Consider the following 112,966-nt stretch of genomic DNA (forward strand, 5'->3'; position numbering starts at 1 on the left):
GAGTTCCACTGTCGAACAGCTCTCACAGTGAGGAAGTTCTTCCTGATGTTCAGGTGGAATCTCCTTTCCTGTAGTTTGAAGCCATTGTTCCGTGTCCTAGTCTGCAGGGCAGCAGAAAACAAGCTTGCTCCCTCCTCCCTATGACTTCCCCTCACGTATTTGTACATGGCTATCATGTCTCCTCTCAGCCTTCTCTTCTGCAGGCTAAACATGCCCAGCTCTTTAAGCCGCTCCTCATAGGGCTTGTTCTCCAGACCCTTAATCATTTTAGTCGCCCTCCTCTGGACGCTTTCCAGCTTGTCAACATCTCCCTTCAACTGCGGTGCCCAAAATTGGACACAGTATTCCAGATGTGGTCTGACCAAGGCAGAATAGAGGGGTAGCATGACTTCCCTGGATCTAGACGCTATGCCCCTATTTATGCAGGCCAGAATCCCGTTGGCTTTTTTAGCAGCCGCATCACATTGTTGGCTCATGTTTAACTTGTTGTCCACGAGGACTCCAAGGTCTTTTTCGCACACACTGCTGTCAAGCCAGGCGTCCCCCATTCTGTATCTTTGATTTCCATTTTTTCTGCCGAAGTGAAGTATCTTGCATTTGTCCCTGTTGAACTTCATTTTGTTAGTTTTGGCCCATCTCTCTAGTCTGTCAAGATCGTTTTGAATTAAAGAGTCAGTACTACCCATCCCCCACATCTCACAAAATATTTAACAAGAAACTTATATCTCACATGTATCATTTAAGTCCCATCTACACCGCCATATAAATTCCAGTTTATCTGCTTTGAGCTGCATTATATGGCAGTGTAGACTCATATAATCTATTTGAAACAAGATAACCTGGATTATCTGATTTGATAATCTCTATTATATGGCAATTTAGATCCAGCCATAGTTGCATCTCTGTGGCTCCAGATGCTATCCTTTAAACCTAGTGTGCCTCCACCCCCAGTATGGTCATTTTCATTATCTTATAGACAGGAAATGTTGTGACAGTGATAAGCAGGCATCAATATGGATCTCAAGGGGAAACTCAGGCCTCAGCTACACTGTTGGAAAAAATCTGGATGCATCTACAGTCTGGAATGAATACAATGCCACAACTCTTTATTTGCCGTAGCTCAAAGCTGTGGAACTTATTCATTTTTTCTGAGGAAATGAATCGTTGTAATAGCCCATTGAGAAGACACATTCGCTCAAGTAATCCCATTTTTATTTAAAATGACACCCAGCTCTATTGGTTCACATAGCCCAAAGTATATTTCCCTGTTGCTACAGATCTCATTCAGAGAAAAATACTAGGTCTTTGATCTTCTTTGCCAAAGAGTGGTGGTGCCTCACCAAACTACAACTCACAGGATTCCATGGTAGTTAAAGTAATGTCAAACTGCATTATTTCTACAGTGAAGATTGCACATTTGTTCCAACCATTTCTACCATTTCTTTCATGTCTTCTGTTTCTTTGGAAGCATGAAACAAGAAGCCCCCTCTCCACACAAAAATCTGCTTGACACGAAAGCCTGCTTTTGTGTACATCCAAGCTTGCCTCCTTGCCTTGGAAAGAGAATGTATGTGTTGCAGGGCATGCAGGCAGGCAGGCCCAGAGCTCGGTTGTAGGTGTGCTCTTGGCCTGCCTGCCTGGATGCCCTGCCACACACACACTCTCGGAGAGTGTGGTGGGGCATGTGTGGCAGGGTGTGCAGGCAGGCAGGCCGGCCCAGAGCACACCTGAAACCGAGCACCTCTTACTCTAGAGTAGAAACAATAGGTGCCAAGTAAGAACAACTTATGCCAGGAGGGGCAGCCAGTGGGTAGGAGCCCCCCCCCCATGGTCCTATTTCCGGCCCTGAAATGAAAGAACCGAAAACAGTCCTCTCAATTTCGGGAAGCTTACAAATAACTGATCAGGGACTCCAAACGAAAGCTGGGACACAAAATGGGCCAAGATTTCCCCTGAATGCACATGTCTAGTGTAGATGCACCCTGTAGATTCAACTGGTTTAGCTTGGTCTGCCTAATAGATTTCTAAATAAATTAGATATGTCATTTTTGAGAACCAATGTTTTCCAAAAACAGTAGAGTCTCACTTATCCGAACTTCGCTTATCCAACCTTCTGGATTATCCAAGCTATTTCTGTAGTCAATGTTTTCAATATATCGTGATATTTTGGTGCTAAATTCGTAAATACAGTAATTACAACATAACATTACTACGTATTGAACTACTTTTTCTGTCAAATTTGTTGTATAACATGATGTTTTGGTGCTTAATTTGTAAAATCATATGCTAATTTGATGTTTAATAGGCTTTTCCTTAATCCCTCCTTATTATCCAAGATATTCGCTTATCCAAACTTCTGCCGGCCCATTTAGTTTGGATAAGTGAGACTCTACTGTAGTACTAAATCCTCACCATTACCCTTGGTTCCTAGCTATGTAAATGGGCATTGGTTTAGGTTTTGTTAATGCAATCACCTTTCAAATGTTTGTAAACTGCATCTATAGAATGTGAACTAGAATAGGAAAATATCAAATGATAAGGCAGGATTTGTATTTTGCCTGCTAAGTTTACAGAGGCATTCCCTGAACAGAGAAAGTAAACTTTTTGCTCCCTTGATGATTTTAGGAGGCAGGACAACTTTAGCTTGTAATTCTTATACCCTTCCACCAAGTGCATTGTTCTTTCTGAACAGTGTGATTTGACAGCATTGTGAGAATTTCTTACTATAGCTTCTTATTGAAATAGGACTTTTATTGGATTAACAGATATTTACTCAGATGAAGTTGCAGCTTAGGTGAGGAGTCAAGATGAGCTGTCTTGAAAACAGTTCCAAGTTTAACTTCATCTTATTTTTTTTAAAACTACACAAGATTTTTAAAAACTGTTCAAGGTATAACCAAATGTTACTTAGAAAATAATGTGAAGCATTCTTTGGAAGTTCACCTGAAACTCAGGTAAATGATGAATTCATTTTTACTTGTTTCACTCATTTTGCTTCTCTGGTTTAGCAAATATAAAATATGATTGTACATTACATTTAGCACTAAAATGATGACTGAGAAAAATAGTAAGGACAAGGAGAGAAAATCAATGATGGAAGAGACATGACAATAATGAGAGATTTGAATTTAAATTAGAGAAATGTGTATGAAAGATTGACAGCTCTACAAGTGTTTTTTTCATGCAGAGTGAAGTTTTACCACTTTTCCCATGTCATCACAGCTTTCAATTTGGAATTACATGTCGAGCAGGGAAACTATACGCATATGTGTTCAGAAATAACTTAATCATATTTATTTTGCTTACTCTCAACTGTGTTTAGATTTGCAGTCATATGTCATTGAAAAATGTAATGCAGTACAACTACTATCTAGAAGTGTAGCTTGATCTTCCCATTGCAATATTCTGTGTCAGGGTCTCTTCTTGAATCATCAAACTTTCTCCAATACAACTTATTGACCACTTTATAGGACATGCCATTTTGATTTCTTTAGTTATGCAATGATTAAATCAATACCTGACTCATAAGCTTCTATTTCATATAGCAGCAAATAATGTTATTGTTATGACAGGTATTGTGATGAATGAGTTTGCATCTAGATTTTGTAACATATAGAAACATGCTAGAATCATTAGGAATTAGGTTAGTCTTGATGTATTATTCCATTAATTTCAGTGGATGTATTGACACTTAATGGGTTTAAATCCATTAATCCCAACTACAGAAGCAATTGAAATTGCAGGGTTAGAATAAATGGTATATAAAATGAAAAGCCTATATGAAATATGTGAGTTATGGGATGTATTACATGCAGAATATAAACTATCAAAACAGCATATGAGTTATGTAGTTTATGAGAATGCTGAAGATTTGATTAAGATAAAAATTCTTACTAGCTAATAGCTATAGAAATTATTAGGAATAGTAGCTCCTGGTAATGATATATCTTTAATCTGAGATGAATTTTCATGAAATGTGAAATTAGCCACATTTATGTGTATTATTCTACATAATATTTTGCATGCAACCCAACTCCAATTTTTCTTTAGGAATGCCAAAGTCACATATTAGCTTTATAGATCATAGTTATTAAAATATTACATTTCTTGTATTTTAGAAATAATTGTGTTAACACTAAATTATAGCAGTAAAATTGTAAGAAATAAACATTGTCCTAATATCCTATGGTGAAGTAGAAACCATCTGATATAAATTAATTATTATACCTAATCATAAATTAGTTCAATTTTTTTTAGTGTTTGATTTTAGTTATTTTCACTTAGGTTGGACGTTTGAGGGGGTTGCTTTGCTTGTAACCAAGAGGAGCTGGCAGCTCTCACTAACAAACATGTAGATAATTTGTAGCTCTAAAAATTAGTACAAAATAATTTTAAAGATGAGAAAAATATGTCCCTAGGGATTCTGTTTCTTAAAAAAAATAGTTCATTCCAGCAGCCATGCTAAAAATTTGAAGACTAAGTTTGCATTTGCTTTCTTTCCAACATAGGTTTGTTGTATGAACTGGTTCTTGCAAATTTCACCTCAGATTGAAGTACAATTTTGAAAGTAAAACACATTACTGTAGACAAATGAAACAGATAATGGACATAGGCATGGTAACTAAAATCATCAAGCTGCATAACTTTATTACGACATATATCTATTCTGCCTTCAGAGTTCTAAGAGCTTTTTTTTTAAAAAAAAAATCTCTTTCTTCCCTAATTACTGTGTCCTCTTGATATATTTTTGAATTGCCATCATTGTATTATTCTAACATATTTTTTCTTTTATTTCTTATAGATCAATGGACCATAAGAATAAGAGCACTGCCAAAGTGTTTGTCTTGCTTGGCTTTCCAACTTCCATGGAACTTCAAGTGGTTCTCTTTGTTATATTCCTTGTAGCCTACATTTTGACACTCCTGGAAAATGTTATTATCATTGCTGTGATCAAAACCAACCCTTATCTTAATAAACCCATGTATTTTTTCCTCAGCAACCTCTCCTTCCTAGAATCATGGTACATTTGCGTCATTGTTCCTAAGTTACTGGTCAACTTCCTAGTGAAAGAAAATACCATCTCCTTTGAAGGCTGCATGACCCAGCTCTACTTTTTCAGTTCCCTCATCTGTACAGAATGTGTTCTTCTGGCAGTAATGGCCTATGATCGATATGTGGCCATCTGCAACCCATTGCGCTATTCGACCATCATGACCCAACATTTCTGCATGCAGTTAGCAGTGGGTTCATGGATAACTGGATTTGTGGCTTCAATGTTGAAGGTTGTCTTCATATCTCGACTGCCCTTTTGTGGTCCTCACATCATCAACCACTTCTTCTGTGACATTTCACCCTTGTTACATATGGCATGTGAAGATATGACAGTGGCTGAAATAGTGGACTTTGTTTTGGCTTTAATAATTCTGTTAATCCCATTGACAGTAACGATCATTTCATACATCTGCATTATCAGAACAATTCTGGGTATTCGTTCTGCCCAGGGCCAGAAGAAGGCTTTCTCCACATGTGCTGCCCACCTCACTGTAGTCACAATCTTCTTCTCAGCTGCCCTCTTCATGTATGCAAGGCCAAAAAGAATCCATCCTTTCAATCTTAACAAATTGGTTTCTGTTGTATATACCATTGTAACGCCAATGTTGAACCCTTTCATTTACTGTTTGAGAAATCAAGAGATAAAGGGGGCTGTGAAGAAAGCTTTCCGTACCCACCAATCCCTGTCTCAAAACTTTGTGCCTAAGGTTGAATGGGTCAAATAATTTAATCAAAAGAAATGTCATTAGCATTTTCTAGCCTTTCCTTTATTTTTCTAGAGAGTGGATTTCTGTGTGTGTTGGGATAATATCAAAGACAGCCTTTTCACGATATGCTAATACTTTGGCATTACATTTTTGCTGCCAATGGCAAAACAACAGGTGTGAAAGAGAAGTTTTAAGATGGGGCACAAAGATCTAAATGGTAGCTTAAGTTCTAAACATAGATTTCCAGAAAAAGGGGTGTTTTCATACTACAGTAGAGTCTCACTTATCCAACACTCGCTTATCCAACATTCTGGATTATCCAATGCATTTTTGTAGTCACATCATGATATTTTGGTGCTAAATTAGTAAATACAGTAATTACTACGTAGCATTACTGCGTATTGAACTACTTTTTCTGACAAATTTGTTGTATAACATGATGTTTTGGTGCTTAATTTGTAAAATCATAACCTAATTTGATGTTTAATAGGCTTTTCCTTAATCTCTCCATATCATCCAACATATTCGCTTATCCAACGATCTGCTGGCCCGTTTACGTTGGATAAGCGAGACTCTACTGTATAATTGTGAACAAAGCTCCATGAAAAATCAGCACAATTCATTCTTATTCTCTGTGACAGCATCCAACCATTCACATAGGCCCGTTCTACACTGCCCCTATATCCGAGGATCTAATCCTAGATTACCTGCTTTAAACTGGACTATATGAGGCCCCCTCCACACTACTGTATAAAATCCCACATTATCTGCTTTGAACTAAATTATATGGCAGTGTGAACCCAGATAACCCAGTTCAAAGCAGATATTGTAGATTATCTGCCTTGATATTCTGGGTTATATGGGTGTGTGAAAGGGCCCTGAGTTTCCATTGCCAGATAACCTGGGATAAACAGATCATTAGATCCTGGGATATAGGGCCAGTGTGGAAGGGGCTATAATCACGTTCCTTTAGACATGTCCAATAGATGGCAGCAAATGATATTGTTTTTTATAATGAAGAGTGAACTATTCAGAGGAAAAGTCAGAATTACATCAATATCAAATATACTCGACAGAAAAAGCAATTGAAGAGAGGAGCATGTGTTCTCAGTTTTAATGATATACATGTTCAAATAAGAGAAATGATAATCATTTCCACAATGCAAGAAAGCGACCATTTTCAATAGACAAAAGGTGACTCTTAGGCCTCTTCCATACAGCTGAATAAAATCCCACATTATCTGCTTTGAACTGGATTATATGCAGTATGGACTCAGATATCCCAGTTCAAAGCAGGTGTTGTTGGATTTTCTGCCTCGATATTCTGTGTAATATGCTTGTGCGGAAGGGCACTTAGTTAAGCTGTTGTTGCTTTATACTAAAGGATTCAAAATTGGTACCAACCATAGCGCATTGACAAATATCTCTATATCTTACACGTATGTCATCAATTGTCAATAGTCAAACCTTTCAGAGTCCTAAACTGAATTGAACCTGGTGACTCTTGGAATACCTGGTGACTCTTGGCATATTTTACATCATGACATGATCCAGTTATCTATAATCAGGAACCAGATATTTTTAGAATATTATTTGATGGCCTAGTAGGTTATGATGGTACTGGGGGCGGGAGAGAGAGTAGAGCAAACACCTATGCCCCCCATTTCTTGAATAGCAGATCTCTGGAGCTGCACCCACCTGTCTTGTTCCATGGGGGTTGGGAATGAGAGTGTCCTTGGGACTGGTCTGGGGTTTCATGCTCATTCTAGCTCAGGTGAATTGAGGGTTTGACCCTCAGGTTGTCTTTCCAGGAGATGTCCAACCAGAAAAAAACCCAGATTGCAGGTTCTCTCTGGATCTCATACATTTCATTCAGAGAAACTACGGAGGAAGTCTGGTAGAGAGCCTAGCTAGGTTATTCCTCCAATTTGCTCTTCTCAAGGAATATTTAAATAGATGATAATTTAAATAAATTGATCCACATTTCAAACCATTTAACATGTGTGGTCTCATTATTTCATGGATAATAGTTCAGCAATGACACTACCTGTCCATTTGAACCATCTGTCTACTGAATCAAGACTGTTTGATAAATAAATGTGTCTTCTATTTTCACTAACAAATCTTACCAGTTCTCCATTTACTTCATTCAAATGAAGAATGGGTAATGCATTAAACAATCAAAAACTCATCTGATTGCTTCTTAAGGACGTTGTTCACAACTCTCTATTTAATAATTCTATGCAGAGAACCAAACTACACTGAAACACGAGTGTCATAAGATGGAACTTGTTTACTGATCTTGCTAATGATTTCCACAGATGATTGGAACTTGTTTGAGGGATCTAGATGTGTACATTCTCAAAATACAAATACTCCAATGAATCTATTCTGGAAAAGTAAAATATGGATCATGTTCATATTTTGATTTGACATTGGCCAGTTCACACAGTTTCTGGAATCAAACACAGATGCAAACAAACCCTGCTATTAGAATAGATTCCCAAATGTTATGTGTATGTGCACCATAAGTAAGTTACTTATGGCAATGCTATGTCTAAGCTATCACAGGTTTTTTTCTGATGCTGAGAGTATGTGACTCACCCCAGGGTCACTCTGTGGGTTTCCATGGCTTAGCAAGGAATTGAACTCTGGTCTCCAGAGCTATAGAACTAAGCCATTTTGTGTCTCAAAAAAGAGAGAAAAGGGGGGGGGGGGTATAAATCACCTTCATCATTGCCATCACCATCCAAACACATGGACAATTCTCTCTCATTTTCTAATGCACACGCACACTGAATGGTAACATTTCAGTCAAGGTAAAATGCTACAAAATGTATTGATTTGAAAATGTGCCCAACAATGTATTCATTAGAAGAAACTTACGTATAAATTAAACACACACACATATATACAGTGGGCCATTGGTTTCCACTAAGATTTAGTTCCAGAATCCCATATGAATCCAAATTTGTGTATACTCAAGTTCTATTATATGGCGTTGTAAAATGGTAAAATCAAGGTTAAATTTTGGGAATTTTTCTTTTTGGAGGGGATCCTTTCAAGCTGAATCTGGGGATATAATATTATAGATGCAGAGGCCCAACAGTGTAACAGAGGATTTTATGATATCATTACGGGGTAATTTTTACTAAATTCAAGAGGCTAGTCTTGGAGATAAATAGCAGACATTGCACTGAAATCATGTGTTTGTCTATGACATGTCAATCTTCATCATTCAATACATAACTTCTATACCTTTTTTTCTTAAACAGAACTTCATAGAAACTTTTTTCTGATCAACAAAGTTATCCATCTACACATGTTTCTCTAGACAATCTTATGCAATTAATGTGCAACCTAGCTAATGGGTTCCTTTGTGCACTGTAGTTAGTAATTCAGATAATTAAAAAAGTTTAACTAAAGTAATTAACATTTTCAACCTTCTCTTCCCCCAAGGAAGGAAAGCCATGTCAACTCCTCTAAGGGCTATGGAAGACATAAAAGCCTAATTATAACTTGAAAAGCTCAGGGGCTTTGTTAATGAAGATACAAACCACCTGGCACAAAACAATGTCAGTAAACTATTTGCAGGTGTCTCTGAGGTCTATGTAACAGGCAGACCGAAGAGAGAAATAAAGTTTAGAGTAAAAAATGCTTAATATGAAAAAAGGCCCCAAGGCCTATTTGGCCAGGAAGAATTTCTGATGGACAGTGAGAGGATGAGATTTATTGTAAATTGGTGAATACCAGCTTCTTGAATAATAAAGCCAGAAGTAAATTCCGCTACACAAACAAACATGACAATGTGTTTCTATGATACAGTGAATCCATTCATGATATTGAATGGATGTGCATGCATTACATTAAAAATTGAAAACAAAGGAAAGAAATATCATGACAGCACACTATCTTCCTCAGACATAATTTAAAGAAACATTACATAATTTTACTATAAGTGACACAGAATACTCAGGCCATATAAAATCCAGATTATATGCTTTAAACTGAATTATATGGCATTGTAGACTCACATAATCCAGTTCAAAGATGATGATGAGGATTATCTGCTTTGATAATCTGGATTATATGGCAGTATAGAAAAGTCTCAGAAAATTGCTTGTTTATGGTAGTAGCTGATAGCTGTCATCTCAGATTCCAGATTTTAATTTGAACTAAAGGTTGGAATCTATTTGGGAGGACAGAGGATGGCATACTGAACAGCCCCTTCTACGCTGGCCTTTATCCCAGGACCTGATCCCAGATTATATGCTTTAAAATGGATTGTATGAGTCTCCACTGCCAGATAATCTGGAGAATAACTACAATTTGGAATGGAAAGGAATAAAAAAGAATTTGGAAAGTTGGAAATTTTTGAGCTTATCTCTTTTAGGAAGAATTGCTACTGTAAAGATGAACGTGTTACTAAACTTATCATATCCATCCCAGACTTTACCTATAATTAGGAATATGCAGACCTTCAAAATATGGAACAAAGATCTTATAAAATTTATTTGGCAGGGGAATAACAGAGACAGGTATGGATGAGAACAAAGGAAAACTCTTCCATTATCTAACAGCTAGAATGAACTACCCATGTCATTGGAGGATGAAGGAGATACCAATACCAATCAAAAAAACAATGGATTTTGAAAATAATTGACATAATGAATATGGACACTTTAACACAGATAATGAAAAATAATGAATATAAAAAAAGTAAAACAACAGACTAGTCACCAAATAAAGACTATATGAACGAAGAAAATATTAAACTGATAATTGACATATAAGAAGTCCTACAACAAAACAATGCCTCTGCATAAGAGACAAAAAAAGGAAAAAGCAGATTAAAATCAGAATGTAAAAAAAACTAAGAAGGAAGTAACCACAATAGAGAAGACTGGAAATCAAACTCTTCAATCCTCCCACCACTCCACTTCTTCCCTTAAACACTATCTTGTAGATCCCCCTTTAGTGTATAGATACCTAGAAAACATCCAACACCCAAATGTCCCTTATCTCTATCCCTCTATAACAATTCTATACTTTTTATTATTTGTAAATATAAACATTCAATAAAAAATCTCTTGCAAAAAAAAATGAATTAAACAGGAGAACAAATTTCGCACACATGTCTAGTAGATATATTTTGTCTTTCACATACCTGCTAACACAAACCTGTCACACTTGAGACAGGTAAAACCATGCCCCTTAGCAACAGCCAAGCAGTCTCCTCCTTCCTTAGCCACCATCGAAGCAGGTGGCTCCTCCCTTTAGCAACGACACTAGCAACAGCCAAGCAATCTCCCTTTAGTAACTGATGTGGGCGGGGCCACAAGGGATGGCTAAGCCCGCCTCCTCGCCACTCAGTTCGGCTTGGTGAGTTACATGAAGCCGAGGATCCATGGCCTAGCCATGGAAAGGAGGGATACTGAGACTGAAAATCCTTTTTGTGGGCTCTAGCAAGGTGAGCAAGAGGTACCACTATTTATTATATTATTATAATTGTATTACATTATCATTATATTTTATTAGTATACTTATATTATTACATTATAATATATTATAACTGATAATTATACTGTAATACAGTTATAATATGATATTATAATGTAATAATATAATAAGTTTATATTATTGTTATTATTGTATTACATTATTATATATTATTACAATATTATAATATATTACACAATGTAACATTATGATTTCTGCTCCTAGGTTTATCATTGTCATTATTTCCTAGGGTTCTATCATAAAAACATGGAAAAAGGCTGATTAAGCTGCAAAAATTTTGTTGCTGAGGTACATCCTGAAGCACATTATATAACAATATTACTATATTACTAATTATATTTTAATTTTAATTTTTTTTCCATGTCAGGAGCGACTTGAGAAACTGCAAGTCACTTCTACTGTGAAAGAATTTGCTGTCTGCAAAGATGTTGTCCAGGGGATACCCAGATGTTTTACCATCCTGTGGAAGGCTTCTCTTTATATATCTGTGGAAGGTCCAGAAAGAACTCTTTTCTGCTTGAGGCAGGTGTGAATGTTGCAATTGGCCAGCTTGATTAGCATTGAATTAGCATTACAGCCAGGGCCAGCCCAACACGGAGGCTATTGAAGCGCCCGCTTTGGGCTCACGGTCCCCGGCGGGGACCTTGGGCTCGCTCACTGCCAAACAGGAAGGCCTGTTCAGCAGCTAGCGAGCTCTCCCGCTGCAGCCTGGCCGGCTGCAGCCTGGAAGGACTTTCCTGCTGCAGCCTGGTTGGCTGGGCCAGGGAGCATGGCATGGGAGGCGGGGCTCCATCTGGGCGGTGCCTTGCCTCCCGCGCCACGTGCCCTGGCCCTGCCTCCCACGATGTGTGAGAGGCGGGGCCAGGGAGAGGGGCGCGGGAGGAAGGGCCAAGGTTGGCCCCGCCTCCTGCACCGCTCGCCCTGGCCTGGCTGGCCTTGCCTAGCCAGCCAGGCTGCAGCAGGAGTCCTTCCAAGCCACGGCGAAGGCCCAGCCTAGAAGTATGTTCCCACCGCTTCCTGGACGGCTGGGCCAGGGCATGCGGGGTGGGAGTCGCAGCACCATCTGGGCGGGGCCCCACCTCCTGCAGCCATGTCCCACCTTCCACACTGCGCGAGAGGCGGGGTCAGGGCGCGTGATGCGGGAGGTAGGGCCAGGGCGTGGGAGGCGGGGCCAGGTCTGGCCACACCCCGCCTCCTGAGGCACATGGCTTAACACTTAAAATTACCTCGGGCCGGCTCTGATTACAGCTTCAAAGCCTGGCTTCTTCCTGACTGGGCCCTGATTGTTTCATGTCTGGAATTCCTCTGTTTTCTGAGTGGTGTCCTTTATTTACTGATTTTAGAGTTTCTTAAGATTGGTAGCCAGATTTTCAATAATAGGGAGGAGGCATTGGGGTTGTTCCCTGGAAGAGGCCTATGGCTTCTCCCATCAGGAAAAAAAATCACATGGGCAGCTAGTGATATATATGCAAGTGCTAGTGAATGCTTATTAAGTAGTGCATTCAGTTGTAAGATTTTGTCATTGAATACTGAAGAATTGCATAGAGATGTATGTTAACTAGACCTGATATAAGAGCTTGGCCAACCTAATGGTTGATTTATTTTATCGCTATGTATATGGCAAAGTGTTTGATGAGCTCTCCAGAATAACGACATCAGACACATGCAGTTGGTTGAAATAAGGGCCACTTTATTTGACTTATTAATTATTTAAGATTAAAACCAAGAAAACATGATAGAGAGGGGTAGCAGTCTGGTGGACGTCCTAGCTGAAACTCATTTCTACTTGTGACAAACCTCCCAAGTTTCAACTTGAGCAAAAAGACTTAACCCTGCAGGCATTTTAATCTTATGGGTTGCTTACCAAGAGGGCTACATTTTGGAAGGCAGAATTATCCAACCTCTTCCCTCCTGGCAAGCCCCAGACTTCATAAGGGAAGAAAAACCCCCAAGAACAGAGTTCTTTTCAGTTCCCAGGCCCCAGAACCCAAAGAGGCCTTAACACAAATGATGCCAACTTTTGTTATTTACCCCAAAACCTGCAAGTGAAACTTAATTCATAGGGGTGTGCACAATAGGGGTGTGCAATTCAGCTAAACCCTGTTCTGTTTTCTATATCCAAATTTCAGTGGATCCCAGATCCATTTTTTGTTTTTGGTTGTTTTTTTTGGGGGGGGGGGGGTTGGGGGGGGAACCTCCCAATTTCGGTCAGGAAAAAAAAACAGTTTTTTAATCTGGCAACTGAAAGATCTGGGAAGATCTGGCCCATTGGCAGCAATGGGAAACTTATGAGTCTCCTTTTTCTGTCATTTAAGAAACCAGGCTTTCTGGTATCCTTTTTCCTTTTATCCTTCAATAAGACCTCGATTAAAGGCATCAGACTTAAGAAATCACCCTTTCTGGGATTCTTTCTCCTTTTCTCCTTCAATAAGATCTGGATTAAAGGCATCAGACTTAAGATCATTTGCCCTCAGCACCTTTTCAATGAAAAAAGATTTTTAAAAAGATATAAATTACCTCCTCATTTTATTTAGAAATGGTAAGATATATCCTCTACCCCACATTTGAAGCTTGCCTTGTGTGAAGGACACCATCTGTGGCAGTTTCTTAAGTGTGTAGAAAGTAAACTGCTTATTTATTGCTATTTGAGTCAAAAAGCGAGCCAAGCCATGCAGAAATGTGAGTGTTACTGAAAAAAATGGTTGCCGAGACTATGCCGTTACAACTGGCCAAAAGGGCTGGAATAGCTGAAACAGCCAGAGCACAACTCAAATAACCTCTGACTTAGTTAATCAGTTACACAGAATCATGTATAAGTCTGTTTCAATGTCACTCAGCATACATGGGGAAAATATGGGGAAAATTTGAATTTAAAATAAATTCTGTCACAATGGAACCAAAAATAGAAGTGAAGGAAAGTACTCAAAATATTGGGGTGTTGCGTGGTTTCCAGGCTGTATGGCCATGTTCTAGCAGCATTTTCTCCTGACATTTCTCCTGCATCTGTCGCTGACATCTTCAGAGGAGCTCAAAATATTTATCAGTTGCTTTATTTATTTTGTGAATAATTTGTAATCAAAAGATTTATATCTTCCTTTTCCCAAAACAGATAGCAACCTAAAGTGCTGCTAGAACATGGTCATACAGCCTGGAAATCACACAACACCCCAATAGAAGTCTAGTACTGGCAATAGAAGATAAAGTCTTACTCTAAAGTACATTATTCTACAATAAATATGAATTTAAATTCTGACTGTATGTCAGCAAAAGGATCACCTAGAATACAAAGAAAGCAAAAAGAAACATTTAAAATACTGAATCCTTTTCTTAAATCGACATCCAAGATTATAATTCGATTTTATTGCCAATTACATGTTTCTTTTACATATAAAACTGTATTTTTTGCAGATTGCACTGAAGATCATTGTGTGGACTATCAAAAGTCTATTGCAGGAGAACAGATTTTGCAACTACTATTTATTTCTCCTGAATAGGTTTAATATGCTTAGCTTACCTAAGAGGGATAACTCTTTAGAGGTATAGCTTTAATGAACAAAGATATTACATATTATAGATATTATAGATATATACAGGCATTGTAATATATTCCAACTGATATATAGTTAACATTTGTTGTTTTTCTCACGTTGATATCCTTTGCTCTAGCCACGTATTAAGATGAAAGAGAGCATCTGGGTTTGTAACTCTAAACTGAAAATATTTTTGTTCAATTTTGCAAATAAATTTTCTCAAGGCATCCTTGACATCCTTATTTCTTAGACTATATATGAGAGGGTTGGATATGGGGGGAAGAACTGTGTATAACAAAGCAAAGATTTTGTTCAGAATTTTTATGGTTTCCATTTTTGGTATCAAATATACAATAACAATGGCTTCGTAAAACATACAAACAACAATAAGGTGAGAAGAACAGGTTGAAAAGGCTTTTTTACTTCCAGTGGTAGATGGGATTCTCAAGATGTCAGAAATTATATATACATAGGAGATCAGTGTCAAAAGAAAAGGAGGGACGCTAAATACAAAAGCCACTGTTAATGTTATAAGGGCTAAAACTCTGCTGCAACTCCAGGAAAGTGTCCCCACTGCATATGCTTCACAAAAAAGTGGTCAATTTCACGGGGAGCACAATAATGTAGCCCTTCTAGCTCTAAAGGCAAGTACACAGAGAAAAAGACAATGCTGTTAATCCAAGAAAAACACACCAACTGGATACAGAATTTGCCATTCATAAGAGTTGCATAATGAAGAGGTCTGCATATTGCTAAGAGACGATCATAAGCCATCACAGAAAGCAGATAACATTCGGTACCCATTAGAAGATTTATAACATAGCACTAAGTCATGCATCCTTTGAAAGAGATGCTTTTGTCCCCTGTCACCAAACAGGCAAGCATCTCGGGCAGAATGGCTGAGCTGGAGAGGATCTCCAAACAAGACAAATTCACCAGAAAGAAGTACATGGGCGTGTGGAGGTGCTGATCAGTTACTATCAGAAGAATGGCGAGGAACTTGGCAATCAATGTTGAAATGTAGACTATGCAGCAGAGAACGAACAGCAATGTCTGTAGATGAGGTAGTTCCCCAAAACCCAAAAGAATATACTTAGTGATATCACTCTGGTTTCTTTGAATTTGGTCTCCTGTCTCCTAAATACGATGATTGAAAACATGATACAAAAACATTGTAGATTATAATTTGTTTTTAAATGACATAAACTGATAAATTGGCAATGATGCTCTGAGAAAAAACCCAAGGTGATTATGGAAATGACTGGGAACAATTTTTAAACTTTATTAAGAAAGACAGAGACACACAACTATGGATCAACGACTTCAAATAAATTTGAAACAGGAGCAATCTTACATCAGAAATATTTGGAAACTTTCATCTATGGGGTTTAACCTAGCACTGTTATCTTGGAAGATATTTGTCATACATGTCCAAAGTAGCAACATCTCCTACTCAGGAAAGCAGAAGCCAATAGAGAACATGGGAGAAAGGAGGAAGGGGAAGCAATTATACTACTATATTACATTTTATTGTGAACAAAACTTTTAATGCTTGCCTGCAATACAATTGTGGTAAAAAAAATACAATTATGTTAAAAAAAAAGAAAGAAAGAAAGAAAACATTGCCACCAGAGTATGGGTTTTATTCATTACAATTTGATTCTAGTGGTGTTTTAGAAAGAACATCTCCAACCAAATATTTTCATATCTGATTATTTTTTTCTTTTTTATCTTTATTTTGAAAAATCATAGCTATACAGTGGGGTTGTCCAAATATTCGTTATGTTTCTCGTTTCGTAATTATTTTGGATTGTTCTCGTTTTTGAAACGAGTATTGAAACGTTTTCCCTGGGCGCAACTGGCAATGTAATTCGAACCATCGTTGGCCCATTCTCTAATTGTTTCTTAAAATTTTCGTTAAATTTTTTCCTTCCAAAATTTTTTTTAAATATTTTTTTAAAAAATTTTTTAATTTTTTTTTGTTTCTGCAACCTAACATGAATGGGAGCCTAGTGCAGCCTAACATGGCTACCGCTCCCTGGCCAATCAGAGACTTCCACGATGGCTGAAAAAGGTGGGGGCTAGCGTCCTCCGCGTCCACGTGGAGGATCTCTATAAAAATCCCCTCCCCAACTGAGCCAAGCCATTCTGGGTTGGGATACCGAGGAGAGAGGGTGTTTCGCGCGTGCTGGGAAGCTGCTTGCTTGCTTGGGGGAGAGAGGGCTAAGTGACTGGGGGTAGAGTGTTTCTGTTGTTGCTGGTTCGATATTATGTTTTTTTTGGGGGGGGGAATTGGCTGGGGGCTTGGGGCAGAGTCCTTGCTGTGGCTGGCTTTAGGAAACTTTTTTTTTCCAAAGGACATCTGCGTCCCTGCTAGTGCTGAGCTTGGGGTTCTTTCCATCTACTCCTGAGGGAGACCTTTTGCCTTTCTGTTTTCTTTTTTGGAATTTAGCAATCACCACATCAGCCCTTCTTTGCAATCCTGAAAGGGGGGGGACTTGAAAATAATAGTTTCCAAAGGACATCTGCGTTCCTGCAAGTGCATTGCTTCCCTCCCGCTCCGTTTGTAATCCCAAGCCCCCGGGCTGAGTGTTATTGCAGCAATCACAAAGACACACATTGTTTTCAAACCTAAAGGGTACATTGGAAGAAATAGTTTCCAAAGGACGTGGGGCACCCGCCAAGGCATTGCTTCCCTCATGCTCCATTTCTATTCCCAAGCCTTGGGCTGAGTTTTATTTCTGCAATCACAAAGTCAGACATTGATTTGATTCAATAGAGGGCCCACAGCAATTTATAGTTTCCAAAGGACGTTGCCAATCCTGTCAAGGCATTGCTTGGCGTGTGCTGCATATCTAATCCAAAGTCCTCAGCCAGAGTTTCATTTTTGCAATCACAAGGTCAGCCAGTGGCACCATTGATCAAAAGGTTCAAAGGCAATTTATAGTTTCCAAAGGACGTTGCCAATCCTGTCAAGGCATTGCTTGGCGTGTGCTGCATTTCTAATCCAAAGTCTACAAAAGTAGAAGAGGGACTTTTACAGTGATAAGAACCCAATTGAACAGGAAATAAGACTTTCAAACCAGGAACAGGTTTCTTCAAATATTGAAAAATAGTGTATTATAAAAAGTTATGAAAATTCGCCAAAAATCACAGGAGACAGGAAACATTCTGCAATTTGTTGAGCAAAGAGTGTGGAATGTGTTCTCCCACTGTACCAAATTTGTTGAGAATAGCTCAAGAAATGAGGGCGGGAGACCCCCAGAAAAGTCCCCCCCAGTTTCCTGTTTTTTGGCGATTGCGCATGCACGTCCGCCATCTTAGAAACATTACGAATTTTCGGAAATATCCGAAAATTTTGGGTGAAAAATTAAGAAATAATTTCTATATCGAAGAGCCGGCACCCCCTACTTTAGAAACGAGAATTGAAACATTTTTTCCATCGATCGGACAAGCCTACTATACAGGGAGGATACAACTCAAAGACACATTTTGCAAGGAGTTGAAACAAGACAATATCATAAATATTTCTGTCACTTAGAAAATATATCCTACCCAGCCAAGTGAACAAACCATACAGCATCATTTTCATGTTTAGGGCTTTGTAGGCCAAGACCAGCACTTTGAATTGGGCCCGGTAGCATATCGGCAGCCAGTGGAGCTGGCTCAACAAGGGAGTAGTGGGCTCCCTGTATCCCGCTCCTGTTATGAGTCTGGTTGCTTCCAGGCCGTCTTCAAAGGCAGACCCACGTAGAGCATGTTGCAGTAATCCAAACGGGATGTAACCAGAGCGTGGACCACCGTGGCCAAGTCTGACTTCCCAAGGTATGGGCACAGCTGGTGCACAAGTCTAAGTTGTGCAAATGCTCCCCTGGCCACTGCTAAAACTTGGGGTTCCAGCTCAGCGATGAGTCCAGGAGAACACCCAAACTGCAAACCTGTATCTTCAGGGGGAGTGTGACCCCGTCCAACACAGGCTGTAACCCTATACCCTGTTCGGCCCTGCGACTGACCAGGAGGACCTCTGTCTTGTCTGGATTCAATTTCAATTTGTTCACCCTCATCCAGTCCGACACAGCAGCCAGACATCGATTCAGGACCTGAACAGCCTCCTTAGTGACAGGTGGGAAGGAGTGACAGAGCTGGACATCATCTGCATACAGATGACACCACACCCTGAAACTCTGGATGATCTCTACCAGCAGCTTCATGTATATGTTGAACAACATGGGGGACAGTACTGACCCCTGCGGGACCCCACAAGACAATGGTTGTGGGGTCGAGCAGGTGTCCCCCAATGACACTATCTGGGATCGACCCTCCAGCAAGAGAAGACTTAGGTCTTGCTCACACAAGACAAAAATATTCTGTGTATCATTCAGAATTGAGTAGTGAACAAATTAAAAGATAAAAACATATGTAAGAAAACATGAAATTCACAAGCATGTGGACAACTTCAACAGAAAGAAAGAAACCATGAAAATGAACAAAATCTGGTGACCAGTATTACAAAACTCAAAAATCAGAACAGTAAATAAGAAGCAATACTCTGAAAACAGAGAAGTTCTAGACATGGGAACCAAGGGCAGCTAATGACTCTGAACAAAGGAAGCCCCCAGGCAGGAAAAGCCAGGACATGAAGCTTTTCACTGCTAATTAAGGTGATTAACTACAACATTCACACTGGCCTCCAACTGACAAAGAGTTCTCTCACCCTGGACTTTCCACAGATATATATAAACCTCCTTGCTTAGTTTCGCCATACCTCACAACCTCTGAGGATGCCTGCCATAGATGTGGGTGAAATGTCAGGAGAGAATACTTCTGGAACATGGCCATACAGCCTGGAAAACATACAACAACCCTGAAAACATGAAATTATTATTAAAATATTATTCAATTATCAATATAATTAGGAACAATTGAAAAGATATCAAATGAAAAAGACAGCAATTAGTGCAGAACATTTTTAAAGACCTTATTAGCCATTTCTAAATTGTTATGCTCAGAAATTAGGTAGTTACTGTCTGATAATTTCATGGTGAAAGGAAACCAATCCAGTATCTATAGAAAGAGCTGCAGAGCCTGGGAGCTACCACTATCCCATGTTTCCACCATTGATGGGAGAATCCTGTACTGCTTGCCCGATAGTAGGCCCAATTGGACCCAATTGTCTTAATTATGCATAGCTGCCTTAGAGCAGTAGTTCTCAACCTGTGGGTTCCCAGATATTTTGGCCGTCAACTCCAAGAAATAGTAACAGCTGGTAAATTGGTTGGGATTTTGGGGAGTTGTAGCCCAAAACACCTGGGGACCCACAGGTTGAGAACCACTGCCTTAGAACTATTCTAATTGCACATGTTTGTAATTTTGACCCCCATCTACACTGCTACACTCTTCAATTGAACCTTCTATATATGGTCAGTGTAAACTCATATGATACAGTTTCAAAATACATTATATGGCACTATAGATGGGGCCTCTATCAGTGACATTAATTCTATTTAACCTCACAATTAGCTTGGACTGAATAGTGTTCACTGTTATGTCCTTAGTCACACAGTTATTTTTTATAACATGAAAGAGACCATCAGATTTTAAAACTCAAAAATTAGGAATGGCCTTTCACAATCTTCCCAACAACCTTTCTTAGAGCTTCCTTGACATCCTTGTTTCTCAAACTATATATGAGGGGGTTGGCTATGGGAGGCAGGACTGTGTAGAAGAAAGAAAATATTTTTCTCATAGTTTTTGTTCTTTCCATTTTTGGTATACAATATACAACAACAATTGCACCATAGAAAATAGAAACCACAATCAAGTGAGAAGAGCAGGTTGAAAAAGCCTTTTGCCGCCCAGTGATAGATGGGATTCTCAGAATGGCAGAAATTATATATACGTAGGAGATTATGGTAAAAAGAAAAGGAGGAAAACTGAATATAAAACCCAGGGTCACAGTGACAAATGGCAAGATTTTGATGTGACTACAGGAAAGTGTTCCCAGCTCAGATGCATCACAGTAGAAGTGATCGATTTCACTGGGATTACAATAGTGCAGTCCCTCTAATACCAAAGGCAAATATAAGGAGGTAAACAAAATACTATTTATCCAAGAGCCACCAGCTAACTGGATACAGAACTTGCCATTCATTATGGTTGTATAATGAAGAGGTCTACATATTGCTAAGAAGCGATCATAAGACATTACAGAAAGAAGATAACACTCTGTTGCTCCCAGGAAAGAGAAGAAATAAAACTGTGCAATGCATCCTTTGACAGAGATGGTTTTGTCTCCTGTCACCAAACTGGTCAGCAGCTTTGGCAGGAAGGATGAGCTGTATAAGATTTCCAAACAAGACAAATTCACCAGAAAGTAGTACATGGGTGTGTGAAGGTGCTGTTCAGCCATTATCAGAAGAATGGTAAGCATGTTGGCAGTCAGTGTTGAAATGTAGATGGTGAAAAACAGAAGGAACAGGAAGGTCTTCAGAGAATGTAGCTCCCCCAAACCCTGAAGAATAAACTCAGTGATGTCACTCTGATTTCTTTGCATTGTGTTTTAGTGGCATACAAACATCATACTGAAAAAAAGAAAGCCAATAATGTAATACAGAAATGTTGTTAATGGATCAAGGATTTTACTCATCACCGTGGTTCTATTACTTTGTAGATAAATACAAAAGAACCTACAATGTTATACCCTCATTATCTTCCCTTCTACTTTCTACATCTACACTTTAGGTTAGAATTGTGCTACAAAAATCATATATCATATACACCAAACGCCAACTAAACAATATGGCAAATACCTCTGCTGCACGGAAGAAATTTTTTTTTGTCTTGCCTCAGGAAACAAGTTGTGCAGTATTCTTCTTCTCACTTCTTTGTGGGTATAGTTTTGTGTGATATATTGTATTTGTGCGTTTCCTACTGCATGCCTTATTAAATATGCCAATGTCTCTCTAGGGTTTATTTCATTAAGGGAAAAAAGACCTATCAGGAGATATGGACTAATGAATGCTTTGGTTGGTTTTCTGCTTCTTTTCATGTGGTATTAATTCTCTAGATAATTAATTGTATTCATTGTATCGTTTTACTGATGTCATTTGCATATATTTTATTTTGTATAGATCTTAATATTTTGTAAACTGCCTTGAGTCTCAATATTGGTGAAAACATGGGGAATAAATTAAAGAAGAAGAAGAAAAAGAGGAAGAGACAGATGAGGCAGAGGAAGGAAGAGAAGGAGATCATCCAAAATCCTCCATTGCACTCATAGAATCATAGAATCATAGAATCGTAGAGTTGGAAGAGACCTCACGGCCCATCCAGTCCAACCCCCTGCAAGAAGCAGGAAAATCTCATTCAAAGCACCCCCAACAGATGGCCATCCAGCCTCTGCTTAAAAGCCTCCAAAGAAGGAGCCTCCACCACAGTCTGGGGGAGAGAGTTCCACTGCCGAACAGCTCTCATAGTGAGGAAGTTTTTCCTGATGTTCAGGTGGAATCTCCTTTCCTGTAGTTTAAAGCCATTGTTCCACGTCCTAGTCTGCAGGGCGGCAGCAAACAAGCTCGCTCCCTCACATATTTGTACATGGCTATCATGTCTCCTCTCAGCTTTCTCTTCTGCAGGCTAAACATGCCCAACTCTTTAAGCCGCTCCTCATAGGGCTTGTTCTCCAGACCCTTGATCATTTTAGTCGCCCTCCTCTGGACACCTTCCAGCTTGTCAATATCTCCCTTCAACTGCGGTGCCCAGAATTGGACACAGTATTCCAGGTGTGGTCTGACCAAGGCAGAATAGAGGGGGAGCAAGACTTCCCTGGATCTAGATGCTATACCCCTATTTATGCAGGCCAGAATCTCGTTGGCTTTTTTAGCAGCCGCATCACATTGTAGGCTCATGTTTAACTTGTTGTCCACGAGGACTCCAAGGTCTTTTTCACACATACTGCTGTCGAGCCAGGCATCATCCCCCATTCTGTATCTTTGCATTTCATTTTTTCTGCCAAAGTGAAGTATCTTGGATTTGTCCCTGTTGAACTTCATTTTGTTAGTTTCGGCCCATCTCTGTAGCAGCCCTTGGCAATGTTCTAATGCACATCAGGCTCTACCAATGTGCATTGGTACTCCCTATCCAATGTGTTGGTGCAAAATAAGATTCTCAAAGTACATTGGTTTAAAGGAAAAAATGCACAGCAGGATAAATAAACATTTAAGAACATCATAAACATTAGAAAAGTTAACAAGCAAACATATCTGAAATGTGAAAGTGCTCTTGTATTGATCAGATTCTAAGTGTGTAATACAATATCTAATGCCAATAGAATCTAACTACGTAGTGTTTTTTCCCACCTCCTTTTGACCTTTTAAACATATATTTCAATTTTTAGGACACATGGGGACTTTATGAGAACTTTCTGTTATTGGTGTTCTTTTCAACACAACAAAAACTGGGCTTCATCCAGCCCATTATTATATTATTGAAATATGCTGGGTGGCCCAGATATTTTTTAAAAATGGAGTCACTGCAAAACTGTACCTCTAAATCCCATGTCATAATTATTGGTATCAAAAGCTGCTGACATAGTCCAAAGAAACACTACATCCAGCTCTCTCCATAATCTTCTAGGCTGCTGTCAGTGGAATAAATATGGATCTGGCTGCAATCTAATGTTCACAAGTCAAGGAGGTCCCACTGAATTCAATGGAGATTACGTTTGAAGAGACGTCTGAGTCACTTTCCAGTTCCGTGATATCTGGAGTTGATTTGTGTTAATATGGGCTAAAGCTGCTTACATAAGCCTTGAACTGCATTAATAAAAATGTGGGTTGCTCTGAAGCAAACTGCGACTTCAGGCCCATGTAAACACTTCAGCCACTTCCAAGACTGAACCACCTACAATTGTTCACATGGCCATGCCATATTCCCTGGACTCTGGTGGCTTGGGAAAATGAAATAACACTTACCATCCACTTCTGTTCTTATCATAGCGGTAGCTGGTCATTATGCACAAAATGACTGATGACCATCACTCATCACTTGGAATAATGTTGGTTGGGGCACAAGGGCAATCTGAGAAGGGAGAGGGAAGGGAGCAGGTGGTTCCACCCACCCCCATCTCCTGCTTTGCTCCAACACCTTGGCTGATATCATTCCAGCCACAAGCTATTTTGCACCTAATGACCATCACTATAATGTGAATGGGAGAAAGATGGTAAGAGTGGCTGACCAGTGTCATCAAAAAGGGTTCAAAGTCACTGGGTGGTCAGGACTCTTTCCCACCTCTGTAGCAAGCTGGGGCTGGTGGTCAGGCCTCCTTCCTACCTCCACAGCAGTCCAGGGATTCGCAGTAAGTATCATCCCAGGAAATATCAACACTCTGGGTTGGCCTCATAATAAAAAACTCCCCAGAATAGGTTATCATCACACTAAATAACTGAGATGCACACTGATATTTTATAATCAAAAGCATTTTATTTTCCAATATCAAAAATGTAACAATTATTTTAAAGTTCATTCTAACGTCAAGTATACAAATTAAGCCCATTCTAAGTTGTTAATTTTTTTCTGTTGTTTTGATTAAATTTTGCTCCGAGTCCGAAAAAATGGTGAGTCTTATTTTTATTTGTAAACTGAATTTTTCATCATTGTTGAGAATTTTTCATCATTGTCTAAGACTTACCGTGTCCCCAAAAAACCTCTGCAGGGGTGGGGGACCCATTAAGATGGTCCGCCCCAGGAGACTGATGGATCCTAATGGATTCCTGACATCTCTTGGGGATTCTCCTGTCTTGGGTGCTGATGATCTTGTCGATGCCTTGGTAGATCGCTATAATAGCGAGATGTCTAGGGCAATTGACACGATCGCTCCCAAACGTCCCCTTCTTGTTGCGCAGAGTCACTTCGGCTCCCTGGTTCACGGAGGAGCTGGCAGTGATGAAGCGCTCGAGGAGGGGACTAGAGTGCTACTGGAGGAAAATTTGTAGCATTGCTGACCGAGCACGGGCTAGAGCCGCTATTAGGGCCTACTCCGCGGCTTTGCGGGCAGCCAGGAAGATCTTCACAACTGCCCGCATAGCGTCTGCAACTAACAGACCATCTGAGTTGTTTCGGGTCGTCGGGGAGCTTTTTCACCCTCCTGAAGGTGGGGAGGCACCCGAAGACTCGGCAACTCGATGCAGCGAGTTCGCGCACGACTTTGCAGACAGTTGCTCAGATTCGCTTCGACTTGGACGCTAGTTTTGTTGCAATGCCAAAGGAGGTAACCGAGGCACCTGTCTGTCCATATTTGTGGGATTCGTTTCAGCCCGTTCACCTGGATGATGTGGACAAGATCCTTGGAGTTGTGAGGGCGACCACTTGTGCCATGGATCCTTGCCCTTCTTGGTTTATAAAATTGGCCAGAGGAGGATTGGGAGATTGGTTTGTGAGCATAATAAATGCCTCATTGGTTCAAGGCAAATTTCCATCTGCCCTAAAACAGGCTATAGTGAGGCCAATTTTGAAGAAAGCCTCCCTTGATTCAACCATCCTAAATAATTACAGACCAATCTTGAATCTTCCTTTTTTGGGCAAGGTCCTGGAGCGAGTGGTGGCTTCTCAGCTCCAGGGGTTCTTGGATGACACTGATTTTCTGGATCCATCACAATCCGGCTTTAGACCTGGGCACAGTACCGCATTGGTCGCCTTGGTGGATGACCTCCGCAGGGAACTGGATGGGGGAGTGTGACCCTACTGGTTCTCTTGGACATCTCAGCGGCTTTCGATACCATTGACCATGGTATCCTTCTGGGACGGCACTCCGGGATGGGCCTTGGGGGTACTGCTCTGCAGTGGCTCCAGTCCTTCCTGGAGGGCCGATTCCAGTCAGTGAAGCTGGGGGACACCTGCTCGGACCCCTGGCCATTGACTTGTGGGGTCCCGCAAGGTTCTATTCTCTCCCCCATGCTTTTCAACATCTACATGAAACCGCTGGGAGAGGTCATCCGGAGTTTTGGAGTTCGGTGCCATCTCTACGCAGATGACACCCAACTCTACTACTCTTTTCCACCAAACTCCAAGGAAGCCCCTCGGGTACTGGACCAGTGCTTGGTCGCTGTGATGGGCTGGATGAGGGTGAATAAGCTGAAGCTCAATCCCGACAAGACAGAGATCCTCCAGGTCAGTCGTACGTCTGATTGGGGTATTGGGTGGCAACATGTGCTTGACAGGGTCGCACTCCCCCTGAAGGCGCAGGTCCGCAGCTTGGGGGTCCTCCTGGACTCAGCGTTGACGCTTGATGCTCAGGTGTCGGCGGTGGCCGGGAGGGCCTTTGCACAACTAAAACTTGTGCGCCAGCTGCGACCATACCTCGTGAAGTCTGATCTAGCTACGGTGGTCCATGCCTTAGTTACCTCTAGGTTGGATTATTGCAACACACTCTACGTGGGGCTGCCTTTGAAAACAACCCGGAAACTCCAACTAGTTCAGCGGGCGGCAGCCAGGTTCCTAACAGGAGCGAATTACAGGGAGCGATCTACTCCCCTGTTTAAGGAGCTCCTCTGGCTGCCGTTTATTTTCCGGACCCAATTCAAGGTGCAGGTGTTGACCTGCAAAGCCCTGAATGGTTTGGGACCCACTTACCTTTCTGACCGCATCTCCCCCTATGAACCTGCATGATCCTTTCATTCATCGGGGGAGGCCCTCCTCTCGCTTCCGCCTCCGTCACAAGCGCAGTTGGTGGGGACGAGGGAGAGGGCCTTCTCCATGGCAGCCCCCCAGCTCTGGAACACGCTCCCCAGGGAAATTAGGCAAGCTGCCACCTTGGAAGTGTTCAGGAAGAGCCTGAAAACCTGGCTCTTCAAACAGGCCTTTGAGTAAGTACCGCCCACTATACGCGAAACCCTTGTACTAACGGTTACTTCTGACCAGTTGTACCTGTTGGTTAATCTCCTCGACATAGCCACAGGGTTCACCCCAGTTTAAGGTTCTCCCCATGATCTCATAGCACCTTAACGTCCTTCATGTTTATACGTTTCACTCAGTGCACTTTGCCCAGTCCATTGTATGATTTTATTGCTGTGTTTATCATGTATTTTATAATGACTGTGATTTTATTTTATGCCTTCTAATCTTATCTGTGTGTTTTTTGGTATTTGTTACTCTGTATGCTGGTTTTATATTTGTGAGCCGCCCCGAGTCCCTCTGGGGAGATGGTGGCGGGTTATAAAAATAAAATTATTATTATTATTATTATTATTATTATTATTATTATTATTATTATCATTATTTGACAATCCTAAGTTTAGGTTCAAAGGCTTCCTTAAGCAATATATACCACAATCAAGTTATCTACTCTTTGTGTCCCTACTTATTCTGCTTCAGTAATCTTGGCAGAGGTAACATATGTGGGGAACATATTATCTGGATACATCTACTGTAGCAATTCACAACAGCATCTCACTTGCATTTTAGAATGACCTCATCAGAATGCATAGTGTATAAGACTTTGGTCTCCTTGGAAGAGGAGACAATGAGTTCTCCAATGGAAACTCCCAATTAGTAGTCATAATTATGGCACAAGATTCTACTGGTCCGATGTGGATTGTAGTACTTTCTTCTTCTAATCCATATGTGTCTACCATAGCCTTCCTAATTACCTTATGCTAATTAACCTCCAAGAGGGATCTTTAGCATTTTTCTCATCAGAACCAGAAGTTAAAAATAGAGAGCTTTAGACAGTAGAGATTGGTAATTTTTTTTATCAGGTATTACTGTGAAGCTATTGCCAATTACTGAGGTAAGGATTCTGAAATTTTAATCTTTATACAAGAGAAGAACTCAATCAGAAAAACAAAAATCATTCATTAATTAATACGAAGTGCAAAAAAGATCAGAAGTGGCATCACGGTAAAAAGAGCAGAGCAGGTCGGTACTTCTTTTGGGTTCTCCTGTGATAGACTAAACCGTTGATTACTTTTTGGATAAGAGGTAAAATACTGAACTCAGTCACATTGATCTGTAGACAATTCAATGAAGTTTTTTTTGGTTAATTTTGACTAAAATTTCTAGATTTATGCATGAATATATATTCAGTAATTTACTTCTGCAACTGTGATTTCAGTCTTCATCCATAACATAGCAATGGAAAATGGGATTATGGCAAAACTAATCTCATCATGTCTATTCCTATATTGGAGATGGATGCATATATCATACTATAGGATCAAAATTATGAGGAGGAGGAATTGCAATTCCAAGGAAAGGGAAAATATGTCCACATTCACAAATGTATCAGTTTGATGGGAAGTAATGAAAAGATTAGATACTATTTTCCTCAATAATGGAGAACTGTGTGTTGCGTTGAAAAAATAGGTTGGCTCCATTTATGAAAAGGAAAGGAACTACAGTAGAGTCTCACTTATCCAAGCTAAATGGGCTGACAGAAGCTTGGATAAGCGAATATCTTGGATAATAAGGAGGGATTAAGGAAAAGCCTATTAAACATCAAATTGGGTTATGATTTTACAAATTAAGCACCAAAACATCATGTTATACAACAAATTTGACAGAAAAAGTAGTTCAATACGCAGTAATGTTATGTTGTAATTACTGTATTTACGAATTTAGCACCAAAATATCATGATATATTGAAAACATTGACTACAAAAGTGGCTTGGATTATCCAGAACCTTGGATAAGCGAGGCTTGGATAAGTGAGACTCTACTGTAATTGGGATATATGTGGATATGGTGTCATTACTGAAATAGGTACAAAATGCTAACTTGCTTTAAGAACAGTTTAAATCATTAAAATAAATGAGAACAAACATTTGCCTATCAAAGATTTTAAAATAATATTTTTACCAATGCTGCGAGATCAAGTTTTTTAACAGCTCAGTAAATCTACTATAACAGGAAATATGTCAATGACTTTCAGTTTCCATAGTGCCACTAATGCATTCAAAAATCATCCATATTTCCATAATTATTTTTTTTTATCCCCAGCAAATCACTAGTTGGAAAAAAGGTGTTTTATTGTGTTTTGATAACCCATGTGAACATGAGTTTGCCTGGGTTTGTTCTCTAGATAAAGTGAAAATTATGATAAACAGTTTAATAGGCAGGTTCTCAAGAAGACAGCAAATTTTTCAGGTTTTTCAACATAGCTCTGAGTAAACTCTGAGAACAGTAAGGAAATAGACCAGATTGATCCTGCTTAAGTTGCCAGTTAGCCTGCCCTTCCCCAATAACACCACATTCCACCTTTAAACTATTCATTACCCTTTCCCAACAGCTCTGAGTACACTCCCATAACAGTAAAGAAATAGACCAGATTGATCCTGCTTAAGGTGCCAGCTAGCCTGACCTTCCCCTGTAACACCACATTCTACACCTTTAAACTACCATTGCCTTTTCCTAACAGTAACTAAGCATTTCATCATCACTGAATATGCACATTCTTCACACCAGCTCCAGGCCCTATAAAGAGCAACTTAGGGAGCTGAGTATGTTAATGATGCTTTAATTTATAGATGAATAAATGATTTAATGAATTAATAAATAAATTATTTAATTTATGGATGCTTTAATATGTTCATATGGATATGAGGCATTGACTCTATGCCATGTATAATGCTGTACATACTGAAGGTGGAGGAAGCTTTTTCTTTAGAGACTAGGACACAGATTAATGGATTCAAACTTACTAATAAGAAGGACCTCCTGATGGTCTGAGCTATTTGACAGTAGAATATGCTGTCTCAGAGCATGGTGGAGTCTCATCCTCTGAAGGTTTTTAAAGAAAATTTGGATTCCAATTTGTCATGAGTGCTTTGATTGGATATTCCTGCATGGTAGGGAGTTAAACTGGATGACCCTTATGATAGCTTCTAACTCTATGCTTCTATGCTTCTAAGATTTCTGCAGACCTACAGATTTTTCTTCAGTCTCAGATGCTTTCTCTTCCTTCTCCTCTTCCTCCTTCTGGTAGATTTAAATTACATATGAATGCAGTCTGAAAAAATGAGTTCCTCTCCCATATAGTGTGGCGAAAATGTAATTGAAATGATCCCAAGGAAATGCTTGAATTAGAATGGTTGTGCCCACACTCCTGGTGCTTCAAATAATGTGTTATCTTCCAAACATTTATATTTGGGGAACATGGACATGATTAAATCTATCATCTATATATATAAAAGAGTGATGGCATCAGGGCAGCGGACAAAACAACAAAACTACAGGCCCCCCAACCTCGAAACTTGACAACACAACCCATCATTCACGGCTCTAGGTTGAAACAACAAAAAGAAAAGAAAAATAAAGTCCTAATTACAGGGAGAGGAATAATAGTTTTTATCCAATTGCTGCCAGTTTGAAGGCTAAGCTCCGCCCACTTGGTCTCCTAGCAACCTCCTCAGCCCAGGGGACAGGCACAGTTAGGCCTCACTTAGGCCTCTTCCACATATTATCAGATTTGAACTGGATTATATGGCAGTGTAGACTCAAGTCCCTTCCACACAGCTATATAACCCATTTAGAATCTTATATTATCTGCTTTGAACTGGATTATCTTGACTCCACACTGCCATATAATCCACTTCAGTGTGCATACTAAATATAAAGACAACCATACAACAGACATTCAATACCACCACTACCTCAACAATTTCTCACCAACACCACCAGACAACGCCACAGCAACGCGTGGCCGGGCACAGCTAGTTTCAATATAATCATATAATTCCCCTGCTAACAGAACATTGGCTCCTGGTTTGTTTCTGGGCACAGTTCAAAGTGTTGATCATGATCTATAAAGTCTTATACAATTTAGGTCGAAGCTATCTGAAAGACCATATCTCCCTATGCCAACCTGCCAGAACCTTGAGACCTACAGTGGAAAGTATTATCTTGGCTCCACCACTACCACAGGCTCATTTGTGACGTCAACACCTTTAACTATGCTAGCATTTTACAATGTTCCACTCCAGCTAGAGGTGACTCTGGGTGACTCTTCCCCAGTTTGATGGGGGAAATGTTTGCTGCAAGGGAGCAGTGCATGGGGTGATAGATTCACCCCAACTGCGCTGCATTTTGACGGTGAAGCCAGGTGAAATGGGATGCTTTGCTTGGCTAATATGATAAGCTGGTTGTTGAGGACATGACAATGAACCTTCTCAGTGACTGCTTTCACCCTCTGGGACATTCTTCCATAGGCTCCATACTTGTTTTTCTTTTTGCTGGCAGATGAAAACATTTAGCCAAATTTTAATATGTATGCCGTGGTGGCTTTTTATTGGGCATGTTTTATATATCTTTTAACTTGTATATGTTTCAATTAGTTTTAAAATGTATTGTGATATGATAGTAACTGTTTTTAGATTGGGTAATAAATATTTTTAATATTAATTTTGGATGCCACCTTGGCTCCCACTCTGGGAGGTAAGCAGCATATTAAATATATGAATAAATAAATACATTGTATCAAAATGAATTTAGAAACTGCTCAGGTTTTTTATCTTTACATCTCAGGCAAGATGATATATCCTTCCATTGTTATATTTAATCAAGCATTTAGGCTTAAACATTTTATTTTCCAGATGTTTTAACTCTTATATTTCTGCTTAACCTTTCATGATAACAGATGTTGAAGATGATATTTCGAAGTGGGTGGATCAAAATCATTCTAAGCAGAGACAAAAACAAAAAATTTCTTCGACAATGACACAAACACTTTCTGCACTCAACTGAGGCAGCAACAGCAAACATGAAGAATGGATTTTGCTCCTAAGAGAATCTGGAATTATTGGTGGAGTCAGTCTGTGCATTGATTCATTGACTGTAATTGTAACATCGAATTTAAGATTTGAAATCATGACATGGAACAATGAGACCAATGTCAATGAGTTCATTCTTTTGGCATTTTCAAACCTAGGTGACCTTCAAATCCTTCTTTTCATGGTGTTTCTTCTTGTTTATATGACAACAGTGGTAGTAAATTTAATCACAATTTTGACAATAATTGTGGACAGCACTTTGCACAGTCCCATGCATTTCTTCCTCCAAAATCTTTCTTTTGCAGAAGTTGGCTTGACTTCGACTATAATCCCCAAGCTGCTTGTGAATCTTCTCTCTGAAAACAAGGTCATTTCTTTATCAGGATGCAGGGCTCAGACATATTTTGTCTTCTTCTTTGGATCAATGCAGTGCTTCATATTAATTGTCATGGCATATGACCGTTTTCTTGCCATATGCAACCCTCTTCATTATGTGGCCAAAATGAACAGGAAATCCTGTCTACTGCTGGTGGCAACTGTCTGGGCTTCAGTAATTCCCATTGCAACTGTACAGAGCACATGGTTGCTCAGCTTCCCATTTTGCAAATCCAATGCAATTTATCATTTTTTCTGTGATACTCCACCAATTCTACAGTTAGCCTGTGAAGACACTTCCTGGTTTGAGACATTCGCCCTCATAGAAAGCTTTATACTTTTTATCTTCCCCTTCCTATTGATCCTGGTCTCCTACATTCGTATTATCAGCACCATTTTGGGAATGACTTCAGTGGAAAGGAGACGGAAAGCTTTCTCCACTTGTTCATCACACATTATTGTTGTGACACTGTTTTTTGGGTCTGCAAGTCTGACACATTTTCATCCTCAATCAAATTATGGTCTAGGGAACCAACATTTGCTTTCTCTCTCCTATGTGGTCTTCACCCCCTTACTAAACCCCTTGATTTATAGTGTACGTAACAAGGAGATAAAAAGAGCTGTGGGCAGATTTATCAGAAGGAGAATACATTGTCGTTAGTTAGGTAAAGTTAAAGGTTTTCCCCTGATGTTAAGTCCAGTTGTGACCGACTCTGGGGGTTGGTGCTCATCTCCATTTCTAAGCCGAAGAGCCGGCGTTGTCTGTAGACACCTCCAAGGTCATGTGGCCGGCATGACTACATTGAGTGTCGTTACCTTCCCGCCAGAGCGGTACCTATTGATCTACTCACATTTGCATGTTTTCAAACTGCTAGGTTGGCAGGAACTGGGGCTAACAGTGGGCACTCATTCTGCTCCCGGGATTTGAACCTGGGACCTTTTGGTAGTTAGTTACTGATATCTAATAAACATAAGCAAAACAGGAAGTCTACAAGGAAGATATGAGTGTAACAATTTCAAGATATTTTATTTCTGTACCAAATGAACAGCTACAACAAGAAATCACTTAGAATTATCAGTAATATAACAGGCAGGCTGGATCACCCTATGGCCACTTGATGGCCAGGAGAAAAATGTGGAATGGATGATGGGATTGTAATTCAAAACATCAACTGGTTCTCAAGGCTATATCACAACTTTTCAACAACTGTCGGGGGGTGGCGGCAGTGCATTAAATCATGGGTATCTTGAAAAAAAGTAAGAAGACCAAGATGTAGTCTATAAGCCAAAATGTTTTGTTGATATACACTGATATACAAAATAGGCACATTTTCACACATTTCCAAACAGGAAGAAAACAACAGTGTCACAGCTTGCAATGATTCTGAGGACTCCAACAAGCAGGATTTTGAGAAATTCAGTGAAAATAAAGGTGTCATAAATTTTAACTATGCTCTAGCATATCTCTGTCTTCATTAGACTTCTAGGGTAATTCATGGTGTAAGCAAGCAGAACATATTTTCAAGTGCAACCCTTACAGTCTGTCACCAGCCCCTATGCTGACTAGAATATATGGTGTTACAGTCTGGAAACCATAGGTTTATTTATTTATTTATTTATTTATTTATGACATTTTTAACCCGCCTTTCTCACCCGAGGGGACTCAAGGCGGCTTACAACAACTGGCAAAATTCAGTTCCCCAACAAAATCAATAAAAATCAACAATACATTTAAAGAATTAACAATAATTAATAAAAACACATTATATAAGCTTAAAAACATATAATTACTTAATTCCATTCTTCCAAGAACCTTGTACATAGACCTTAGTTCCTAATCCTGTCTAATGCTATAAGATTTCCTGCAAAGATAGCTCTTTTCTTCTCTTTCAGACCTAGATCATCATGCACAGAATGCCCATCTGCTGTAATGGAAGGGCATCATTTGCCCCTCCCCTTTATCTTGGGATGTAATTTGGGGAGGCACAAGCATTACTTGCCAAAGGGGGCTAACACCTTGTAAAACTTTATTTCCCATGATTCCATAGTATTATGCCTTGGCAGTTAAAGTGATGCCAAACTGCATTAATTCTACAGTGGAGATCGGGAGAAAGAAATATCATACGCATCATTACTTATGCCTTCTTAGGCCCCTTCCACAAAGCTGAATAAAATCCCACATTTTCTGCTTTGAACTGGAATATATGGTAGTGTGGACTCAAGTAACCCAGTTAAAAACATTATTGTGGGATTTTCTGCCTTGATATTCTGGGTTATATCTCTGTGTAGAAGGGCCTTCAGTCTATCTTGGCTCCCAATGGGACATGACATTTTTGTCCAACTGTCTTAAAAATAATTGCTTGAGGGGAAAAAACTTTATAATACAGAATTAATAAACTGGAAAAAGTTATTGTGGTTACCACAGTAAAACAGGAGCATTCTCATATGCCATAACAATAAAGTTATAATGGTTATAATATTAAGTTCATTCAGTTTTTGATTTTGAACTGTTATTACTATATTTGTACATTAATCAGAGAACAACAATAAGCTTTTGCTAAACAAAAAACAAATAAAAGGGCTAAAATAGAGGACTATTTAGTGAAATGAATTCAAAATAACAGTCTTATTAGCTCATCCCATTGATTGTAAATTATATACTTTAATTGAGTCAGTGTGCCATAGTGGTTTGAATGTCGGTCTGCTTGTCATCTTGCCCCAGAAACTAGCACTAAAGGTTGAAAAATGGATATTTATCATATTATAAGACAAAATAATCATACCCAACAACAATAATAGGTAGAATCTCTACACTCTACCTTATAATACATCCAGACATAATAAAACCCAAACTCTATAAGACATTTTTGAGATTTCTTAATAAAAAGAGGAAAATATTTTCCCAGCCATTCCCAATAATCCCAAGCCAAAACTAACTTCATTGTTCAATAATAATATTTAGAATTCAGTTGGCCTATTCAATAATCAGTTGGGGCTATCAAAATAAGTATATTGAGGATAAGTAAGGGGAGGAAGAACTTATCCTGCTCTGAACATCTTAAAGGAGAGGTAACCTAAAACTGTGAGTGAATCACACCACTTCTCTCTTAAGCAGGGGTTCTCAACCTGGGATCCCCAGATGTTTTTGGCCTTCAACTCCCAGAAATCCTAACAGCTGGTAAACTGGCTGAAATTTCTGGGAGTTGTAGGCCAAAAGCATCTGGGAACCCCAGGTTGAGAACCACTGCTCTTAAGAGTTTTGAGACTTGCCATCTATGGTTCAAATATGAAATCATTTAATAAACAAATCACACCCTTTTCATGAAAATATGAGTAACTTACTATACCAAATGTACACAGAACCAAACACACATAGAGAACCGGGAAGGGGGAGGGGGGCAAAGATGTGTTTACTTTTTAATTGAAGTTAATTTTGAACAAAATGCTATGCTTTTTCATTCCTGCTTTCAGTTTTCAATGGTGCTTGTATTGAACTCTGTGAGATAGAAGTTAACGCCAACTTTAATTATATTGAGAATAAATCCAACATTGTAATCAGTGGATCTTAATTTAATAACGACTAATGATAAATTTGTTCAGATGATTCTATTCTGGAATCAAGTCTGAAAATGATGTGAACCTCAAATAGGCAAATAAATAGTAAAGAAAATGACAAAACATAGCCTCGCTTTCATTTTGAATACAATTTCATCAGAAATATTTTTTTCAGAGCAACCTTCATGTCTTTGTTTCTCAAGGTGTATATCAAGGGGTTTAGCATGGGGGTAACAATGCTGTAAAGGACAGAAATGAGCCTATCCTTTTCCATTGAATAGGTCGATATTGGTCGGACATAGTTGAAGATGGCACTTCCATAAAACAAGAGAACAATGGTCAGATGTGAAGTGCAGGTGGAGAATGCTTTGAGTCTCCTTTCACTTGAGCGTACCTTCAGAATGGTAGAGATGATGTAGACATATGAGAGGACTATGCAGACAAAAGGAACCCATCCTATGAAAACTCCCACAACGAGCAGAATTATCTCGTTAAGGAAGGTGTCTCCACAGGAAAGCAGTAGCAGGGGTGGGATATCACAAAAGAAGTAGTTGAGCTGATTGGACCCACAGAATGGGAGTCGGAAAGTCATGTACGTATGTACAATAGAGTTGAGAAAGCCACTTGCCCAGCAAGCACCAACCAACTGGAGACAAAGAACTTTCCTCATGATGGTTGCATACTTCAGAGGATGGCATATAGCTACAAAGCGATCATAGGCCATTGCAGCCAACAGGACGCATTCAGTACCCACAAATGAGATAAAGAAATAGAGCTGTACTATACACCCAGTGTATGTGATGCTTTTCTCCTCTGACACAAGGTGCACCAGCATCTGTGGGACATTGGTAGTGGTGTAACAGATATCTAGAAATGAGAGATTCCCTAAGAAAAAGTACATGGGTGTTTGAAGCTGAGGATCCAGACAGGCAATGGTAATGATGCAGATGTTCCCCACCAGAGTACAGGTATACATAACAAGAAAGATGAAAAATAGCAGCAGCTGCAATTTCTGAAGACTGGAGAAACCTAAGATGAGGAATTCAGTCAGTAATGTGTCATTGAGCATTTTAGAAAGCTCATCTACTTGCTGTGCCTGCAAAATGAATAAAATGGTGAAGTGCTACATTGCTATAAGTAAAGTTTGAAAGTCTTAAGAGTGCTATTATATTCTTTCCCTTCATCATTTAACCAGTTTAAGTCCAGTTCGAAACAGTGAAGCCTGTTCCCTTTCCTGTTTTCTAGTACACAATTACATGAAGTCATGTAAGTTAAGCAGGTGATATATTACACAGAAAGAAATGCAATTATTCATGTGACATTTTAAGGAAAAATTATCATTGTATATATATCAGTTGTATGCTTAATGTATTTTCAGTATATTAATGTAACCACCTTCATTAACTTATGGAGCCCAATTCTTCCATATATCAACCTGCTCCTTCTTAAACAAATTGTTGGTAAATATTTATATTAAAATACAAGCAGCTTAAAAAATTACTATCAAAATGGATAAACTTTGACAGGTACAAGCATTCTATCTCTAAAATTCACATGTCATATATACTCACATGTTCTTGTACACACTCTTGACTGTGAATACCACAATTTCATCTATGAGTGGTAACATAAAGGCTGAGCAAGTACACAGCATATTGACCCTGTGTCTTGCCAGAATTCATGTGATAGATGATACATAGAGAGATAGAGAGATAGATATGAGCCATTTGAAATGAATGAACTTTAGAATTATGATAGTTTAAATGACCTGCCTGGTTTAGCTGTAAATAAAGTTTACTAAAAATTGCACAGATACTATTCATATTACTACAAAAGATGTATACTCACCATTTAAAAATGTTTAAATTTCCCTGATGAAGAATGGATGATAAATTGCTGTTGATAAATTGAAAATGTTTTCCAGTTCTGAGAGACAGCCATATGTCAGCAGATATAGAGAGATATTTCAAGGACTCCACTGTCCTCGATTCTACTTACAGCATTGATAGGCTGCCCATAGTGCCCTTAATGACAAGTCAGACTTTCAGTATGAGGGCTCTCTAGATATGAGGCTGAAGAAAAGAGATGATGAAACAGAATTATAATTAGGATTAACAAAGAGCAAATTAAGTGCTTTAGTTAATTGAATGATGCTGCATTTAGGTTTGTTTACACACAGAAGTGTGATTTAAGGAATAAGTCTCAGAAGAAACTTTTCCATGGTCCTAAAGGATTTCTTTAAAATGCACTGTGGAGACATTCCACCAACACAAGTAATTCACCTATATCACATTGTGGATTTTTGGGCTTTATTTTTCAGCTGAAATTCATATTCATCTAAATGGAGTGAATATGAACTTCAACTGACGCATTTATGAAGCATTTCAACTGAAGCATTCCAGGAGGATGGCCTACTGGCAAGTGATGGGGTGCATCTCACATAAGTAGGAAAACACCTTTTTGCACACAGACTCACAAACCTCATCAGGCACACTTTAAACTAGATCCACTAGGGGAGGGGTACAACAGCCTTGCGAACAGGTTTTTACCCACAAACATGGAGAACTGCAAAAAGGATAAATGGAGGACTGCACAAACACAGCAAGGTCCAGGTACCAAGAATGTAATGATCCCAAATAAACAGTTCCGGGGAAGGTCACAGGGGCTTACATGTCTTTACACTAATGCACAGAGCATGGGGAATAAGCAAGACAAACTCCAACTTTTAGCACAACACCACACTTATGATGTCATAGGCATCACTGAAACCTGGTGGGATGACTCCCATCACTGGAATGTAGACATTGAGGACTATAACCTCTTTCACAGAAATAGAACAAAGGGGAGAGGAGGGGGAGTAGTTTTATATGTCAAAAGGAGTTACGCTGCAGAAGACATGCAAGACTGCAATCCGGGAAACCAGCTTGAAAGCATCTGGATAAGAATCAAGGGAACTGTGACTCAAAAAGATCTTGTTGTGGGTGTCTACTACAGACCTCCGAGCCAGGATGAAGGACTTAATTAAGGCTTCTGTCAAAAGTTGATGAAACAGGCACAAAGAAGAGATATTGTAGTCATGGGCGATTTCAACTATCCCGATATCTGCTGGAAAACAAATTTGGCTGAGAGTACAAAGTCCAACAAATTCCTCGTTTGCCTTGCAGACAATTTTATGGTCCAGAAGATAGAAGAGGCAACAAGGGGATCAGCTACTCTTGATCTCATCTTAACAAATGTGGAAGACCTGATCAATGCAATCGAAGTGGTTGGAACCTTAGAGGCAAATGACAATGTGCTCCTGCAGTTCGCCATACAAAGGAAGGCTGAAACTAAGACAAGTCAAACATGCATTCTGGACTTCAAGAGAGCTGACTTCCAAAAAATGAAGGAAATACTGAGCGGCATTCCATGGACTCCAATACTAAAAGACAAGAGAGTTAAGGATGGATGGGAGTTTTTCAAAAGTGAAATACTTAAGGCGCAATTGCAAACAGTGCCAACAAAGAAAAAAAAATAAGACAAGTGTGAAGAAGCCAGAATGGATGTCCAAAGAGACTCAAAAGAGACATGCACAAGAAGTGGAAAAGGGGAGAAATCACCAAAGAAGAATTCAAACAAATAGCCAACTCCTGTAGGGAAAAAGTTCTCAAGGCTAAAGCGCAAAACGAGCTCAGGCTTGCCAGAGACATTAAAAACAATAAAAAGGCCTTTTTTGCTTACGTCAGTAGAAAAAAGAAGAACAAGGAGGCGATAGGGCCTCTGCGAGGAGAAGATGGGGTGATGGTGACAGGGGACAGGGAAAAGGCAGAACTATTTAACGCCTTCTTTGCCTCTGTCTTCTCACAAAAAGAAAGCTGTCTTCAACCTCAGCAACATAGAATGAACAAAGGATTAGGGGAAATCCAACCCAAAATAGAGAAACAAGTTGTCCAGGAACACCTGGCTGCTCTAAATGAATTCAAGTCCCCAGGGCCAGATCAACTACATCCAAGAGTATTGAAGGAACTAGCAAAAGTTATTTCAGAACCACTGGCAATAATCTTTGAGAGCTTTTGGAGAACAGGAGAAGTCCCAGCAGATTGGAGGAGGGCGAATGTGGTCCCTATCTTCAAGAAGGGAAAAAAAGGACAACTCAAATAATTACCGTCCAGTCAGCCACACATCGATACCAGGCAAGATTCTGGAAAAGATAGTTAAGGAAGTGGCTTGCGAACACTTAGAACACAAATGCAGTCATTGCTAATAGTCAACACGGATTTATCAAAAACAAGTTATGCCAGACTAATCTGATATCTTTTTTCGATAGAGTCACAAGCTGGGTCGATACAGGTAATGCTGTGGAAGTAGCGTATCTGGATTTCAGTAGGGCCTTTAACAAAGTCACCCATGACCTTCTGGCAAACAAACTAGTAAAATGTGGGCTAGATAAAACTACAGTTAGGTGGATCTGTAATTGGTTAAGTGAACAAACTCAAAGGGTGCTCACCTATGCATTGTCTTCATCATGGAAAGAAGTGACAAGTGGAGTGCCACAGGGCTCCGTCCTGGGCCCGGTTCTGTTCAACATCTTTATTAACGACTTAGACAAAGGGTTAGAAGGCACAATCATTAAGTTTACAGACGACACCAAACTGGGAGGGATAGCTAACACTCCAGAAGACAGGACCAGAATCCAAAACGATCTTGACAGACTAGTGAGATGGGCCGAAACTAACAAAATGAAGTTCAAAGGGACAAATGCAAGATACTTCACTTTGGCAGAAAAAATGAAATACAAAGATACAGAATGGGGGACGCCTGGCTCGATAGCAGTATGTGTGAAAAAGACCTTGGAGTCCTCGTAGACAACAAGTTAAACATGAGCCAACAATGTGGTGCGGCTGCTAAGAAAGCCAACAGGATTCTGGCCTGCAGCAATAGGAGTATAGCGTCTAGATCCAGAGAAGTCATGCTCCCCCTCTATTCTGCCTTGGTCAGACCACACCTGGAATACTGTGTCCAATTCTGGGCACCACAAATGAAGGGAGATGTTGACAAGCTGAAAGGTGTCCAGAGGAGGGCAACTAAAATGATCAAGGGTCTAAATAAAACAAGCTGGGTTATTGAGGCCACAACTTCATTTTTGTTGGCCGGTTATAACCTCACTCTGACAACAAAAGTGGCCTTGTATTTGTTTAAAGCTGCTAAAAGGAGATCAGAGTACATAGATCAGATTGGGGTGCAGTGCAGGGGAGATGAGGATAGTTGATGCATAGATCTTTAGCTAAACTACATTGGCACCAAGCAGGCAGACACCTGTATATCTGTATTTTATTTTAAGTGAACCAGATGTATGTTGTATGTTGTTTTTGTATTGTCTGTCCTTGATAAGGCCAACTGGCTAATCAATAAATTGTTGTTGTTGATCAAGGGTCTGGAGAACAAGCCCTATGAGGAGTGGCTTAAAGAACTGGGCATGTTTAGCCTGCAGAAGAGAAGGCTGAGAGGAGACATGATAGCCATGTACAAATACATGAGGGGAAGTCATAGGGAGGAGGGAGCGAGCTTGTTTTCTGCCGCCCTGCAGACTAGGATGTGGAACAATGGCTTCAAACTACAGGAAAGGAGATTCCACCTGAACATCAGGAAGAACTTCCTCACCGTGAGAGCTGTTCGGCAGTGAAACTCTCTGCCTCGGACTGTGGTGGAGACTCCTTCCTTGGAGACTTTTAAGCAGAGGCTGGATGGCCATCTGTCGGGGGTGCTTTGAATGCGATTTCCTGCTTCTTGGCAGGGGGTTGAACTAGATGGCTCATGAGGTCTCTTCCAACTCTATTATTCTATGATTCTATGATTCTATGAACATATCTGAATTTATCTCACAAAATGAATATGTTTGCTCTATTTGTGCATTTAAGTCAAATTAATAGAGCCAAATGTCCTCTAAAAAAAGTAAGGTGATGTTTTCTGTGCCCACTCCCTCCTCTTTCATATGAACTAAGGAAAGTTCTAATATAAGGTGTGATGCAATCAAGGAGGTTGTGGGGCCCATAATCTAACAGAGAGAGAAATCAAGCTTTCATACTAGGGTTTAGCTCAGGCATAGACAATCTTTGGCCCTCCAGGTATTTTGGACTTCAACTCCCACAATTCCTAAAAGACTACCGGCCGAAGTTTGCCCATGCCTCGTTTAGATTCTTAACATCTATGATTGCCTCTTGCCTCTTGGCATCCATTTCTCAAATCTTAAATGACTCACTATTTGATCATCCACAGAAATACCTGTTTATCAATTTACAAATATATTTAACAAATTTAGCTGTTATCAACATATGTTTGGCACACATCCTGCTGACATCTATGTGTTTTGTTCTGACTGGTTTAAATTTTAGTCCATCAGTTTGAATTTTGACATTAAAGTAAGCTATTCTCTTCCTTTCTAGACAGAGGTGGATATCTTCTTTAATTCTAGCAGAATCTCAAAGATGCCCACTTCTATCTAAATGTCTCTCTGAACCGTGAAAAATTTTTATCAGAGCTTTGAAAAACTGAACCTTACTGCTAAACCCTCTCTTTGTGTGATGGAGATAATGGAACAGTTGGATTCCCCTGAATAACAACAAAACCAACACCAACACCATCACCAGCAGCTTGGTGAAGACCTATATATACAGAGATGATTGTGTGATTATTTAGTTAGACATCCAAAATGGGTTAAAATGAATATACTTCATACACACTACTATAATTACTAGATAAAACCCTTCTAGGAATTAGACAAGCTGACTATAATATAAAATTTCTATATATTTTACCATTCAGGAACACATCTCAAGAGTATTACGATATTCCCAAAATGTATGTATTCTCACAGGTTCACATAAATTAATTTCCAGGGAAATGAATTCTCAAGATGGGATATGTTAATATTGCTTCATTCCCACCTACCAAATTGTGGAGTTCTTATGTCTCTGATTCTCTCTGTGCAAATGCAGTAAGCCTTACCTGAGTCTGAACATAACATTTTTAAAACCGTTGAATGTATTTCTTTATTTTGATATTTCCATTCAATTTGAAAAGAAGTGATAGCCCTGACAAAGATGTAGAATCCATACTTGTGTTATTTAGACCCATGTTTATTCAAATGTGAAGAAAAGATCTGAAATGAGCTAAAACGATTTTGGTCTATTCCATTCTTTTAATGAAAGTGATTTTTTTGTCATAAATATGAATGTGAGACAGAAAAAAGAGCTCTCTGTGTTAGGTGAGTAGCTTTGATTAATTTTAATCTAATAAATATATACTAGATGTCTGTATTATGCACTTGTAAGCTTCCTTACAGATAAGGTTGTTCTTTTTGGCATTGACATTAAATCTGTATTCAGTTTATTGTTCTGCAAGTCTAACAGCTGCATATGCAGCTGTACATGCTTGGATGGGGTGTAGCTATTTGTCAATGTCCTGAGGGTACTACCTAAAACAGCAATTAAATTTACAAATACAAAATTGTTTGTACAATATTGTTACTCAGTAGGAGAAAGGTGTAACACAACTCGCACTTAACTACATTATTGCAAATATACAAGATGCATAGATGTTGTAAGATCACTGATGTAGGATTTTTTTCAAATGTAAGAATTTAATTTAACTTTTAAGAGAAAATTGCACAATTGCTTTCCTTCTCTGAAGTATAATATAGCTCTGTCTTTTTCTATAAGAGTTCTTCACATTTGCAAAAATGATTTCCCCGCACAAATTGTTTAGTTAAGCAAAACTACAATACGTACTGTCATTGTATGAGCTCAAAAAATAAAAAGCATCTGGTGGGTTAACTGCATTTTTCTATCCATCAGTCCTTTGTTTATTGGGACTGTGCTTAGCTTCAAAAGGAAAAAGCCAGTAATCTTGTGGAGAGTCATTTTGAGCAAATTATGGAAATCTGAGTAAGAAAAGTTCAGTATTGGTCATTTTCATACTGGAGATACAAATTGCAGTGAAGCATAGTAATTTCCCAGTATGCTGTTTTGAGATCTTAATTTCTTTCAGTAAAAATTGGGATTATTCAGATATGTATAGGACTTATGTGCACAAGGTTCCATTGTATTCTGGTGATAAATCCTACTAGCTATCTGGGTTTTGCTGCCAGTCGACATTGACTGGAAAAGTAGCCTAAACCTAAATATGATTTGCACTTAAAAATAAGGGAAGAGCCCAGCTGAATCAGCCTAAAAGTCTACCTGTTTCCTGATATGGAACTCATTATTCAGAGAAACACTATTGTCATCTTGGAAATAATATATCTGCATCATTACTATTAACTTTATCCCATAGCTTCCTGCACCATCAGAAAATCTGCTTGTGGGTGGAAGAAATTGTGAAGCAGGCTTTCGGGGAACACACGGGGCTTTCAGAGAGAAGAAGATGAGAAAAAGGACTTTTCAGGTGAGTTGACTTCTACTCACATAATATAGACTTCGCCCAAGGATATTAGAGCATCTCTAGCTGCATTTCATAAACTAGTGGTTTATTTTCCATTGTTTGGTTATTGCAACGATCAATGAGTTTCTAATATATTTATCCCCAAATGAACCAATTTCTATGTGAGTAGAGATATGTTTCAGTTGACATAAATGTGTGTGTAATGCTTGGATGTGAACAAAAAGGTTGTTATTCAGAAAAAATAGGTACAAGGAGCTTGATGGCTTATGCAGTCACATCAACATATCCAAGTCTCTCATGCCAATTGTTCTGTTTGTCTCCCTTTTATGTTTATTATTGAACCGAATTCTTCATCTTCTTTTCATCCACTTGTTTTCTAGATAAGAGACCTGTCATGAATAGTGCAATGGAAAACCAAACAGCGACGGTAAAGTTTCTTTTATTGGGCTTTACTGATGATGCAACGCTCCAGATTTTCCTATTTTTGATTTTCTTACTAATATACATAATAACTCTGTCAGGAAATGTGCTCATTATGTTGGTGATAAAGGCTGATCCACAGCTGCACACACCTATGTATTTCTTTCTTACCAACTTATCATTAATTGATATTTGCTTTTCCTCTGTGACAGTTCCCAAAATGCTTGAAAATCTTTTGGCTACAGAAAAGACAATTTCTCTCAGTAGCTGCATTGCACAAATCTTTTTCTTTATTTTCATGGTTGGGACAGAGATCTTCTTACTCTCAGCAATGGCATATGATCGCTATGCTGCTATATGTCACCCACTAAGATACAGCACCATTATCAGTCGCCAAGCTTGCTCCCAAATGGTGCTAGGTGCATGGATATCAGGCTTTGTGGACTCCCTTGTAAATACTCTCTTTCTAACTGGCTTACATTTCCGTAATCGTGGCAGCATCAATCATTTCAGCTGTGAATTACCTTTGCTACTGCAGTTATCTTGCACAAGTACTTTTGCCAATGAAATGGTGATTCTCACTTTCAGCATGGCACTAGGGTTTGCCTCCCTCCTTCTGATTATAGCTTCTTACGTTCGTATTATTAGCACCGTTCTCAAGATACAATCTGCTGATGGAAGGCAGAAGGCATTCTCTACTTGTACTTCCCATCTCATGGTGGTGCTTTTGTTTTGTGGGACTGCATTCATTCGGTACATGCGACCAGCATCAAGTTATTCAGAAACAGTAGATAAGCTTGTGTCAGTTCAGTACAGCATTCTAACCCCGATGTTAAATGCCATTATATATAGCCTAAAAAACAAAGAAGTGAAGAAAGCTATAAAGAAGCTAGTTAAAAATAAGATTTTGACATTGTTTTAAGGAAAAGAGAAAATGAAGAAATGGGATGTGATGAATCAAGTAATGTTCATACTGTTGGAAATTTATGTATTTATTGGGTTGTTAAATTTATATTCCTCCTTTAATCTTACACACATGGCTCTACTGTTCCTTAGCAACCACCATCTTCACCAACCAAAGCAGACAATAGTCTGACTGACATGAACACAATGGCAATATCACAAATGAAATATTATGAAGTTGATAACATAATTATTATGAGAATAAACTATGTTACTCATAAGACCAGCTTGGAAAGTGGCAATATTGGAAACCACATTGCAAAATAAAGAGGCCAGACAACAAAATACAGTATAAAAGGGCAATTATTTAACTTATTTATTCATTAAACTTCTGCAACCTGCAGAAAAGGGGTTAACTAATGGGTATAGTCAAGGGATATCAGTTCTTTGACTATCTCCACAGATCACCCTGTGCCAGCACATCAAACTTGAAGGCAATGCAAACTGTTTTGGTTCCTCGCCCTAGCCAGTCTTAAGAGGGTACTTCCTCCTAAACCACAGGGTTGCCCCTTTCCCAGTTCCCCAAGCATAGAACCAAGAAAGTGACTTCCAGAAGCCTACCCTTAACACACAAAGGGAATGTCTTGGTGTCTACAAATCCAATTAAAATTTTTACATGTCAGTGACAACCTATTTAAGTGACATCACCTCAAGCCAATTTCTACATCGAACAGAAGCAATGTGGGGTTGGCAAAAAAATGTGGAGCAAATGCAAAGGGGAAAAGTTCTACCTGGCCCTGATGCAACCACTCGCACTATCCTCAGTGTTGGTCACATCAACAACAACAACTTTATTTTTGTAACCTGACTCCATCTCCCCAAAGGGACTGAGGGCGGCTTACATTTGGCACAAAGTGCCTAAAACAACGCATAAAATAAACACACAGTACAATACAACATAAAACCAGTAGTATTAAAACAATTTCAACTCAGAACAGTACCCAATAACCTATAGTGTCAACTGTCATAAAAACATGGCCATCTCTAAACAATAAGAAAGGAAAGGGATAATGCAAGTTGTAGCTAAGGAACAGGGGCATGGGATGAAAGTGATGCGTTGTATCATAATTGGGCTAGACATTCTCAAAGGCTTGTCTAAACATCCAAGTCTTCAATTACCTCCGGAAGGAGGACAGGGTGGGGGCCTGCCTAATCTCCCTGGGGAGGGTGTTCCAAATCTGGGAGGGCCACCACCAAGAAGGCCCTCTCCCTTGTCCACACTAACCATGCTTGTGAAGGTGGCAGCACCATGAGGAGGGCCTCCCCAACAGTTCTTAATGCTTGTGCAGGTACATATGGGAGGGGGGATCAGGGGCGGCCCTAGGTAATTTTGCCTTGTAAGCGAACCTAGTGGCCTCGCTCCCCCCCCCAAAATTGCGCCCCCCCACCCCCAAGGCCCCACACATACGTCCTTCATTGGCGGCGGTGGAATCGGGGGCGAGGGCGGCAAGGACCATCACCTACCTCTGAGGCAAAGGCCTCAACTGAGGCCTAGCTCTTCTCGCAAGGCCTTCCGCGTTTGCCGTGGATGGAGGCAATGGTCCCCGCCGCCGCTTCCCCCCTCAGCGAACGCGGAAGGCCTCATCTGAGGCCTAGCTCTTCTCGCGAGGTCTTTAATACTTTAAAGGCACCCGATCTCATATAATTTGGGAAGCCTAGGCCCCTTCCGCACAGCTGAATGAAATTCCACAATATCTGCTTCTTTGGGGATGTGTGCGGGGGATTGTACAGTTAGTCTAGATCAGGGGTCCCAAAACTAAGGCCTGAGGGCCAGATGCAACCCTCCAAAATCATTTACCCAGCCCTCTTCCTAAATTTTAGAATTAGGGTCATCCTAAGTCTGAAATGACTTGAAGGCACACAACAACAACAATCCTAATTAACTTGACTATCTCATCAGCCAAAAGCAGACCACACTTCCCATTTAAATACTGGTACATTAAAATTGCTCTTCATTTTAAACATTGCATTGTTCTTTCGTGTGTGTTTTGGCACCACAAGTAAGATATGTGCAGTGTGCATAAGAATCAATTAATTTTTTTTCAAACTATTGTCCAGCCCTCAAATATCTAAAGGACTGTGAACTGAAGCTCTGCTTAAAAAATGAGAACCTCTGGTCTAGATCTACAACTAGTCTGAATTTAATGTGTATTTTAATATATGCAATTTTTGGGACAACACCCCTCCCAAATGTTTTAGGTTAAAATAAACCTTATTTTCTCATGAATTTTAATTGGTTAACTGATTCATAAGTAAACCAGCTTTTTTTAACCTGAAATATTTCAGGGAGGCTACAGGACTGGATTAGCCATGTCTAGTTTAAGTTCCATGCATTTCAATGTGTATGCCGCAGGTAAGACAGATATTGGATGTAACATTCATATTTGAATTCAAAACAAAAGACAATTCTGTTGCATATAATATTACTATAACCTCCTCTTCCCAGAGTTGTCCAAACTGTGTCACCTAAGGTTTCAATTAGGAGGAGGAGACTAGTATAAGTTCACACATTAGAAGAAATGCTCAGTCCTTAATCCTCTTTTGCCAGTAAAATAGTTTTATCTGTTTTACCCCACTGGGGGGAAATATGGGCATCTCTTTGTTTTCCTTTGTAAATGCAGCCACAGCTTATTAAAGCTGGTTTTGAAGTAGAGAAAGAGCATGAAATATTAGATTCTCCAACACTCGCACAGTAGATCTCCCATTTTAAACTAGAGCCTCAGTAGTGGCAATTGCCAGAAAATGGCAATTATGAATGGCTGTTAATGCCACCAATATAATTCTTCAGGTAGTCTCTAAAGTTCTACAAGATTCCTTGCATACTGATATTCCCATGCCCTTCCAGATGGGACCCAAAATGCAGGCCCTGTCAGACTTTTACCTGAGGCGTTCAAACGATGCCACAGGTAAAAGATGATTAAATTGGGACATAGCAGGTAAACCCTGCTTTGTACTGAATTATTTAGATAACCCATTAGAAATTGGGTCTTCCTGAAAGGCTTGGGTCTAATGGGTATGGGCCCTGTGGAGACACCCCCAAGTAGTCCGGGGACTGTTGAGGAGTCATTTCCCACAGTCCAATTCGCTTCTTCGGGCTCCATGAGGCAGGAGAAGTGACAAAGGCACCCACCCCCTCCCCAACCCTCCTAAAAAGCCCATAAAAGGAAACTTACAGAGTACTATGAGACCTCTCTGGCAAGCCTCCTGGTGCATAGAAATGATGTGCCATGAGCCAATTCTCTCCTGCCCTATCCGCCTCCTGGCACATCATTTCAATGCACTGGGAGGCCTGCTGAAGAGGCCTCATGGCACCCAGTAAGTTTCTTCTTATTTTAAGTGTTTTTTTCAGTAAGGGGATTCGGATGCACCATGCCAACACAGAAGTTAGCATGGCAACACCAACCGGAAAAGCCCAGTTGTTTTGTGCAAGGTGTGGAGACTTAAACCCACGTCAAAGGCAGTTTAAGCCCCATCTGGAAGCACTAACATAGCTTTGTCTTTGAATCGTACTCCAATATATCCCTTTATGATGAGAACTCCAAGATCTTCTGAAGCAGTCCTTCTCTCTGTCCCACCATCCTGTCAAAAACACTTGGTGGGAACAAGAAAGAAAGCCTCCCCAGTGCTTTCCCAAACTTAGCTGCCTCTAAATCCACTGAAAAGAAAAATAAAGCTGACAATCACAAGCATACTCATTGCACTCAAACTCAAAACTCCAAATGATCTCTCTCAGCAGACTGATATAGATATTGAACAAGACTGAATGCCCATAACCAAAGCACATGGCCATGTTGCCAGAGTAGGTGGTGGTACAGACAGAAGGGTGTCTTAAATGAGCTCGTTATATTTTGGAATATCAGTCATTTTAACCTGAGAAAACATCTCCCTATGATCATCTAGACCTCCAGCATCCACTAGAAGACCTAGGCATTCTTAGAGAGACTGTATTAATGAGATCTGCTCTGCAAATAATCACATCTTCAAAAGTAGACCTGAAAATCTGAAGGAGGGAATGTACAAAGACTATATTCTGTTTTAAATACACTTTAAAAATCAGTTTGCATTTACATTATAGTTATATTTTGATAATTATACAAATAAAACTTGTCTCATTTTACACTGTAAATTGTTTATATTTTTATTATTTAAAGTTGCATACAACTATAATAAGCAATTAAACTTTATTTATAACTTGTTTGCTTGCTTGAGAGCCAAAAAGAAGGGAGAGAAGTTGCTGTTCTGTGGGCAACAGTTTATTCATATATCAATGTTAAAATACAGATATTACATATGATTCAAATAGGCAAATGAACAAGGCAATATCACATGAAAAATATATTTGCATGAATGTGTGTTTACTCCAATAACTTTACAGCACTACAACTTGCTCACAAATCTCATTCATAATGCATAATTTCAGATATATGCATTGACGAGTAATGCATTTCTACAAATACATCACATGGTCTATTTCAGTCCTTGCCTTCAATGTACAGCATTTATAGAATCATAGAATAATAGAGTTGGAAGAGACCACATGGGCCATATGTCCATGTATCATTATGAGATTACATTGTATGTTCAGAAAGTTATTTTATTGACTTCCCTTTCTTAAACAAGTGGTCCTTTATGTTCATGTTTGGTTTCAGCAGAATAATGTACACTTTAGGAGCAAAAATAAAACTCAGTAATCCAACACCCGAGGCCAAAATAGAGAAGATTTCCACAGCTACCATGTACTTGCCTTTGGTACTCAAATAGGTTGGAATAAAGGATATCCAGACACTACAAAACACTAGCATACTGAAGGTGATAAATTTGGCTTCATTGAATGTGTCAGGTAGTTTCCTTGTTAGATAGGCTAGGGTGAAACTAACACTGGCCAGAAAGCCCAGGTACCCTAGGACAATGTAGAACATAGTAGATGAGCCCTCATTACATTGAGCTACAATTTCTGCAGATTGTGAGACTTTATCTGGGAAAGGAGGAGAGGTGCCTAGCCAGATGGCACAAATTCCAGCTTGGATAGCAGAACAAAAAAAGATAATGTAGTTGGATAATTTTTTGCCAACCCATTTAATTATTTTCCCCCCAGGATTTGTAGCTATGAATGCTATGACCACAGTTATTGTTTTGGCCAAAACACAAGAAAGTGCAAAAGTAAAGATGTTGCCAAAAGCAACCTGTCTAAGAAGGCAAGTCACCGTGCTAGGTTGTCCAATGAATATCAAGGAGCAAAGGAAGCAGAGGAAAATTGAAATTAGCAGACGATAAGTAAGGTCTCGATTTGTCGCTTTGACAATTGGTGTATTCCGGTGTCTAATAAATATACCAAATACTGAGGCTGTGAGTAGAGACAAGAAAACTGCAGCAGACACCAGACAGATCCCCAAAGGTCCATCATAAGTAAGAAAAGTGATGACTTTGGGAACACATCTGTTTCGTTTCTTGTTTGGACACTCCTCTTCTGGACATTTGTAACAATGATGTGCATCTGAAAAAGTAGAAGATCTTCCTGTGCAATAGTATCTGTATCAGGTTTTCTCGAACTTTTTAACCCCGAGGAAGCCTTAAAATAATTTCCAGGCCTCAAAGAACCATTTCATAAAAATGATTCCATCTATAGTTTTAAAAAATACCATGATCACAATCTCTCATGAAACCCCTAAAGACCTGTCTCAGATCTCAGGGACCTGTGGTTGAGAAGCCCTGCTTTATACATTGGCAAGACAAACAAGTAGACATATATATTTGTTTACTTAGATTTTAGAAACACTGAACTGAACAAAGAAATGCATCAAACACTTGGGAGACGAGGTTGTGTGGTTGATGAATTGCATTAAGCTTCACAACTAGTATTAAAATTACAACTATACAACATTGTATTACACAAAAGTTTTGTGTCTAACATGATATTAACATAGAAGGAAATGAAGACTTAGGTCGCTATTCAAAAATGTATGTATGGTTATATATGCTGAATTAATTCATTTAAAAAACTATATCCTCCTCTCCATGCATTTTACTTTAGTACATTGACTGGAATCCTAGTAGTGCACTTCACCACCATGACAGTTCACTATTATCCCAGTTGTCTAGCAGTCATGAAGACTCACTGTGGTCCTTATTGAATGCCAGTACCAAGCAACCTATTTGTCCAAAGCTGCTTATTTGTTCAGGAGGTTTATTGATTTAAAAGTGAAGGGGAAGGCTGTTTTTGACATTTGGGCTGTGGGACAAGCAATGATACTATGATGAAAAATTACATTATCTGATCTATAATTGACAATAGTACACCAAGCTGGTTTTTAACAAATTTTAATCAAAATTTCATTCTAATATTTATTTTCAAAGTTCTATTTTATTTTCATTAATCCTGGAATAACTTACTAGTTTGGTTTGAAATTGTCCCTTCTGGGCAACCTAAGCAATGATAGCAGCAAGATGGTTGTCCTTCAAGAATCTTCATGTAGTACCCTGGATGGCATCTCTCAGTACAAGTCGATTCAGGCACTGTCTAATCATAAATGGAAGAAATGTCATGTCGGTTTAATTGAATACATTGATTTTATTAAACATAACCTGAAGTTTTCTATTACATTTCCAGTAATGCAGCACTATAATGACTCGGATGGTTTTCTATTTAATTCTAATTTAAACAAATAAGAATACATGATCTTCCTTCTCCTCCCATCCCAATGTTTTTGTTGATATCTAGGGGGAAAGATATAATTCTCATAGAGTCATCCAAATGTGATTACCAAAAACGCTCCTGTGAAATGAGATTTCTCCGATGATTTTTAAAGCTGCAGTGAAATGTTCAAAACTTGGAAAACCCACCTGGTTGAAGATATTAGGCCATGTAATGGCATCTTTCTTAATAGTAAACCTTTGGTCTGAGGAAGTCTTGGAATCTATTGCTCCAATGCTCACTTTCATAAAGGATTTATTTGGGAAAACAACCCAGTTCACTAGGTCATATCCAGTGGACAATTCCATATTGTCATTGAAAAACACCTCCTCCCCAGCACTGTTGTTGAAATTGATTTTTCTCAAAAACCAGTGAAGCTAGTTGGGAAGAGGGATCTTTATTATTTACCAAAAGTGATTAAGGTATAAAATAGTTAACCAATTTTGTCCATACATTACCTTCCATGACTGTAGTGGATGATGACTCGGTTTTGGATTTTCTGATGAATAAAGGTTATCCAAAGCATAGGCCAAGGCATAAACAGCATTATAGATACTATAACTGTCACCAGACATGTTCATTTCAAATACAGTCTGAGGAAGACTCTCCAGCTTTTCCTCCCCTGTACAAATTTTGAAGTTCTGTGTGTTCTTGTAGAAATTAGGGCTTATACAATCAAATGCATCATGCCAGAAGTATTGGAAGAAATTACTATCACGATGCTGGTAAGGGTTAAATTCCTGGAGAAAAGTCTTAAATCTTGGCACATTGTTTTTGTGGACTGTGAAAGACAAGGAACCATGGAAGTGTTTGACATGCCAGTCATTCAGGAAAACTTTTGAGCTGAAATCCCACTGTGCTGTTGTGACCCAAACCTTCTCTGTGGATTTCCTTGTGGATTGTTCATAGCTGCGTAGCAGTATGTTTAACCCAATCATTAAAGATGTAACCCCATATGCAACAATCACATTGGCTTTTGTAAAAATAAGGTTTTTCAAAACAGTGACACTACTGAATTCATAGTATGTTAATCCATTAACAGTCTGTGGAAAGAAAAACGGAGCCTTTTCAGTAAAAGCCACACAGATGCTGTTTCTACTGAGAACTGATTTTAGGCTTTGCACAAACTCTTCCCCTTGGTTGTCATCTGAAACAATGAGGCCAACCCATGTCCAGCTGAAATAGCTTAGCAGCTGCACTATCCCATCATACTGAGCAGCTTCATTTGGGACCATTTGATAGGAAAAGGGATAATGAATCTTATTAGTCCTTGCTGAATGGATTGAGCCACAAATCAGCTGGAAAAAATAACAGAGTGAATTTTGTAGCCAACTTCAAAAGATAAAAAGCATTCCCCCCCTTTAAACAGAACAAAATCAATGCCACTTTAATCTGTAGTGGCCTGACATTATTTCCACTAGTACTTTAAAATGAATCAAAAAGTCTAATTTTCAGGGAAATAACCATATTAATTGATTACAGCCTAAATAACAAAGTGTTTTTTGCCATCATCTAGGATAACAAACCACACTTCAACCATACTTTCATTTTGTTAAGTAGATGGGAATCCAAGAAAGTGCATGCCAAATGATATGTCTTAGGCCCCATCTACACTGTCATATAAACCATTCAAAAATATAATCTGGATTCAGAAACGGAATTGTATGGCAGTGGTGATCCAGCCTAAGTCTCTAATAAATACAATTCTCCAGGTGCATCTACACCAGTGGTTCTCAACCTGTGGGTCCCCAGGTGTTTTGGCTTACAACTGCCAGAAATCCCAACCAGTTTACTAGCTGTTTAGACTTCTGAGAGTTGAAGGACAAAACACCTGGGGACCCACAGGTTGAGAACCGCTGATTTACACTATAGAATTAATGCAGTTTGATACCTCTTTGACTGCCCCTGGTTCAATGCTGTGGGATCCTGGAAGTTGCAGTTTTGTGAGGCTCCAGCACAATTTTACAGAGAACACTAAAGAGCCTATAAAACTACAATTCCTATGATTCTATAGCATTAAGCCTTGACAGTCACAATGGTGTTAAATTGCAATAATTCCACAGTGTAGATGCACCCTCTGTTGTCCCTACAATGTAACAGTTTGCTAGGTTCACTTGAAACACAAATGAAGGTCCCTGTCCAAGTGCTAGTTGCTATCTCTGGTTCTGAAAATAGGCTTCTCTAAAGATGAAAAAAAGACTGGAAAAATGCTGTTTCCAGCAAACTTTCACATCTTTGCACTTAGTAACATGTCCAGAGCTTATCCCAAAACCTTTATTGCCTGAGGTAGAGTACCACTGCCCCATTGATTCTAATGCCCACCTTCAGGTTTACTGTACTCTAGAACAGATAGGTTGGTACCTGAAGCAACTCACTCTTCCCTTGGAGTAAAACAACCTAAAAGGTTTTTTTTAACAACACCAGTATTGGAAAGATGACGAAGAAGGATTCTACAAACACAGACATTCAATGTTGGTATGCAGCAGGGCATTACAGTAAACAATAAAAAATTGGCTGGAAAAGAATGGGATTCTGTAACTGTGTTCTCCTGCCCACCACAGGCACAATAACCAGCAACTGCTTCCAGATTCCCTTACTGAACAGAAAAACACAGATAAAAGAAGCAGCAGAGAAGTCTGTTTCATCAGCTATTCCCAACATGTTGAAAAAAAGTGTAAAACCACAATACAACTGGAAGCTGGTTGCAAAACAAAAAGTTATTCTTTGATGCATTTGGAACAAACTTTCAAGAGCTCATAAAGAGGTTTAACCTTTTGTTGCTTCCTTGTACAAGTTTTTTCTTGACTTCTTACATTTCTTTCCATTCATGTGGGCATATTCTTAATTTTGGATTTTCAAAAATGTTGAGATGTGTTGAGCTATTCGCTTTCATGGTACAACACTCTACTCTTATTTTTTCCCATGTTTTCTTCTGTATCTGATACCAAAATTTCCTGTTAAAGAAGGAAAGCCTAGGAACACATCCACTTTGATAACTGAGTTATATAAGTTACAGTTACCAGTCATTTCATTGCACTATATTTGCTCATGGAAGACCCAGCCCACACAATGGCATTTGATTGATTTTTTTCTATAGCTAAGCTGTATGTTATCATTTATCTTCTACACCTACCTGGGACACTTTGTAGAGACCTGAAATAGTGGCCACCTGAGTAGAGGTTTCAGAGCTGAGTGCTCCAACAACGGCAGGAATCTTGTATGGTCTTCCGCATCTGTAATTAGGAATGTTTTCTTTTTGTGCTGAAAAAAGGGACAGGGTGATTCCGTAGCTGAATCTTGGTTCAAAGAAGTTGTCGCAGATGTGGAAGCCCAGTGAGATATTGGATAAGATGTCTGGGTGATTGTTTATCTCTTCTACAGCAAAAATGAAAGCCAAGGCATGCTGGCTGTTCTTACTTACAACCCTAAATTGGAAATAGTACAGTCTAATTTATTTCTCTTCATTTTCAGAGCAGGAATTTTCTCATCAGGGTTTAAAATGTTTTAATCACTTTAAAAATATTATTGATTTTTATCTCTGATGGGAAGCAAACCATGATTACTAAAAAGCAAATGAAAATATGAATCATAACTCATAGCGCTGAAAACAGTCCTATACTATCCCATGTTCAGGAAAAATGATTTTTTTATGTAACTATAAACATGGAACATATAACATGGAAACTATGCTGAAAATGTAATAATTGCTCTTGCCATTGCACTTTTTCGTGACTCCTTACATTGCCAATTTTTCTTTGACTATATTTATATAACTTCAAACTTTTGCACACTTTCCTCAATTCTGCATTTGATAAATTCTATTTGAAATGTATGCAAAACATTCAAAATGCATTTACAAATTAAATATAAAAGCATCTAGATACATTGCCCATTACTTCTCAAATATAGAATATAAATGGCCACATTCTATATGGACTTACTTAAAGGGATATTCAGTATAACTCATGGGGAAAGTATTGAAGAATTCTTCAGGAAGCCCAATAGTGAGCAAAGATAAAATTGCACCAATAACATAGTCCCCTGGCTTAAAATAGCCATCTTTATATCTGTTTGCTTTTTCTTTCCAGTTTCCCTTGGGTGTTGGGCTGATTATCTGAAAGCAAGAAACAAGCAAGAGCAGCAAGAAAAGCATATCATATCTTTCTAATCTACTGCAAATTTCATTCATGTCCACCAAAGAAGGCATATGATATGGTTGGAGCCAATGAATATTGGAGAAGAAAAACATATTTCTGCTCTTCATATTGATCTGAGATATTATTCACTCACCTAGCAATAATTTTCCTCAACCCAATTTCCAATGGTGGAAATGCTATTCATAGCAGATTTCATAACTTATGTAGGCTTTTATCAAGATCTGAAATTGGTTGATTGACTGTTTTGTTTTGTATCTGGTTTGCACATGGAAAAATCTCAATGACAGTATTTTTGGATAATTACAGGGAATATAATTATTTCTCCAGTGTCTTTGGTTCTGTGTAGTTAACCATCTGGAGGAAACAAGTCATATGAAAATGTGCAGCATGTTGTTAGTCCTCTGTTTTTGAAGAATGAAATGCATGCCCAATCAAAAATGTATCAGCATGTTGGGGATACTAATTGATGTATAGGATATTTCCAGGAATAATATGTTTCTATTGAAGAAATATTTCTATCTAGATTAGAGTAAAAGCAAACGGTGATAATGTGAGAAAATATAGACACAAAAATACTATGAAGGGCATGAACTTCGATTCTCTGAGATTAGAAGAACCCAATGCAATGAAATGGCTCACAAGCGTTTCATCTCCCATGATCTTTTCTTCAGATCTTTTCCCCTTAAAGAGTACATTACATTAAACAATGAAGCATTTCATATTTAGGGACAGAAAACCTAATTCACATAAAAGATTAACCAAAGAAGAAATTACTTTAGGAGTAGTCCTAAAGTAGACAAAGAAGCATGCTGTAATACACTATACAAAAGTCAATCAAAGGACTCGAGTAAAGATTTATTTATTAATATATTTATTTATTTATTTACAGCATTTATATTCCGCCCTTCTCACCCCGAAGGGGACTCAGGGCGGATCACATTACACATATAGGCAAACATTCAATGCCTTTTTAACATAGGACAAAGACAAACAACATAGCTCCGAGCGGGCCTCGAACTCATGACCTCCTGGTCAGAGTGATTGATTGCAGTTAATTGCAGCTGGTTTGCTCTCCCGTCTGCGCCACAGCCCCGGGCCACTTTTCCACTTTTGTTCCAATAGGACCAGCCTCTGAAGCCATACTGAGGCCATACTGAGGGTGGGCAAAGTGAAGCACATTACACATATTAGGCAAACATTCAATGCCTTTTAACATAGGACAAAGACAACAACATAGCTCCGAGCGGGCCTTGAACATTTATGAACTGTTCAATAGCTAAATAATATACTAATATTGGACATTCATCATTTGCACTTTCTGCATAAAATAGTGCAAGCAATTTAATCCAATGGTGGTCCAATAATAATAATAATAATAATTATAATTATTATTATTATTATTATTTATACCCCGCTTAGGTCCCCCCCCCCTTTGTTAAAAATACTGTTTTCATTGTGTGCGCCCCCAGCCATGCTCTTTAAAAAATGTTGGGGTATTTTTACCATATTCCAGAGCCCTGGATCATTATAAATCAAGAAAATGCCATATTTTCCTTTCCTTTTCTTTCTTTTTCTTCCTCCCTTCCTTCCTTTTTTAAAACCAAAAGTAATTTCTAGTTGAAAAAGTCTTCTCCCAAAAAGGGTATTATGGCTTAAAACATAGTGAAATGTCCTGTTAAGTTCACAGGGGCCATGGGGCAGGAAATGGAGATTGATGTGGTGGGAGGGGGCAGGGCCGGTGATATCTCCCTAGGCCAGTGGTTCTCAACATGTGGGTCACTAGATATTTTGACCTTCAACTCTCAGAAATCCTAATAGCTGATAAACTTGCTGGGATTTCTGGGAGTTGTAGGCCAAAACACCTGGGAACCCATAAGTTGAGAACAACTGCCCTAGCCCATGCCTGTCCTAGCCAGTCACAGTTGCCCAACCCTTTCCTAAACTATGTCAGATCGAAGCTGCTTCTTCCTTTAGGAAATTTTATTCCATTCTTTCCTGACTTGCTGTGGAGCCTTTTTTTTCTTTCACCTCCATGTTTCTATTTCAGTCAATATTGGGTTTAAACATTGTAGTGTGACTTTAGAGACCTGTTGAATGAATGAATGAATTGTTTATTGTACTAGCCATAGGCCATGACATCAGTAGTATACAACCTTTATAAACACTTTCCAATAAAAACATTAAAACTTATTCAAAAATTAAAACTAGCTCTTTAAAATTATGATAGCAGCAACATAACAATGACGGTGTCTGATTTGTATCATCATAAACCATCGCCATTTCCATTTCTGACCTCAAGTATGGGTTTTGCTACCTTAGCTCTGATCTTTTGGGCTGCAATTGCAAATGTGGCAACCTTTAGTGTTATATTTTTGGAATAATCTGTTGTGGAAGCACATTGGGTGACCTTGTGTAATTTGCATTCTCCTGGCCACTTCCCTTTCAGGGTCGCCATAAATCGGAAATAACATGGAGGCACACAGCAACAACAATTACTACAGTAACACAGAATATTTTTGTAGCTCAGTAAAACACTTTATTGTTGCCTCAATAAACATGCTTGAATACATTAACTGGTTGGTTAGTAGGAATTTTACCATTCATACTGGTTCTCCAAAGGCTTTACAATACAACTCATACAAAAACATTGATCTCAACAACAATGTGGTCAGTTCGAACTTTATTTTACCATAATATACTTATCCAAACACCTACCGTGTTTCCCCGAAAATAAGACAGTGTCTTATATTAATTTTAGATCCCAAAGATGCTCTAGGTCTTATTTTCAGGGTATGTCTTATTTTTCCATGAAGAAGAATTCACATTTATTGTTGAACAAAAAAATGAACTACTGTACAGTAGTTGTCATCACAAACCAGCATAACCAGACAAACGGTGAATCCTCTCAAGAATTTCTTGTTACTACCAATATTTCCATTTACAACACTCTATGGTAGGTACTAGGGTTGTCCGATCGATGGAAAAATTGTTTCAATTCTCGTTTCTAAAGTAGGGGGTGCCGGCTCTTCCTTGTAGAAATTATTTCTAAATGTTTCACCCAAAATTTTTGGATATTTACGAAATTTCGTAATGTTTCTAAAATGGCGGACGCGCATGCGCAATTGCCAAAAAACAGGAAACCGGGGGGGACTTTTCTGGGGGTCTCCCGCCCTCATTTCTTGAGCTATTCTCATCAAATTTGGTACAGTGGGAAAACACATTCCACACTCTTTGCTCAACAAATTGCAGAATGTTTCCTGTCTCCTATGATTTTTGGCGAATTTTTATAACCTTTTATAATATACTATTTTTTTATGTTTTAAGAAACCTGTTCCTGTTTTGAAAGTCTTACTTCCTGTTCAATTGGGTTCTTCACTGTGAAAGTCCCTCTTTTCTATTTGTGTATATTTGTTGCTGTGGCCGGAAATCAGCGAAAATGGTGGTCATTTGCAGAAACTGGAAACCCCCCACTCCTATCTAAAAATAAGGTGGTGATATTTCAGCTTCCTAAGACATGGGAGCTCATGTCCCACTCCCTTGTGACCTGAGCCCCACACCACACACCCTGCCCCTTTCTAATAAAAAGCGGTGGCCAGGGTTTTTTTTTGTTTTTTTTTGTGCAACAAGGAAAAGGGGTGCTCACTGCTCGGGTCTCACTGTTCCCCCTGTTCTCTTCCTTCCAGTGGAATGGCCCCAGTGGTCCAGGGTTAATTGAGACCCTCTCCCAGCAGACCATAACGGAGAAGAAGGAGAGCTCAGGGTGCTGCTAGCGGTGCTAAGGGATCCCCCTCCCAAGGGAATTGAAGGATGATGTCTCTTTATGTGGTACCGCAAGCCAGTGGTGGACAAATGCCTCATGTCTTTACCCCTGCTAATATGCATCCCGCAGTGCCTGCACACAGCCAAGGAAGACTGTTGGGAATGGACCGCGAAGTGGTCCCAGAGGAAAGACCTCGGCCTTCCCAATGGCGGGGCCCCCGGCGGCCTTTGTGGGGTGCTCACAGGACTGGGGGCGGAAGGAGTGGGTGGCGACATGACGTCCTCTGTGGGAACGGCACGAGTGGGATTGCCTTCTTCCTCATCATCATCCGATGAAGTCAGTGTTAAGGGAAGCCTATCTATTTCTTTCTTAATTTTTATGTCCGGCGCAAGGACAACGACACGACCCAATTCAGAGACGTCCGTGGCAGCCTCTGATATGGGTGGCGGTGTGGTTTTATCACGGAGGGAACCCTTTTTTGACCTCGACCCACCGGGAACACGCCCTTCCACCATTTGTGTTTGCACAGCACTGCCCTCAGGAGCACCCCTTTGTTTCCTTCCAGTGCCACCCCTCGTTCCTCTTCCCGAGGCCAAGCCTCTCCCCGAAGTCTTGCGGGAACCACCTATTCCCCATGAACGCTTCATTACAGTGCTCTCGCCAATGAACTCCCCGAAACAGTTCCGTATGTTAAAATAGTTTATTTCAACTGACAGAGCCTTTGTAATTTGGACACGGGCTCTCGAGATCAACGGAGCCTCTTTCTGTGATCCCCCTAGACTGGAGGCCAAATGCCTTCCCTTGAATGTCTACTGGGTGTGACGGTAGCACTGGCTGGAATGCACACGTTCTTTGGAAACTGTTACTTCCAATGGACCCTTTTAATTTTGGAAAGCTATGTGTAACTTTGAAATTGATGCAGTAACACTCAGCCCGGGGACTTGGGATTATAAACGAAGCGTGAGGTAAGCTCAGCGCTTACAGGGAAGCAGACATGGTTAGAAAAATATAATTTTCAAGCTCCCTCCTTTGCAGGCTTGGAAAGCCTTATATGGGTTTTATTGCTTTCTTCCTGAAAACTTTGCAAAGGAAAGGCAAAAAGTGAACCTCCAAAAGGAGAAGCACCCCCAAATCTCTGGGGTTACAGGGAAAGAAGCAGTGCACAGTGCATACACACACACTCCTTAGCAGGCTTGCCTTATATGGGTTTTATTGCTTTCTTTGCAAAGGAAAGGCAAAAAGTGAACCTCCAAAAGAAAACGCACCCCAAAAACCCCAAAGCTAGCGGTTACAGGGAGGGACGCAGACTCCTTTGGAAAATAAAAATTCCCAACATCCACAGCAAGGACTCTGCCCCAAGCCAATTTCCCCCCAACACAATATCTAACCGGCAACAACCAGCCACTTTGCCCTCTGAGCTTCACGGCGCGCGCGCGACCCACCCTCTCTCCTCGGTATCCCAACCCAGAGAATGGCTTGGCTCCGTGCGGAGGTGATTTTTATAGCGATTCTACACGTCGACGGGAGGACGCAAGCCCCCACCTTTTTTAGCCATCGTGGAAGACTCTGATTGGCAGGGAGCGGGAGCCATGTTAGGCTGCGCTAGGCTCCCGTTCATGTTAGGTTGCAGAAACAAATATATATATATATATATATATATATATATATATATATATATTAAAAATATTTAAAAAATTTAGGAAGGAAAAAAATTAACGAAATTTTTAAGACACAATTACAGAATGGGCCAACGATGGATCGTATTACATTGCCAGTTGCGCCCAGGGAAAACGTTTCAATACTCGTGTCAAAAAACGGGAACATAACGAAATTATAACGGTATGACAATTTTTACGACGATATGGACAACCCTAGTAGGTACATTTACCGATCCTGCATGCTCTGGTGTTCTGTTCGACGAGCATGCTTCCAAACAAAAACTTTGCTAGGTCTTACTTTCGGGAGAGGCCTTATATTTAGCAATTCAGCAAAACATCTACTAGGTCTTATTTTCTGGGGATGTCTTATTTTAGGGGAAACAGGGTATCCACTTTTCTGAGTTGACAAAATTCATTTTTTCCATAGCTTTCTCAGGGATGCCTGGATTTCCTTGTTTCTTAGACTATAGATAATAGGATTTAACAGAGGAGTTACAACAGTGTAAGAAAACGATAAAAGCTTGTCCACTGGTGGAGAATAGCTGGATTTGGGTTTTAAATACATAGAACTAGCTGTTCCATAAAAGAGGACAACCACTATTAAATGTGAAGAGCAGGTGGAGAAGGCTTTATATCTGCTCTGCAAGACTGGCATTCTGATGATAGTGAAGATAATACCAATGTAAGACAGGATGATCAGCAGGAAAGGTAGCATTATAGCCATCAGAGCTATCCCAATGACTTGAAGTTCATTTTGGAAAGTGTTTCCACAGACTAATTCCAACAGTGGCTGTACCTCGCAAAAAAAGTGGTTTATGAACACACCACAAAATGGCAATCTAAATGTGACAGTGGTGTGGACTAGCCCAACGACAGTCCCACAGATATACGAACCTGTCACCATTTTCCAGCAAATATTTCTGCTCATAATGGTTGTGTAACGCAGAGGGCAGCATATGGCAACATATCTGTCAACTGCCATTGCAGCCAGAAGAAAGCATTCAGCTACCCCAAAAAACAGGAAGAGAAACATCTGCACAGCACATCCCAGGAAGGAAATGACATTAGGTTTGACCATTAAATTTTCTAATAACTTGGGGATGATGACTGACATATAGCAAGCCTCCAAGAAGGCCAAATGCATTAGAAAGAAGTACATAGGTGTGTTAAGCACAGGATCAGATTTTACTATTAGAATAATCATAGTGTTTGTCATTAAGGTGATCATGTACAGAGACAGCAACACTGCAAAGATTAAAAAATGGAATTGATGCATTTCAGTAAAACCCACAAGTATAAATCCAGACAGAATTGTAGCATTTTCTTCCATACTCATATTTCCATGGCATATCTTAATGAACTGCTTTGATCATTAAATTCACCAGTTATTTTTCTACAGTCATTTTTCCCTTTTGCTATATTTTCACATAGAGTTGCTTCACAATTTAGAAATCACTTTTTTCTGCTGATCAATTTATAACTTACTGATGAAACATATTCTTGAAGTTGGAAAAATCAGTTGAATTTTCTTGAATTTATTTTTATAAATTAGCTTCTGTTTCTAGTTCATTATACATGGAAATCTTCACTCTATAAAATAACCCCCAAAAAGCAGCATTAAAAATACGCACACTGTTTAATTATTGCATCTGAAGAAGTTACAAACATGAAACCAATTAAAAATAAGGACAGATATCATCAACATTCTAAGTATAGAATGGGGAAGATGGGGATAAAGTTGTTCCATCCCTGTTAATTAATTTGATTTAAACGTGAGCTACAAGTTATGTAGTTTAGGCTTTAAGCGCTAGGTCTGGTTTCATTTCCAAATTCCCTTAAGTCTTTAGAGTGGTTTAGGGACAATTCTATTCACTCTTTTCTGTTTTAGGCTGAGGGCTCCCCAACTCCCCAAATCTGTATAGTTTGTCACTTTAAGCTCTAGACATGGGTCAATTTCACACTACATACTTATATCTATGGCTCCATCTTTAGTACCATGTTTTGCCTCACTACATGATCACATAGGAAATTCCCAGCAGCACTTAAAGAGTAATCATAACATTACAACTGCATAGTTTGAAAAGGCATCTGGTCACTTTAAGCATTGAAAAAAGACCAAAAAAATTGACAATAATAGAAAAACAATCCCCATGTCCCTTTGTGAATTAAAATATGGGGGAAGCTGGTTTGTAAACTTCTGAGGTCTGGTGTATAGTGCTTGAGGACCTCAAGACTTTTACTAAGAGCCCTCCTCAGATTGCTCTAAAATATTAAGCTGTCCATTCATCAAGTTAACATGGGAAGTGGTTAGTAGTCAGACAGTTTCTATTTCAACAAGAAATCCTGAAGTAATTCCAATTTTCTGTCTCTGTAGTTCAACACAAACTTTCTGGATGTAGATTAAATGAGGCTTCTGCACTTCTGAGTGTACTTTGAACTCAATTTGCATCATTTGGAGTGGAAATTTGGTTTCACAAACCATGTACATTCTGTGGTGTATTTAAGCTCTCTGATAAATATTCACCATCTAGAAATTAGGTTTGGAGATTAAATTATATATTACCTTAATGAATCCTCAATGCCATTGTCAAATATGGACCTTGTCCTACTCTGATGTGAAACTTTAGCAGCCCAAAGTGTTGCAATACCCAGGAAGCTGGAGCCACCAGAAGGCAAGAAACTAAAACCAAGGCTTTCTTCCTGCACTCTGTGCAACTAGGAGTAGAGTGACAACTGCATCTTAACTCATAAAATCACAGTGTTGAAACCAACTTAGAAATTGGCCACAAGGGGAGCAATTTATAAATGAACCCAACCAATTAATAAAAGATGCTTAGCTCTTCCATGAAGTTGACCTCTTTTCCTTTGGGATTTCTCACACAAGATCTTACCATTTATGTGTTTTAAATGCAATTTTTTATCCTGTATTTTTGTTTTAATTGATATATTGTATTACTGTTTTATGTTTTATAGTGTGATTTGTATTATGTTGCTTATATTTTGTCCTATGTTGTTTGGGCCTCTGCCCCATGTAAGCCGCCCTGAGTCCCCACTGGGAGATGGTGGCGGGGTATAAATAAAGTTTTGTTATCATCATCATCATCATCATCATCATCATCATCTTTTGTCCACTTTGAGGTCAGCATCTATTACTATGGTGAATACATTTAACCAGAACAATGCCGTCTTTCTCTCTTTCCACCTACTCACAGTTCCCAGGTGACTTCTGGCTTGCATGGAAAATTAGTTCCCATATAATTTTGAGTTCCCCCCTCTTCTCTCTCTCTCTCTATATATATATGGCATTAAAATCACATAAATTGGATTTCCATGAGCGATCAATACATTTTCATTAGACAACCCCTAAAATGAACCTCAGGACAAAATAAATCTTTCACATCTTTCAGTTTTTTGATCTGGTCATGTAAGTGTGATTTATTGTTATAATTGTATTATTTTACTTTGTTTAATAATGTGTATTATGTTGTTATGTAATGTTTGTGTTGCTTTTATGACTGTAAACCGCCCTGAGTCCCATCCGGGAGATAGGGCGGTATATAAATAAAGTTTTATTATTATTATTATTATTATTATTATTATTATTATTATTATTATTATTATTATTATTTCCAAATGGAAAGAAGAACCCCTTATCAAATTCTATGTTCACATTTCCTTTTTTAAAAAAATGAAACATTCATAAATGTAAAAAAAATGAATCTCAAACATTCACCCAAATATCCTTGAGTCAGTAGAGGAAATACATTGAATAAAGTGGTACTATTACCATATTGGATCTAGACACTATATTTCAATTGAAACATCCTACAATTGTATTGTATTTTAGCTATCTATCACATGCTTCGCACTTCCATTTCTAGGAGAACAAGATTCACCATGAGAATGCATTTTGTGATGCTTTTCATGTTAAGATACTAAAAATGGCACAGTTAGTGTTTTGAAAGATTTTATTTATACATGTATTACAATGTATATACAGAAAAACATACATGGAAATAAAAATAGTTCAGAGAAAGAACAATGCACTCAGGAAAATTGATGTATCTGAAAACTAATACCAGAGAGAGATGGCAAATCTGCTCATCCTAAGCATTTCTTTTTGAGATTGAGAAATTATGAACTGATTATAGAAAGCCATACTACAACAATGATTCAGTGCTTTCTCTTTAAGAAGAACTCCTTGTTCAGTTCAGGCTTCCATAAAATAATGTAGCATTTGGGGAAAAAGAGTAACCCAGCGCTGGAGGCTAAAATAGAGAAAGTTTCCACAGCTGCAACAGACATCCCCTTAGTGCTCAAGTAGCTTGGAACAAATGATACCCAAACACTGCAAAACAACAACATGCTGAAAGTAATACGTTTGGCTTCATTAAAAGTGTCCTGAAGCCTATGAGCTAAAAAATCTAAGCTGAGAGTGACAAAGGCCATAAACCTCATGTAGCCCAGCACAACATAAAATATTGTGGGTGGTGACTCATGACACTGCAGCACAATTTCTTTTGTCAAAGAATGCATGTCAGTCTCTGGAAATGCGGGAGAGGTTGCCACCCACACAAGACAAATACCTGCTTGGATAATGGTGCAAGCAAGAATAATGGAATTGGTAATTCTTTTCCCTATCCATTTCTTAATCTTGGATCTTGGCCATATGGCCATGAAAGCTAGAACCACTGTGAGGGTTTTCCCATTTATTTATTTATTTAAAAAAAAACCTACAAGTGCTATCTCCTTGATTTTGCCTACAATGACACAAGATAACCAGACCATAATTCCCCCCAAAATCAGAAAGATTTGCACATCTACTGATTTTTGGGGGATTTTAAAAGCTTTGACAAAAACTTGTCTTAAACACTACAACAGCTATCTCCTTGAATGTCCCTATATGACACACAACACATACCATAGAACATCTTAGGGATTTTTCTCCCAATCCAGCACAGATTTACTATCACTCTTCTTTGCAGATTCAATAATTTATTGGAGCTCTAAACCTCATGGCTGGCTGTTGCTACGGATGGACAATAGCTCTCCCCTACTTCGCTGAGGCTTTCTGATATGAGCAGAATTCTCAGAAATGTAGTTTAGAGCAGGGCTTCTCGAATTCTCTTCCGCAGGGGTCCCTGCCTTCTCAAACTACATTTCCCAGAATTCTTAGTCTCCCTCCCCCCCCCCCCCAAGCTCACTTGCCCTCCCAATGGCGACAGGCAATCAGGTTCTCCTTAAATAAAGAAGAATTGCCTCTTTGGCCTCGCACCACTGGTACAGTTTGCTGCTTGTGCTGAAAATGAAACTGACTTTGGGAGCCCTATGAAGTTTACTAAACTTTTAACAAGTCAAAAGTGAATCTTTTGATTCTTAAGTTTTTTGCGTGGCTGCTCCTCACATTTCTCAATATTGTCTCAGATGTACAGATCTTATGAAATAATATGATACACAAACCACAAATGACTTTTTTGCACAGCCCTAGAAACTACCCATTTTGTGTACTGAGATTATAGAATTATTTTCAGTACTTTTTTTAAAGAAGATCTCCTTCTTATTCAGTTCAGGCTTCAATAAGATAATATAGCATTTGGGGAAAAAGAGACAACCTAATAATCCAGCACTGGAAGCTAACATGGCAAAGATTTCCACAACTACCTTGGTTTTCCCTTTAGTGCTCATGTGGCTTGGGATGAAGATCAACCAAACACTGCAAAACAGCAGCATGCTAATAGTGATATATTTGCTTTCATTAAAACTGTCTGGCACCTTATGGGCAAAAAAAACCACACTGAAGCTGCCAGTGGCTAGAATACCCATGAAGACCAAGAGGTAACAAAGCACAACAGATGGTGGTTCATGACATTGCAGCACAATTTCTTCTCTCAATGAATGCATGTCAGTCTCTGGCGATGGTGAATAGATTGTCATATATACAAGCCAAATGCCTGTTTGGATTATGGAGGAAGAAAAAATAATAGAGATGGTCAGTTTTCTCCCCATCCATTTCTTGATCCTGGATCCTGGCTGTGTGGCTTTGAAAGCTAGAATCACTGTGACGTTTTTTGCAAATACAGTAGAAACAGCAATATTGTAGATAAAGCCAAAGACACTTTGACGTAAATAACATGTTATCTTCTTAGGTTGGCCAATGAATATCAAGGTACAAAGGAAGCTGAGGAGCAGAGAGATGAGCAGAATGTAGGTCAAGCTTTGGTTGTTTGCTTTTACTATTGGAGTGTTGTGATGCTTCATAAATATTCTTAATATTACAGCCACAGTGAAAGAAAATAAAACAGCACAACTGGCTAAACTAATACCTAATGGTTCTTCATAAGATAGGAAGGTTATTGTCTTGGGAAAACATGAATTCTGATCCAGGTTTGCATATTGATCATCTGAGCATTTGAAACATTCAGATGAGTCTGAAAGAGAGAGAGAGAGAGAGAGAGAGAGAGAGAGAGAGAGAGAGAGATGGTGTTACAAACAATGGGCTTTCTTTATAAAACAAGCAAGTTACAAACATCCAACTTAGAAGTGACTCATAGTTAAGAATGGGTGTGAGACAACAGGAAGTGAGAGAAATCTACTTCTTGAAGGGAAAATCACTCCTAAAAGAGTTATAATGGGGAAAATATGTCTCCACTGAAACTTTATCACCAATCCTTGTTTCCATAACAAGCCATTTTATTTTTCAAAATCCAGTTATCATTTATGTATATGTAGGAAAGTGCCGAACAGGATGATAGACAGATGGGTAATCAGCCCCCCTCCCCACGTCCCTCTCGTGTGTGTGTGTGTGTGTGTGTGTGTGTGTGTGTGTGTGTGTGTGTATCTTGGCTTGAGGTCTGTGTCCCTGTTCAAAAGATTTCACCTCACTTTCTGTCCCTGTGATAATTGGATTTTGAAAAAAAAATGGCTTGCTGTGGAAACAAGGATTGGTGTATAAACAGAACTACACTTTAAAAAGGTACATGTTCCAACTTACATACAAATTCAGCTTAAGAACAAATCTACAGAACCTATCTTGTTTGTAACTTGGGGACTGCCTATATATCTTTTATATTTTGTCATAACTTGGAGAAAGTGGGACTAGTGTTATAACTAGGACAGGCCACACAGATTGGCTGTTGTTGGGAGAGTGGTAGACCAGCAGAGAGGGAAAACATCCCACAGTGGCCATCTTTGCTCCCTCTGCTTACTGAATGTTGTGGGCTGCAGTTGTGTGGTTGTGAAAGAAGAATTAGGGGCCGGGCTGTGGCACAGGCTGGACCGGGCTGAAGAAGGACCGGGCTGTGGCACAGGCTGGAAAGCAAGCCAGCTGCAACAAATCAACAAATCACTCTGACCAAGAGGTCATGAGTTCGAGGCCAGCCCGATGCCTGCGTCTTGTCTCTGTCTCTGTTCTGTGTCATGGCATTGAATGTTTGCCTTTATGTGTAATAGAAGACCCAATAAATACAATTCATTTTTGGCTCTCTAAAATAAGAGAATTTGGGGAAAATTCGGGATTAAGGATAAATATGGACAAGACCGCATTACTATCAAAAAACATGACGGAAAAAAGACAAAAGGAGCTAATGAGAATCTCTGGGATTCAGATTAGGAAGAAAATAAAATATCTAGGAATAACATTAACGGCAAAAAATTCACAATTATTAGAAAATAACTATGATCACAAATGGAAAGAAATACAAAGGGACTTAGAAAGATGGAAGTATGCAAAACTATCGTTATTAGGAAGAATTTCAGCAATAAAAATGACCATCTTGCCCAAGCTACTATTCTTATTCCAAAACATTCCGATTATTAGAAATACCCAAAAATTTAAAAACTGGAATAAAGAAATAAGCAAATTCATTTGGATGGGGGAAAACCAAGAATTAAAAGAATTTACTTAACAGACGAGAAGAAGAGAGGAGGTCTGGGTCTCCCAGACCTCCAACTTTACCACGATGCAAGTGGCCTAAATTGGGTGAAAGATTGGTCCACATTGGGAAACGCCAAAATCATAGCATTAGAAGGAATAGACTTAAGGGCGGGATGGCATGCATACCTGTGGTATAATCGAAAATCAACAGAAAAAATTTTTGGCAACCATTTTATTAGATCATCGCTGATAAAAATATGGGAAAAATACAAAAAGAAACTATATCTGAAAACTCCAAAATGGATCTCCCCATTAGAAGCAGGCCAGAGGAGAGAAACGGGAGGAGATATCTGGCCGAGATATAAGGATATATTAACTAAGGAAAGCGGGACATACAATATGAAAAGCCAAGAAGAGATTAACCAGAAATTCGGTAATGTAGGATGGTACCAATATAGACAACTAAAAGAATACTATAATAAAGACAAAAAATTGGGTTTCGAAGAAACAGAAGGATTTTGGGACAAAGTGATGAAATTAGAAAGAAAACAAATATCTATAATATACGCAAAATTAATCGAATGGGAGACAGAAACGGTACCAGTAAAAGACAGTATGATCAAATGGGCCAAAAATCTAGGTAAAAAAATCTATTTAGAAGAGTGGGAAAAGGCCTGGAACTCCAGATTAAAAATAACATATGCAACAGAATTGAAAGAAAATTGGATTAAAATGTTTTACCGTTGGTATTTGACCCCCCCAAAAATATCAAAATATTATAATAAAACCTCGAACAAATGTTGGAAATGTGAAGATCAAATAGGAACGTTTTTCCATTGTTGGTGGACTTGCAAAAAAGCAAAGAAATACTGGAAAGAAATCCACCAGGCAATACAAAAGATGTTGCAAATTAAAATAGACTTAGATCCAAAATACTTTCTCCTGGGAATGCTCAACATTGAAAATAATAAAAATAAAGAAATGCTTTTCAATTATCTCACTACAGCGGCCAGAATTATATATGCCAAATATTGGAAAAAGAAAGAAATTCCTGAACTAGATTGTTGGTTAATTAAGGTCATGGAAATAATGAATATGGACAAATTAACATACTTACTAAAAACAATTACAGTATCCCAAAAAAGCAAACAAATTGGGAACCGATTAAAAAGTACTTGGTAGAAATGCAAATGAAGGTGCTAATATAACTTATATTACTTAAATAAATTATATAAAAGTCTTGTATACTAACAGAAAGAAACATGAAGATGTGGTCACCAAACAGAAAGAAGGAAGGAAAAAGAAAGGAAAAAGAGGTATAAATACAAACTTCTTAAAGTAGCTGTGTAAGAGATGGAAGTCACTCCGTTGGATTTTATTACAACACTTGCTCTTGTTCTGTGTTTTTGTTTATATGCTTTATTATATGTTTCTATCCTTTTTTTTCTTCTTCTTCTTTTCTCTCTTCCCTCCTTTATTGCATTTATTTCTCCTTTTTTCCTAGAACTCATTGTTCTCACACTTTCACTGTAATTTTTTTAGTTGCAAAATCAATAAAAACTTATTTAAAAAAAAGAATGTTTGCCTTTATGTGTGCAATGTGATCCGCCCTGAGTCCCCCGCAGGGTGAGAAGGGCAGAATATAAATGCTGCAAATAAATAAATAATAAATAAATAAATGTTGGTGGGAAAAGCTTTGCCCTTTCCCCACAGCTGGATTTCTTTACAACAATTCAATTTGCTCTGACATCCTTCACAGAACATGTTCTTCCCCAGTCCCTCCTCCTCTTTCTCACATATTTACACATATGATTTGACATATCAACTCCTCTCTTTTTAGAATTATTATTTGTGGGGTATAGTGCCCTCATTTTGTCCTTCAGTAGCTATAGACATACCAGAATACTAAACACCAGAACTTTCTAAGTATTTCATGTTGATGACATCATTTTGCGACACACTATTTCAGTTTTACTAGCAAACCGGAGGTTAAACCAACCCCTTATAAGAGATATAAGCACATACATTAATTGGGATAATGAAATGTTTGGGGACATAACATACCTCATGAAAACCTTTCATTTATATTTTTAAAAATATAAGATTTATTGCTTATTTTGCATAAAGATTCCCATAGAGATTTCTCATTTTGTTCTCATGACACACCTATACATGGCAGCTGACACTAACATGTTGCGACACATAGTTTGGGAAGCATTTGCTTTAGATAGACCCTACTAGAGTAGGTCTATCCAATGAAACACTGAATGAGGTATAAACCTGCATGCCAATCTACTCTCAGTGAGATCACTTGCCATCTCATCACCCAGGACTTGGGAAGTGCTGTCCATCCCACAACATTGCTGGACTTCCGGGGAAGGCTTGAGTAGAAATGTCATTTGATGCTTCCCTACAAACATGGGAGCCTGCTTGTGTTGTGTTGGCTCCAATACAGCCAGCACACTTCAGCGCCGCTTCAGCAATGCTTCTCCCATGAGATACGGGAAACACTGGTACACTGGAGTGATGCATGGAGTGATAGAGCCATCTCTCATGCCTGCCATTTCACCACGCTTGCTGACAAAATGGCACTGGGGGGGGGCTCCCCGTGTGAAAAAGTCATTAAAGGATTCAGTCAATAAATGAGGTATGTTTCTCTAATTCAACTCTTACCTTCTTTATCAGATATGAATCCTTTGGGACATGGAACGCAATCATAACAACAGAAGGATTGACCTTCCTTCCTTTTCTTCCTATAACCAGGTTGGCAGTTGGCACTGCACTGGGAAAGAGGCTGCGTCTGTCCACCAATTGAAGAAAATGTCAGTCTTTGCAAACTTATTCAGGGTCATTAATCTTAAGAAGACCATATGTTATACAATAAGGTTTTACTAAACAGTACTGCCAGGAACATAGGAGAACATATCTCTGGCACAATCTTCATATAAGCAATAATGGCTCACTTGTTTGGTGCAATAAGTGTCAGCTTTGTTAGCTAGAGAGGAAGGACAAGTCTGGATGACATTGTCTCTTTCCTAGGATAGACTCAAATTGCTCCAAGGTAATGCATTGAATTTAATGGATTATGGGGACTCCTTCCCTCCCTCCCTTTACCTTACCTTTCCTTGTGTACACATGCAGAATTTGTAAAAAAAAAAAAAAAAAAAGAAAGAAAGAAAAGAAAAGAAAAAGAAAAGAAAAGAAAGAAAAGAAAAGAAAAAAGAAAAGAAAAGAATGATATTAAAAATGCAATTATTTTCCAAATACATTGTACTTTTAATATGCCACACATTGATTTTTTCATGCCATCTAAAACATTTATGTTCTTGTAGTGATAAAGTGACTTTTAATATGTCCCTCAACTAATTAATTTAGAAAATGCAAAATCACAGATAATAGTGTATCCTATTGAAATGAATGATATCCAGCCCAAGAATCCCATAGATTTGTGCTGGAGGAAAAAGGAAATGTCTAGAGAGGACATATTTTGCTGGATATCAGTAAACTAAATCATTAGTACAATTCCTACAAATATAGGGATTTTATGGTTTTTCATTTATGGCTTCAGATTTTCTAGAATTTTCTGGATTTTTATTCTTCCTGAGTAGACATATTAAAGTGACCCACACTCTTTTAGTGGAAACTTCAGTTGACTGGAACATATGTATCACTCCAGAGAGGAATTCATTGAGTATAAGAATTATCTATTAAGGGAAACAAATACACATTAGCCATATGAAGGCATACAAAAATGCCTTCCACTAGGCAGAATTTTAAAAATTAATACACAGACAGATACAAATATGACATCTTGCCAAAAAGGAACTCTCACTCCCAAAATGGAGATGCTATCTGAAATATTTGAATTATTACCAGATTAAACCAGTTAGACCATACAATGGCATCTTCATCAATGCTGACTGCTTCATCTGGAGGAGCCCAGGGATCCAGCTTTCCAATTCTGACTCCAATCCAAGATCCATTTTGAAATGTGACCCAATTTATGATGTCAAATCCTACTTCTAGTACGCCATTCTGGTCAAAGGAAATCTTTTCTCCAACAGTGTTATTGAATGACACAAATTTCAAAAAATGATGGAGCTACATGTAAAAAATGAAAACATTTTCCCTTTACTGAAACAAGAGTGACTTTAACATGTATTGTACCAATGCTATAGTTAAGCAATGATTTTCCATTTGTATTTCTATAGCCACAAGTGACACATGAAAAAGTTTCCAAATTAAAATCAGAATCCATTACCTGCCACAATGGCTGCCTTCTCCCTGACTTCCTTAATACCTTATTATTGGACCTAGAGGAATACATTGTATGTAAAGCATGAGCCACAGCATAGACAGTGTTATAGATGTTGTAACTTTGGCCTGTTACACTCACTGGGAGGACATGCTCATGAAGGCTCTCCAACCTCTCCTCTCCAGTGCAGATATCTCCAGTCACATTCCTCTGAAGGGAATCCTGAAATGTGCAGCAAAATGCCTGAGTCCAAAACTCTTTGAGGAAACCATCTCCATAAGCATTAGAAGGATTTCTGTTCTGAAGAAATTGCTGGAATCCTGGAAGTTCTCTGGAGTGAAGTGTAAAGGATATAGTGCAAAGGAATTGTGTATCCCAGTTCCATCCACTTGCAAGGGATTTTAATTCCATTCCAACTGTCAGAATCCAAACTTTACCTATTGGCTTTGATATTCCTCCATTAATTGATTTGCTTAGAAAATCTCCTAGAAATGTCATGTGATATAGATCCCAATAAAGAACTATAACATTGGTTTTGCTGTTCATGACTTTATCATACAATTGAAATGCACAGTTTAAAAAAGTGTCCTTTTTAGTGTTATAATGTAAACATAATTTAGTAAATGACTCTATGACAGCAAAACATATGCCTTTCTTCGAAAATTCTGGGATCATTATCTTCATGAACCAGTCTAATGTCGACCCATTTGCAGCAATGAATGAAATCCATCTCCATTTGAAATAGTGAAGTAATTGGAGAATCCCCCTATACTGATGGGCTTCATTTGGAACCATTTGGTATGAGGGAAGAAGGTTGGTATTTCCAATGTCAACAATAGTAGCACTAAATATAAACTAAAGAGAGATGTGAAGGATTAAATAGAAAATAAAACATTTTTGTCTGCTAATGGAACAGAGAAAAAACATTTGTACAGTAGTTATAATTTTAAACTGGAAGTAGTCGGCCCTAAATACAACAGTAATGTTTACTTCCACTGGTTTTTGGCAGATTTCTTCAGATCCTACAATTTTCTTTTCTTCCATGCATTAGGTCTTAAAGATATTTAATAATTAAAAACGTTCTTTACCATTCTATATTATCTTAACTCCCATAGAAAGGTGATATTGATTTGGAATAGAATCATATCATTTTAAAAAAGCATATGATTAACTCTCGTGCAATTATGCAAACTTGCCTTACACACGGCTCCTGTAAAATATGACATTTTTGAATGCAGAAATAAAATATCATGGAAAATTATGCATGTGCTTGAATTAGCTCTCCATATAAATATGATTTGAGGGATACCTGGAAGCTCTAGTGGAAGCTCTGGTATTCAAGCTGAATCAAGCTTGATCTGGATTGTGCTTGATCTGTCCCAGTTTATTGTCTAACAGATCTTGTGCCAGAAGCAAGCCCTTTGCAGAGCTTTGCTGGTGATATTGTTTCTGGTGAGGACACTGTGAGACCAGGAGAAGCAATGTCCTCAGTAAACTTCTGCAAGGCAACTGGTTCTGGCTTTTGGTGTAGAGATGCATCCTTGGCATGGTTAGCCATCTCTATACCAAAAGGGCTCCTGGAATGCCCCGGGGATGCATTGCAGCAGTTACAGTTTACCCAGAATATTTGGTTAAGTATTAATCCAACCCTGGTCACATTTAGAAAATATCCTTTGAAATTAATGTGGAATAAGCTAATCATCATGCCCCATGCCTCTTTCCTGGATGGTGAAAAACAAGCCATAGCTTGAGTGCTTGAACCAACACAGGATATTTGTTGTAAAATAAGTCCTTTTCAGTTCTAAGACTTGGTCTTGACTCCTATGATACTTTGATTCCAGTGAAACTGCAAAATGGATCAGTAAGTGTTCCTATTAGAGTTGTTTCCTTCACTTCTTTCTTATTTTGGGATCTTAAACTGTGAATGACCAATGCTGTAGCTTTGTCTACCTAGCAATTTATGACTTCACCACTAATTTCTATCACATCAATTTCAATTGTTATCCTCAAATTATGATTACAACTAAATGCTCCTCAAAAGAGAAATCTCCTCAAAGTTAAAGTGACAGGCTAGTGATATTTTTCTAGAATGAAGATAGAATGATGCACATTGTTTCTCTTGCCATGATTTTGCGAAGCAGGCAAAATGTAATTTTTAAGAATATGAAACCAAGCCATTTTTGTCTATATATAAAAATATGTAGTCACACATGGAAAAAAAGAATATTCTGGTCATTCAAAAAAATACACATCTTACCTGTGGAATTTTATACATGGCCAATAAATTTGCTGTCTGCAGAGAGAAGCCATAAATCTGTTCTTCAATTACTGTTAGTAGCTTCCCTTCAGTTTCACACCTATAGTTGGGGAAAAGTCTGTTCTTCTGAGAAATAAGTTGCATTGTGGCATTATAGGTCCATCTTGCATTCAAATGGCTGTCATAAAGGTTGAATCCCAGCGTAATATTGGGTAACAGATAGGGATTGTCATTGATCTGATTTATAGCAAATACCAAAGCCAAGATGTGCTGGTAGTTTTCAGTTAGTACACTACAAAGAGATTGATATATTTTTTGTCACTAACATTTTCTCTTTCTAAGATTGTCACCATCGTTTCACTGTTATACATGCATAGATAGATATATCATTGCACAAAACTAGGAGAACATCAAAACTGTATTAGTGTACAAACTTACAGCAAACTTCTGTTTTTGCAATCTGCTAAGCTGTTCAGAAAGATAAATATTGGTAGCGAATATATTAAAATGAAATCTCATCTCCATTTCATAAGAGAACCTATTAATGAAAGGTTCTTTCTTTTTCAAAATTACATTATTTACCTCGTATGTTGCCTATCAGAAGCTGATATTTTCCAGGATTTTATGCATATACAGACACATACATCTATTGATAATGTTAAAATCTAGACATCACTCTGAAAGTTCAGTACAAGGAAATATGAAACAACACTGGAATCAATATTATGCGAAGTATGCAAAGTATATGAAACAATACCAACTTGTCTCAGAACGAGACAGTTATGATTTATTTTGGTGCAAGATTTTCTACCAAATTAGAAATCCAGCTCAGTGATGATAACCTTACCCATTATTACTTAATTGAAGAATACAATCATAATATGAAATAAAGATGATTTAAGATAATACTAGCATGGGAAGAGAATGGGAATATAATCAAATCAATGTCACTATAATGAAAGGGAAGAAGGTAATATTTGAGAGCTTCATTGCACTTACATACATATACATACATACTATATAGGAATAATGTCCACAGTACAATATAATAAGGCATTATTTGAAGATGAAAATTCTGTTACTGATTTTTCTCTGCTGTGCAGTTTCATAGTCTAACCATGATGTTTCCTTAAACATCAAGATCTAGAATGAAGGTTTAATCCTAGTTTTTATGCCATATCAAATGTACTCTTAAGAACTAAAACTAATGCATCCTCAACTTGGTATTTTTGATGGACATGGACAGAATACCATGGGGTAGTGGTTTAAGTAGTGGACTATGTCTAGGGAGAACAAAGTTCAAATTCTCATTCAGCTATGAAGATCTACTGGCAAATCACATGCATATGCCCCATGATAGATTCATCTTAGGCTCATCATACATTGGAAATGGCTTGAAAGCACACAACAACATATTACAAGGATAAATCTATATACAAACATTTTCGTAAATGGCAGTCCAGAAGGTAGTTTGCTGAAGGTTGGTGCATTGACATAGAAGAAAGACTGAAAAAGAATGCCTCCATAAATGAAATCTCCTGATTGAGTGTATTTGGAAAAAACAGACCGAGAAGATGACATCTCATATTTTAGATCCTGAACCTGGCAGTCTATGTGAGGCAGCAGCAGCAACCATGCTAATATTACCATTCTTACTTCAAATCACAGACTTTCAGGTTTTTATCTGCTCTATTACCATGTAAATCTCCTTCATTACTACAGTCAAACTTATATTATCAGTAATAATAAAATAAGAATTACAACAGCCTGATTGAGTCAGATGTGTTCCAAATCTTAAGTCCTGTTCTCTGGAGTACGTGTAGGTTATATGTCTAGCTACTTTTACAACTTTTGTTATCCATTTTACTACTGGCCACCAGAAATTCAGAGGCAATTTTTATAAGCAGTATAATTTATTTTAATTTTCTTGGTAATTATAGTGATTCAATTCAAGCAGTATTCTCTATCGCATTGCTGAAAAACACATCTTAATAAACATGTTTTCTAAGTCTGAACACAAGCATTATCTCTTTGTTAGCTACATACAGTCAAAAGAGAATTCATGGCCAACATCCAAAGTTGAGAGCAAATAAAAGTCTTTTTAATAAGCATAGTCTGATTAAGATTATAGTTAATGTCTTTCTATCCCACTTAAAGAAAATACTGCAAATGTTTCAGTATAATTGTTTTCTAACATGGCATTTCATAGCAAAGTAATGGTTTTCTGGGTTTTTTTTTAAAAAAAAATTCCTTTGAAAAGGATTGGGGATATGATTTGCACCCTTCTGGATCCTATAACATTCTGTTCCATTCCCATCACTGTATTTGCCTTATGACCTGAGCAGTTTACTATGATTTTGTTCTGTTTCTGGAGAAATGCTTTTATATCAATGAAAGCTTATTCTTAAATAAAAACAGGGGCTGCCACGTTCCATTTTTCTCCCCTTTCCTTCTTCTTTTTATACCGCAAAAGACTAAATAGCTACTTCTTTGGAAACTATATCATACCGACTTTCATTTTGTCTTAAAATAGAATAATAGAATTAGAAGAGATCACGTGGGCCATTCTGTCCAACCATAAGTCACACAGAAATATACAATTGAATATCATATGTTCATTGTCGGCTTCAATCAGAAATGTCAACTGTAAAGAAATGTTTTAGGCACATGAAACTTTCATTTTGGGGACTAGATTCCAAAGTTCTGAGAAGTGCAGAATTTTGATAAAAATACATGGAGCTGTTAGATTTGTATTTGTAAAAAAAAAAATGGAGGTGTAATTTTTTTTAAAAAAAACAACTGTGGAGTTCTTTTTATGGACTATAATGGCAAGCAGAGTTGAAGCTTAACTATCAGGCATGTTTAAATAAGGATGAGGTTAAGGTGAACACACATTCTTGCTTTTCCCCTTTGCAGAGGCAGATTTAAAAGTATGTTTATTTTATAAAGATCATTCTCACTTTTGAAATTTTTGAATGGTCAAATTCCATTACAAACATGTTTATTGTGGGTTTTTTAATGTACAGGCAAATAATCAGTTTGTTCACACTCAGTGTTGACCAGTAATACATGCATATATTGGAATATTTTTAATAAATAATATGCACACAATTTCCAGTTTTGTAAATTATGTGTACAATTCCAGTTTTGTAACCATGATGGCAAGGCACTCACAAGGAGCTCCATGACTGGTGAAGAACAATTGCATAGACATGGATGACTAAAGGATGGTCTAGTGAGGCCAGGGCAGTCCTGGCCTAAGAGGATCAGATGTACACCAATGTGCCACCACAGAAGATTCAGTCTCAGATCAAGTACTTGGTATAGATGAAGCAGTCCCCATCGCCCAAAAATACAAGAGGGCTAATCATTGGGATAAAGAACATAAATTTCCTCTTCTTCAACCTTCAGGAATGACAATTCACATTTTAAATACATTTCAGTGTATCATACCACTGTTAATCTTCTCCGAAGAACACCAGAAAAAAAATCTTTTTTTCAAAATCAAAAGTGAACTTCAAGTCACAACACTTTTGTGCTATTTGAAGAGCTAGTACACATTACATCTAGAGATAGAAAATTGACCCTGGCATCCATAATTGTTGCCAATACCTGTGTTAAAAGATTTTGGCAAAAGTTTTATGAAGAACCATATTAACTTGTGTAAGGCAACATTCTGAGGTGACTTTATCCTTGTGTGCTACCAAGATATTAGTAACTAACTACACATTTACTGGCATGCCAATGAGGTTTGCTACTATCTGGACCTTTTATAACCATAAAATAATGAGCCACACAGAAAGCTACTTTACATGACCTAGTACCTATTTAATTGGACATGAACAAAAGAAGGGAAGCAACCTGATATGGGTCTGACTTAGGCCAGTGTCAACCCACAACCAGCTCATCAGCCTCCCTTGGATAAAACATCTGACCTAATGCTATGGGTTGCTCACTGGAAGACAAATATAGGTCACTTCCAAGTTGCAGGACTTTGTAAGAGAGGGCAACCTCTCATTCCAGGTTAACTCCAAGGACAGGCTTTTTCACAACTGGACCAAAAGGGACAATTCCAGAAACGCACCTTTCATCAAAAGAATGACAATGTGTATACCAAACTCTTATATTCTTCTTCCTATACCTGTCACGGTCCTGTCCTCTTTCCCCCACCGACATGGCTTTAATTAACTTTGCTGGTGTATACATTTTTCTTTAACAGACTTTCATAAGCACAATCCAATAAATGCGGGAGAAAAGCTTTATCATTACCTTAAGCAATCATATATATTAAAAAATAAACATTAACTTATTTATACTGGATTGGACTCTGATAGTTCAATGAACCACATTCAGACTTTGTAAAAATAATAGTTTGGGTTAGAATCAGTTGGAATTTTTTGAGTTATGACTAATCTCTGTTGATTTCAAGGGACCTCTTCACATGGGGCCTTTTTGCCCAATTTTGCCTCTTTTAATCTCAGCAAGGATGGGGCCTTCCATGCGCCATCACCCAACACATGGCAGGCCCTGCCTACATTCCTCCGAAAGCGGAGGAGAAGTGCCAAAAGGCACTTTGTCCTCCACTACGGGGAGAAAAGTGTAGTTTTAATAGCTCCGATAGAGCTACCTGCACTTTCCCTTCAATGTCCCCATGTGAGGGCAGAAAGGGCAGCAGGGCAACATGCATTGCCATGATTGCTGCCCTTTCTGTCACCTGATGAGGTGCACCCCCTCCCACACCCTCCATGTGATGAGGGGAGAAGGGGTGCCATGAGCCACCCCGCACCTTCCCTTTTGCCAGCAATTGCCGGTGCAATTGCACATCCCGAAAGGATGAAGCATGACCAAGTCTAAAATCGACTGTATACCTCAAATCAATTAAGCAGCAATTTTTGTGACCAGCGACCAAATACATAATTTTTGATTTGTAGGAATATTGTAGTAGTAGTTTTTTAATCATTGTATATGTCAGCCTAGAAGTGTGCCCCATTGAGTTTAATTAAACATACTCTAGATATATCAGCACAGTAGAGAATTTTTGTAATGTTAAAAGCCCACTAATTTACAAAATATATTAGCATTCATTTTAAAAAGCTGTTTCAGGTGCTGATAGTTTATAATAATCACAACAGTATGCTTATCAACTCATTCAGTTCTTCATTGTGTTCTTCTGGGGGAGAGACCTCCCAAGAGGAACAATATTGTGAGTCAAAATAAGGTCATTATTCCTGTTAATCAGACAGATTCTTTGGCATCCGCATAAGATTGTTTCCTTCCACAACTAGCTGAAAAATCACAACAGCAATTCCAGAGTGAAGAACAGAAGACTGAGTATAACCTTAAGGTCTCACTTAAGTACAAGACCATTTTGGCTGAATGCTTTGGTTTGTTTCTTTCAGAAGGAGGCTGCTATGAACATACCTTTAGGTAAATTATTCTAGATCATGGCTTTTCTCCTTATTGTCACATTTAATGCATGTTGATGATACTTAGCCCATTGTAATTAAATTCAATAGGTTTGCATTATATTTTAGCTTATGATGTAAGGTGGATTTTACCTTATCAATTGGATGAAATCAAATGATGTGTTATGCACCTTTAAGTCAACTATGGCATATGGTGACCTTATCTTAGGATTTAAGATTGTGAGAATGCAGTTTGCTTAAGTCACCCAGTAAGGTTACATGGCTAAATGGTGATTTAAACCCTAGTCTGCCAGAGTTCGAGAGCTCATGTACAAAGGCAGGATCTACAGTGCCATATAGTGCAGTTTCAGAATGCAGGTTAACTGCATTGAACTGGGTTATATGAATCTACACTGCCATATAATTCAGTTCAATACAATTGATCTTCATTCTGAAATTGCTATACGGCTCTGTAGTTCCAACCTCAGATTCATCCTGAGTTGGCTCCTTCCTATCTTCATGATGTTCTTCCACTTCCAGTGAGTATCATGGGTTATACCAGCCTAATCTGGCTTTGTCTCACTTTAAGAAAAGTTGGAGAATGCACCAGAGTTTGCTTGGAACTCCCATATCCAATAGTAATATAATTTATGGTTGGTTAGGCAATAAGCTGTTTACTATATCCTATTTCTATTTACTTATTTGCATATATATATCCTTAATGTTCAGGATGAAGATCAAGAAAGAAAATATATTACAGAAGAATAGCACAGTGCCAGAAACATTTATTCTCCTGGGTCTTTCTGAAGATTCCAATCTTCAAAGTGCATTATTCTCTGCTTTTCTTACAATCTATGTTATCATTCTGGCTGGAAATCTTCTCATCATTCTTCTTACTTTGGCTGACCCTGCCCTTCACACACCAATGTATTTCTTTCTAAGAAACCTCTCCTTTCTGGAGATCTGCTACACATCAGTCAATGTCCCCAAAATGCTCGAAAACCTTATATCTGGAAATAAATCCATCACTTTCTTTGGCTGTGCTCTGCAAACTTACTTTACATTTTTCCTTGGTGGTTCAGAGTGTTTTCTCCTAGCCTCAATGGCTTATGATCGATATATTGCTATTTGTAAACCTCTGCACTACACTGTCCTGATGAGCCCAAAAATATATACCTTTCTAGCTGTAGCATCTTGGTTAAGTGGGTTTTTAATGTCTTTTGGTCATACCAGCATGGTGTTTACTCTGTCTTTTTGTGCTTCCAATGTGATCAATCACTTTTTTTGTGATATCCCTCCATTACTGAAACTAGCTTGTGGAGATACCTCTAGGACTGAAATTGCTGTGTTTGCAGTGGCTATGACTTTTGTAGCTTTTCCTTTTATCTTGATATTGATGTCTTATGCTGGCATTATCACCACCATTTTAAAGATCTCTTCCTCTAAGGCGCAAAAGAAGACCTTCTCCACTTGCTCTTCACATCTCATTGTGGTAACTTTGTTCTTTGGCTCTGCTTGTACTATATACTTGAAACCCAATTCGACTTACTCCCCAAACACTGACAAATATCTTTCTCTTTTCTACACTGTTGTGGGTCCTATTTTAAACCCTGTTATTTATAGTTTAAGGAATAAAGAGGTGAAAGGTGCCTTTATAAGGATCTGGATGAGAAAATCTTTTGGATGATTAAAAAGATTGAATTATACTGAATTTTTTTCTTTGCACAAAATAAAAAGCTTTGTTGTAAAGATTTATTTGTGACATATATTTTTGTGGAACCATCTGGGAAATGTGTTAAGTCCTTTTACTTGACTGAAAAATAGTTAACTCATTACTAGTCCCTCAGACTGTTGGGGGGCCAGACTGTGGTGAAATAGTCCAAAATTAGGACTGTTGTTGTTGTGTGCCTTCAAATCATCTCAGACTTAAGTCAACCCTAAGTCTAAAGTTTAGGACAGAGGCCAGGTCAATGGCATTGGTGGGCCGCATCTGGCCCACAGGCCAGGCTGTAGTTTGGGGACTCCTAGTCTAAAGTTTAGGACAGGGGCCAGGTCAAAGGCATTGGAGGGCTGCATCTGGCCCATGGGCCAGGCTGTAGTTTGGGGACTCCCGGTCTAAAGTTTAGGACAGGGGCCAGGTCAATGGCATTGGAGGGCTGCATCTGGCCTATGGGTCAGGCTGTAGTTTGGAGACTCCTGGTCTAAAGTTTAGGACAGGGGTCAGGTCAATGGCATTGTAAATGTGTTCTACCACTGTAGCAAATTTCATTAGGATAGCTCAAAAATGAGGAAGAGAGAGGCCCCACAATTTTCCCCATTGATGATAATGTTTTCCTTTATGCACATGCGCACCCACCATTAATGAAGTACAAACGAAGTTTCGGAAAGTTTTGAATTTTTTTGCTTCAAAATTCGGAAATGACTTTAGAAACGAAGCACCAGTGCCCCCTACTTTAGAAGCAAGTTTAGAACCATTTTTTTTTCATGGATCGCTCATGCCTACTAGCTAGTTCATGGATTTGTACACTGAAATGTAAAAATAGTGTTTTCAAAGTGTTTTCACATATGTTTATCTTATCTAATAAGGTAAGACTATCATTATGAATCCCAGGATTTCCTTGCTGAGAGAACTGACACAACTCTTTAATTAAGATACTAGTGTAAGCATAAGACAAAATTATTTATTTATTTATTTACAGCATTTATATTCCACCCTTCTCACCCCGAAGGGGACTCAGGGCAGATCACATTACACATATAGGCAAACATTCAATGCCTTTTAACATAGAACAAAGACAAACAAACATAGGCTCCAAGCCGGGCCTCGAACTCATGACCTCCTGGTCAGAGTGATTCATTGCAGTGATTGATTGCAGCTGCTCTCCAGCCTGCGCCACAGCCCAAGCCTTGTACAACATAATTATGCTGTATTATGTAGTAATATGCCTTGTAGGGGTGCCTCCATACATTTCAGTAATTGTGTCAAACCACATCTATAAAACATTTGATTAGTGTTACATTCCACTTTTTTCCAAAGAGTGGTGTCTCAGATAAATTGACAGATAAGCTGACAAGCACATATTTGACCTTTATCTTGGTATAAGCTTTGCTCCAATCTTCACAAAAGCCAGCATTAGATTTTCAAATATCAGTCTTCTGTCAAGGTGCACAGATTTGAAAAGAATGCAATGCAATGTATCTTTATCGTGATTGTGTATTGCCAGTTCTATAGCTTGTCATAAAACCTACTTTTATTATGATATATCTTTTCTTATATTATTCAGGATGCATGCAAAGAAAAACATTCTACAAAACAGCACAACACCAGCAAAATTCATCCTCCTGGGCCTTTCTGATGATTCTAATCTTCAAAGTGCATTATTCTCCGGTTTCCTTGTCATGTATATCATGATTCTGACAGAAAATCTTCTCATTGTTCTCCTTACATTCTCTGACCCTGCCCTTCTCACACCCACGTATTTCTTCCTAAGAAATTTGTCCTTTTTGGAGATCTGCTACACATCAGTAATTATCCCCAAAATGCTTGAAAAACTCATGTCTGGGGAAAAATCGATCTCTTTCATTGGCTGTGCTCTGCAGACCTATTTTGCATTCTTTCTTGGTGGATCAGAATGCGTCCTCTTGGCTTCAATGGCCTATGATCGCTATGTTGCCATTTGTAAACCATTGCACTACTCTGTCCTGATGAGCCCAAAAGTCTACATGTTTCTAGCTGTATCATCTTGGTCAAGTGGATTTTTATGTCCTTCAGTCATACCAGTATGGTGTTTATTCTGCCTTTTTGTGCTTCCAATGTGATCAACCATTTCTGTTGTGATATCCCCCCACTATTGAAACTGGCCTGTGGAGAGATCTCTAGGACCAAAATTGCTGTGTTTGCAGTGGCTATGATATGTGTGACTTTTCCTTTTCTCATGATCTTGATGTCCTATATTGGCATCATCAACACTATTTTGAAAATCTCATCTGCTGAGATCCAGAAGAAGACCTTCTCCACTTGCTCTTCTCACTTCATTGTGGTGACTCTGTTTTTTGGTTCTGCAAAAGCCTAATTCCACTTATTCTCCAAACACTGATACATTTATTTCACTTTTCTACACTGTTGTGGGTCCTATTCTAAACCCTGCCATTTACAGTTTAAGGAATAAGGAAGTTAAAAGTGCATTTATGAAAATCTGGAATCTGGAGTTTTTACAGGAATAATCAAGAAACCTTTGACTGGATCTAATCACATATTTGGAATGCCTTGAAAAATACTGAGCTCATTACAAGTCAGCTGGCAATTGAATATCTGCCCTATAGAAATTAGAAATGCCTTTATGAGGATTTGTAAAACAAAAGCTTTGGATAATTAAAAAATAATAGGTATAGTGTGACGGAAATGGAAACTCTGCATTGTGATACTGAGTCCCTACCCCCATCTATATCCTAGCCTCTGTACTTTATTGCTGGCCTATGTTATTAGTACTCCCAATATATTGCAAAACTATAATTTTATTCCTCTGCCCCAAAATAGAAGCGCCATTATGTCGCCCTTGGCTACTGGTTACGCTTTTATTGTGTGATGTTGTGATTTTATAGTTCTGATGTATTAATTTTTTGTAGTTTGGAATGTATTTTATGTTCTTGTATTTTATTGTATATTTCTGGGCTTGATACCCATGTAAGCCGCCCTGAGTCCCCCTGGGTAGGTGGGGCAGGATACAAGAATAAAGTTATTATTATTATTATTATTATTATTATTATTATTATTATTATTATTATTATACTTTTGGTACTGATTATTTTTCCTTTGCTCAGACTGAGGTAATATAATAATCAGGTATGTTCAATCTACTTTTCACTGGTAATATATTGACATCACTCCCTCAAAACACTCCTTATTATATTGCTGAGGGAGTGTGACTTGCCCAAAGTCACCTACCAGGTTTCCATGTCCAAGCACGCACTCAAATTTTGTTTTCCAGAATTGTAAAATGCTCAAACTACTGCACCAAGCTGGTGCTCCATTTGCAAACTAAAATCCATCAAATTCTCCTCACTGTATCCTCTGTATTTCTCCCAAAACTATAGTCTATTTTACCTCAATGTAAACAGTATCTTTTATCAACATTTTTAGATATAGGTAGGTAGCAAACCATAATTAGATGAAGAACAAAAAGGTTTTGGTCATAAGTCTACTTCATTGTTAGAATGACAAGAAAGATTATTAGAATGTGAAAGGCAGCCTAGTAGAAAAAGTAGTTGGTCCAATAACATTTTCATTTATTTGAACAAGAATTATTGGACTAGGGGTGTAATGCCCAGCACATTTCAGCATTTATTTGAAAGAAATCCAGAACAACACGTTGCTAAATAATAGTTGTGCTGGAGTAGTTGTTTTGCTAAAGTGTTCATGGCATTTTATAGTGTTTTGTACAGATCTCTTTGAAATTACAGGTGGGCTAGCCACTTTAATGGGTAATAGAAGAGAATAGATGATGGAATATTTCATTGGATGCCCAATGTTCAGACTACAGAATGCAGATTTCAAATTTTATCTATTTATTTATTTATCACATTTCTATCCCACCTTAAGTAAAGATAAAGGTTTTCCCCTGACATTAAGTCCAGTCATGTCAGACTCTAGGGGTTGGTGGTCATCTCCATTTCTAAGCCAAAGAGCCAGTGTTGTCCGTAGACATCTCCAAGGTCATGTGGCATGACTGCATAAAGCACCGTTACCTTCCTGCTGGAGCGGTACCTACTGATTTACTCATATTTGCATGTTTTCGAACTGCTAGGTTGGCAGAATCACCTTATCTCGCCCCAAAGCAGCTTACAACTTGGCACAATTCGATGCCACATTGAAACATTAGACATAACAGATTATAAATACATTAACATTAAATCATTAAACATAAAACAATCACATAAAATACAATTAAAACAGGATTTGAAACACCTATTAAAACAACCACAAAGTCCATAATCAAAGTCCATGAGCCATTCCAGTTACAGTCACATTGATCCCCAGCTGTGTATTGCATTATAGCTAGTCTCTGAACACTTGGTTCCAAAGCCAAGATTTTACTTGTTTTCTAAATGCCAGGAGGGAAGAGGCTGAGCTCACATCACTGGGAAGGGAGTTTCACAGTTAAGGGGTCACCACCGAGAAGGCCCTGTCTCTCATCCCCACCAGCCACACCTGTGAAGGAGGCAGGTCCGAGAGCAAGGCCTCCCCAGAAGATCTTAACATTCATCCTGGTTCATAGGGGGAAATGGGTTCGGACAGGTAAACTTGGCTGGAACTGTTTAGGACAGGGGTCCCCAAACTAAGGCCCGGGGGCCGGATGCGGCCCATCGAAGCCATTTATCCGGCCCCCACAGCACAAGGGCAGAAGGGGGTTGGGCTAAATGACCCAAGGGGTCTCTTCCAACCCTCTTTATTATTATTTTTTATTATTATTATTATTATTATTATTAACATTGAGGCTGGGTGGCCATCTGTCAGGGGTGCTTTGCTTGTGCCTTTTGGTGCAGAAAGGCAGAAGAGGGTTGGACTAAAAGGCCCAAGGGGTCTCTTCCAACCCTCTTTATTATTATTATTATTTTATTTTATGACACAGCAAACAAGATAGACATGCTGGATTTCATATCACAAAATCACAAGTCGAACACTTCCCAAGTGTCTAGGACTGTGTGATGTATTTTTGGATGATGTGCGCAGATCCCAGTAGGACTAAATAGACTAAATGGCCCAAGGGGGTCTCTTCCAACCCTCTTTATTGTTGTTGTTGTTGTTGTTGTTGTTGTTGTTGTTGTTGTTGTTATTAACATTGAGGCTGAGTGGCCATCTGTCAGGGGTGCTTTGCTTGTGCTTTTGGTGCAGAAAGGCAGAAGAGGGTTGGACTAAAAGGCCCAAGGGGTCTCTTCCAACCCTCTTTTTCATTATTATTATTAATAATTATTATTATTATTATTGCTCGGTAGCCAACTATAGTCCGGCCCTCCAACGTTCTGAAGGATCGTGAACTGGCCCCCTGTTTAAAAAGTTTGGGGACCCCTGGTTTAGGGCACTTTAGCAAATTGGCAGCCAGTGGAGCTGGCGCAACAGAGGTGTTGTGTGCACCCTGTACACTGGTCCTGTTAACAATCAGGTTGCTGCTTGTTGTACTACTTGAAGTTTCCGAACAGTCTTCAAAGACAACCCCACGTAGAGCATGTTGCAGTAATCTATACAAGATGTAACAAGTGTGTGGATCACTGTGGCATCTGGGAAGGCTAAGATTTCCCTAATCCAAGTGGTGCAATGTAGCCAGGAAAGTTGATGATGGCTCTTGAAATGTAAGAGTTTTGTTTTTTCAAAATCCCAGAGAAGCCTATAAATGTTGGTGCAATCATGGTTTCCTAACAAGGCAGAAAAATTCTCTGCTCAAGTTTTAGATTGCAGCAGTCCAAACAAACAACTTAACAAACATTTGAATGTGGGGAATTTATAATAATAGGTCTTTAAATTGGGGATAAAGAAACAGATGTTCTCTCCACGAGTGCCAGATTTCATATCCCATGACAATTGTGGTAGGGAAAGAAATCCCGAAAGTAATATAAAAGCTGGAAGTTGTTTGTGTTACTATGTTGCAAGCCTTGGTTATAGTTGGGACTTCGCTATGATCCTGAATATCATGTTGTTCAAAAAACTGTTATGAAAAAGAATAAAGCCATGCAGGAAGTATTTGAAGTGGAATTTATTACTCAAGAGATTTTGATGTAAGAGGAAATGGAATGGGTGAACTCATCCTTTCTGAAGAAACATGAAATGCATTTGTTGTTGTTGTTGTTTTTTGTAAGGGCCAGTTGACTGGCCCAAGTCTAGCTCTATATCAGATATGAATTTTTGTTAAGTCACTAACTTCCCAGCTGTGTGTCCTGTTTTTTATGTTCAAGTTTTTCCCATCTTTTCTCACAACTTTATAGCTCTTCTTTCACTTTAGCAACTACAGCTACAACTGGGTACAAGAGGCAGAGGGCTTGTTCTGTGTGTAAAAGAATGTGAGGACACAGTAAACTTCCAGTTAAGGTTGTTTATCCATTTCATTTTGTGTATTTATTTGATGCATTTATGATAATTATTCTGTGTTCTGACAAATCAGGTTATTAACTACAATCAAGATGAAACACAGATGGCAAACAGCAAGAACACAAACTAACTTATTTTTCATAACAATACAATAAAAACAAGAGTCCCTCCAAAATTATTCATCAAAGGAAGATTGAAAATGACATTAAAAACCACAAAAAGCTTAACGGAACACTTTAATGCCAGTTAAAACATAATGAAGAGAGTGATAGTCTGAGGTACCTTAGGGAACTACATAGGACTGCTTTTACCAACACATCCTTTTTGTTTGTTTTCTTAAACTGACTCTCTAATGTATTTTCTGTCACCTTTCTAAAGTATTTTTGTCATCTCTGCTTGATCCCAGAATTCTGCAGGAGGCAGCAACCAGATTTAAAGTGGATCCATGCTCTAGTGCAGTGGTTCTCAATCTGTGGGTCCCCAGGTGTTTTGGCCTTCAACTCCCAGAAATCCTAACAGCTGGTACACTGGCTGGGATTTCTGGGAGTTGTAGGCCAAAACACCTGGGGATCCACAGGTTGAGAACCACTGCTCTAGTGCGATGAGCTTCTAACATTCTATGAACTATTTTTTGAGCCTTGGAGAACTACTGTGTGGAAAAGAGGGATGGGAAAGTCTTTTTCTGAAACCTCAGACCCCATTTACACTACCATATAATGCAGCTTGATTAATCAGTGTAGATAAGTGGTTCTCAAAGTGGGTCTCCAGGTGTTTTGGCCTACAACTCCCAGAAATCCCAGCCAGTTTACCAGATGTTAGGATTTCTGGGAATTGAAGGCCAAAACATCTGGAGACCCACAGGTTGAGAACCACTGGTACAGACCCATATAATACACTTTAACTCCCTTGAACTCCATTAAGTCTCTATCTTGTCTCCTTGCTCTAGCTGAAGGTCCCTCTCACCATCTCCAACGGATATTCTGGTACCAGAGCAAAGAGGGAGCCAGCAAAGACAGTCTCCATCTTGTCTCCTTACTCCAGCTGAAGGCCTCTCCCACCAGTAACATGCTTTGCTAATTATATATGTATGTGTGTATATGTGTGTGTATATATCTATATACAGTAGAGTCTCACTTACCCAATATAAACAGGCCAGCAAAACGTTGGATAAGTGAATATGTTGGATAATAAGGAGAGATTAAGTAAAAGCCTATTAAACATCAAATTAGGTTATGATTTTACAAATTAAGCACCAAAACATCATGTTATACAACAAATTTGACAGAAAAAAGTAGTTCAATACACAGTAATGCTATGTAGTAATTGCTGTATTTACTAATTTAACACCAAAATATCATGATGTTTTGAAAACATTGACTACAAAAATGCATTGGATAATCCAGAACGTTTTGAAAACATTGACTACAGAAATGCATTGGATAATCCAGAATGTTGGATAAGTGAGACTCTACTGTGTACATATATATATATATATATACACACACATGCATGTATACATATATACATATATACAATATAATTTACAATAATATATAATATTATAATATATTGCATATGCATATAATATTAATAATATTATTTTGTAATACAATATAACACTAATAATACAATAAAATAATATTAATTATATAATAAATATTAAATGTAATATTATTAATAATATTACATTATATAGATATAGTACAATATGGTAATTTATTGCCAGTATTGTGCTATGCTAATAATATAATATTGTATGTAAATTTAATTTGTAAGCCGCTCTGAGTCCCCTTCAGGGTGAGAAGGGTGGGATATAAATGTATTAAATAAATAAATAATAATAAAATAAATTACACTGACCATATAATGCCATGCCAAGCTTCATCATATGCCAGTATAGATGGGGCCTCACCTGTGTTTAAACATGAATTCAAATCTTTGACATTGGTAGGTTGCCAGATGTTATTTGAAATGAGAAGATGGTATATCATATTGTGGCCTAACAAATTTTTGCTCTCAGTATAAAGTCTGAAAAACAAAGTTGATTTCCTTTATTGAACCAATTGATGTTTTTTCACTTTTCCATCCTTACAGTTTTCCCAAACAAGTCATTTATTATTTAATGAAAAATATTGTGCCTGTGATTTTCCGCAGGAGTGTTGATGATTCTTGGAGATCTGTCATTTATAGAATTGCTGTAAACTAGCTTGATACCAAACAGCAGCAGCATGATATACAACATGATATACTAGAGAACCATTTTCTTACTAAACAGCTGTCAGGATGGGTTAGCTGTTTGATATACAGTAGAGTCTCACTTATCCAACATAAACAGGCCGGCAGAATGTTGGATAAGCGAATATGTTGGATAATAAGAAGGGATTAAGGAAATGTCTATTAAACATCAAATTAGGTTATGATTTTACAAATTAAGAACCAAAGCATCATGTTATACAACAAATTTGACAGAAAAAGTAGTTCAATACTCAGTAATGCTATGTAGAAATTACTGTATTTACGAATTTAGCACCAAAATATCACGATGTATTGAAAACATTGACTACAAAAATGCGTTGGATAATCCAGAATGTTGGATAAGCTAGTGTTGGATAAGTGAGACTCTACTGTACTACCGTTTTGGTGGGATTTAGTCAGAACTAGCTTTCTATTCTACTTGGTAAGAAGGCTCAATAAAGCTGTTTCCAAGGAGTTACCTTTGTGAGCTTGCTTTTGTATCTAAGATCTTCCAAGGCCTGACAACAGCTTGCCTAATGATACTTTTACTTCTTTGTTTCTCAGACTATATATGACTGGGTTGAACATAGGCACTAGAATTATATAGAACAAAGAAACCAATTTGTTAATCTCCGTTATCTCATTTGACCTAGGACTCAAATAAACAATAATTGCAGAGCCATAGAAAAGAGATATTACTGTGAGGTGTGAGGAACAAGTGGAAAAAACTTTCTTCCGACCATTAACAGAAGGCATTTTCAGAATAGCAGAGATAATTTTAACATATGATGAAAATATAAGGCAAAAGGGAATGACTAGGAATAGTGCAGCAGCCGCAAACACAAATAACTGACTTTTATGGATATCTGCACAAGCCAAATCAAGCAGAGGGGGGATATCACAGAACAAATTGTCGATTTCATGGGAATCACAGAAGGGCAAGGTAAACAGAAAGTATACCTGTCCTACATGCATAGGTACATTGATAGCCAGTGACAGAAAAAGGAATCCTAAACACAGTTTCCTGTTCATTATGACTTTATAGTGCAAGGGGTGACATATAGCCACATAGCGGTCATAAGCCATGGCAGCCAGAAGCAAACATTCAGTACCTCCTAGTAAGAGCATAAAGTACATCTGGACAGCACAACCAATAAATGATATGGTCTGGTCTTCTACTACCAAATTGACAAGTATCTTTGGGATAGTGACTGAGGTATAGCAAATCTCCAGAAAGGAGAGACTCTTCAAAAAGAAATACATGGGAGTATCCAAGGCAGGATCAGTTACTGTAACATAAATAATCATTCCATTTCCTAATATGATGCCTCCATAGATAGACAAGAACAACATAAAGAGAAAACCTTGCAGATTAGGAAGCTCGGAGTATCCCAGGAGAGTGAAGCCAGAAAATGCAGAACGATTTTCCTTGAACATGTTTGTTTCAAACACATCTACAGAGATAGCAATGATAGGGCAGGTCAGTTAACTCAAAGAAAGTTGTTATACATCCCACCCCAACCCCTCCACTTAAACTCTTCAGTCATAACATAGCAGGGTTCGTTATCTCTTTCAGCACTATAATCACTGATGGGTAATTTTTAAAATAAATCCTGACATGAGGTTATTTGAGATATGTAAAAAGATCTCTTTTTGTGCAGTTAGCTAGTGCTTCAACCATCCACCACTCATATGGATCCTATTCACTTTTTTCTGTATAAATAAAATGTGCCTCTCTTTGTTTGTGTCTTCAGTGACATATAAAATCAAGACAATGTTGTTGAGAAGTACTTACAATCAATGATGTTATTTTAAATGTTTGTTTTTGCTGATCTTATTTTAAATTGCTTTGTTTACTTGTTAATAGTTTCCACTTTTAGCAGAGCCGGCCCTAGGTATTTTTCAAGTGTAGGCGAACAGAATTTTGGCGCCCCCCCCCCCAAACCAATTACTGAAAAATAAAAGCGTTGGATAAGCGAAAATGTTGGATAATAAGGAAGTATAAAGGAAAAGCCTATAAAACATCAAATTACATTATGATTTTAAAAATTAAGCACCAAAACATCATGTTTTACAACAAATCAATAGAAAAAGCAGTTCAATACATGGTAATGTTATGTAGGAATTACTATATTTGCAAATTTAGCACTAAACATTGAACAGGGATATAGGGCAGTGTGGACTTAGATAACCCAGATAGCCCTCAGTATTTAAAAAAACCCTCTAAAATCAGGACAATAAATAAAGAACAACACTCTGAAAACAGAAGAAATCCAGACAGTAAACAATCACGGACAGCTAACTCCTCCCAAAAAAAGATTCTCCCAGGCAAGAAGAAGCCAGGCCTTGAAGCCACAGGGCCATTAAATGCTAATCAAGGTGATTAATTACAACATTCACACCTGCTTCAAAGAAAAGTTCTTTCTCCCACCCTGGACCTTCTACAGATATATAAACCCCACATACCTAGCTTCCAAGTTCCTACAGACCTCACAATCTCTGAAGGCCCCAAAGGTGGGCTTGCGTGGTGCAAAGGTGGGTCTGCACTGGCCGGAAGGCCCAGCGCGGCCGCTGGAAGGCCCGAAAGAGAAGGAGGTGGAGAGTGGTGCCCTCCTCCCAGGACGATGGTGCCCCCGGGACGATGGCGCCACAGGCAAATGCCTATTTCGCCTTATGGTTGGACCGCCTCTGACTTTTAGCCAACTGCAATGCCACTTTTTCTCAAGTAGAAAGCAGTATTCAGAGGCACACTATCTTTAATGTTATTAAAATAAATTGTCATCATGACTCAAATGAGTATATAAAGATATTCTCAGTTTTTTAAATCTTGGTTTGTTGTTGTCTAAAATGGCATACTCTCTGATCAAATATTTCCATCTTTCAGGTATCAAACATTTCACCTTGCTGCACTGAATGGACCCAGTTCCAATATTACTGGAAGGGAAAACGTTTTCTCACTCTAGTGTGTCCTCTTTATATGGTTTTGCAATTTTTCCTGACATTGAAACATATTATTTACCATACTATGCCGCTTCATTCAGTTTAGAGAATCCTTTTGGAATTACTCTTTCCCCCTTTTTGTTTTGCCACTCTAAATATTGTTGATATAATCTCCAAACTTGGCTGTTTTTAGTGTCAGATCATTGACTAAGATTAAAAGATTAAATTTCCCCACTCCCCACTTACACTGTGAATCCATTGTGAGAACTGTTTATGTATACTATTTCCTTGGTCTCTATGAATGTACAAAGATGAGCTGTGCTAAACTTTTCAAACTGTTAAATACATTTCAACTTGCATTTCCATATGCTTAAAGATGCAGTAAAATTCATTGGAAGAAAAATCTGAATCAAATGAGTGCATTTTTCTTCATTTATTCTCTTCCATACACATTGATGGAAAGCGCTTTTCTAGTGCACACAGCCTTGCAGACATTTCTCCCTTTATATTGTTCATTTCTAAATGTGCTTTGCTTTAACATATATGTAGTTTAAAGCATTTTTTGAATACAGATAAGAGAAATCTGGGAAATAGGGTTTACTGAGTAGATATGTGTATGACTCTACTTTAAGATTTCTTTTTTTTATTTTCTCGATGTCATAAAGTCTCTTAGACTGGAATTTGAGGAGAAAGGTTTGCAGAACAATGAAATAAAAGAAAAAAATAGAAATATATTCAGCAGAATAGCATACAAATCAAAAAGTAAGGGAAGAGAATAAGATTTATGTTGATTGAAAGGCTTTTTGAAATTCAAACAATAAGGAACTGCAAATACAAAGATACAGTTAGAGAGATTAAAATGACAATTTACCAGTGCTGTGATGGAGAAGACACCGTGCAGTGTTTCAGATTGACTTCCTAGAAGAAGGCATTGATTTGTTGTCAGCATTCTCTTGCTCTCAATACTGGAAAGACAAAGGTCTCAAAGTAGCAGCAAAGCTTTATGTGTCCAAATGTGTTGAATGCAGCTCATTCAGCATACTCCCAAGGGGTATTATTTAAGAATAATATAATTATTAAAATTAATTGCATACATTATTGGTAATGGTAATGACATTTTTGTATACAAACACATTTCAAATACAATGCTACTTGTTTCCTTGAGGGAATTTTTTTCCACTAGAACTGAAATGATCTTTTCTATGCACACTTTTCATCATCATTAGTCTTTGGCTGACAGTTTTCCAACCAGCTTTTTTTCTTTTAAAAAATTCTGTGATGATAATCATATGAACAAAGTAAAGTTTCAAAGAAAGTTATAGTAGTTTATCCTAAATTAAGCTTACTAGTGGTAGGTCTACCATTGCACAATGATTAGAAAAGTATCTCAGGCAGGAATGCTTGCTGAGCCAGGAATGCAGGGAATCCATCATGTCTGGGAACTGTCAAGTTAGAGAAGTATGTGTTGCGCTGTAGCCCTGGAACACCTTTTCACCCAACACCACACAATGATCAGATAATCCAATAAATAAAAGTTGATTAATGAATAAGTGTAAAATAAAAAGACAAATCAAAAAAAGAAGCAGCAAAAGTACAAAAATTAATTCCAAACGTGATTAAGAGTTCATCAGCTTTTAAACCAAGGCATCAAAAAGCAATCCACAGAGACTTGAGAGAAGAGTGTAACCTTAAGCGGATCGATGGAGACATCAAAGAGAAAGTGGTTGAGTCAAATTTGTGGGTCTTGGAGGAAGGACCTCAGTTTTTATTTATTTACAGTATTTATATTCCGCCCTTCTCACCCTGAAGGAGACTCAGGGCGGATCACATTATACACATATAGGGCAAACATTCAATGCCCATATACACATAGAACCGAGACAGAGACAGACAGAAGCAGAGGCAATTTAACCTTCTCCTGAGGGGATGTTCGATTCTGGCCACGGGGGGAGCAGCTGCTTCATCATCTACTCTGACCACACTTCCTCATTCCAACGTCGTAAATTAGTTAAATTTGCCTCCCCATTTTTTATAAGTGGTACCTTATCTCCTACTTGATAGATGCAACTATCTTTCGGGTTGCTAGGTCAGCAACGAGCAGGGACTATTTTTTATTTTTAATTGATGGGTGCTCACCCCACCATGGGCTGGCCTCAAACTCATGACCTCATGGTCAGAGTGATTTATTGCAGCAGGCTGCTCACCAGCCTGCGCCACGGCCGGCCCCCACCCTGGATCTTCTGAGATGTCCAAATGAAGAGGAATAATGACAACAGTCTGATAAGTAGTTGCTTGGAATTAGTTTTTCCCCCTGCCAGTGTAGTCAGTTTTGTGGTGGCTACAGATTGAAAAGCTTTTGTTTGTTGTGAGCTTACTCTAAAGCTGAGGAAGAGTTAGAAAGAGAAAGAAAAAAAGAAAAGGATAAGAAACAACCAAGTAAGTCAGAGCTTGAAGTTCCGGGACACTTACAACTTAAAGAAAGTCAACACAAAGTTTGCTGGCCACAGGAACGACTTCCTGGCAAGTCTTCTGTGCTACTGCAGAAGGGGCCAGAATACCTCCAGCCCCTTTGGAATTACTTGCAAGGAGACTTCAGCTCCAGGTCCCTTTCCAGCTGGGTGTGGAATATTTCTTGCATTAGGTAATTTTTATAGACCTTACTATTTTGCCATTTTAGTATCTTTTAATCTAGCATTTTAGTATCTTTAATCATTCAGTGGGAGTCATATTTTTGGAAAAGGCACAAAGCACAGGAGAACAGACCCGTTTTGGTTTTGTTAGCATGACAAGCTTTCAACCACTAGGATGGTTTCTACAAGGGCCCAGCTACACAGAGCCTCCACTCTGAAAACTGTGCCTAACCTAGTTCAGAAGTCAATTCTGGAATCCTATGATCCAGCAAACACTGGGAAAGAACCAAAAGCAAGTGAACACCTGCTGGATCATGAATTCATGAACATGACTGCATTGGGCAGAGCGGGCACTTCAAAGACAATCTGTACAACAGCAGAGAAAATGGATGAGGATGAGGAGGCTGTGTCTAGTGCTTGACTTTCCCTTAATGAAGATGCTGCTAATTGGTCCATTGACCCAGGTTTGATGGAACTGACCCCTCCACCTCCATTGAAAATACAATCGGCTGCTTACATAGAAATTATAAACACTCTCAAAGATAGGATTGGCAGACTTGACTTGGTATCACCGGAGAACACCATCCCTTCATTGCATGACCTCATGCAAGAACAATGCTTCCTAGTAGAGCAGACAGCAGAAAAGTTGTTTCTGAGAATGGATATGCTGCAAAGGGAAGTTTCTGGCCTAAAAGCTACTATTGTAGCTTTGGTTAGTCTGGTAGAGTTTGGGATCCTGATTGCAGCACCTCCAGGAAATTGCCCCAGCCAAGAACATGCGGACAGTATTGGACCACTAGATTGCCAAGCTGACTGTGAACCCAAAGTAGCCAAACTAGCTGCAGAATCAGCGGTTAAGCAATTAACCGACATAATGGAGGACTGGAACCTGAAATCCAGGAGATGCCTCCTAGATGGAGTTAACACAAAGCAAAAGAATCCTCAAGCATGATATTGTTCAAAAGTTATATCCTTAAACATGAAAACAGGAACACAAAAAAGGCAAAACCTCCAAGAACATGAAGTCATAAACAGGAATCAAACCAAGAATCTTGAAGTACATGAATTAGGATTAGAAACCAGGAGTTGTTTCCCTTTTTTACAACGTTGTTCCTACTATAGGTCTGAGAGCCCAGAAACCACTTAAAGGGCCTCAATTCCTCCCATGACATCACTTCACACACACCTGCTTTTTCTTTCCATATCTCTAAGCCTCTGAGAAAATAAGTTTGTCTTTATTTTACGTTCTGCCACCTAGTTTCAAGGTGACTTGATCTGGAAAAACCTTTGTCTCCCACATTCTCCTCTAAAGGCCACTCTGGCCTATTCTCATGGGAACTGATATCACTTTCTCCCGTTGCCTAAAAGCAGTCTGGAGTTTCCAAAACATCACTCTCCAAGCCCCTGATATCTTCCACAGACTCCTCAGACATTACAGATTGCAACCCATCATCCCCTTCCTCATCCTCTAAGCACTAACAAAGCACACCCAATGCTTGCCAGGCTACAACAGCATGTCCCAAAGGATGGAGTCTCAATGTATGCACATATAACCTCTTCATTTTAATTTGCCACTAAATCTGCTTTAGTTTATTGAATTAAAGTGGGCCCCTACTTGTCTTTTGACTTAAGCAGTACAATTTTTATTAGTCATTGATTACCATGTATAGGAAAGTCTTGTTTATATTTGGAAAGATCACCAAATTGCCTTTAACAAATGTAAAATTCTCCTAGACTTTATAAGTGGATCAGACATGCACACAGTATTAAACCTGCAGTCCAGGTATATTGGGAATGAGATGAGAGTGTTATCCTTGTATGTGTGGAGGAGTCCTTTCTTGTTCAGCCCTCAGACTGCAAACAGATGGTGCTTCATAGAGATTTATATAGACGAAGCCTATGAATTAAAACAATATGGCTTTATAAGGAATATAAAAAGAAACACACTTACTTCTTTACAACTAGCAAATTTATTGTGACATAATGTTGGGTGGGTCCACTTTACAGGTGCTGGCTGCAATTCTGTTATGTGTGCCAATGACCCTTTTCAGTTGCTCATACATTATGATGATATCAGTGCTGAGATCCATTGTGATACTCCAAGTGTTTCAATGCTGTTCTAATCATGACATATCCGGATATAGAGATGTAGCTGTAGTAGAGGAAGGATCAAATTTTAAGATGAAACCCTGTATACAAAAAAGCAACTCTCAATTTGGAAGAGTGGGAAGCATCTGCACTGTAAAATTAATGTGGTATGACATTGCTTTGCCTGCCATGACTCAGTGCTAAGAAGAAACCATGGTCATTGTAGTTTGTGAAATACTAGCATTCTTTGACAGTGATGACTAAAGACCATCTAAAACTATAGATCCCATAACTCTATTGCATTGAGTCATGGCAGTTAAAGTGGCATCAAACTGTATTAACTATGCAGATGCATGAAAAATGTGTTTTTCTGGTGTCCCTTTTTCAGCATATTGGGCTATCTCCAGGCATGTAGCCAGGAGGGGGGGGGGGCTTGAGGGGCTTTAGCCCCCCCCCCCCCCCAAATTCTCAGGGTGGTCTGCAAGAAGGCCTTACATTTATTATTTAAACTGTTATGTTTATTCATATCATGATTTGATCACCATGCTCAATATATCCCATATGCATGGGGGTATTGGGACGACTATACAAAAGGTTTGCTAGGGCAGATCTTCTCTCACTCAAACCCAGCCCCCCCCCCAAAAAAACCCCAAAATCCCAGCCTCTCTCAAACCAAAATCCTGGCTCCAGGCCTGGCTATCTCTATTAACTCAACCTCTTCTAATCAAGCTCTGGAGGGGAAACCAGAGCAGAATACTGAGGTTATTCTGACCTTTGCCTGCCTTCTCCTGTGGTTGACCAGGGATTGAAGTGCATTCAGCCAAAAGGTCCAGTCATTCTCTGGATAGGAAGATGATCTCCAAGCAGTTTTTCAGCCAGATAGTTGTGACAAAATCCTTATAATCATATGGCTCATAGAATGAGTGTTAGGAAAAATCTGGTCTACCACTAAAAAATAGTTTTACATTCTGCTACACATTTTATGTGCCATTTTGCCAATTTGTTTCCAGGCCCAATTCTAGGTGCTGGTTTTAACCTATAAAGCCCTACATGGCTTCGATCCAGACACCATGTCACCTTATACAAACCAACCAAACAGCTAAGATCCAGAGGGGAGACCTTGGTATTGGCCCAGACACCTTCTGGCATGCAGTTTAAGAGGACCAGGGAGAGCTCATTTTCAGGGGTGGCTCCTGCACTATGGAACACACTGCCTGAAGCATTAGGTTCGACTCTTTCTTTAGTGGCATTCTGGAAGGGTGTGAAGACGTTCCTTTTCAAGAAAGCATTTAATTAAGCCAAATAAGTGTTAAAGCTCTAGGTTTTTATCTTGCTTTTAATGTTCACACCGTTTTAATTGTGTTTGCTATTTCAAATATATATGTTTTAATGAGTTGTTTAAACTTTGTATTGTATGTCTTCATTCTTTTGTAACCACCTTGAGTCTGTGTTTAGAGAAAGGCGAGATACAAATTTCTCAAATAAAATAAATAATAAATAAATATGTGTTCAATCGGGTTTAGAAATACCATTTACAGTGCGTTTCAGTTGCACAGGTGCAGTGACATCAGCATCTACATCACAGAAAATACATTGAAAGCCATTAATATTAAAACACCTTTAAATTGATAACTGAACACAATTCACTTGGCATTAATATGAGTAACTTGACAAAATGAATGCATTTCACCTAGTGTTACAATGCAGATAATGCCAACATGACTTAAAGAGAAAAACAGCCAACTCAGGGAACGGATGCAGTGGAATGGTGATACTATGCTTTGGAAGAAATTGCTGTATATGCCACAAATGATTTTTGGCTACTATCAACCATGATTTTTATTACATTATGGTAATAATGAAACATGCAGAATCATCACGGGATGCCTTAAACCTACACCTGTTGATAAACTCTACAAGTTAGCTGGCATTGCCCCTCCTAACGTGCGACGGGAAGTTGCTGCTAACGGTGAGAGAAAAAAGGTCGAACATTGCGAAAGTCACCCACTGCATGACTATCAGCCTCCTCCCACCAGACTCAAATCAAGGAAGGACTTCATGAGAACCACCACTCCTCTTGATGTTCCTCCAGCAACAGCAAGGGTGTCTCTCTGGGCAGCTAAACCTGGCAATTCTAACTGGATGGCCCCCCAAGAGGGTCTTCCTCCAGGGGCAAACCAAGAATGGGCAACTTGGAAGTCCCTGAACAGACTCAGAAGTGGAGTGGGCAGATCAAAAGACAACTTGGCAAGGTGGCACTACCTGGAGGAATCCTCCACCTTGTGTGACTGTGGAGCAGAACAAACAACTCCGCATATGTATGCTTGCCCACAGTGCCCTGCATCATGTACGGAAAAGGAGTTGTTTAAAGCTACAGACAATGTGGTTGCTGTTGCCCGCTTTTGGTCCAAAACTATTTAGTTGCTTGTGATTTCTTTTTCTTTTCTTTTTTCCATTATTTGAAATGTATTTGTTGTACAATGCTTTTGACACGAAATAAATAAATTACATTATGGTTAAGATGGATTCATTGTTCTAATGTAGCAAACTGGTCTGAAAGTTTTAAGTGATCAGAAACAAGAATTAACTTTTCACTAGGGATATAATTCTTGACTAAGATGTTTCTAGAATATAGAGATGAGCAATTTCAGCAATTCTTTGCTCTCTGTGAGAAAGTCTTTGAAAACCATTCAGTTTTCAGATTCTATTCACATTTCAGAACTTACTCTTTGCAAAAATCACACATGATTGTTCCCTTTAGAAAATGACCTCTTCTGCATTAAAAAATAATATTAACTTCTGGACAAAACATATAATTTTCTGTGTAGAGAAACCATGTTATCTATGCAGACCAATTAGATATGACTTTTACATAGAATAAATCCGGCATTACTGCATTTTCTGCACAGAAAACAGCATACAGTATATATATATTGTTCCAGGATTAATATTTCTGTGTTGAAATATTATTTTCTACCCCCTCCCCACAAATCTGTTTGGTTCACAAAAAAAATCTACATACAAATCTTATACATAGTAAGCCCTGAACTATGAAGATTTTCATCAATCCAGATTCCATCTCGACAGAATTTCCCAATATTAAAGTAGTCATCATTTTATACCATTTCCAGACTATTTCCAAGTATTTATCCCATATTTATTTAACACACACACACACACACACACACACACACACACACACACATATATATATATATAAGAATTTTGTGTGATGGGACACAGATATTGTATGTATGTGTAAAATGATACAATATCTGTGTCCCATCACACAAAATTCTTACCCATTTTAGAGCTGGTTTTAAACATGCACTTTCATTGCACCTTATGAACAGGTTTTTCAGTTAAGAGTATCCATATCACTTAATTTCATTTCAAATGTATTGTTTTTGGCTCCAGAAGTTAAGCCACAGCCACAGAGTAATGAAAAATGAACTTGTACTGATTAAATATTTTATTTCACCTTTTTATAATCTGTCTATAGTTTTGTGCCATGGTCATGTTAACTGCCTTTGGCTACCAAGCAAAATTAGCTTTTCAGGATTAATTCAAAAAATGTCACCATACTGTCTTTCCCACATTAATAACACATTAATCACATAAAAGAAATGTCTACTTTGAAGAATCTTTATTTAATCAGATATTGAAATTAAAGATTTTGGAAGTCATCCTTCTTCTCAGAGCGTCATTTATCTCCTTACTTCTCAAACTGTAAATAATGGGATTGAGTGTTGGGGTGATGGTAGAATAAAGCAGAGCTAAAAATTTATCAGTTTCAAGACTGTAGCTAGATGGGGGTCTCAGGTACATCGTACTTGCAGACCCATAAAACAAAATGATGACAATGAGGTGTGAGGAACAGGTGGAGAAAGCCTTCTGCCTACCCTTTGAAGTTGTGATTTTCAGGATCGTGGTGATTATGTGTACATAGGAACCTAGAATCAGCAAAAATGGAAACAGAGTAATTAATAGTCCCGCCATGAAAACAGTGATTTTATTGATAGTTGTATCTCCACAAGCGAGCCTCAGTAGTGGGGGAATGTCACAGAAAAAATAGTTTATGTGGTTGTCCTCACAGAAAGGCAGAGTAAATATGAAGCTTGTCTGTCCCAATGAAAGTGTCATCCCACTGGCCCATGATCCAGCCACTAGCCAGGTGCATAGCTGCTTACTCATGATGGACGAATAGCGCAGAGGGTTGCAGATGGCCAAGAAGCGGTCATATGCCATGGCAGCTAGAAGAAAGCATTCTGTGGTTCCCAGGAAGAGAAGGAAATACAGTTGGGCAGCACAACCAATGAAAGAGATGGTCTTGTCTTTTGAAAGAAAATTTGCCAACATCTTTGGGGTCGTGACAGATGTGTAGCAGATATCCACTAAAGAGAGACTGGCAATGAAATAGCACATTGGTGTGTGAAGAGAAGAATCAAGTCTGATAGTGATAAATATTAGGGCATTCCCCAGCAGGGACATAGTATACATAATGAAAAATAAAATGAAAAGCATACCTTGCATCTCTACATTGCCAGAAAATCCTAAAATGACAAATCCTATACTTTTGTTCTGGCCTTCCATGTGCTAGGATTCCTTGCCTAGAAGTAACAACAAAGAGGTGAAAGATAACTTCTGTGAAACAGAAGTTATGAATTTTATATTTTAAACCATTTGGTCATGAATGTTATGTATAAATGCATAAATTATATTCATGCAAGTATATATATATATATATATATATATATATATATATATATATATATATACATACAGTAGAGTCTCACTTATCCAACATAAACGGGCTAGCAGAATGTTGGATAAGTGAATATGTTGGATAATAAGGAGGCATTAAGGAAAAGCCTATTAAACATTAAATTAGGTTATGATTTTACAAATGAAGCACCAAAACATCATGTTAGACAACAAATTTGGCAGAAAAAGTAGTTCTATACGCAGTAATGCTCTGTAGTAATTACTGTATTTATGAATTTAGCACCAAAATGTCACGATATATTGAAAACATTGACTCCAAAAATGCGTTGGATAATCCATAATGTTGGATAAGCGAGTGTTGGATAAATGAGACTCTACTGTATGTGTGTGTGTGTGTGTATATATATATATATATATATATATATCAATTATTATTTTGAGAATAATGTATCAATATTGACCAAAACCTCAGAATGCATTTGAATAAAACACCTCAAATATTGTAGACCTGCAAATATTAACCCAATAAAAACCAGAGCATTAATACTGAGCACCTCTACACCAGAAAACTACCACATGGTTCTCTACATGCTTGGGATAGTTGCCCCTATTGAATTTCGCCAGTATAGATAAGGGGTACTTTCACAAATTTCTTCCTATCTCAAATAATTCACAAGAAAAGAAAAATGTTGGATTCATTCATTGTAAATATAAACATGTATCCCCCATTTATTTGATTATCAACCATTCACATGTATGTTAATTAACAGATATTTTTTTTTTGATATCAGCAAGATTCATTACTAAATGTTTAAGTTGATGGTAAGTGTCAGGAAAAATGTATGCCAAAATTGATAGAATATCTCCTTTGAAATTGTCCATTTTTAGATAACTTCATTTTTCAAAGCACCAAAATCTAGCCATAAAAAAAAAACATTTCCTATCAGACAGCTAATCCAATCTATAAACAGCATTTTCCTACCTTCTCAGTTCTGTGGAGGATTTTCAACTACTATATCATCTACAAAAAGATTGTCTAAATGTACATAAAAAAGCTTCTCACTATACTAGTCATTATACCTTTGCTTCAGACACCTTTATTATCGCTGAACATCTGAAGGGAGATGACATCCAGAAGGAGGAGGAGAGAGTAGTATCATGGGCATTACATCATTGTTCCTTCTTGACTGTACAATTGCTCATCTGTATACTGTTATCTTCTCTGTAGTGGCCCCCCGGCTCTGGAACTCCCTCCCCAGGGAGATTAGACAAGCACCCACCCTGTCAGCCTTCAAAAAACAATTAAAAACCTGGCTCTTCCAGTGTGCCTTCAAATAATTATCCCCCATGACAGACCCCTTCCTAAAGGAATATTGATTTATTTTGCACTTTACTCTGCTCCTGTGTTAGAAAAAAACTGACCTCATACCCCACCCCAAATTCTTGCAGAGGACATTTCAGCACTTTGTCCAGGCACTTTATAAAGTGTCCCATAACTATACATAATGGCACTTTGTCTTGACCGTCCCCTCCCCATTTTAACCATTAGTTAAATGTTGCCATATGTCATTTTATCATATTATTTTACTATGACTGAGTTATATTGTTTTATTGTGTTTTAATCTGCTTCATTTTATCTGTTTGTTGATACTGTTTATATATGCTTTTAATCTTCTTTATGTTTTGTCTTTGGGCTTGGCCCTATGTTAGCCGCCCCGAGTCCCTTTGGGGAGATGGGGGCGGGATATAAAAATAGAGTATTATTATTTATTATTATTATCCATTTATATCAGTTATAACCAATACATTTCTTCCAGATGTTTTGTATTGTAGGAAACACCACTGCTAACTGCATGATTGGGGGACTCCTATTTAGTCCCATGGCTATAGTGCTGTAGGGTTCAACATCTAAATCAAGCTTCTGAAACAGGCCATTAGTGTTTTGGAAGTTGGGTGACATCAGGATGTTGATGACAGTCATAGCTGCTTCTCTGTCATTTGTCTCAGCCAGGGATGTGAAGGTGCTGGAACAGTGCCTAAATGCAGTTGCACTCCTCTTGAAGGAGCAAGTGTGCTGTCTGGAAATACTCCTCGGGTGCACCTATACTGCAGAATTAATACCAATTGACGCTACTTTAACTGCCATGGCTCCATACTATGGAACCCTGGGAGTTGTAATTTGGTGATGCACCAGTGTTCTTTAGCAGTCAAGGTCCAGAACCTTGGGAAACTACAACTCTCATGATTCCATAGCATGGAGCCACTGCAGTTAAAAATGGTGTCAAAATGCATTAATTCTGCACCCTTAGATCCATCCTTGTCACTAGAGATTCAGATAGACTCAGCTATGACTATCTAGGGCAGGTGACCTACCTACTTCCTAGACAGAGATGGTTTAGCCACAGTAGTCCACACAGTGGTACTTCTCTGTTAGACTAGAGCCAACTAAAATAATGAAGCCACTTCATTATTTGATCTCCCACATGGTGGCAGCAGCATTATAAGATGGCTAGGCAGTTAGCAAAACTACCTCTGAGTTTGCCATGGCAATGAAACCCCTATGAAAAATTCAGGCAACTTGAGGTACTCACTTGTGCAGATAACAGAGGTACAGTAGAGTCTCACTTATCCAACATAAACGGGCCGGCAGAATGTTGGATAAGCAAATATGTTGGATAATAAGGAGGAATTAAGGAAAAGCCTATTAAACATCAAATTAGGTTATGATTTTACAAATTAAGCACCAAGCATCATGTTATAAAACAAATTTGACAGAAAAGGTAGTTAAATACGCAGTAATGCTATGTAGTAATTACTGTATTTACTAATTTAGCACCAAAGTATCACGCTGTATTGAAAACATTGACTACAAAAATGCGTTGGATAATCCAGAACGTTGGATAAGCGAGTGTTGGATAAATGAGACTCTACTGTAGTAGGAGAGCTCTTGCTGACCTTGTTCTTGAAGTTGGCACCGTCAACACCCCCCCCCCCCCACCAAGATTAAATGTTCCCCATTTTCATTGGTCCATAGAATAATCTATTAATTGAAATACTCCTGCTATCAGTTGCAGCTCAGCTCTGAGACTGGTTGTAGTAGGAACCAGATTACTAATATTATAAAGTGGAGTTTATTTGTGGAGTTGGCAGCAATAGAAGTGATCTTCTGGACAGGGGAAATTTAGTAGTACTAATAGGGTAATGTTTTATTTAAATCTGGAATTTCCCAAGAGCTCTTCAGTATGGTAAACTCAATTACCCAGTCATGAAAAGGTCATATATATTACTGGCCTATTGGCTACTGTACATAGTATATAATTAATTACAAAGTGAGCTGTGAAGCACAATTGGTAACATTAGCACGTCCCCACCCATGTTGTGCAATCCCTCCTATAGACTTGTATTGTTGGAGGAGACTCTCCACTTCTTTAGAAGAATTGTTTCCTTGTTTTGGTGTGATGCCAGCATGCTGCCAGTATGAAGTCTGCTGGAGCCCATGAAATGATGCAGGGCTATTTCAGGTGGATCTCCATGTCAGCAACGTGTTCTCACTGAAGAAGCCAGGACTGTACGGAAACATTGTGGGATGTCAGCCCACAATGGTAGGGGGACAAAGCTGGACGCTGCTCCACAGTTTTCCATGCTGTTCCCAGCTGACCCAGGCTTCTGGACCTCCATGTCATGAGGTTCTAACACAAGTCCCCTGTGTGAGGGGGCAATAGGTGGATCATATTTATTACTATTATGTGACTTCAGGCCACAGTCTAATAAAAATTTTAAAACAATACATTTTTTTAAAAAATGACAATTTAATGTTTGTGTCATGTCTACAAAGTTAAAAATACAATAAAAATACAATAAATAAAATCAAACTCAAATGTAAAGCTCACCATTGCTTACATGACACAATCCAATAAAATTTCAAAAATAGTTACAAGAAATACAATTAAAATGACCTTCAAAATCCATCATTCTCTGCCCTGAAAAATCCTACCCACAACCTCTCCAGCAGCCTGCTTCATATTATTCTGTACATGCCTGGCAGCAGAGAGATGTCTTGACCTGCCTGTGAAAGGCTAGCTGGGGTGGTGCCCTCCTAACCTCTCCCTTTGAAGAGAGCTCCAAAGTCTGGGTTGAGCAGCCACCGAAAAAGCCCTGTCCCTTTTTCCCACCAAAAGAGCCTGAGAGGGACAGAGTGGGACAGAGAGATGGCCCTCCTCAGACCTTAGATTTCTAATAGGCTTATAGAAAGAGGTACAGTCCTTCAAATATCCTGGACCCAGGCCATATAGAGCTTTCTAGGTCCAAACCAGCACTTTGAATTATGCCCGGCAATGGCTTGGCAGCCCGTGGAGCTTTGTAACAGGGGAGTGATATGTTCCCTGCAGCCATTACCCAGTTTATTACCTGGTTGCTGCCCTACAGCGACCTCATGGATTTTTTTCCAGAAGGGCTTTTTATGTGAAGGAGACTCAGAGGTGGTTTGACCAATTCCTTCCTCTGAAATAGAACCCACAGGCTTTGCTATCCTATGGTAGTCCTTCTGGGTTTGGGAAAGGGTCCCTTTGGGGGACTGCCGCTCCCAATGGCTGGGGGATTTTGGAGTGGCAATTCAAAAAAGCACATTCCCCCGTACTCTGGAAGTTCTTCCCTGCAGCATTTGTGAATCTATAAGTAACCAAAAAAAAAAAAACTCATGCTTTGGCAACCCCTGGTTCTACACTTGTTGCTTTGGCTGCCCTTTAAAGGGCACAACTTTATGTTATGGCTTTTAAATGCAATTTATATTAGTTCACACAAACACTGTCCATTCATCTGCCAGTGGCTTGGTCCATCTGTCAAATTTTAAAACACAATGCGGCCCCTGTGCCAAAAAGTTTTCCCATGCCTGTTCTATGAGATGTCCTCTTCAGCAAAACCTCCCTGCTCCTGATTGTCATATCAACGCTTGCTTACAGAAAGGAGTTGAAACATCACCCTCCGTGCCCCAATTTCAAGATGAACAGACCTCTTTTCCTGCTATCATAAGTTTCTGGCTGCTAAAAAAAAGGTTTGCAGGATGGCTTTTCAAATTTTTATCATGAGCACAAATACTGATCAGTTCCAAGTCTGTTAGTTTAGCTTACACATCAATAACTGTTTGATAGAATGGCAATCATAGTTTTTAAGATCTGACCAGGACAAAAGACACAGGAATTTTTAACTCAAAGGAGTCAATGAATGTTCAAATACCATCACTGTCAACCATCACTTCTAACTTCTAACCCATAAATATGTATGGGCTAGCCCTTTTATTTGTTTTCCTTTCAAAAGAAATTGAGTGTAGTTGAAAGGAATCAAGAGGGCACTGATGATGCCTGCAACTACACAAATCAAAATGAACTATAAATTGAAAAGAAAAAGAAGACAGAAAAAACAGAAAAGAGCAGACTTGTACATTATTTACATTTTCTATCTTTTAAAAGCTGACTTTCTGAAATATGACAACTTTCCAAAAATCCTATTCATGGCTTCTTTCACTTCCTTGTTTCTGAGACTGTAGATAAGTGGATTGAGCAAGGGAGTCAGGACAGTGTGGGGAAGTGAAAATTCCTTTCTTAGGTGACGCCAATATCTGGAATGGGGCAGCAGATAGATAACCATCAGTGTACCATAATACAAAGCAACCACAATGAGATGTGAGGAACAGGTAGAGAATGCCTTTTGCCTCCCTGAGGTTGATGGGATTCTAATGATAGTAACAATAATAAAAACATAAGATGACAAGGTAAGAGCAAAGGGAGGGAAAGTGAATACAGAGGCATATATGAAGGACTGTAGTTCAACAAAATGGGTATCGCTGCAAGAAATATCACTGATATCAGGAACAATATCACAAAAAAAGTGATCGATTTTGTTGGGGCCACAGAAAGACATCTGAGACAATTTCACAATTAAGCTTGTGCTAAACAAAATACCGCTTATCCAAGACAAAGCTGCTAACTGAAAGCTCAGCCTGGCATTCATTAGAGTCCAATAGTGGAGTGGCTTACATATTGCCAAGTACCTGTCATAAGACATCATAGCTAAAAGGTAGCATTCAGTCCCTACCAAGCAAGAAATGATGTGAAACTGCACAAAACATGCTTTTACAGATATACTTCTCTCCTCAGTCAAGAGATCAGACAACATTTTTGGCAGGATGTTAGCACTATAGCAGGTTTCCAAGAAAGACAGGTTTCCCAAGAAGAAGTACATAGGGGTATGAAGATGATTGTCAACCACAACCAACACAAAGATGAGAAGGTTTCCAGCCATGGTCACTAAGTAGATCACCAAGAAAAACAAGAAGAGTGGAACTTGGAGGCTTTGAAGATCTCCAAATCCCATTAGTATGAATTCAGATGTTATAGTCTGATTTTGCCATTTTTTGTTTGGTGTTTGCTGCATCTGAAGGAGACAAAACATGAAGTGGATTAGGCAAAAGAGTAAGGAGATCAGTCAAACACATCCCTCTCTCCATTTACATGCAGGCACCTAAAGCACATCAAAGCATACTTCTAAGGCATACAGCTAAAATGATGCTGCAATGATTGTTGCAATAAACACCAAAGTCCATCCAGTCATCCAGTATTATCATCTCACTAAGACATAACCAGAGCTGTCAGAGAATATATCCATCTCCTGACCTCATATTTAAATTATCTTGCAAGCAATACTTATACCAAAATTAATGGTAAGAATATATGAATATTGTTAGCAGTGTGAAGCCTATCATGTTTGTTGTCATCTTGTTGGATTTAGGCAATACATTATTTCTTAAAGGAGATTTAAAGTTTTGTTCATACCTTTTCTTTTTCTATTGTTTTTCCACGCCTATATTTTGCACTACCCACTGACAAATGGCCTCTTTGGATACACTCTCTTCCTTCTTCTCTTTGCAAGAGAGCAAGCTGAATGTTCTGAAGCAGAAATAAAACTTAACCTGATTCACAGTAGACCCAGTCTCAATGCTCTCATGGGATGCTTGTTTGTGCTGTGCAAAGAAAGAAGGAATGCATCACTGAATATTTCTGATAATGAACTTTGCAAAACAAAATTGTCTCCTGAGAGTTTTATCTGCCCCCCCCCAATGTAGCATTTATTTAGTTTATCAAAATATAGCTTTGTTAAATTTTAAATGTGAATGAAAAAGATCAGAATAGATAGGTAAAATAAAAAGAGAGAGGGGGAAAGGAAGGAAGAAGAAATAAAATATGGTCTGGGATAATAAGCATGAACATATTGCAATCTGATAATATGCCCAAATGTTTTGTTGATAGCTGGTATCGGAAACTGATATTTTTGCACAGACGAATCATGTAAATTCTTTGATATTAGATGATGAATTTGTCCATCCAACCTTGGAGCAATTTTTTATCTACAGTAGGACTATAGAATTATAGAGCTGAAAGAGACTACAAGGATTATGCTGGCCAACTCACTGCCATGCAGGAAAATACAATCAAACACTCCCAATAGATGACTATCCAGCCTCTGCTTAAAAACATCTGGAGAAGAAGACTCTATGAAGCTTCACAGCAATATATTTCACTGCCAAACAGCTCTTACCATCAGGAAGTTCTGGGAATGAAAGATCTGAACAGTAGTCAAAAAGTGGTGGTGGTGTATATTCATATACAGTAGAGTCTCCCTTATCCAACGTAAACGGGCCGGCAGAACGTTGGATAAGCGAATATGTTGGATAATAAGGAGAGATTAAGGAAAAGCCTATTACACATCAAATTAGGTTATGATTTTACAAATTAAGTACCAAAACATCATGTTATACAACAAATTTGACAGAAAAACTAGTTCGATACGCAGCAACATTAGGTAGCAATTACTGTATTTACGAATTTAGCATCAAAATATCATGATGTATTGAAAACATTGACTAAAAAAATGCGTTGGATAATCCAGAACGTTGGATAAGTGAGCGTTGGATAAGTGAAACTCTACTGTAAGTGTGAAGTGGTAGAGACATTACTTATTGCTTGTGGTTTATATCATTGCAAACCCACTTAGGTGATAAGATGATCTAAAGCAGGCCTGCACAACCCATGGCCCTCCAGGTGTTTCGGACTTCAACTCCCAGAATTCCTGTCCATTGAACAAACTGCCTAGAGTTTCTGAAAGTTGGAGGTCTAAACCCTTAGAAGGCCACAGGTTGTACAGGATGGTCTAGTGTCTTCAAAACTTCAAAAATAAAATTCTTGAGAGGTAAATGCTCTACCTTGAAAGCTCAACAGAATCGTCTTGGCTCAAGCAACTCAGAACACCTTTATTTGTTTTTCATTAATATCTCTAATGAACAAAAAATTGCAACACATATAATGCTACCCCAAAGTAAATGATGATGTTTTTGAAAATAAAAGGAATAGACAGATTTGTTGTCAAATTGTTTCCAAGTCATTGCAACCCTAAGACCATTCTATCCAGGGTTTGTTTGGGGCTGAGAGTGTGTGAATCAGACAATGTCATCTGGTAGGTTTCCATGACTGAGTGAGGACTCAGACTCTCTTCTCCAGAGCCCAATGATCAAACTGCTACACCAGCAGTTCTCAAACTGTGCTCCGTGGAGCCCTTATGGCTCCATGAAGCACAGTCAGGGGCTCTGCAGGGGCCCAGTAGCCCTCTCACTCCCCCTTACCTGAGAAGCATGCAGCACCTAGAGCCCCACTGCTGCCAGCATGGCCTAGGAGGCTCTTCTCAGCTGCCACCAGCATGGTCTACAGAGCCTGCCCATAGTTGCTGCCAGCACAGCCTGAAAGGCTTCTCGGTCGCTGATTTGAATGTGCTTTTACTGCATGTGCTTTTACTGTTAGACTGAGTGACCACTGGGGATGCTATTGTTGTTGTTGCTGCTGTTGCAAAGGCTGGATGGCCATATGTTG

At 38.6% G+C, this 112,966-nt stretch overlaps 13 protein-coding genes and 2 pseudogenes across 13 annotated transcripts; 5 read left to right on the forward strand and 10 right to left on the reverse strand.

Annotated features, from left to right (window-relative positions):
* The first annotated feature begins 2,659 nt into the window (after positions 1-2,659).
* Positions 2,660-7,795, forward strand: LOC100553925 (olfactory receptor 6B1). The gene has a single exon (XM_016995823.2). The coding sequence runs from the start codon at positions 4,806-4,808 to the stop codon at positions 5,775-5,777; it is 972 nt and encodes a 323-aa protein (XP_016851312.1). The 5' UTR covers positions 2,660-4,805; the 3' UTR covers positions 5,778-7,795.
* Positions 7,796-14,921: 7,126 nt separating this feature from the next.
* Positions 14,922-16,320, reverse strand: LOC134292390 (olfactory receptor 13A1-like; annotated as a pseudogene).
* Positions 16,321-20,420: 4,100 nt separating this feature from the next.
* LOC100553523 (olfactory receptor 5B21) lies at positions 20,421-22,244 on the reverse strand. Its single transcript, XM_003224537.3, has one exon. The coding sequence runs from the start codon at positions 21,360-21,362 to the stop codon at positions 20,421-20,423; it is 942 nt and encodes a 313-aa protein (XP_003224585.1). The 5' UTR covers positions 21,363-22,244.
* An 8,700-nt stretch (positions 22,245-30,944) lies between these two features.
* On the forward strand, positions 30,945-32,602 carry LOC100553327 (olfactory receptor 10A4-like). Its single transcript, XM_003224536.2, has one exon. The coding sequence runs from the start codon at positions 31,664-31,666 to the stop codon at positions 32,600-32,602; it is 939 nt and encodes a 312-aa protein (XP_003224584.1). The 5' UTR covers positions 30,945-31,663.
* Positions 32,603-34,487: 1,885 nt separating this feature from the next.
* On the reverse strand, positions 34,488-36,571 carry LOC100562767 (olfactory receptor 5V1). Its single transcript, XM_008116467.3, has one exon. It carries the CDS (start codon positions 36,563-36,565, stop codon positions 35,633-35,635), a length of 933 nt encoding a protein of 310 aa, XP_008114674.1. The 5' UTR covers positions 36,566-36,571; the 3' UTR covers positions 34,488-35,632.
* Positions 36,572-44,079: 7,508 nt separating this feature from the next.
* Positions 44,080-46,453, forward strand: LOC100553131 (olfactory receptor 5V1-like). The gene has a single exon (XM_016995804.2). It carries the CDS (start codon positions 44,309-44,311, stop codon positions 45,254-45,256), a length of 948 nt encoding a protein of 315 aa, XP_016851293.1. The 5' UTR covers positions 44,080-44,308; the 3' UTR covers positions 45,257-46,453.
* A 3,433-nt stretch (positions 46,454-49,886) lies between these two features.
* LOC100552934 (vomeronasal type-2 receptor 26-like) lies at positions 49,887-52,296 on the reverse strand. The gene is made up of 3 exons (XM_016995797.1): positions 52,138-52,296; positions 51,688-51,814; positions 49,887-50,791 (listed from the first exon to the last, which is right to left on the reverse strand). The coding sequence occupies exons 1-3, from the start codon at positions 52,294-52,296 to the stop codon at positions 49,887-49,889; spliced, it is 1,191 nt and encodes a 396-aa protein (XP_016851286.1).
* A 96-nt stretch (positions 52,297-52,392) lies between these two features.
* Positions 52,393-53,421, reverse strand: LOC107983223 (vomeronasal type-2 receptor 26). The gene has a single exon (XM_016995796.2). The coding sequence runs from the start codon at positions 53,221-53,223 to the stop codon at positions 52,393-52,395; it is 831 nt and encodes a 276-aa protein (XP_016851285.1). The 5' UTR covers positions 53,224-53,421.
* Positions 53,422-61,782: 8,361 nt separating this feature from the next.
* On the reverse strand, positions 61,783-63,214 carry LOC100562570 (olfactory receptor 10C1-like). Its single transcript, XM_062984522.1, has one exon. The coding sequence runs from the start codon at positions 62,897-62,899 to the stop codon at positions 61,976-61,978; it is 924 nt and encodes a 307-aa protein (XP_062840592.1). The 5' UTR covers positions 62,900-63,214; the 3' UTR covers positions 61,783-61,975.
* Positions 63,215-65,562: 2,348 nt separating this feature from the next.
* On the reverse strand, positions 65,563-74,549 carry LOC134300001 (vomeronasal type-2 receptor 26-like). Its single transcript, XM_062984521.1, has 5 exons — positions 73,698-74,549; positions 73,310-73,537; positions 72,110-72,236; positions 67,557-67,991; positions 65,563-66,191 (listed from the first exon to the last, which is right to left on the reverse strand). The coding sequence occupies exons 1-5, from the start codon at positions 74,484-74,486 to the stop codon at positions 65,737-65,739; spliced, it is 2,034 nt and encodes a 677-aa protein (XP_062840591.1). The 5' UTR covers positions 74,487-74,549; the 3' UTR covers positions 65,563-65,736.
* Positions 74,550-81,841: 7,292 nt separating this feature from the next.
* Positions 81,842-83,259, forward strand: LOC100552733 (olfactory receptor 10A7). The gene has a single exon (XM_003224533.3). The coding sequence runs from the start codon at positions 81,955-81,957 to the stop codon at positions 83,038-83,040; it is 1,086 nt and encodes a 361-aa protein (XP_003224581.2). The 5' UTR covers positions 81,842-81,954; the 3' UTR covers positions 83,041-83,259.
* A 229-nt stretch (positions 83,260-83,488) lies between these two features.
* On the forward strand, positions 83,489-85,925 carry LOC100552538 (olfactory receptor 10A7-like; annotated as a pseudogene).
* Positions 85,926-91,932: 6,007 nt separating this feature from the next.
* On the reverse strand, positions 91,933-93,438 carry LOC100552341 (olfactory receptor 10AG1). The gene has a single exon (XM_016995822.2). The coding sequence runs from the start codon at positions 93,103-93,105 to the stop codon at positions 92,170-92,172; it is 936 nt and encodes a 311-aa protein (XP_016851311.2). The 5' UTR covers positions 93,106-93,438; the 3' UTR covers positions 91,933-92,169.
* A 9,317-nt stretch (positions 93,439-102,755) lies between these two features.
* Positions 102,756-104,047, reverse strand: LOC100552144 (olfactory receptor 10A7). Its single transcript, XM_008116527.3, has one exon. The coding sequence runs from the start codon at positions 103,917-103,919 to the stop codon at positions 102,981-102,983; it is 939 nt and encodes a 312-aa protein (XP_008114734.1). The 5' UTR covers positions 103,920-104,047; the 3' UTR covers positions 102,756-102,980.
* A 5,455-nt stretch (positions 104,048-109,502) lies between these two features.
* On the reverse strand, positions 109,503-110,711 carry LOC103279787 (olfactory receptor 2AP1). Its single transcript, XM_008116526.2, has one exon. The coding sequence runs from the start codon at positions 110,496-110,498 to the stop codon at positions 109,503-109,505; it is 996 nt and encodes a 331-aa protein (XP_008114733.2). The 5' UTR covers positions 110,499-110,711.
* Between the last annotated feature and the right edge of the window lie 2,255 nt (positions 110,712-112,966).

This window comes from Anolis carolinensis, chromosome 6 (assembly GCF_035594765.1).
Source record: "Anolis carolinensis isolate JA03-04 chromosome 6, rAnoCar3.1.pri, whole genome shotgun sequence".
NCBI lineage: Eukaryota > Metazoa > Chordata > Lepidosauria > Squamata > Dactyloidae > Anolis > Anolis carolinensis.

Excerpts from the sequence above, each read along its gene's own strand:
- LOC100553925 (XM_016995823.2), top strand. The coding sequence starts at position 4,806 with ATGGACCATAAGAATAAGAGCACTGCCAAAGTGTTTGTCTTGCTTGGC.
- LOC100553523 (XM_003224537.3), bottom strand. The coding sequence starts at position 21,362 with ATGCAAAGAAATCAGAGTGACATCACTGAGTTTATTCTTCAGGGTTTG.
- LOC100553327 (XM_003224536.2), top strand. The coding sequence starts at position 31,664 with ATGACATGGAACAATGAGACCAATGTCAATGAGTTCATTCTTTTGGCA.
- LOC100562767 (XM_008116467.3), bottom strand. The coding sequence starts at position 36,565 with ATGCTCAATGACACATTACTGACTGAATTCCTCATCTTAGGTTTCTCC.
- LOC100553131 (XM_016995804.2), top strand. The coding sequence starts at position 44,309 with ATGAATAGTGCAATGGAAAACCAAACAGCGACGGTAAAGTTTCTTTTA.
- LOC100552934 (XM_016995797.1), bottom strand. The coding sequence starts at position 52,296 with ATGGAATTGTCCACTGGATATGACCTAGTGAACTGGGTTGTTTTCCCA. Across the intron at positions 51,815-52,137 it reads GGCCTAATATCTTCAACCAG|ACAGTGCCTGAATCGACTTG; the intron begins GTGGGTTTTCCA and ends ATTTATGATTAG. Across the intron at positions 50,792-51,687 it reads GACAATTTCAAACCAAACTA|ATGCACATCATTGTTACAAA; the intron begins GTAAGTTATTCC and ends CTACTTTTTCAG.
- LOC107983223 (XM_016995796.2), bottom strand. The coding sequence starts at position 53,223 with ATGGTCCCAAATGAAGCTGCTCAGTATGATGGGATAGTGCAGCTGCTA.
- LOC100562570 (XM_062984522.1), bottom strand. The coding sequence starts at position 62,899 with ATGAGTATGGAAGAAAATGCTACAATTCTGTCTGGATTTATACTTGTG.
- LOC134300001 (XM_062984521.1), bottom strand. The coding sequence starts at position 74,486 with ATGGTTCCAAATGAAGCCCATCAGTATAGGGGGATTCTCCAATTACTT. Across the intron at positions 72,237-73,309 it reads GGTCTAACTGGTTTAATCTG|ACGCAGCCTCTTTCCCAGTG; the intron begins GTAATAATTCAA and ends ATTGGTGGACAG. Across the intron at positions 67,992-72,109 it reads ATTCATATCTGATAAAGAAG|ACTCATCTGAATGTTTCAAA; the intron begins GTAAGAGTTGAA and ends TCTCTCTTTCAG.
- LOC100552733 (XM_003224533.3), top strand. The coding sequence starts at position 81,955 with ATGCACCAGAGTTTGCTTGGAACTCCCATATCCAATAGTAATATAATT.
- LOC100552341 (XM_016995822.2), bottom strand. The coding sequence starts at position 93,105 with ATGTTCAAGGAAAATCGTTCTGCATTTTCTGGCTTCACTCTCCTGGGA.
- LOC100552144 (XM_008116527.3), bottom strand. The coding sequence starts at position 103,919 with ATGGAAGGCCAGAACAAAAGTATAGGATTTGTCATTTTAGGATTTTCT.
- LOC103279787 (XM_008116526.2), bottom strand. The coding sequence starts at position 110,498 with ATGTTTTGTCTCCTTCAGATGCAGCAAACACCAAACAAAAAATGGCAA.